The following is a 131,144-nucleotide window of genomic DNA, read 5'->3' as shown; positions in this document are numbered from 1 at the left end:
AGTAAAATATGACAGGTCAATAGCGAATAAAATTAAATTTGTATGAATATAGAAGTAAGTATTGTACTCTGACACCTACACTGGACATACCCCAAATAGCATGTGTAGTTTGCAATACACCAGGGACGCACAATCCATTTAAACACCATACTCGGTCACGATTATTTGAATGTAAATAATGTATCGTGATTGATTTGTACCCTAAAGAAAACACACCAGGCATAGCTTTCACAGTATTTACTTTAGAGACCCTTTCCTTATATATGTGCACAAGATTTCTCTCTCACTCTCTCTCTCCACGCACGCACGCACACACGCACTTGTCATCGATTATGAACGGTCTATTCGTCTACGTTAAAGAATTGTATGAGTGAAGGCTTATACTATGTCTTCGGATACATGTATTTCAAACCTTCCACCATAACCAAGGCCATGTCTCGTCTTCACAGCAGAGTTTGTTTTGGGGACAAATGTTAGAATCCTGCTTGTCCCCAGTAAGGAATTTGTAAAGATCCTGAAAAGGACCCGAGTTTGACGTAAGACTGGATTGTTCATCAGACTCGTTGAACTTTTGCCGTGATTGACAGTGCTCACAACATCAACCACTGACTTGAATTTGTTCGAAATGTGTGCATGTGTGTGTCTGTGTGTTTGATTAGCGCCACATGAAGCAATATTCCAGCTATATGAATGATGGTGCGTCTATAGATAATCAAGCGTGGGCCAGAAAACCCTGCGATTGACATTTGCCATTTTCGACAAGGATCATCGATCTGTTCAGTGAGGATACGATTTCATGCATCGCTAGTGCACCCAGTCTGAGCACCGATCCAGCAACGGTGCCTCTTTCGACAAGCATTGGTTGCTGAAGATCACCACCCGGACCTTCACGGGTAGCTAGAATATTATTGAGTGAGGCGTAAACATCAAAGAAACACAATCCTCATCGAGTATAATGTGGTGGTTGGCCGACGAAGCGCTTCGTTCACCTAAATGGCAGCGCTTGAGTGACCTTGTTACGATGGAAATATACATTATCATAAAGCTACGAAGTAATACCAAGCTGAAATGTAGGTCAACATCATCCCGGACATTCCATCCTGACACGGCCGGCCGCAGAGAAGGAATGTCACGAGAGATGTTAAGTTACCTGGGGTCTCAGCTCAGTGGAAATCTACTGAACATAAAAGAATATGGCTTTAACTGGTGGAAAACTTTATTCTCGGTAATTTCATGTCACCAGTTGTATCCACGAGTGGAAGGTCAAAGCCATATTCGTTTATCATACCAAAGGCCTCTGACTCATATACAAGAGATAGTATATAGGTATAATCATAACTGTTACATACAGGGAACACGTAGTTTAAATAGTTCATTTCTTTTGGCTAATGCATATCTAATATAAAGTGAAAGATTTAAGATAATAGATTCATACTACAAAAGCATTTATAGGTGACATCATCATATAAACTTTGATATACTTCTTTCGAAGGTCACATTCATTTTCGTTTTCTATTTCTATAGTTGACAAATTCGTTTCGATTTTTCAAAGGACAGTTAAAGGCCTAATACATAAAGCCGGTATTTAATTAAATGTTTAATAAAGTTTTTCGCAGTGTGTTCTGATAAGTAACTACTGGTTGCAGTAAGGTCTTAAAATTTTTGTGATATTTGATATCGTAAACTCTCCTTTCAGAACATATTTGTAAGCCGATTTATAAAAGACAAACCTATTTTTCCAAACTATGTGACAAAACCACATAAAACGACGACATATTAATACTGTATGTCCATTACATATTGAACCGGTAGGGAACGTCTTCACTTCAATGATGTTGCAATGTATGGTATGACCGAATGCTTGGTGACTGAGCAAATATTGCTAAAAGCGGCGTAAAACCAAACTCACTCACTCATAGGTAAATAGGTAAGCGCGGCCTACGTGACCAACATACAGTGTGCAAAGCAGTTCTGTGCACCTTCAGTGTGTAGGGCAAGGTAAACATTTAGACATACTGTCAGTGTGGAGACAGGTTACTATGACAAGCGCTGCACTGAAGCTTACACAACTCTCCACTGTTGTCAGGTCACACGATGTAAATTATTGGTTAACGGCTTCGGCTTGTCTGAGCCAACAACTGCAATAATTATTATATATTATTGATATCCATTTTCTGCCTGTTGCATCTTTTACAGACAAGAATTGTTGTTTTTATAAAATGGTTTCATCCGTGAACTTTGTTAATAATGATTGTTACAAGCATTATATGTGATATGACGCCACTACAAATACCTTTACTAAATCCCAAAATGACTTCTTGGACAACTCAATTCCGGCTTAATGTTAAAATATACAAGAAGTAGCATTCACTGTTTCCACAAAACTGACCGAGCAGACCTATAACAAACCTGTTGTTTTCGCTCATTAGTAGTCAAGTGAGTGAGTGAGTAAGTTGGGCTTCACGTCGCCTTTGCACACTATTCCAGTTTCATCTCGGAGTAGCCAGCCAGAAGTGCGTCAGGTCTTCAACGTTTGTCACTGACGAGCTAGGATATGGCGTTGACAAACCGAGAAACAGAACGTACGTTGACAGTTTTCCTGCACACCCAAGGAGGCATGTCGACTCACTAAATCCACACCTGTTGACGCTTTCTGATTTATCACGGTTCTACTTTTAAACTATATACTCTCTAACCATAGTCTTAACATGTACATTGTCATGACGACTCGAACTTAAGCTGAAAGGCAAACGTACATAAATATCAGAAAATGTTTAGATGCAAATCATATCAAATCAAATCAAATTACATCATGACTGTGTGGTCTTCACACATGGTATGGTTTAATGTGGGTATGCACTGTTCAAAGAAAGGACCTCTTACGTTTACTTTGAAACATTTTATAATGTTCAGTTACACAGTATAGTTCGTTAACTTTGAATGGTGCAAGAATGGTGTACCTGGACAATACCCAAAATATACTAGGCGTCATTAATAAAGGGACAAATGATATGTAGCACATGTAAAGAAAAGTTTCTCAGAAATATTAGAACTAAGAGTGCCATCATAATGCTTAATGTGTTGACAAACGTGACATACAGACAAAAACTTCAAACAGCACTAGCAAACATCAGTTGTATTGACCAACCCCCCAAAATGAAAATGGCAAACATGAATCAATCGGTCATTTAATATCTTGTGTACCCTCCCCGCGTGTACAAAATACAGGTGCACCTTTTTCTCATGGTCCTTATCAAGTTCATAAAGAAAGCTTGCGGAATCGCATTCCATTCCTCTACTAGAGCTCTGCGGAGTCCTGGGAGATGCGCTGGTGCTGGGGGACGTGTGTACACACGTGGACCGAGTTCATCCTAGGCATGCTCAGTTGGGTTGAGGTCTGGCGAACATGCTGGCCACTCCTTCCGCTCTACACCCTGCTGCCTAAGGAATTCCGTCACAATCCTGGCCTTATGAGGCCTTGCGTTGTCGTCTTGCAGTAAAGAGGGTCGACCATAAAGGTCATGCATAGCTTGCAGGAATGGTACAGTAACTGCTATAGGAGCCAGAATCTCGCCCCGATAACGCTGTCCGGTAAGATTATTGTAGACCACGTGCAGTGGAGTACGTCCAGCAGGAGTTATCCCTGCCCAAACCATGACCGACCCCGCCAAATAGGTTGTGCGTGGCCACAGTCGCATCTGTGACTCGCTCTCCATTGCGACGATAAATCCTCTGCCGAAATCATGGAAGACAAATTGAATTGAATCTGCTTTCATCTGTGAAGAGCACACGAGGCCATTGACGTTGATTCCAGCGGCCATGATGTCTACTCCATCTCAAACGCGCCTGTTTGTGACGTGGTGGACGAACTGCAGGTCGCCTACAGCGGAGTCCGGTTGCCCTTAAACGTCGACGAACGGTGCTCCTGGATATCCTTACATTGTTAACATTGAAGTGTTCTGTCTGAAGATCTGCTGCGTTAAGGAATCTGTTACGTAACGCAGTGTTAATTATGTGCCTATCATCTCGGACTGTCGTGAGTCTGGGGCGACCTGGTCAGTCTACCAATAGCACTTTGACTCACATTGAAAGCGGACAGCAACCTGCCGCTGAATTTGACCAGATTCCAAAAGGCCTATAACCTGACCCCTTTCAGCAAGTGTCAAAAAACGTCTAATTTTAAGCTGCGATTTCAAACAGGTACCTGAACAGTGAATGACAGTGAAAAAACTCAATGAATGTGTAATGTCCTCCACTTTCCACTTGCATGTGCAAATTATTGACATTAACTGGCAGGTGTATTTCCATTTTGACAATTTCAATAAAAAATGTGCCATTTGTACCAGAATGTATAGGACGTTAAAGCACGTTATATAATGACATTTCAACGGCCTCATGTGTTTTTTTCCATACTGATACGAAAGTTTGTGAAACATTCAGTTGTATATATTTCAAACAAAAACGAAGATTTTACAACTTTTAGGAAATAGTGTAGGCTATAGCTTGGCCCTTCATTAATGACGCAGAGTTCAAGAATATGCTGCATTATCAAATACTTTCCTTTTTCAAATTAATCTATATCACATGCGAAACTGCTGTGATAGTGGATTAGTAGATGAGGTATGAATCAAGACCTGACATAAATTATTGAAAGTATTCATCCTTTTTGTTCTTAAATTTCAACAATAAAGATGTACTCTGGAAAGTCGGTTTAAAATAGTTTTAGGTAAAATCGTTTTTGGATATTTTAGATTTAATGAACTGCTATTTTAAACTTACACATAACCATATTTGATACTTTACAAGGAAGATGGCACATACGATGTCAAATAAGGTCCTCTAGCAACTTTTGTTTGAGTTAGTTTTAACAGAAACCCAAAAGGCAAACTTGACGTGTCAATCATTGGACAATATTGATTAATCTTTACCTACCAACCATGCTGCATATTAAAACTGCCTATTTGTGTCGGAATGAAGTATCTGAACCAAAAGTACAACAGAAATGGGGGCGTCATCTTACTCTCAATATCATTGAGGGATTTCAAACCTGAGCATTCTTATATATGTGTAAATATCACATTGTATATGTGCTTTGAACAACGAATGCTTCATGATTGTTTGATCGACATTCTAGAAGTTGGTGAGTCAAAAAATGAAACATACAACTTTATGGATGACAACTTCTTTTTATTGCGTTAAGCGACGTTTCGATGTAGATTCTTACATCGTCATCAAGCTAACGATGTAAGAGTCTCCATCAAGCTAACGATGTAAGAGTCTTCATCAAAACGTCGCTTAACGCAATAAACAAGAAGTTGCCATCCATAAAGTTGTATGTTTCATTTTTGAATGCTTCATGCTATAAAAACGTTGTATGCAGGATTCCTTTGTGTCTATGAATGAAGGCCTCCCTCTTGCTGCTGAATATACTGTACACTGTACTTTCTAACCACTGATCAGTGAAGACAAATTTGTTGAAATTAGCAAAATGTACACTGCACAGGTCGCAGTCATAAATCGGAATATACAAATATTAGTAAATTGTACGAATCAGTTACACACTTATTTCCAACGTATGATAAGGTAACAATTATTTTCAGATCACTTACAACATCCAAACTAAGACGATTCGCTGTTGCTTTAGGAACTCGTTTCACTTCTGACTGGTATTTCTACATGGTATAGCATATTGCTGTTTTGGTTAATTTACTTAACTTAATAGTAAGACGCTTGCTTTTCGGTTTTTGATTACTCATCCTACAGTGGTGGGTCTAACGGTGTGGTAAACATATCTACAATTTGAAATGTCGCCGCGAAAGACATTTCTAGTCAGCCGATCAGCACAGATGCTTCTCGATATCAGTTGAGGAATCATTAATACCATCATATCTAAATCTGTCTGTCGAAAACGAAACTTAACGGGCAGTTCCGAATAGAAGATCATGAAGAAAGTGTATGTCATCAAATGAACAGCTCAGCAAACAAGGCAGTTAAAGTTCACTTAGAATGACATCAACAAAAAGACATATTGGTAAAATGGTTGTGGTTTTTGGTGTTACTTTCTGTTTGTTTGTAGCAATTGTTTGGGATGTTGCGACGAAATGAATACTAGAGAGTGAGTGAGTATGGTTTTACGCCGCTTTTAGCAATATTCCAGCAATATCACGGCGGGGGACACCAGAAATGAGCTTCACACATTGTACCCATGTGTGTAATGTAAACCGGATCTTCGGCGTGACGAGCCAACGCTTTAACCACAAGGCTACCCCACCGCCCCCAATACGAGAGACAATATGAAAGTGTAGCATTGGAGTGACTGATCTCGTTTGATGGAAATTGTCACGGTCTTCGGGAATATATTTACTGTTAGATTTCAGCAGCCGATGCTATGACCCACATGTCACTGGGAACAAGCATGTGTATGTGCCCTGTGACATACTGATTGCCAAACAATTGGGCAACACTCTCAGATAAATTTGAGTTTATAAACAATGCCAACCAATTGTAGGAGTGAGTGCGTTGGTGAAAATACACAGTCTCCACCATGAAGCGACCACATGCACGTTTTTCCCCATGCGCCTATACTGAGTTTGGTGACACCATACATGGGACATTTTGCTGCTGATTGCCTGAGTTTAAACAGGTCATGGTAACTTAACAGTGTACTTGCTAACATACGAGGACTTGAATGGCGGTTGTAATGGCGTTTACACAAGCTCAACATTGATTCTCGCCTGTGTTGAGTAATTAGGGGTCAGTGACCTTGACTTCATATTTCATCCTAAGCAGATAACTGTAAATAGAATGTTTCAGAAAAAGAAATCTCCGTTGCATCAAACAACTACAATCTCTTCTGAAAGCTTAATTTTTAGTACCAACGGGGTTGGACAAATGCTGATAATACAATGAAAGTAATCACGAGGAAATACCCACTAACAGAGGATCTAGTGGGACATTATTGGGTGCAACTCTACAAGGAGACCCCCAGTACCCTCGATTGACAAGAAAATGTACAGAAAAAGACATATACATCATCATGTGTGAAAAGAAATCTTATTAGTGAAAAACAGCTGATACGTCCAGAATTACTGAACACATCAATGAGTGACCAAAACATACAGAACAATGACGTGGCTGGAGGTGATATATTACTTTATTAAAACATATCTGCGAATATCATCATAATGTACGGTTAAACCACTTACAAAGTGATACAATGTCAACGGTTCAACAACCAGTACAGTGACTTAATGTTCCCATTTAAATAACCATTATAGTTACTTAGTGTCCACAGTTACCACCAGTACAGTGACTTAATGTCAACCGTTAAATAACCATTATAGTTACTTAGTGTCCACAGTTACCACCAGTACAGTGACTTAATGTCAACCGTTAAATGTAAATAACCATTATAGTTACTTAGTGTCCACAGTTACCACCAGTACAGTGACTTAATGTCAACCGTTAAATAACCATTATAGTTACTTAATGTCCACAGTTACCACCAGTACAGTGACTTAATGTCAACCGTTAATAACCATTATAGTTACTTAATGTCCACAGTTACCACCAGTACAGTGACTTAATGTCAACCGTTAAACAACCATTATAGTTACTTAATGTCCACAGTTACCACCAGTACAGTGACTTAATGTTCCCATGTAAATAACCATTATAGTTACTTAGTGTCCACAGTTACCACCAGTACAGTGACTTAATGTCAACCGTTAAATAACCATTATAGTTACTTAATGTCCACAGTTACCACCAGTACAGTGACTTAATGTCAACCGTTAAATAACCATTATAGTTACTTAATGTCCACAGTTACCACCAGTACAGTGACTTAATGTCAACCGTTAAATAACCATTATAGTTACTTAATGTCCACAGTTACCACCAGTACAGTGACTTAATGTCAACCGTTAAATAACCATTATAGTTACACACTTACCACCAGTCCACAGTTTAATGTCAACCGTTACCAGTACAGTTACTTCCACATGTTACCATGTACAGTGACTTAATGTAGTTACTATAATAACCATTATAGTTACACAGTTACCACCATCAGTACAGTGACTTAATGTCAACCGTTAAATAACCATTATAGTTACTTAGTGTCCACAGTTCAACAACCAGTACAGTGACTTAATGTCAACCGTTAAATAACCATTATAGTTACACAGTTACCACCAGTACAGTGACTTAATGTTCCCATTTAAATAACCATTACAGTGACTTAATGCCAATAGTTAAAAAACCAGTCAACTGACGTAATGCCAACCGTTACATAACCATTACAATGACTTAATGTTCACAGTTCAAAACCATTACAGTGACTTAATGTATAGACCGTTCATAAGTTATGGCTAGGGGGGTGATGGTAATTTTAAGGGGGGTGGGGGTCACCCATTTTGTTATGGGAGGTAGGGGATCATAGAGTTTGTACACGTGTACTGACGGGGGTCATCAGTTTTGCACACAGTAAATATAAATAAAATTATCCTTAAAAATATTGGAAGGGGGGTCGTGTCATTGATTTTGTACATGACAGGCAGGGGCCATCACTTACTTTGTACATAACATTTAGTGGGGTGTCATTCACATTGTACATGCTTCTCCATAAAAATCATCATCACCATCACTAGCCATAAATTATGAACGTTCCCTTAACTCGCCTTGAGATTTACACGTCGGGTCGTATTCTCACTGTCAACAACACATCAAATCGCTATCAGCGTTGTCTCTCTGTAAACTACAAACAATACATATCCTGTAATAAGAGGGAAATAGAGAGTCGGGTGATACACAGCTATAGTGGCGAGTGGAAGGAGACCAGAAGTAATGGAGGTGTCAGGTGTTAACCACTTCAGTGAAACCCACGAGCATGGGCAAGGCTGGCTGACTGAATTTAGTTTTACACCGCTTTTAGCAATATTCCAGCAATATCACGGCGGGGGACACCAGAAATGGGCTTCACACATTCTACCCATGTGGGGAATCGAACCCGGGTCTTCGGCGTGACGAGCGAACGCTTTAACCACTAGGCTACCCCACCGCCCCCATGGGCAAGGCACATAACGGGGGATCAGAAACGACGATCTGGCGTTCCTATTGCGACGCCCTAGACTACTGAGCCACCTGTGCCCCCTTGTAATACGTATCAACATTTATTCCAAAAATATAACCAGAAAGATGCCACAAAAATATCTTTTCGCAATTTTCAACCGGTAAAAGGCAGAATAGTGGTGAAATAATGTGAACACCGAAAATCAGGAATGACACTAGGTGCTCCTTAAACAATCGCTGCTCACAACTGTGTCATTTTGGGTCAGCCCTACGATGACCTATATTATGGTGACGAGGCCAGCCTTCTGAACAAATATTTTAATCTGGTCATGCAGGTCCTGCCCGAGTTATATAATAGTATGTATCTTAAATGAGTTACTTAGGTTGTTCAAACTGATGAATACGAGTATCAACTACATACTTTTGTCAAGTCCCATCTATGACCCTTTGAAACTGAACTAAAAATATTATATAATGAATTTCTGAAGAAAAGATCCTAGACCATGATATATAGGTGTTATTATTGCCCCCGTCACTTGGTCAGTGTGCTGGGGAGTATACTACCACAGTTGGCGGGAAGGTTAACGATCATCTCATCCTACCCGTTCAAATGCATACTTCTAATACAGTTACATATTTACTCACTCAGGGAGGTGGGGTAGCCTAGTGGTTAAAGCGTTCGCTTATCACGCTGAAGACCCGGGTTCGATACCCCATATGGGTACAATGTGTGTGAAGCCCATTTGTGGTGTTCTCAGCCGTGATATTGCTGGAATATTGCTAAAAGCGGCGTAAATCTAAACTCACTCACTCTTTTCTCAATATAACAAAGTTTACAAAAGTCTTATCTCCAAAAGAATCTCCAGACTTAGTAAATCTATCAAAATATATTTTACATCTATTAGCTCTTGCCAGAAAAAATGTTACTAAAGTACTGTCGGAAATGCTAGAAAAATGCTTTTTGATTTATATTTAAAATTCAAAGGTATTACAGTTACTTAAATAACAAATATCACTTTAAGAAACATCTACCTAATGTAGACCGAGGGAATTTATTTTGAGACATGCCCTAAAATGTGTTCTTACTGATGAAAATACCAAAAACTTAGAAAAAGAACGGGTTGTGGGATGTTATTTGATAAAAACATTAACTGCCTGTGTTACGTCATCAGCATGCACAGCATGTACGTATATTATACGTATTGGTTATGTAAGGGATCATTTGTGTATGTGTGCTTGTTTTGAAATAAACATACGAATTACTGTACATTGGAAAGAATCCTATCACTTGTGTTATCTTATCGATTGATTGTAGAAATGTGCAACGTTTTAATAAATGTTTCGCATGTCAAGAGTGTATTTCATTGCAAAAATATGGATGTAATTCGGTCAGTTTAATCTAGTTGTGAACATTGGCCAAAGATTTAACGAAGTCACTGGTGTAGCTTCTTTAGAATATATATATTATTATTCTCATAAAGTTTGTACGCTCCCCGTCTAAGTACTCCCTTGTCAAAGTTGTCAAGGATGGTTTTACGTCCCGGTTTTGCTTTTGAGAAGGTCCCTGTCTTGTCTGATTTGTTTACACTATTGTAAACTTGTTGGTAAGACATACCAACAGCTCTACAAGTTCTGTAATAAACCCTTTCTAAACTAATGAAAGGTTTACCTCTGTCTTTTTCAAGCACGAAAGCTTATAAACCTTTGCAACAATTTCCTTCAAATAGTTGGCCATAGTGGACGCTGTGATAAAGATGTGCATGCATGACGGGAAACCTATTTATCAAGACTTAACATTTATATAAATATTTCTTTAATAAAGAAACGATAATTAAGTAAAGTAACACAAACATTCAACATTTATTTGTGAAAGAAAAACGTTAATTCATATTTTTACACCACCTGTATTATTAGCATAAATGTAAAGACTATTTCAGATTTCTGTTGTTGAACTCTGAAAAAATCCTAAATTGTCTCTGCTGTAAACTGCCCTTTAAATGCATGGGAATGTTAAATCGATTGAAATAAAAATTAGGTACACTATAGGCGAGTTGATATATTGACAACACAGTACATTTATCACCTTTATCAAAGTATTAAGGCTAAAAAGAATTTGAATTTGTATTTGTATATATGTTTATGTTGTATGCTCTTGTACCACAAAGATGGTTTATGAGAATAAAGAAATGAATTGAACATATCAAACATACCATCATGCTGTGACGCATAGAAACACCTTGCATTTTTTTAGTTTTATTTCACAAAGTTACAATTATAGTCACCATACGACTATACTAGAATTCACAATAAATTCTAATTGTCTTATTTTCTTCAAGCAGCCGTTTCTATATGCCTGTAGCTGATAAAAAAAGTCAGGTTACTTCAGCCCCTGTTCTGGGATGATGAATATGACGAGCGGGACTGACTGACAGTCACAAAACGTCTCCGGTCACTGACACGCATGAAGCCCGTGGTGGACGGTACGCGTATATAGGAACTTTCCTCTTCCACTCGTGCACACTCTTCAGGCATCTGATCAGGAATGGCGACCGAACCTGTGTGCGTGTGTGTCGAAGACATTAAGAAAATAGCTGAAGAAAAACTGTCAAAGAGTGCCCGTGTATATTACAACAGTGGAGCGAATTATGAAAATACTTATAAAGACAATAGGAAGGCTTTTGGGAGGTAATGTCACATTTATTCTGCAGTTTTGGTTTTGTTTAGGGGTTGCCTAAATGTTACGTTCATGTATATATTGCAATCGACTTTAAAGAAACGCTTTGGAGATACCCATGTCACACACTACTCGAAACATTCTTTAGAACACCTGATGTTTTCACCTAACTGTGGTCAATCTGTCATGTCCAACGTAATTCTGTCGCTCTTGTAATAAGATGTCAGGCATCAGCCAAGTCAGCGAGCCTGGCCACTGTTCCGTTTATATCCTCTTGAGACAAACTATTGTCGCCTCTTAAGGCAAGTTGAAGAACAATTCAAACCGGATATTCATGGGTTAAAGGCCCTCTATATCTGTTGGAAGAGTTTTGACGTGAGCCGTCAGTGGTTTCAAGCATGCAGAGAATGGGCTCAGTGATGAGACTGTTTGGGTCCAACCAGAAGATGGGAGAGGCAGGGTGTACAGGTGCTGCCATGTACGTGCACAGCTAGTTCATGTGAGTGAGTGAGTGTGGTTTTACGACGCTTTTAGCAAATGTGTAATTTTGCTTTGATCCACCATCATACAGATATAACCACTTAATTTCAATGATACTGTTTCCAGATACAAGATTCGACCGAAGTATATGCGGGACGTGTCCAATCGGTCAATGGCGACCACTATTCTGGGCCACAGAGTAGACTGTCCCATCGGCGTGTCCCCGGTTGCAATGTGTCGTCTGGCCCACCCCGATGGAGAGGTGGCTGTTGCCCGCGGTATGTACCTCAGCAGTATTTAAGTTCAATAAACACTATGGAATATATGTAATGTATGTAATTTATGTGTTTTGTTAACGAACATGGGCTTAGCCCCCGCAATTTGCTTTGCAGAGCTGTGTCCACGGGGCACTCCAGAAACCACTTATCGTGGGTTCGAATCCAGGTTGGCCCTCATGTAGGTTTACATTTCTCAGACCTCCATCACTTCGGGATTTCCTCCCACATTTAGCAGACACGCCGTGATGAATGGGACACTGTTCATAGAGGCTTTAACTCGCATGTGTTACTTTAAGATGGCGCTCAGCCCCACTCCGGGCATATTGTCCCGAAATTGAGTGCAAATATAAGACCTGACATGCTGTTTTGTCTTCATTATTTCAATATGCTTTGCTTTTATCAAGTCTTACCCAATACAGAACAGTTTGCTTAATCTCAATGCACAAATGATTCACGAGAATTAGGTTGCACAAGTATGGACTTCATAACTTGATTTGAACAAAAACTGAGAGTCTGAAAACAGACGAAGTTTAACATAAGGTCAAAACACAACTTTGATATCGCCATCGAATGACCATTTTTAGGTGTTTCAGTTTTGCTCCATTGTTCGAAAATGAGTAAATGTATATATCATCTCTTGAAGGGCATTTTAGTGATATTGTTTTAATGTTGACATCACGAAAAATGTTCTCAGAGTCATACACCCATGCTCGTGCGACAAAAGACGGTATTACCTTTAAGGTGGGAAATACTGTTCATATGGGCGTTTAACTTCACTTATACATAAAGTGTCAACTTGTCTACATCACGTCGGCAGCTTGTGCCAAGCTTGGCCGCTGTTTCATATTGTCTACTATGGCTACTGCTGGACTGGAGGAGATTGGAGAGATGGCGCCAGACTGTCTGCGGTGGTTCCAGATCCACATCCTGAGAGACAGAAATCTGCTGGTACAACTCGTACAGAGAGCTGAACGTGCTGGCTTCACGGCTTTGGTGCTAACTGTTGACTGCCCAGTGTATGGACGTCGCCATGCCGAGATGAGGAATGACTTCAATTTACCGTCAACATACAAGTGAGTAGCACGTTAGCTCACATGTGTCATGGACTGTGTATCATTCATAGACATCGCTTTTCATATTGATTTAAACTTGTGGGCATAGCGTTTGGCAATAAGAAAAAAAACACTTATTGGATTCCCTACTTTGGTACAATGTGTTAGCCAATTTCGAGTGACCCTTTACTGTTACTGGATTATATCTGAAAGCGGCGTAAAACGATGCTAACTCACTCGATTATCATTAATGTTCTGTTTCTATAGAAACAGTCTATATAATACCTGCACGAGGCTTGTGTATGAAGACCAGAAAGGCGCTGTTACGGGTACTAAGCTGGTTCCCGGCTCCTTTTGAGCGCGCCAACTTGCGATATGCTAGACGGGGTCCAGCTTACTTCCGGTACCAGATTTCCGGTGACAAGCGTATATTCAAGAAACAGTTCTGGTTCCAAATTGCGCGACCGCTACATATGAGTAGACCGGACCAATTGTACAACCATGCTTGACTGTCACAGATGTTGACAGTCATAACAGTTGGCTAATTTGGGGTTATGGTTAGATCGGAATTTTGTTATTCCTGCAAGGATTATCGGTTCCTTACTGTCAGCCATGAGACCATTCGAAAAGGTATGAAACATTGTTTGTCACCATAAGTACTGAGGTCTCGCAAAGTGCAGTGACCTACTTACGGGTCCTATGGTCCATGTTGTCTTGGTGCGACGACAAACGACGAGAAATTCGGTTATAAAATACCGTTTAATTGATATATTTTTGTTCAGTTCAGCTTCGTGCAATGGAACATTTTCAGGCCAGGTGTGTTGGAGGGATTGAGGTCACGTGCCGGGATGTCTGAAGAGGAGAGAGAAGCAGGGTTGACTAAATTCCTCAACAACCTCTTTACCTCTGCAGCAACGTGGGACGACCTGCGATGGCTTAAGACCATCACTAAACTTCCGGTGGTTGCCAAAGGCATAACTACAGGTAACAGAGGCTAGAAGAGGTTCACCTCTTCCCCGATATATTTGAGTTTTGTTTCTGCTGTTTGCTGCTGATGTGATATTGGTATCTGAAGACGAGTCTTGGCCCCGTTTCACAAAACTATCGTAGCGCTTCGACTGTCGTAAGTCTATGGAAGGTACGACAAACGTAGCGCTACGATAGCTTTGTGAAACGGGGCCCCGGCATGCAAAAACAATTAATCATGTTAGTAACATATCTGAGAGATGGGATTTGTTAATCTTTAAACGACGCCATCCTCTGTACATAAATGCATATGGTAGAGTTCTGAAATACTGGTTAAAACTTACCGAGATGCCTGCAGATCAAACTCCACGAAAAGCTTATGACATGTTGATGTGTTGAGACAATTGTGGTGATAACGATTATGATTCTGTATCTAATGAGCGATCTTTACTGTTTTCACATGGTTTTGAAGGAGGTGTTATTTCTTAAACAATTTACAAATGTTCTTGTAAATGCTCTTGAAACAGTTCAAGATATAAACTGTGTAAAAAGAGTAAACATTTGATAGAACCTGAAAGATATCTATATTTCAACATGGATAAACAGTATCGAAATATTCTCATAAAACTGAGTACAGGCTTGATTAAATATGAAAATAAACAAGGGAAGGTGGTTTGGTACTGATTTGTATCAGCGAGTATGTACGACTTGTAATTTAGGTATAGAAAACGAATGGCATTTTTTGTTAATTTGCTCTTCATATAGTGATATTAGATCGTGTTATCTTGTCAATGTGTACTTACCTGATTTCTGTGTAAATACTTGTACTTCTAAAAAGCGGCAAACATTGTTAAACGTGGAATGTTAATCCATTAAAACAAATTAATCTATCATGTACAAATGTAATTGATTGTAATTCAATACAGTATCTGGACCTTTGGCCTTCACACGAAATGAACACTTGGTTTGGAAGCTCTGTAAAAGTTATATTAATTAGGATACGTAGTATTCAGTGATATGAGTCATTGTGTAATGCTAACGACCATACGCCTCAACTGTCGACTTACCTTGTCATGTCTCTGTGTTGCCAGGTGAGGGGGCCCGAGAAGCCTTGAGGGCTGGCGCTGATGCTATTTTAGTGTCCAATCACGGGGGTCGGGAACTTGACTGTGTTGCCGCCACGGTGAGCATGGATAGGGGAGCATGGATAGGGGATCAGAGTTATACAGAGTAGTCAGTCACTAACAGTAGATTTGGTTTTCCTTATTGCCAGATATGACCACACTATTGTGAGCGCAAGCAGCAATATGGATGCATTTCATGGTCAAGTCGACACTGGAGATTGTTGAGGTAACGTCCTTTCTGACTTTCAAAGTCTTAGGCTGAAAAGCAAATAGTTCAAACACTATAAAACGTTGTAAACGTACATAGCAGAACATATATTTCCGAATTCAACAATCAACTTGAGATAACAAATCTGTCAACCCTGTACAACCCTGCTCAAAGAATGAATTGTGGTTTATCATATATCTTCTTGTACAACCCTGCTTTACGGATGCATCGTGGTATACCATATGTCCCTTGTTAACCCCGCTTTCAGGATGCATTGTGTATAATATATTCCCTTGTAAACTCATGTTTTGTGGATGCATTGCAGTATATAATATATTCCCTCATAAACTCATGCTTTGTGGATGCATTGCAGTATATAATATATTCCCTTGTAAACTCAAGCTTTGTGGATGCATTGTAGTACATAATGTATTCCCTTGTCACCATGCTTTGCGGGTGCATCAACCCAGGGACCCCGAGGGACCAGTGAACAACGCATTTATCTTACCGAACACCTCAATGGTAATTTTGAACTGTTTGAAGCACGGGTATCGGATCATAGTATGGAGTACCAGACGACAAGACAAGAAAAACAAATTTAGAGTTATCTCCCTTCCATCGATTTCCATTCGCAAAACATCGGTAATTTCCGTACACCATACGTGATTCAGTGTTATTCGAGATACAGAATTACTACTACGAAGTACCAAATGAGACCGGCATTCCCAGCGGGGTACGTAGAAAATGTTACTCGCCTGTAAGCGGGGTACATTCAAAATAATAGAAGAGCGCTCAGCCAATCAGAAAACGACATTTATGTGTGAGGCAAGATAATATAAGTTGTTCACTGGTCACGAGGGGTAAAAAAACCCATGGGCCCGAGCGACCAGTGAACAACGTATTTATCTTACCAAACACCCCAATACCTGTTTGAAGCACGGGTATCGGATCATAATAAGGAGTACCTGAGTTAGGCAATTAGCTAATGCTAGATTTTCTGATGACACAGAATCTAGCAGACAAGAAAAACAGATCTAGAGTTATATTCCTTTGTACACTCATGCTTTGCGGATGCCTTGAAGTATATAGCATATTCCCTTGCAAAGTCGTGCTTTGGGGATGCATTATAGTATATTTTATAACCATTGCCTTAACCATGTTTTGTGGATGCATTGTGGAATGTCAATATCTCCCTGTACATCCCTGCTTTGTGGATGCATTGTGGTATATTATCTAAAGCCGTATACTGTAGACTCTTGCTTTAAGAAATCACTGCGTTATTATACTTAATACACCCCCTTGTAAAACCTTGCTTAAAGAATGCATGATGCTTTATCATATAAACCCTGCTTTAGGAATTCATTGTTCCATAACATATTTCCCTTTCAGTTTTTATACGACAGAAAAACATATTATGATGAAATCAGTAAAAATGTATAGTGCGTCTTCCAGGATGCATAGTAATATTCTTTTTAACAGTCGTGCCAAGACATATATAGTCAATGTAATTAAGGTAATTATTACTATACAGGACCCCCCTATTTTTCTGTAAAGTCCCTTGAAATTAATATTTGTCCCCGTTTTCCATGCCTGCACAACGTTGCTGTGAAAATGCATTATTGAATCAGTTATCCTTTTGTACAACCTTGCTATAATAATACATTGTGGTATATTTTGTATCCCTTTCTACAACCCTATTCGAGGAATGCAATGTTGTTTGTCATATATACCCTTGTTCAGCAATCGCCACCGTGGTGTAGTGGTTAGAGCGTCCGCCCGGAGAGCGGAAGGTCGCGGGTTCGATCCCCGGCCGCGTCATACCTAAAGACGTTAAAATATGGTACTTGTTGGTCCCTGTCTGGCGCTCGGCATTAATGGGTCAAACAAGGACTGGTCGGCTCGGAGTCAGTATAATGTGTCTGAGTGGGATATTCATACTTAACTGCGGCATGGTATCTCAGTGAGCTAGCACTATAAAACCAGCTTAAGTCTGGGCTAGTACAAGCAGCCACACATACACACGCATGCACGTCGTCATATGGGCGAAATATTCGTAAGTACGACGTTAAATCCCATTTCACCTAACATTGTTCAGCATAGAGGTATATATGAGAGATCACCGTGCACGACACTGCTTTATGATGTAGATGATGTATATCATATATCCAATAAGACAATACCGCTTTTAGAAGGTACTTCCCCCAACACGTCCCTGCTTAATGGATGCACTGGAATACATCATTTGCCCCGTTGTACAACCCTGCCTTGAAATACATTGCTGTATACAGAATCGACTGCTATTTAGGAGTTGTCATATCAAAGAGTTATCTCCCCCTGTAGATTGACGCTCTGCCGGAGGTAGTGGAGGCTGTGGGGGACAGGTGCGAGGTGTACCTGGACGGGGGAGTCAGGAGTGGGCTGGACGCTCTCAAAGCCATCGCCATGGGGGCACGAGCCGTCTTCGTGGGGAGGCCGATCCTCTGGGGTCTAGCTCATGCGGTAGGTGACGGAGGCAAAAGAGCCATACTAAGGTGTTTGGGTATTCACTGTTTACATACGTATTTTCTTTGACGTGGCTTGACATTATAGTGAGTTAATGGATTTTTACCTCACAAGATCATCTTTTTGTCCCTTAGGGAGAAGAAGGAGCAGAGAAGGTGCTGCAGATCCTGGGCGATGAGCTCAGCACGGACATGGCTCTAGCAGGTCAGTCGATGGTCACATTTGACTGTATCCAGCTGCAGTTCGGTTATACACGGAATGATAACGGTTAATCTTAGACACAAATAACCCCCATGTGCCACTGCGTTCCTCTTCATAAATCATCTGCTTTACTGTGAAGAGCGCGTGAGTTTGATTTGAAGCCGATTTGAAATTAAAGTATTTGAGTTACATGAGGGCGCGACTGATAGAGGAAAGCTCGAGGCGTTGCAAATCTTGAACACTGACCAATGCAATGGTCACGATAAATTAAGAAACATTGTGACGATGCATCAGAGATTCGAACCCTCTGATACATTTTTGTACAGATAATTTAGTATTATTTACCGCGTACATCTGTTGAGTTGAGTTGAGTTGGGCTTTACGTCACATCGGCATTATTCCAGCCATATAGTGACGAGACCAAGTCTGCATTAATAAACATTGTAAGTACAGAGTCAAAATGAGTTTTATTTCAAAAACATATATTCATTACATTGTCATTTAAAGACAGAAAAAGGCATAGCACTAAATTTACAGGCAGGCAATTTGTTAGTCACATTACACAGTTACAATTTTATGATACAGATCAACTTCCCTCAGGTAGTTCACTATCAGATGAGCGCTCACGCGGGAGAACAGATCTTTCAGATTTGTTGCATCATAGTGTGAGTCCCTTGCAGACGATAAGTCCACACAGTCAAGCAGAATATGCTTGATGGTGAAAACCTCATCGCAAGAGACACACATGGGGGTCCATCCCATCCGTTTTCAGCAGATAGTCATGTGTAAATCGACTGTGGCCAATGCGACATCGGCGTAAAATTACCTCATCACGTCATGAATGACAACCCAAGTAGGTATAACCGATTGTTGGCTTCAGTTCATACAGTTTATTTCTTCCTACTTGAGTGTCCCACCTCTTTTGCATGAGGTCCGAGTATAGCTTTTGATAGTGGGTTGGAAATCACTGTACGGGATCAGCAGTGGAGATTAGGGCTTTTCAAGAGCTGCTTTAGCTGCAGCATCGGCTTTTGTGTTACCTGCTATGCCGACGTGACCCGGCAACCAGCAGAGGACGATGTCACATTGGCCAGTAGCAAAGGTCGTTGTAAAGTTCTAAAATGTCCAGAATGATTGGGTGACTTGAAGTAACATTTTGAAGTGCTTGAAGGCAAGATAATGAATCTGTAAAAACGATGAATTTTTTTGAATGATTCTGCTGTTTAATGTAGGTCAAAGCTGAGAAGATAGCTTTGGCCTCGGCAGTGAAAATGGAACTGTCTTGGATCCAATGACTGCAGCACTGGCAACTTGGCCCTCATCCTTGGATCCGTCTGTGAAAATGGATCTATGGGTGTCATACTTGGAACGTAACTGGTTGTATTCCTGCTGGAACACCAAAGGATTCGTTTCGGACTTTTTGAGTTTAGTGAGGGTAAGGTCGACCTGTGGTTTCACCATCTGCCAGGGTGGCGAAAACAGGAGTCGGTAAGGGGCTATGATATTGAGATTAATTTTAGCTGCAGATATGTGTGGTTGAATTCTGATTCCAAGTTGTGGAACCAGGCTTGGCAGTTTGGGAAACAGGTTTTCATAGAGAGGGTTGAAAACACAATTGTATGCTGGATTGGACTGATTTGAACGTAATTTAGTGATATACTGCAGTGAAAGTTTAATGCGGCGTTGTTCAAGGGAAGGTTCGTTAGCCTCTGTATATAGACTGTCTACCGGAGAGGTCCTAACAGCTCCCAGGCAGAGCCTTTTATTTAGGCCTTGGTGGTGGATAGAATCTAATTTTTCTAAATTGCTTTTGCAGGCTTCACCATAAACAATGGAGCCGTAGTCGTAGTTTAGAGCGAACCAAAGATCTGTACAAGTGAAGGAGGGTAGTCTGATCCCCTCCCCACTCTGTATTTGAAACGACTTTTAGTCCAGAGCCTTCAAGCACTTGGTTTTCAGATAGTTTATGTGTGGTAAGAATGTCAGGTGACGGTCGAAGATGTCCCAGGAATCTACTCTTCTACTACCTTGATGGGTGTACCATCTAAAGATAGGTCTGGATCCTTGTGTGGTTTGTATTTACGACAAAAGTGAATACAATTTGTTTTGGATTTTGAAAACTTAAAGCCATTTTCATTGGCCCGTTTTTGGATTTTGTTAAGACAGAGTTGAAGCTGCCTTTCTATTGCGTGCATGTTCTTACCAGGACATGAAATATTGAAATCGTCCACGAAAAGGGACCCATCAACACAACTGTTCAAGACGTTAGTGAGGCTGTTAAGTTTGATGCTAGACAGGATGAGGAATGTGGAAATAATCAGACAGGATGGAACCTACCCGTACTTGAAATTGTCTGTTGTTTAAAAACTGAGATATGAACGTGAGGTAATCTGCACCTCAATCCAAATTCATGTAAATCTTTTAAGATACCATGTTTCCACGTTGTATCGTATGCTTTTTCTAAATCGAAAAAGATAGATACTGTATGCTGTTTGTTGACAATGGAATTTTGTATAAAAGATTCCAGACGCACCAGATGGTCACTTGTACTTCGGTTCTTTCGGAAACCACATTGGAGGTCACTAAGGAGGTTATTGGTCTCCAAGTACCAGATTAATCGATTGTTGACCATGCGCTCCATGGTTTTACAAACACAGCTAGTTAGTGATATAGGACGGTAGTTTGAGGGATCAGTATGATCCCGGCCAGGTTTTGGTATAGGGATGATAATGGCATTGTGGCACGAAGGAGGAAAGTTGCCGGTTGTCCAAATGTCATCAAATATATTGAGTAGTGTTTCCAAACTTGAATCAGGGAGGTGTTTGAGGAGTTGATAATGAATATCATCAGCTCCTGCCGCAGTGTCGTGAGCCTGCCCCAGGGCAGTGCGTAATTCATGGAGAGAAAAACGTTTCATTGTAATCCTCACCATTATTAGAGTTAAAATTGACTGATTTCTTTTCTTGTTGGGTTTGGTATTTCTGGAACTTGGGGTTATAATTTGTGGAAGAGGAGTGGTTTGCCAAAGTTTCGCCAAGTTTATATGCAATTTCAAATTTATTTGTTAAAAGAGAGTCACCATCTTTGAGATGGCGAACACCAGATTTGGATCCTTTGCCCTTAATCTTTTGAATCATGTTCCACACCTTGGACATGGGTGTGCGGGAGTTGATTTTGGACACATATTTCCTCCATGACCGGCGTTTAGTTTGTTTAAATGTACGTCTTGCCCTGGCATTTGTCATTTTAACGGCATTCAGGTTATGCACAGTAGGATGTTGTTGGAAGTACTTTTCCGCCTTCTTCCTATTTTTCCTAGCTTGTTTGCAGTTTGTATCAAACCATGGTTTGCGTATGTGCGGGTTTGGAGAGGACTTAGGAATGGTTTCGTCTCCAATAGTATTTAAGATATCAGAAAATAGTTCCATGGGATCAGGAACATTCCTGAAGTGTCCGGTATAAGTTTTTCAGAGCAGAGAGCAGGTGGTACATCCGCAGGATTGATAGGAGTGAGAATAGTTGCGAAGTGGTCACTTCCACAAAGGTCATCGTGGACCGACCATTCAAACTCGTTTAACTCAAACTCTTTCCCATTTTTCGCGCGCAATTTCTTTTTCTGGTTTTGGCATTTGTTCTAGTGTTTGTAATTCAGAAGTTTTGGCTTTGGAGATGGAGTGGCGGAGATGGGCTAAGTTGAGTTGAGTTGGCTGAGAAGACATGACCCATGTCAGATCGGTCTGACAAGAGGTAGTTGCAGTAGTGATAGAAGGACGGGAGACAGCAGAAGAAGAGTAGGTGATGGTTGAAGGGGATACAGTTAAACTTGCAACCCTCTTCTTAGCTTCATGAAAGGATATATTTTCTTTGATCTTTATGATCTCTGATTCGCGTTGCCACACTGGACAAGATTTTGAGGAAGCCATATGGTTACCACCGCAGTTTGCACACTTCACTTCCATAGTACAGTCATTGCCCTCATGTTTGTCACCACAGCGGTAACAAACAGCAGAAGAACGACAAGACTTGGATCCATGTCCAAACTTTTGGCAGTTGTCATACCGGAGTGGATTGGGGACATACACCTCCACACCAATGCTGCAATAACCAGCTCTAATAGATTCAGGAATCTTCGATCGGGCGAACGTAAAGAGATAGGTGTTTGATGGTTGAACCACACTGTCCTTCTTGATGGTGAATCTCTTCACAGCTGTGACAGACTGCTGGGAAAGTTCCTGGACAATTTGTTCCTCAGTCATGTCAGACAGGCATCGAGCTCTGTCCTGTACAATGCCTCTACACGTGATCAGTGTTTTGTGTGCTTAGACAGCAACCTTTACATTGACAAACTCTTGTAATTTCAGTAGATTCAAGGATTGCTGTCTCCGAGCACATTCTACTAGTAGAGAACCGGACTGGAGCTTTGAGACATTGGTAACCTCTCCGCAGATACCAGCGATACCCTTGGAGACTGCAAATGGGTTCAGTTGCAAAGGTTGCTTGTCACAAGCTTCAATTATCAAAAAGCGTGGACAGTAATCAGGTTGAGGGGGCGTACTCTCGTCAGACGAGGAAATGTCAGAATCCATATGTCTTCGTTTTGAACCAGGGTGTTGGGAAGCCATGTTGTTTAGAATGTGGTTCAGCATCCCCTCTCCCCACCCACCATGGAGTGTCAACAGGGACGATCTTATACTGCAGCGGATCTCCAAGCTGCAAAGACCGGGGATAATGGGGTGTTATACTCCAGCAAATTTGACATGAAAAGCTGTAGCTGTCTACCAGATTAAAGGTCAGGATGGTTCGGTCCATGACAATCAATTGGAGACGTACAGAAATCGGAGGTCATCATCACCAGATTGGCCCATGAGCCACCGCCTTCTGTGCATGGGCCTGCAAAGCTAATTTGTTTTGTCAGAATATCAGTTAACATTTTGAACATGGCCAAAGTGTTTTGTAATACCAAATTTTGTATAAACATTCCATGCACAGGGCAAGGCGTGACCAGCCGATTGGTAGAATCGGGCCTATTCTACCACCCGTCTAGGCAAAGTTAGGGTCAAAGTGGTGTGTTGGATTATTGAACACTATTGCCGGTTCCGTCATCCTCAACCACCAGACTCCCTTCCTCTGCCGACACAGGGTCGCAACCCACGGCAAACGGGTTGCCCAATTTGGTAGCCTCTTACAACCAGCAATGGGGTGCTGTGGACCTATTCGACCCCGGGTCCACACGGGGGCGAAGAACCATTGGCGTTACCCAGCACCCACCACGAGGAGGTTGCTCTTCAAGGGTGCCGCGTACATCTGCAGCACACATAGACTCTTAAGATCACTCTGTCACCTGAATCCTTCGAAATATGATTATCTATTCTAATGTCTGGGTGTGTTGAAATTGAACTTTCAATATCGCAAACAGTGTTAGATTATTTTAGCAATTTCAATCATTTAGTATTGTGTTCCACCGAAATTCTTCATTTCAGGGTCAAGTAGTATAAGGGAGATCTCTCGAGACATGGTGGTTCACAAATCCTACTACAGCTCCAAGCTCTGAGTGAAGACATCAGTGAAGGCATACAATACGATTCTGAGTGATGTTTGTTGCCGGGGTGAAGGACAGGACCATCAACACCTTCACCAACTTCATGTTGGTACACCACTCATTAGGTATATCGGGCTTTACTGATATATCCTGATATAAGTTGATGCTAAGGTTATATCATTAGGCTGCTGATCGAGACATAGTCACAATACTGGTAAACTCAGATGTGTTTGGAGTGTGCATACCTGCATTTTAAAGAATAGGCGTAGCATATGTCCCTGAGTATAGTCTTGCTCCTTCATGAATGAAATCTTGGAAGAGGAAGCAGAGATATTAAAGAGGGGAAACAACAATAGGGTGTGATAACAATGGTGGACATATAACCTATCTCATCAATGTTGTTGTTTCACCTGTACTTATATAGCTATCTGCTTCCTAGACGTAAGAATATACTCCAAAACGTCGTGTTCCTCGTAGTACAGAAGCTGACATCCATAAAGTGTATCCCTTCTAAATGCCCTTTAAAGACTTTGAAGTGGCAAAATCACATTGTTCAGAATGTAGAAATATATGAGGATGACTATGAATGTGCATAGGTGGGGTTTTGTAAGACCAGGTAAAGTACACAATCACATTGTAAGCACCCCACCCCTGCAAATATAATGGATCGTGCCCCTCAATCAAATCCAGTTTGATCACAGAGCAGGTCACATCACAACCCTTCTGTGTTTACCAGTTTTAAGTCTCCATTTTGATTTATTAACTTTGTGAAAGGTCGATTGTTGTTATCATGAAATTGCACAAAAAATATTGTAAAGGTTTTAATTTTTTTATGTTGTTTGGCATGACTGAAATCTGAAATGAAACATATAAAGATTGTACCAGCTTTACGTGTTGTTGTGTTTACGATAATTGAAGTATTAGCCGTGTGTGTTTCCGTATAAAAGAAGCAAATTGTATTCTGTGATCCTTTCGCAAGTATACTACTTGATATAATTTAAACATTGTAGATATGTGTTCTTATGAAACGTTTCTGTTAAAAAATGGTTTACGAATACGACTCAAAATAACTGAAATGGCGGAAAATTAACGGTAGTCAGTGACATGAACCTTCAAGTATTTTTGGTAAGACTCTCACTCCAGTTATCAATTAATATAAATTAACGTTTTTCTTAAACAAATAAATGTTGAATGTTTGTGTTACTTTACTTAATTATCGTTTCTTTATTGAAGAAATATTAATATAAATGTTAAGTGTTGAAAAATAAGTTTCCCGTCATGCATGCACATCTTTATCACAGCGTCCACTATGGCTAACTATTTGCAGACGATTGTTGCAAAGGTTTATAAGTTTTTTGTGCTTGAAAAAGACAGAGGTAAACCTTTCATTAGTATAGAAATGGTTTAATACAGAACTTGTAGAGCTGTTGGTATGTCTTACCAACAAGTTTACAATATTGTAAACAAATCAGATAAGACAGGGACCGTCTCAAAAGCAAAACCGGTACGTAAAACCATCCTTGACAACTTTGACAAGGGTCCATTTTGATTTATTAACTTTGTGAAAGGTCGATTGTTGTTATCATGAAATTGCACAAAAAATATTGTAAAGGTTTTTATTTTTTTATGTTGTTTGGCATGACTGAAATCTGAAATGAAACATATAAAGATTGTACCAGCTTTACGTGTTGTTGTGTTTACGATAATTGAAGTATTAGCCGTGTGTGTTTCCGTATAAAAGAAGCAAATTGTATTCTGTGATCCTTTCGCAAGTATACTACTTGATATAATTTAAACATTGTAGATATGTGTTCTTATGAAACGTTTCTGTTAAAAAATGGTTTACGAATACGACTCAAAATAACTGAAATGGCGGAAAATTAACGGTAGTCAGTGACATGAACCTTCAAGTATTTTTGGTAAGACTCTCACTCCAGTTATCAATTAATATAAATTAACGTTTTTCTTAAACAAATAAATGTTGAATGTTTGTGTTACTTTACTTAATTATCGTTTCTTTATTGAAGAAATATTAATATAAATGTTAAGTGTTGAAAATAAGTTTCCCGTCATGCATGCACATCTTTATCACAGCGTCCACTATGGCTAACTATTTGCAGACGATTGTTGCAAAGGTTTATAAGTTTTTTGTGCTTGAAAAAGACAGAGGTAAACCTTTCATTAGTATAGAAATGGTTTAATACAGAACTTGTAGAGCTGTTGGTATGTCTTACCAACAAGTTTACAATATTGTAAACAAATCAGATAAGACAGGGACCGTCTCAAAAGCAAAACCGGTACGTAAAACCATCCTTGACAACTTTGACAAGGGAGTACTTAGACGGGCGGTCTACAAACTTTATGAGAAGAAGAATATATATATTCTAAAGAAGCTACACCAGTGACTTCGTTAAATCTTTGGCCAATGTTCACAACTAGATTAAACTGACCGAATTACATCTATATTTTTGCAATGAAATATACTCTTGACATGCAAAACATTTATTAAAACGTTGCACATTTCTACAATCAATCGATAAGATAACACAAGTGATAGGATTCTTTCCAATGTACAGTAATTCGTATGTTTATTTCACAACAAACACACTTACACAAATGATCCCTCACATAACCAATACGTATACTATACGTACACATATTCAACATTTTGAAGAAAACATCTATTGAGATGACCCCTCGCCCGAGCGTGTGCTCAGGTGTCAATTTCACCTGTCGATACCGTGCATGCTGATGACGTAACACAGGCAGTTAATGTTTGTATCAAATAACGTCCCACTACCCGTTCTTTTTCTAAGTTTTTGGTATTTTCATCAGTAAAAACGCATTTTATGGCATGTCTCAAAATTTATTCCCTCGGTCTACATTAGGTAGATGTTTCTTAAAGTGATATTTGTTATTTAAGTAACTGTAATACCTCTGAATTTTAAATATAAGTCAAAAAGCATTTTTCTAGCATTTCCGACAGTACTTTAGCCCATACTTGCGCTGGTTTTATAGTGCTAGCCCACTGAGATACCATGCCGCAGTGAAGCATGAATACCCCACTCATTATACTGACTCCGAGCCGACCTCGTTGTTGTACTCATTAATGCCGAGCGCCAGGCAGGAACCAACAAGTACCATATTTTATCGTGTTTTGGCCGCGGCCGGGGATCGAACCCGCGACCTTTCGCTCTCCGACCACTACATGGAGGCGGTCATTCATGATCTAGCTGGAGCCAACGGGAGAACAAGGACTTATAGTTGTAGGGGAGAAAATACAACCGGTTGGCTGTGGAGTGCGGTGGGTGGAGGTACACACACGCCCTTTTGATGGTTAGTATAATATTAAACCTAACGTTTTCATACTGAAAATGACAAACGATTTGTGAACTCATTCTCGGTCTTTAACCAAATTCCACTTGCATTTTCCCTTCCGTTTAATCGCTTTTCAGTTTAAGGAAAATCTAACCCTAATATATAGGAACGCACCCTGACCCATACACCCTGAATGATCTGAAGATCGTACAAGGTGTAGTGAGTGAGTGAGTTTAGTTTTACGCCGCTCTCAGTAATATTCCATCTATATGGCGGTGTAGTGAAAAATAACAACGGAATACATAAAAGTACTTTTTTTCAGGTTTTGTCTTCAATGCATTGTATGCACAAAGAGAATACATGTTCTTACATCTAAGTAAACTTCATCACAAGTGTATTTTACAGAGTATCTCGTTTACAAAATGAAAAGAAGAATCAAACAACTTGAAAAGACAGACAACGGAGAGAATATTCGTGATCTTTCTAATCCATCTGTATACTGGTACATAAGATAAAATCAAAATCAAACACCATTATTTATTTCATTACATGTCATTAAACACAAGCTCGTGGTTAACGCAATGACGGCACTCCATGTAGAGATCGTAAGATCTTTAAGGATGGAGAACGTTATATTTCCTATTCCCGATACATATCAACTTTACTAAAAGATGAATTTCATCTTGTGCGTCCTGTGAATGCAGGTAATTTATTCTAAAACGGGTAACATTTCAGCTCAGATTTTCAGAAATCTTGTATCGTTCAGAAAATACATTCGAAGGGCTCATTCAACCTGTTAACTTTTCATTTATATCATGTATGCCTGCAGATTATTGATGACATGTAGCTGTATCTTAACCAGTATAATATTTTGTCAAAATATCTATTCAGAATAAAACCGACAAAACCCTTCGAAAAATCCTGTTAGATTGTGAGAGGCATAAACAGATGCCTTTATCCAAAGAATTTCGCGTGACTGTCTGCCATTATGACAGATGACGTTAACTTCATAGGCTTGTGAATTGTATTTTCAGTTCGCTTTAACTAATAGTGTAGTTGTTCGATTTTTCCAGGTAATACATTAACCTGAAGTGCTTTGACATATTTTTGTTAAAATAACACTGGAAAATACACCTATATATTGCTCTATTAGGTAACATGAACTCTCGCTGTTTATGAGTTGTCATATCAGAGAGTTATCTCTCCTGGAAAATATCATTGGTGACAGGTGCGAGGTGTTTATATTCGTTCATTAGGGACTAGGAAGAGCAGAATGTGGATTTTTATAAAGGGCTAAACAGATTCCCTGACCAGCTGTGCAGTCGATTTACATTTTTTCATTCTCAGGACATGATTATGCTTAAATATTGGAGAAAGCAGGGAATAATGAATTACACTCATTAGAAAAGGAAGCAATGGTGAAATGTAAAATAACGTCAAAGCTTGGAGTTGTAGTGTGATTGGTGAACCACCATGTCTCGCGAGATCTCGCTTATCCGAGACGCACCTGAAATAAACATATATTATAAATGTTTGCACCAGCTCAGGGGATCGGTATTTTTCGGCTTAAATTGCCATTGACAAGTTTAATAACACCTTTTCATGAAACCAGCATTCTGACATACAAACGGAAAAATAGCTTTGCTTCATATACAGTGGTGTTATTACTGAAAATAACACCATGATATGTGTTCATTTCTCAGGTCAATATTGAATTATGACAATTCATTGATAACACCGTACTCATACTTGGTAACAGGAGACAAAGCAACACGACCCAAACTAGGGCCGATCCAACAACACAATTACAATACAGACGAGGCAGCGGCGGAGTATTGAAGACAACTTTCCACATGTCAGCTGAGCTAACATTAACGACGGGTTCAGATCCTGTCTTAGGCGTCTCATCACTGACAGGTTCTTTAGGGATTTAAGTGAAGCACCATCACTTTTTCCGATTGAATAGAAGGGAAGAAATGAAACGATGTACCGAGATTTCCCTAGTTATTCACTTTGGTAAAAACGTTAGAAAACCGTATATGATGTTGCAGGTATATTGCTGAAAGTGGCGTAAAACAACTCAATCCCATCCCAAACGTTCTCAATAAGTAAAAGGCACTAACCCAAGAGTGCCAACCCTGTCCGAAATTCAGCCTCCAAGATCTTCAGCACATTTTTAGCTCCCTCGCTACCCTGAAATACATACAGATGAACAAAACGTATAAGAAGCTTAATTATCATCAATATTAGCGATAAAAGTCGTGTACTAGTCCTAACAGACATACTGCTCTTCACCTGAGAAATATATAACAAGATAACAATTCTGAGAAGAGCCATTATACGTACATGATATTAAAAAGATGCAATTCGTATTGTGCGGTAACCCGACGAGAAACATACAAAGACATATTGAAAGGGTATGCCTTTCAATAATATAAAACTTCCAGAGTAGATTAACCACTAACAGTACACTATTCGATTTCATATCATTATTCATATTCATTTGACGCATTGATCTTGTTGATAACACTCTTCCTACCAGACGATTTATCTGTACTTGCTCCCATACCTTGTGTGCCAGACCCCAGAGGATCGGCCTCCCCACGAAGACGGCTCTAGCCCCCCATGGCGATGGCTTTGAGAGCGTCAAGCCCACTCCTGACTCCCCCGTCCAGGTACACCTCGCACCTGTCACCAACAGCCTCCACCACCTCTCGCAGGGCGTCAATCTACAGGGAGAGATAACTCTCTGATATGACAACTCATAAACAGCGAGAGTTCATGTTACCTAATAGAGCAATATATAGTCATTATCGAGTGAACAATGCAGATAACATGACCATTTATTGTTGTTTGGGTTGTTTTGGATCTCCTTTTTTCTTTTTCTTTTTTTGGGGGGGGGCGTTATTGTTTTTTGTTTGTTTGTTTTGGGTTGTTTTGTTTGCTTTCTTATTTTGTTTTGTTGTCTTTTTGTTGTTGTTTTTGGGGGGATGGGTTGGGGGGAGCATGCCGCTAGATCAGTATGACGGGGCATATTATGGCGGATCAATCAAGCTTAAACATGCTCTGAACTGTTCAAACCTATGCTCTACTATTTACCTGCTGTTTGACAAAAAATACCACCACCAAATAACGAAGTTCATTGTTATAGTTAAATGAGAGAACTGATATTTAGAAAGAGTCGAGACTTCCCCACTCCCTTATCTTCTTACCGACGCTGGAACCCCATCCAGCTCCCGACCCCCCGTGGTTCGACACCCACACTGCATCGGCACCGGCCTCGACGGCTTCCCGGGCTCCTTCACCTTGCAACATAGATACATCTACTACTGCTTCATGGACAAGGGGTAGGGAGGAAGAGTTTAGTCTTTGCATATCTTCATGCGAATATGGGTAGAGAAATGAATTTGGGGTTTGTTATGATAGAAAATGTTCTTGTAAAACAACATGACTGCGAGCACATTATTAAAATCACACTCATTTCAATGTTCTCGTGATGTCTCCTCAATCATGTACGTTGGCAATTGTTTACCCCGTTATATACTTTTTCTTTTCTCTAATGTCTGACGACGCACGGGTGATGTAAGTAAAATCATTTTAGTGAATATGAAATGGAACAACACAATGTTTACATATACTAAGTTGTAAATCTGATTATGCACATGTGCATATTTCAAATTAATATACTGTAGGCATTTCCTTTTTTCAAATTCAAGGGAGCAGAGCTTTTCACATAGTGGTCGCACTGAAGGCGATATATTGTCTTTCAATGCCTGGGTCAAGGGATAAAGTTTTGAAACAAGAAATGCCTTTAAAAAGTAACGTTGGAGGCACCTGAGTAAATTAAGGAATTTAGTGAGAAGGACGTGAGATGATTTGGTGGGGTGAGGCTGATTTCAAGAGCATCACGATGACCATATCTCCGTCTATTAGAGACTTGGTTCTATTAGAGATCGGTACTCGCATCGCAAATACGGTACTATCATATCCAGTATATGACATTTCATATCAAAGGTCTTTGTCATGTCTTACCATGTCTGGAAATGAAGAACTAGTGACGGACGGAGGAAACATGGTCCTATATTTGCGCCTCCAACCAATAAGAGTCTGATATAGCTGATGTTTTATATCCATGCCATCTTAATACTGTACAGCATACTAAACTAAGCCGTCCAGAGGCGAAGGGAATGAGGCCCGCGTTTCGAATAATGGATTGGAATTTAGAGTAAGCTAAAGTTAATACGGCTCCGAGCTCTTGACAAATAAACTAGAGTAACCTCCATTTTACCAGTCAAAATCCCCTTCACTACGATCGGGAGTTTAGTGATGGTTTTGAGCCGGCGTAGGTCGTCCCACGTTGCATCGGGTGAGAAGAGGTTGTTGACAAATGATACCCAGCCGTCTTTCTCAATCCTGTCTGCCATGCCGCCCATCGAATTAAGTTCCTCGAACACACCTAATCTGAAACAGTGCACTGTGTTTTAGTTAACATGAAATTTAACCATACAAAGAGTCCTACATTTAGTAAGTCTCTAGTAAGCTCATTCCCAGCTCCCTTTACGCGCGCCAACTTGCGATATGCGAGGCGGGGCCCTAGCTTACCTCCGGTACCAGATTTCTGGTCACGTGCGTATATTCAAGAAACAGTTCGGGTTTCAAATTTGCGCGACCGCTAAATATGACTAGACCGGACCAAGTGTACAACCATGCTTGGCTGTCACAGCTGTTGACAGTCGTAATAGTTGGCTAATTTAGGGCTGGTTAGATCGGAAATTTGTTATTCCAACAAGGATTATCGGTTCCTTACTTTCAACTAACAACCATGAGACCATTCGAAAAGGTATGAAAGGTTGTTTGTCACCGGAAGTACTAAGGTCTCGCGAAGTGCCGTGACCTACTTACGGACCTTACTGCGTTGAAATGTTTCAGGTTCTGTCATCAACTCTTCGCAATAATTCAGTTCACGTTATTGGACAATTATATTCACCGTTGAGTCTTTCGATTCATTTCATTTCACTAGTTTATTACGGCAACACATAATTCTGCCTAAGTCGAAATGGTGCAAGTAGTGGTAAGGTGAAAGAACGCAGGCCGAGACTGAATGGCCAATGTTCCCGGTGTGGAGGCCACACATACAAATGCATTTGAACAACTCAACATTCACCCAACTTCCTGTATACCTTCAATAACACATACCAGCTGTTCCTTTGGTATGGTGTTTTATATAACCATTAATGATCTGAATTAAAACATCATACATTAGGGTGCAAACCCCGCCTCCCTTCAATCACACTTGTGAAATTTAATTGCTGAAAAAGATCGAAGAAAAAGAATGCACAAAGGAATTCTTTACGTACACCATTACAAATTCGTGTTCGTTTGCAAGGGACAACACTGCTAAGTCCCAAATAACCCAGTCCTAAATATACTCACGAATCCCACATACCAAAGTGAGGTTGGCAGTATCATGCATGCACGTTTGCAATACTACCTCCAGCATTGTAACAGGACTTGTTATGATATATATAAAAAAATCAAATATGATATCCTATATTCCAGTCTCAGCTAATGCTACAATAAATGAAAGTTCAGCCAATACGTATACATAACCAGGCATTCTGTACGTACCGCATTTTCCGGTAGACAATATTTCATAGATTTTCGAATGCAGCATACTAGTACATTATCTGAATTTGATTTATAAATGTAAAGTGGTGTATTACGAACTTGTAAGTACGAGGTGCTAGGGAGTGGTTTCTCATCTCTGCATGGCGGCGTCCATGCACGTGGCAGTCAACAGTTAGCGCTAGGGCCGTGTAGCTTTCCGCAGAACGGCATATTTCGGTCTCTCAGGATGTGGATCTGGAACCATCGCAGACAGTCTGGAACCTTCTCCCCAATCTCCTCCAGACCCGTGGAGGCAGATGTCGACAGTGTGAAACACATGCCCATGCTGGAACAAGCTACAAGTAGTGGACATTATAAATCATTTTTGTAATGATTGTATGATTGTAAGAATATTATGATGATACACACAATAGATATAACATGCTGATGTCAGTGAAGACAAGATGTAAGGATTCACATTAATTGCGTAACAGTGATGATGGCTTGTATATGAAACAGAAATACCTTTGATCTATGCCCACTTCTCCTTTTAGGTGAATTAATCTACCTATGATCATTGGACTGACACAGATACCTTGAGCTATGCCCACTTGTCCGACTAGATGATCCAATGTACCCACTTCCATGGGGCTGACACAGATAGACACATACCTTGAGCTGTGCCCATTTCTCCGTCTGGGTGAGTCAATGTACAATGGGACTGACTCAAAGAGACACATACCTTGAGCTATGCCCACTTCTCCGTCTGGGTGAATCAATGTACCCACTTCCATGGGACAGACACAGTTATAGACACATACCTTGAGCTATGCCCACTTCTCCGTCTGGGTGTGCCAGGGTACAACCGGCCATGGGACTGACACCAATAGGGCAACTGACCCTGTGTCCAAGGACAGTGGTGGACAAGAAGCAGCGTGATACATCCCGCATGTACTGGGGCCGAAATTTGTACCTAGAAGAAGACATATACTCAGTCCATTAGGCACGGAATGTTTTGTCTCCAAAACTGTAGTTCGGATGCAGAAAACTGGACACAATTTACCAGCAAGATGGCGGATTGACTAGTCAGTCGAGCTGAAGTGCGACACAAAAAGATGAATAACAGATCAGAGAAGATTCATAAGTCCCCAATAAACACCACAGCAGTATGGGAGTGTGTCCGGTATAGCATAGGGTAATCGATCGGAACTTTTCAACCTGTGCAGATCAAAATATCGTGTACAAACGAGAGCCCAGGTTGGTGCTAAGGGAACTGAAAAACAATTAACAATATATTAGCTACATCGTCAAGTGACAAATCTGTCCAGGCCGTCCTCGATATAGTGCGTACCTTGTCTACAAGTTTCACAACTTGCAGACATCGAGTAAAACTATCGGCGACAAATTGACATCGATCGATACAACGCATATGACATGATGAAGGATTCCCTAGTTGTGATAAAACAAGGCCAGGCCCCGGGTGTAGTGCATGACAGCACGAGCTAAAAAAAAAGTGGGGTGGCCCGGCTCAGGTAATACCGTACAGAGATACGAAGGTAACCGATCACATCCTTACGTTCATGTCATGGAATGTTTGTGGACTGTATAATAAACTATGTAAACTTTTGTAAAAAAACATTGTGTGTTCGGTTTTGTTGAGGTATGGAACAACTTTCCAGAAGTGATATTGAAAAGACATTTCCTGACCACAGTGAGTGAGTGAGTGAGTTGGGTTTTTTACGCCGCTTTTAGCAATATTCCAGCAATATCAAGGCGGGGGACACCAGAAATAGGTTTCACACATTGTACCAATTTGGGGAATTGCACCCGGGTCTTCGGCATGACGAGCGATCGCTTTAACCACAAGGCTACCCCCCCACCGCCCCTTTCCTGACCACAGTGTTTTAACAAATTATTTAGAATTTGTAGATTGTATATTTGTTTTAATGGACAGAGGTGTATTGGGTACTTCACATTATATCCTGTTTGGATTTATATACATTCACCCCATAAACTCTTCTCTTAAAAGTGATACCAGGCCAGAAAAGGGCATTGGCTGTGATGAAGCTTCAGCTGGTGATGTGTTAACTGTGATTATAGGAGATGTGAATGCTAGATCAGGTCATCTACAGGATGCTATCATAGATGACAACTCACGGTATATACCATCTCTGGAAGACATGTCATACATTGCTGAAACATTTCAAACTCCAAGACGCAGCAAAGACGAGGTTGTATATCGATATGGCATAGATTTAATTGAGCTATGTACTACTGTTGGACTGCATATATTGAATGGAAGAGTGAAAGCCACCCACAAGGGGGCCAGACACATCAATAGAACAGCGCGCCAGTTAACCCTGTGCGAGGATTCTTAAGTTAGGTCACCGACACCGTCGTTTGTTTTCTGCCTTAGATTAATCGTAATTATCCTTAGAGAGTATTAAATTTGGCATCTTAGAAAAGAAATGCAGTTCGCTCTACCACCATGGCACCATGTATTAGTGTAATAAAGCACACTTTCGCCCTGAACTATTATAGTTAAGGCACGAGGACGCTTGCGTGAAGCAAACTGTGGTGATGATATAAATAACATACTTAATTAGAACATTGCAGAAGTTTTTGTAAGTGCATTAAAACATCTCACAGACGGCAAAGCAGCTGGTTTAGATGGGATCCTCCCAGAGATGTTAAAAGTGTGTCAAAACATACTTCTAAGATATATTACAGAATTATTTAATTCCATATTTCAGTCTGGTATTTATCCAAGGTCTTAGTCGTCAGGATTTATCAAGCCACGACATAAGAAGGGGAACGTCAATGACGTAAACAATTACTGAGGAATAACATTGATGGACATATTCGGAAAACTATTTACTTTATATTCTAAACTGCTGCATGCAACACTTCTGTGGTGTATTTAAACAGCTTCCGGAGTCTCAAGCTGCATTTAGATCCGGATATTCAACTATGGACAATATATTCACACTGCAGGGACTCGCACAGAAATACTTATCACAACGGAATGGAAGATTCTATTGTTTGTTCGTCGACTTCCGAAAGGCATTTGACAGTATAAACCGTCATTGACACTGGTACATGGTAAAGGCATTCATGGTAAATTTTTCAAAATATTACAAGAATTTATGCAAATGTAAAAGCTGCTGTCAAGGTATCTAACTCATCTATTACTGTTGTATTTGACACAAACACTGGTGTACGACAGGGATGCCCACTCAACCTTTTATTGTTCTCACTATTTATAGTGAATTTATATTGGACAAGAATTTCTGGATATTCTCATGCTTCTGTACGCAGATGATTTATGTCTATTTGACGATAGTGTGATTGGCCATCAGAGAAAGATAAATTTGCTGCAAGTTTTCTGTGCTAAATCGGGACTTGAGGTCAATCTAGACAAGACGGATATAATAGTTTTCAGAAGAGGAGGCCTTGTAAAACAAGTAGAAAAATGGAGTATGGAAGTAAAGAAATAAGGACTATAACATATTTTAATTATATATTTCCTTCACGACTATCAAGGTGTAAAGCAGTAAGCACGCTAACCATTAAAGCAAACAAGGCTCTCTTTAATATCAAGACTCTCCAACAACGATTGAGAAATGTCACCTCATTTATTATTCAAGTTGTTCGATACTCAGATCAAACCAGTTCTTCTGTATGGAGCCGAAATTTGGGGATTGAAAATAGGTTTACGATTGAACAATTCCATGTTAAGTTCTGATATGTCCTGGGAGCCGGAAGACATGTATCAAAAGCAGCAGCTCTAGGAGATTGTGGACGTTACGACATTGCTGTTGATTATCACGCAAGGGGGATCAAGTTCTGGTTAAAGTTGATATCAATGCCTCGTCACAGATATCCGAAACAAGTATATCTCTATTTAAAGACCCTAGACTATCAGAACAGAAGAACTTGGGTGACAGATATTCGGGAATTACTTTTCATGTACGGATTTGGATCAGTCTGGCTTTACCAAGAGGTTTTGCTATATTAATTATTTATAAACGTTTTTAAACAGAGACTTGAAGACTGTAACCAGCAAGAATGGTACACACGGATCACAGAGTCGAAGAAACTTTACTCATATCAACATTTCAAATCTTTACTGAACATAGAATTTTACTTGTCGACTTTACCTAAACGAGAACACCGACGTCTATTTTTCCTTCTTAGATCATCAGAACTACCATTGAAGTTAATACCGGACGCTGGGAAGGATTACTGTACGAAGAAAGAATATGCCAAGTCTGTGATTACCATAGGTTCGAAGACGAATACCATTTCTGTCCTATTTGCCCAGCTTATGATACTTTAAGAACTGTACATCTACCAAAACACTGTCTTGCAAATGTTAACATTTCTGTTCACTAAAAATTTTCACCTGTACAAATAATACTATTCTTTATAACTTTTCACAATTTGTAAAACTTCCACTTCTTAAAACAAAGACAACCCTTAATGTTTAATCTCGCCAAAAAAATGTCTATAGTTGTGTTTATGGGCCGATGGCCTTTATACTTGAATAAACAATTGAACTGAATTGAAGATATTGGCAACAAAATAAGTAAAATTATGGACCTTGGGTTTCATTTAAAGCCTTGGTGACAACAAAATGGGATGAAAAAATATAGATAGATTACTTAAATATTTTTGCCAGAAAATACTGGCAAAATATAATTTAGCCATATGCTTTAAACACATAATAATTATCGTTCGCCGAACATGCAGGATGTCCTGAAATAAATATGAAAAGGCAGATATCTAAATTACTTCGAACCTCATTTCATCCCTCTAACAAGTGCATGTAGTACAAGAAATATAGTATTTAAATATAGCATTGACACTATGTGTGTAACAAATATTCCAATCTACAACATGCACAGCAAGATAGCAATGTACTGTTTGAGAGTCATATTATTGTTCTTTACTAACTTGTTTCTATTGTGTTATATAACAATTGATGGTTTCTACCATGTTGTCCATGTACAGTAAAAAGTTTAGTTAAAGAATAGGCATTTAAACATACAAAATTCGCTTCTAGTCAATTGTGAAATACCCTAAGGTCCACACTCTCTCCTCCCGTTTGAGGTTTAGTCAAATTCCAGAGTCTGTGACTGCTTATTGTAAAACAAAACATAGGTGTCATCTGACAGAAGTAGTAAGATTTCAGAAGAAGGCAAGTCCATTATGACTATATAATGCACATTTTTTGGTGAATTTTTCACAACATTTGTCCAAAATTATAGAAACTGTATTTTTACCGTCAATTAAACGTTTGTGAATGTCCAAGGTTTTGAATGTATATGAAGGTTTACAAATATATTAAGTGAAGAATATACAAATATACGAATTACAAAGATTATATTTTACATAATGTAGCCAAGATACTAGGGAATAGAAAAATACTGTTCAGAGGATGCAATTATATCATTTAGAAAACTTACCAATAACTTACAATAACTTATCGCATATTAAACGTGGATAATTCATGAGGTGAATATGATCTAAAAAGTTCACCATAAACTGTGATCTGTATTTTAAACCAACAGCTAGGTTTCTTTTGTATGTTTCCCGTGACGCCATATCGGATACCTGAATACAGAAAATCAGCCGATATGTAAGGGGATAAGAAGAGTTACCCTTTGGCTAGAAAAGGGTGTAAATATTAATATATTACCAGTTGGCCACGATTCTGGTAAATATTCCAGTTACAAGTCCAGTATAAATGTACATTCAGCAGCAAAATAAACGTCTGTACGAATTCAAAATTAGACAGGCACTGTAATCAAATCATTACAGAAAAGGACATAATAAGCGGATCCAAAAATGTTTTTGTGTATAGTATCTTGACACATCAATGAATAACTCAGCACAATTTCAAGACATTACGTGAACATTTGCTGTCCACTCTTGACTTCAGTATCTAGTGTGACAGCCACGAGCGGCAATAACTGCAGCACAGCGTCTATGCATGGAGTGCACCAATCGATTGACTCTGAGAAAAGACTGGCGCAATAAATCGGCTGTGTTCGGCCATGGTATGACATTATTCAGTCTCCTCTGAATTTCATCCCAAAGATGTTTAATTGGGTTTAAATCAGGACTAAGGGCTGGCCACTGCATAATGTTGACACCGTTCTGCTGTAGGAAGTCCCGTGTAGCTCTGGCAGTATGGGCCCGGGCGTTATCAAGCTGGAAAATGTTGTTTCGGTGACGGGCGAAATGTGGTATGATGTGGGGTCTGAGAGTTTGGTCGATGTAGCGCACCGCTGTGATGCCGCCTTCTCTCTCTGGACCAAGGTTCTGGAACACCACAGGACCCACTTTCTGGTTCAGGCCTATTCCACCCCATACCATTGCACCTCCCCATGAGTATCTTTCCATAACACATTGGTCTGAGTAACGCTGGCCACATCGTCGCCATATTCTTGTTCTGCCATCTGCAGTTGATACGCAGTACCGACTCTCATCTGTGAACAGAACAGTTCTCCATTGCCTGTATCGCCAGTTTGGGTGTTGTAGGGCAAACTGTAGACGTTCACGCCGATGACGAGGGGTGAGGATAGGTCCACGGTAAGGTCTACGGCAATGGAGGTTCCCGCTGTTAAGACGTCGGCGTACTGTATCAGTACTGATTGGTCTTCCGTGTGTTCCCACTGTCTTGCGTGCTGTTTCGGATGCCTGCATGAAGGGATTCTTTACATGCTGTCGAACAACATGGCGGTCTTGTCATTTTGTGGTAACCCTTGGTCTGCCAGTACCGGGGTGATCATTTGTGGTGTTGGTGGCCCGGAAACGTTGCTGCAGCCTGTAGATGGTCCGAACGTTGACCTAGAAGTGATTGGCAACGGCGTGTGCAGTGTGGCCAGCTTCAAGGCTTCCTAGCGCCTGGTTCCTCTGTGCTGTCGTGAGTCGCGGCATCCTGCCGACGTTGTAATGTTAATGTTTCAACCAGGTTTGGGGGTGGATTTTATAGGGCTGGTCCTTGTGAACAGCACGTACAGCATGAGTTGCATGAAAAACATGGAGAACACCGTACCATCTCCGAGATCAAGTTGCGTTTTTGAGACCATTTCCTTGGTTCCATTCTGAGTTTGGGAAGGAATGTCTTTGCTCAGGTAAAGTTGGAGATGTTGTCAAAAATATACAATCACCACATTGAATGAACTTACAGTTATACGTTTCTGCGCAGGAGATTTCCAAACTGACGTTTCTTTTGCTGCCTAGTATACAATGCAATAAATATAACATACACTCTTCAAAAAAAGAAACGCACTGGCGTTTTCAGCAGTTCATTTCGATATATTTTGACAGCAATCGTCATTTAGACAATTCGTACGTTTGAATCCCGTTAATCATGTCGTGGTTGTTGTGTATTGCATAAAAATTTCTCATAAAAATTAAAAACGATACATGAAAAGTGCATGCAGAAAAGGTTTTCCATGTAATGCACGTGCAATGTGCTGGAAACATGAGTAGAGACATCGACTATATAAGGCCAAACCAAATTCATCATTTCATTACATTTCCGACGTAAACGAAGATACAAAAAATGCCAAGATTGAATGTTACTGACCGAAATATCGCCATTGGACGTTTGGAAGCAGGGGAGTCCCAGTCTGCTGTTGCAAAGATTTCCCCAAGCAAATATCGGACGACTTGTGCAAGGCGGTGTTGAGCAGTGACGACTGCAAGTAGTGGGTCACCAGGTACTGACCTAAACGTCCCCCTATGTCCACACATGTGCAGTGAGTGAACTGAATTGATGCTGTCAATGACAACAATACATATGTTCATCCGTGTGTCAAATTTCCTTCATCTTCGTTCAAAGTAAATCGACTTATGTACACTTTTAAAAATACGTTGAATACATTTCCTTATTTTTGGCCTGTACGTTTCTTGCTTGGAAGAGTTTATATTCGTCAGTATATATGGGGTACTAATTAATTTCGGTGTCTGTAACCGAATCGTCCTGTTATACATTGTTCATGCATATATAGGACAGCATCTGGCTCCACGTTACATTCAGTTTCTTTCATGTGATATCAATATTTATGAACTGCTTCGAGTGATGCAGGACTGTCGTTGTCGTCTTGTTTATTTCTTAAAAAATTATCGTAGTTTATGTCTGACGTGCTCAGTCTTATGGGATGTATTCATTTATAATCTACTTATAACTATTTTCTTTTTTTAAAAGTGCCTACATTTACTCAGGGAATAGCGACGTTTAGAGTTGCTACGGTATTCAAAACAGGCTTTCAAGGCTGACATGTGACTACAAATGTTAAAGTTCATAATGGGAGATTGAATGAAGGGTTAATGCGTAGGAAGGTGTATACTGTATTGCGCTAACATCTTTACAAGTTTTACCATGAAATCTATCTGGAGGAATACATGCCTGATGTTTAGACATGATAATACAGTAGTATATGACAAAGGTCATGCACAACACGCCTACCTCTTGAAGGACTCGGTATTATCTCTGTACGTGTCTTCATTGTTAGCTCCGTGGTTGAAGTATGCTCTGGTGTAACTCGAAAACTTCGTTTCCGCTGCTTTCTGATAATCTTTGACACAGACTAGCTCGCTCGCCATTTGCTTTTAGAACAGACGAACTACAAATATAGCATGTATTGGAAAGGCACCGGTGTACCTCGAACTGCTCAGTCTGTCCCGAACTGCACAGACTTGCATGTGACACAATAGCATGTTTATCGTTGTAAGACCTACATATGAATAATCACGGCCATGCTTCAGCAGAGACAACAAGGCATGCATATGTTACATTCATTCGCTGTTTATTCAGTTTACTGTACTCCCTCGATTAAACGTGAGGATACAGGTTATCTGAAAACAGACCGCCTCCGTGGTGTAGTGGTTAGAGCGTCCGCCCAGAGAGCGGAAGGTCGCGGGTTCGATCCCCGGACGCGTCATGCCAAAAGATGTTAAGATGTACTTGTTGATCCCTGCCTGGCGCTCGGCAGGGTACAACAGGGACTGGTCGGCTCGGAGTCAGTATAATGTGTCTGAGTGGGGTATTCATCCTTAACTGCAGCATGGTATCTCAGTGAGCTAGCACTATAAAACCAGCTTAAGTCTGGGCTAGTACAAGCAGCCGCACATACACACACATGCACGTCGTCATATGAGCGAAATATTGTTAAGTGCGACGTAATCCCCATTCACCTCACCTATCTGAAAGCAATAGACGCGGGGTCTTAAATAAACGCAGGGTATATTCTATAGTTTTATGCACGATATTATTGACATCCTTTAACAATTCTGAACATTTCGATTTGAAACATGTAAGAAATGTTTACTTGTATCATGGTGCCGCGAAAGGTGATGTAAATACAAAGATAACAACAATCCCACTCGCGTGATAACCTCTCTACATTGCCTACACCGTGTTCCATTGTTACTTATAAAACAATATACAGACGAACATCTGGTGTTAGCATCTGCAGGCCTTGTCGACAGCTGTTCCCACACGTATATATCAGTATCAATGTTGTGTACATCTCTGGGTTAGTTTTCTCTAATGATATACAAGAAAACAAATAATGTGGTTATCACGTCCACTAGTCCCGAGAGAGATCCAGTTTTGATTCTCCACACGGGTTCGAAGCTCATTTCTGGTGTCCCCAGCAGTTATACTGTTGGACAATTGCCAAAAGTGGCCAAAGATGACACTATCTGCATGCTTTAAGGCAAATACTTTCGGACGTTCAAAACATAAAATCCCCATTCAACATTTCAGTCAAGTTTACTACCAATGAAAAATAAAGCCGACCCATTCAGCGTTTCTTTATTTCGAACACAGTTACAATGTATATTCTTCACAGTCAATCATGAACATTTATCAAACCCGTAATACTACTTATATCATCGCGATTTACTTGAATATACAACCGGAAGAGATCTTCATGTGAGAAAGGCGAACAGCGCCTACAGCCATTCATGTAGTCCACCTACAAACTCAATGTAGATGCAAAAACTATAACACATGGAATACATAATTTTGTGACTCAAAGGTTTGTTACGCCTATTGTCGTCTACAAGTCATCGTGTCCAGACCTGACAATCCACTGATTTTTGTGAGCCACGGTCTATGCCGTGAAAGGACTAACTGCAACACGGAATCATCATCCGTGGAACACTCAAGCTGCAGCCGTTTTGATATCACTTTGCTCAACATATTTACACAAATAAACAAAACCCGTCACTAAAATCAGTAAGATCTGTAAGAGTTTAACACGCTTCTGTGGAAGAGGAATCGTCAGAAACAAGCCAGTGGTGTGGGTGATGATGTTCTTCCCGCACATCCCTGTCACAAACTAAAGGGTGTAGTATGCCATATGTCATCACTCAGAGCTTGGAGCTGTAGTAGGATTTGTGAACCACCATGTCTCGAGAGATCTCGCTTACCTTAGAGGCCCCTGAAATATTGAGCGAGTGAGGGAGACTGGATTTACGCTGCCTTAAACAATATTTCAGATACATGTTTATCAGTGTTTTGCTGTTTAACGCTGCTCGCAGCAATATTCCAGCTATATGGCGGACTTTAGATATATCAGGCTTGTGTCAGTTTGATGTTGAGAGAAGGCCGAAGTGATAAATTAATAACATAACACACGATCTCCTTCAAAAGGAAGTAAATAAAAATAGAGTGCCTAGAATACTTAGGAAAAAACTTTTATGAGGTTCAGATAGTTATAAAAAATACACATAATGATATATACCACACTTTTATTTCTTTGAATTGTTTTTGTTTGCTGTTTAACAAAGCATGAAGCAATAGTTCAGCTATGTAATGGGGCTCTGTACAGTATTGTGTCTGGTCCAAAATCTTGCACTGTACATGCAGTGCAATCGCTGTGCGCCATTGGGATACGATGGCATTCATCAACCAAGTCAGCTAACGTGATCCGCTGAAGGCAAGTTCAGTCATACAAAAGTGAACTTACGAATGTTTCAGTGATTAATTGTGATGTTTAATTATGTGAATAACAGTACTGGAGCTTGACATAACAGTCAAAGAGACCATCGACTGACCTGCTAGAGCCATGCCCGTGTTGAGCTCATCGCCCAGGATCTGCAGCACCTTCTCTGCTCCTTCTTCTCCCTAAGGGACAACAACACCGTCTTGTAAACTCACGTACAACAGAAAGTACACACCCGGTGTATTGGGGATTATTTCTCAGATATCCTTCACAGAGTTGTTCATAAGATATCATGAAAATCATGATTGTGTTCACTCACATGTGTATCTTATGCGCCAACAGTATTAAATGCAGTCGACTAAGATTGTTAGCTGTATATCGTTTAAAGGCACGCATCAAAATGCTAAAATTATCAGCAGAGAAGCGAGAACGATCGAAGAATTTCGCAGACTGGGGCGTTAGAACGGACATATTGTCAGAAGGATCAGCTGTACAAGGCAGGCCATCATAAGACGCGTCAACCAGACTGGACAGACATCTGACAGTCCTAGAACTGGAAGACCGAGAGTGACCATCGCCCACATATTCTCTATCAGAGCAACTGGATGCTAACATTGACGTCATCAGCATCAACAGCGTTGGGTCACTGCATCAGCAGGAACACAGTGATGAGAGGACTGGATGTTGTCAGCACTGGGGCATATCGATAAGGGGCATGTCATGAACAGGTCAACATCGGTTTAATCCTCCACCAGGTGTGTACTGTCTTTAGTACGTCAGCTTAATTCATTGTTTCCTTTAGTTCTGACCAGTAAACATTTCAAACAAAAACTAACGTTTTGTACAAAAATGTAAAAAACCATACAGCGTGGATACAAACTCGAGATCAGTATTACATGTGTCTGACTTTCGTATTGACGCCATGACTGTTAAGTCATTCTCAATCAAACACTCTGTTGTGGCCTACCGCATGAGCTAGACCCCAGAGGATCGGCCTCCCCACGAAGACGGCCCGTGCCCCCATGGCGATGGCTTTGAGAGCGTCCAGCCCACTCCTGACTCCCCCGTCCAGGTACACCTCGCACCTGTCACCAACAGCCTCCACTACCTCTCGCAAGGCGTCCATCTACAGTGGAATAACGATAAATACAGCCCTACATTCACAGAAGCGCCATTTGTCAATCTGTGTGCTGTATCTGTGGGGGTAGATCTGACTGTCTGGATAAAGTCACTAAACCTTACTCAATTGTTTCTGACAACATAAGTAAACGTTTTCTTGAAAGAGTCCCCTGTCTCTTTCGTTGGTTTAGTTGGTTGTTTAATACATGAAATATTCCAGCTATATGGCTGTTGTCTATTAATACGCGAGTCTGGACCACACAAACCAGTGATCGATCTCATTGGCAACAATCAACGCCGTCAGGGCACGAGGGCATCCTTTCAACCATGTCATGGAGCCTGACCACCTGATCCATTTTGTCGCCTGGTCCAACTACAACACCTGATTAATTGTGAACACGGAAGTGACATAGCTCAGCATCTCAGCACTTCATCTGTCACTTGCTGTCCCTAAACGGAATAGGAGTCTTATCACACATTAATGAAAACCAAATCTGCTATTGTTTACTGACTAGGCAGGGGTCCGACATAATAAAACTCCAACCCTCTTCTCACCGTGGCGGGGACACAGTCCAGCTCCCGACCCCCGTGGTTAGACACCCACACAGCATCGGCACCGGCCTCAATAGCTTCCCGGGCGCCCTCACCTGGACACATGCATGGTTATGTTCAGACAATATCGTGGGCAAGGTAATTCAGTAACAGTTGATATTTACTCCTCCGAATCGCGAGGAGCATTCCTCAATAACATAGCGATACGGTACCAAAGTGTATACTGCATCGTCCGCAACATCTTTATTAAAACTCTTCATAATCATTCCTTCGTAATTCTATACCCGCCTAGATGTATGTTTCCAATACCTGTTACAATACCCTTGGCCACCACCGGGAGTCTGGTGATTGTCTTCAGCCATCGCAGGTCCTCCCATGTTGCGGAGGAGGAGAAGAGGTTGTTGACGAACTTGCTCCAACCTCCCTCCCTCTCCTCATCAGTCATTCCGTCACGCGACTTCAATCCCTCTAACACACCCAGCCTGAAAAGAGATGTGAATTCCTTCAGGCCAAGAAAACAAAATCATGAGGAGTGTCTTTACTTCCCACCTAACAGAATTATGCACGTTTTGTGTTGTACATGTAAATGGCTCTCTGTACTTAACTGTTGAAACACGTAAACATTTCGATCCCCTAAGATCCAGGTTGGAATTGGTCTTCAGCTACCAAAGTATATCGTACCTAACCACTAACAGGTTCCGGTGGGTAGGCACAATGGCTTGGGTGATGCATGTTATCGTAAGCCTCGTGGATCGATACTCATGATCTCAATCACTGGATGTTCTGCTCCAGATGCAAACCACCATGATATAGCTGAAATATGTTTGGGTGCGACGTCAGACAACAAACACGTATTACATATTGAACATACTTGTAAGGAGCTGGCAACGTGAAGTGGTTCCTCATCTCGGCATGGCGGCGTCCATGCACGTGGCAGTCAACAGTTAGCGCTAGGGCCGTGTAGCCAGAACGTTCTGCTTTCCGCACAAGCTGAGTCAGCATATTTCGGTCTGTGAGGATGTGGATCTGGAACCATCGCAGACAGTCTGGAACCTTCTCCCCAATCTCCTCCAGGCTGGTAGTGGCAGATGTGGAGAGTGTGAAACATCGGCCTAGCCGGGCACAAGCTGCAGACATGATGTTCATGAGTATGAGAAAGTACAGTTTATCGAAGCTTTCAAAAATATCAGTAACAGATATCATAGGTCCATGTGGGAGGTCAGCCCAAAGTGATGCAAGTCTTAGGGACATAAAAATACTATTTACCCGATCACTTAAGATCAGACCGAAATTAACAGAGGGTAATTACTATACACAAACAAATAATTGTAGCTAAGACATCGTCAATATTATAAATCTAGGTAGCAAAGTAAATTACGTTGCTTTACACTCTAAATTATATTTTACGTGCAACAGCTATGACCCGTGAAGATCCAGGTTAGAATTGATCTTCAGTAACCCAAGCTTTTCGTAAGAGGCGACTAACGGAATCGGGTGGTCAGGCTCGCTGGCTTGGTGACACATGTCATCGGTTTCCAATTGCGCAGATCGGTGCACATGCTGTTGATCACTGGATTGTCTGGTACCGACTCGATTATTTTCAGACCGCCACCATATAGCTGGATTACTGCTGAGTGCGGCGTAAAACTAAACTCACTCACTCACTCTTCAGTTATGATGCTTTGTTCAGTACGCTTCATACATTTACTGGTACTGTTCACAACTGGGAGACAGGCTGACTTGCTTGATGAACGTCGTATCCCTCAAGCTTAGATCGATGTCACAATGTCAATTCACGCACGGTAAAACAGGCCATCGTCATACATGTTGAATGATGTACAAACCTATATATAATATGGTTGACATTTTCCCTGTGGGTGGTCCACTCATGAAAATACCAACTTTACCAGGTCACTCGGCAAGATCAGACAAATATCCTCTATTTGATGAAATAACAACACGATGTAGTGTATTTTACTTCTGTAACGGGTGTATCTACACATACCCGCAAGCTTTCTATTGACTCCTATCAGCCTTGTTTCTCCTTACTGCAAAACATGCCGTAACACGCATCTCTTGCGCTAACACAACCAGACAACAGCATCACCTACAGCATAACCTACTTCATGTCCTGCTGGGTACATACCGCGGGCAACAGCCACCTCTCCATCCGGGTGGGCCAGACGACACATTGCAACCGAGGACACGCCGATGGGACAGTCTACTCTGTGGCCCAGAATGGTGGTCGCCATTGACCGATTGGACACGTCTCGCATATACTTTGGTCGAATCTTGTACCTGTAAACAGTATCATTAAAATTAAGTGGTTATATCTGTATGATGGCTTGATATACCTGTAAACAGTGTCATTGAAATTACGTGGTTTTATCTGTATGGTGGCTTGATATACCTGTAAACAGTGTCATTGAAATTACGTGGTTATATCTGTATGGTGGCTTGATATATCTGTAAACAGTATCATTGAAATTAAGTGGTTATATCTGTATGGTGGCTGGATGAACCTGTAAACAGTATCATTGAAATTACATTGTAATATCTGTATGAGAGCTTGATATACCTGTAAACAGTATCGTTAAAATTAAGTGGTTATATCTGTATGGTGGCTGGATGAACCTGTAAACAGTATCATTGAAATTACATTGTTATATCTGTATGATGGCTGGATGAACCTGTAAACAGTATCGTTAAAATTAAGTGGTTATATCTATATGATGGCTTGATATACCTGTAAACAGTAACGTTAAAATTAAGTGGTTATATCTATATGATGGTCTGATATATCTGTAAACAGTATCATTGAAATTAAGTGGTTATATCTGTATGATGGCTGGATGAACCTGTAAACAGTATTATTGAAATTACATTGTTATATCTGTATGAGAGCTTGATATACATGTACCTGTAAACAGTATCGTTAAAATTAAGTGGTCATATCTATATGATGGTCTGATATATATGTAAACAGTATCAATGAAATTAAGTGGTTATATTTCTATGATGGCTTGATATACAATGTTCCTGTAAACAGTAACGTTAAAATTAAGTGATTATATCTATATGATGGTCTGATATATCTGTAAACAGTATCAATGAAATTAAGTGGTTATATTTCTATGATGGCTTGATATACCTGTAAACAGTAACGTTAAAATTAAGTGGTTATATTTCTATGATGGCTTGATATACAATGTTCCTGTAAACAGTAACGTTAAAATTAAGTGGTTATATCTTTATGATGGTCTGATATATCTGTAAACAGTATCAATGAAATTAAGTTGTTATATTTCTATGATGGCTTGATATACCTGTAAACAGTAACGTTAAAATTAAGTGGTTATATCTATATGATGGCTTGATATACAATGTTCCTGTAAACAGTAACGTTAAAATTAAGTGGTTATATCTATATGATGGTCTGATATATCTGTAAACAGTATCAATGAAATTAAGTGGTTATATCTGTATGATGGCTTGGTGTACCTGTAAACAGTATCATTGAAATTAAGTGGTTATATCTGCATGATGGCTTGATATACCTGTAAACAGTATCATTGAAACTAAGTGATTAAGTTGTCATATCGACTAATTCAAGACAGCCATGTCCAAATATTTCCAAAGACCAAAAGCTATGTAGCCAAGACATGTGAGACGCAGTTGCAATTATTTGTATGACGCTGATCTCCATACTTAATCTTCATCGCCACCACACTGTACACTGACTTGTCGGCCAACCCGTACCACTTCGTCACTTTCACTCATTACTGTGTATGACATTTATAACCTTAATCGGTCATCCCCTTGGCCGTGTCTGTCATCACATCAACTAGTCAAAGGCCAAGGTATTGTTTCTTTACCTGCCCATTGTTGTCTATAACTATATATATGGTCACATGTATACTGTCAGGCAGTCCGGTATTCCAGCTGCTTTTACAGGGACGAACGCGAGCAGGATAATGCCGCTTGGAGGAAATGCCCTGAGGTTGAGCTGGAACTCCGCTCGCCTCATTTATATCAGAGCCAGCAACCCAGCCCATTGCTGTCTTGTGTACTTGTTTATCATGTATTGTATAGCCAACTAAATAAATTTAGACTCAACGTATTCCCTCGTCAACGTATAATTCTGAGCTATTTCCCTTCGACGCATGTACCCGATGACGATATCTGTATGGTGACCTGTAAATCATGTCACTGAAGTTAAGGTTAATTGTATGACTAAACTATGTATTTTGGGAACGTTTTCTTAAAAATTGTGCATCGAATATTTGGACTATTCGAGCATGTACTGATATCAAGTGACAGTTAATTATGAACAAAAAAAACAAAATAAAAACATTAAGAATCTAAGAGTTAATAATAATGTGTTTTCCATACGTGAAAATAACACCCCCGTTTCCCTTACAATAGCGTTGTGGCATGGTAATTATAGTGAGTCAGTTCTAGTATCTGATGCTGCTTCTTGTTACTTGTTACTGGTTTGAAAAAGTAACTAGCATCTGAAACGTTGCCCTGAAGGAATTTAGACGTCGGAATCCATCCGTCTTCTCATTGACACTTTGAACAGCGTATAAGACACTGCCACTGAAAGATAGATGATACACCCAGAGGCCTATAAAAGTGGATTCAAGAAACAAACATAGAAACATACAAATGACGAATTAACTAACCCCGGCTGAGCTGCTTCAGTTTGCCGCGTAAGTGTGTCTTCATTTAGCATTCAAAGGATAGCGTTCAATAACGCCTGGATATGGATCATATTACCACGGGGAGTAAATTTGCCAGGACACCGCCACCCTTCGCATGTATACACGTCAATAATTTACTGTCAGTGCTATCATGCAATGAATTCTAATATTTAGACATGCAAATCTATGTTTGTATCGACGTAACCAATGAAATGAATTGTCATCTTTAATCAATATACGACCGGTTTAGTTATGTAATAAATAGACTGTATCACCTCCCGAATGCAGCCGTGTTATCTCTGTAGGAGTCTTCATAATTCGCTCCACTGTTGTAATATTCACGGACATACGTTGACAGCTTTGCCTCGGCGATTTTCTTAAAGTCTTCGATACACACTGGTTTGGTTGCCATTTCTGAAGAGATGTCTGTGTTGGGTGAGAAAACTAGTCCGCGTGTGCTGGGTGCTGCTTACCGGTGAACAACAACAAACGTAACCCTGGAGGTACAACAGTAGGGGTGGGTATTGCAGAGAATTTTTATATTGCGATGCGAAAGCATGTATTGCGATATGTATTGCAATATATTGCAGAAGTATTTTTAAACAAAAAACTACTTATAATCGAGTTAATTCTTGATTTATAGAGCAAAAACACAACAAAATCACTAGGCTTGATTAAGCTTTAATAACAACTTTTAATCATGATAAAATAAAAATATGAATAATATTTGGCACAAATGAAACAAGGACATATCCGAAGATTTCCGAGTGTTACGAAGTTTTCCGAATGCAAGTGAAAATACCGGTTTTTTGATCAGCGTATCGCAATATAAGTATCGTTTTCATGTCTGAACCGGTAAATACCGGTAAACGGTTATATTGCGCACACAACAGGTGTGAAAACTTGCGGTAAACACAGATAGCTTTCTGTACTGAAAACAATAACTTTTTCTGTAGTTAATGTCACAATATCTGGTGGCAACTTTAAATTTATTACTTATGTTCTATTTATGAAAATAACAACACACGATGTACCTGAACGCCTATACAATAATAATTATATGAACAAAGGGGAAGCATTTATATAAGTATAACCAGGGATAATCTACAACGTTGTATAGTCTCCCTGGTATAACGCAGCCTATTTCTGATCTTTTTTCCTTTTGTATATATTATTCTTTATTGTATATTACATGTGTTTCGAGAAATTTTAATCCTGTTTAAATCAAGTATTTTCACTAGGTCTGCTTGCTAGATATGACAATGTACGTATTTCTAAACAAAGATCTGATTCAAAGATGATGCTCTCTGCACCTAGCCTAAACGCAGTCACATGAATTTGTAGAGTATTATGAAAGATGAAATACGCGGCTCTTGCATTTTTGTTCATTGACAGTGTTTGATAACAAAAATGAATCAAAACCTTCAAAGACTAACGGGTTTGTGTTGGGATATTTCTTTTCCATGACAATACTTCTTCAAATATCATTGATGTGATATAATTACAACTGTCTTAAGCTTAAGTGCACAATCTTAATTTAATGCATTGCACTGAGCGAAAAGGAAATACTTCAGTTTCTGTGTGTCAAATGTTTTGCTCCCAATTTTTTAAATCTGATATTCTGCAAAACCACTTCTTCACGAGGTACAAGAAATCAAGGAGTATGTCATGTGTGAGAGACCCATGCACGAAAAGACATATTTTTCATTGATCATGAAGAAATTGAAGAAGAAGAAAAAACAACAAACCTGTATTACCCTCAATGGGAATTTTCTGTACAGCATCACAGAGCACACGTATGGATACAGAATAAATAAAATAAATAAAAGAACGTTTCTCACAGGTAAATGTACTGTAAAATAGATAGTTGAACACAGATTAAAAATATGCAGGTAAAACACTTATGATTAATATAACAACAACAATTTACATATACGTGTAAACATGAGATTTGTATGTTAAAATATCATTTCTTATTTACAAAACCGATGCTTGCTTCGTTCAAAGAAGATTAAAATTGCTGGTTTTAATTTGAGTGTGGTCGGCAAGTATATAAGTTTAGAGTTACTTCCCTTTAACAATAGCTTGGATGTTCTAAATCGAGAAGATGTTTATCTCTTCATGTTATTTAATCCCTAACGCTGCATGAAATGCATTGTCGCGAGAAACTGTAGATTCTGCCGTCATTCATATTGAGATGGTTGCGTTTTGCATTTGTGCATATGAATAATCTCAATTTTCATACATAACAAGGTAAGTCTTCCGATTCCAGTGTATTCCACAGTCCAAAGACTGTACCTGTGTACCGCTAGCACCAGGAACAGTGACACATGCATGCATGGCTATGTCTGTCTGTCGGACTAAACAAAGGGTTCGTTTAAGGCATTTGTAGCCTCTGTAACTAAACATGATCTTTTCACACATTTGACACTTTTGACATGTTTTTCTTCTCTCTCCTCTGTCTGGACACTCCTGAATCCGCTGTACCAGAGCCCATCTGGTTGGACCAAAGAACTAGGCCTAGTAAGGATGTTGATGTTCCAACGAATTGTTAACCTGTCCTAGGCTTTGGTCCTAGTACTCTGGCATCTCTTTTGAAATGCACATTTATAGACATTAATTTATGAGCCATATGTGCACACAAAAAATGGCCACACTGACCCTAGTCAAAATGGCCACAAGAAAAGGTCTAAATGGCCACAAGCCCTAGTCAAAATGGCCATACCAAAAAGTCACAATGGCTATACATTATTTTTTAGGGATTAGGTGCCTGACTCTGAGGGTGTGGTTTGGAATCCCGGATGAGACTCAACCCATAAAGTACTAGAATTTGTACTTTACTAAAAAGGTGTAATCCCAAATATACTCATGGAAACAAATAAGGGAACACATGAATGTACAAGTGTTCCTTTATTCCCTTCCAGGTTTCTTCACAAGGTATGGGTTGCACTGTGGGTGAAAATCTGGAAATAAATAAAGGAACACTTGTACTTTCATGTGTTCCCTGATTCATTTCCATGAGTATATAACATATGTTACATTTGACCACCTTGTAAATCATAAAGGGCATTGTGTAATCATGATAACTTGTAGAGCGGTGTCAGAAAGAGTTCCTGGATAAATAGGCTAGTATTTCCAACATGTATGGTGGTAATTTGTCTGTATATGCTAACAATATCAGGAAGTATTTGTAAAGAACGAATTGATGTCAATATACAGAAAGGATGTAACTAACACAAAATACAGCCCCAAATTCCAAAGAAGATATCATTTGTTACAACTGTTAACAAATAATGATAATCGAATGTTATTCAAAGCTTGTGTATATAGCATCAAACATGATTTGTACTTCCTCAGTATTTTGTGAAATATAACCATGATAACAATGCATGTAAATTTGTATTGAAAATAGATACGTTTCAAAATTATGTTTGCAAGAATAAATGCTAAATATATTTCATGATTTCCCAAATTACATTACAGACAATTGTTCAAATTTGTCAACTTTTCAGAAAGCATACACTGGTTCAAATTTATTAACATTCTCAGTAACATTTATCGATTGATGGTTAGGCAAGCCTTTTCACGATTCATTTATTTGGGTTTAATAGATTCCCAGAGTGCAACACTTTCCTAATATGGCCTATGTTCTGCACAAATTGCAGACCAGCAGTGCATATTACAGGGTTTGTCATATAACTGACATGGATGTATTTTCTTTTTTGGGGGTGAAGGAGTATTTACTCATTGAATAACTTACTTAAACATGGACCGCAGTGATAATAACCAAACTGCTGTCTTTAGAAATATTTTATTCACGGTCTAGGTGGGAGAATGTGACATATTCCTTGATGAAATAATGACAATGTTTTTATAGCAGGACATTTTCAACATTGATAATTCTTGTTGTTCTTTAGATATGTATCTTGTCCGACTTGACAAACTGTGCTCACTTCACTAAGGTAAATTTAAATTAGTGTTTACATCGTAAGGAGGCATTTCTGCAAGACCAGTGTTGAAAAGAAAGGTATGCTTATCGTGTTTAGTGTTTCTTTTCAGGTGCGGTGGGGTAGCTTAGTGATTAAAGCATTGTACTGTACGATCCATACATGGCCAACAAAACCTTGCATTATGGTCTAGAATTGTGTGATGTACGAAATTAGAATTGATTTTATGTTTAGAAAGAGGTATCTGAGTTTTGGACAGACCTATTGGCTTTGCCCTCTCATTGCCCATACACGCTTTACATGTAAGGTGTGATGCCTGTTTTTTTGTCTCTTTCTTTGTTTTCTTTTCTTCATGTCCAATAAATATTTTCTATGTTCAGCGACACTGTTCCTGGAAGAAGCTCTTGAAGCTGTGAAGCTTTATGGATAGAAAAGCTGTCACTACCAGAAAGTTGAAAAAAATATATGAAAGTGGAATTTTTCCCTAACACCCAACACCACTCTATATTTGTTATGTCAGTACTGTATCAATCCATGTTTATGAATATCGATACTAAATGAACAAATTAGTGATGCAGAAATGTTTACAATATAAGATTATTATCATAATGAGTATACCATTATTACAATGGCAGAAAAATATCAATGTTACTTTTAGCATTAATGAATCTGGCTCAAAGCTATGTTAGCTCTACGATGATCATAACTCCTGTACTATAACATAGACAAAAGATAGCCGTTGGGCTACATGACTACATAGTTAAGTTTTCTTTATACACACACAGAATAATTAGTATTATCATTAGTCCATACACTGGTATATTGTAATGCTTTTGAGTCTATGTATAATAATCAAAAGAAGTTATAAAGACCTGATTTTTGTGTATTACTGTTGTTATTTTTTCATGGCATGTGTGAAAGTCTGATATTTCTCATTGTCTATAATCATAGCTCACAATAAGAACTCACTATTTATTCTTGTGGATTAATTCAGATTACCAACATGGCTTTACAAATATGGCCATTGCTCATTTAAACTTGATATTTATGTACTTTCATCTGTTTCTTACAGAGTTGACTCATATGCTCTGGTGATTGTTTTGTTTCGTTGTTTGTGTTTTTCTAATTTGAACATTGATTTGGCCTTTGCACTTATAAAATACCCTTAACCATTTTCTCAGGACTGAAAACTTGCAAAATATGTTTCTCTTACTGAAGACATCAAGAGATTTTTTAGATTTTGTAATTTGATTATGTCCATGGTGACTGTTTTATTTATGAAACCCCTGAAGATCCGGGTTAGAATTGGTCTTCAGCAACCCATGCTTGTTGTAAGCTGCTTAATAATGGGATCGGGTGGTCAGCCTAGCTGACTTTGTTGATACATGACATCAGTATTCCAATTGTGTAGATCAATGTTCATGCTGTTGATCACTGGATTGTGTGGTCCAGACTCAATTACATATAGCTGGAATATTGCTGAGTCGCGGCGCTAAGCAACAACCAAACCAAAACCAATCTATTTATGTGAAAAGTATAATCTTACTCTCAAGAACAAATCAGTGACAGTAGAACCTCAGGGTAAATGATGATGGTTATCAGAAGATTTAGTTTTTGTTTCAGCTCGTCTTAATCACTAAAAAGGATTTGGTGCCAAAGATTATAATGCCAAAATAGAATTTCCTTTTCTCGGAATCTTTTGTAAATTTTTATTCCACAGCACCCTATAGCATATCACAAGATCAGGGCTCCACATAAGGGCCATATCGGCGTATGTACGGATAAAAAATATGCACGATACGGTAGGAAATATTTTGAAAAACGTAGCAGATACGCACCACAGCAATGATGTACGGTCTTAGAATCATTTACACTCGTATTTATCGGAAAAAGTATTGTTTATTGACCTGTTTACACAAGAGCAGCAATGTTGTGGTGCATATATGAAACGAAACACAAGATTACTGATACTCCATTTAATTCCATTCAGTACTCTAAATGTACTCTTAAGGTTTTCCAGTACTCTTATATTGAAAAAATAAGGAGTAAGTACTCCTGATTGCATGTAAACAAGTCATACCATATCAGATGTTATAAGCATCCCTGGCAAAGGGGTCCAAGTCATTGTTACTGGCATCATGAAGTAGTGTCATTGATTGCCAGCTGCAACTCTCTCTTAACAGTGTTTTACAACTGTTCTTTGTGTTCCTTTTGGTGTCATGTTTAGGATTGGTGCTACAGTTACCTTGGTGGCTACCTGACCACTCTGTTCACTTTTCTGATATTTCTTTCAGATGAAGACTTGCTTGAGATATGTTTCATGATGGATGAGGGTCACATGATAGGAGCAAGGCTGGACAGTTGCTGTGGTTACAATGAGGTGCCGAGGTAAGCATCATCATCTTGTCTAATAGAGATGTACACTGTTACAGAAATCTCAGGAAATATTCTGGATTAAACAGTTGCCAGATTAATGCTAGCATTGTTACTTTATCTTGTTTATATTGTAATATGCAGGTTATCTGAGACCAGACATACCATGCTTACAAGACATCACTTTGTTCACTTTATGCACAAAGATAGTTTAGAGAAAATAAAATAAAATTTCTTTGGATCTTCTGGGTTTTGTGTTTTGTTTATATCAGTATTACTGTTTTGCCAAGAGAATTATTTTCTTTTCAGTTCCTAGAAAATGGCGATGGATTTTCACAGCATTGCTGATTCTTGTGTTGCTGTATGTTGTTAACCATGGTGAGGAAATTTAGTTCTGGTGAAAGTGACAGAAATATGTAATTGGGAGTGAAGGTTTATGTGCTGGTAAAACGACTGTGGCCTCGAGTGTATTGTTTGTGATATCAGACAGTCACATTCTTTGGGCATCCACTGGACCACACAGTGTAAATTATTGTCATTGATATTAAATTTGTCTGCATATACCCCTTCAGAATTTAGTATCTGGCATCTGTCAAAGCATGCATTGTATGAAAGAAATGTTCATTTTTTCCAATGCTGACTGAAAGTAATTTCTTATCTCCACTATATTTCAGGAGAATGAAGAGATAAGCAGTTGGTATGAGTCAAGAAAAGTATAAAATAATATTTCTACTCTTAAAAATGCATACTTTGTTCCTTACTTCTCTCTAGGTCAACAAGGTGAGAAAATTGTGTACAAAGAATATGTGGAAAACCTCCATCCTGCATGTAAGTAAGACACAGTAAATGGTTACAAACGTCCTCATCTTTATTTTTATCAAGTAGGCTAGTGATGAGAAGTAGAAACAAGATTGTTGGTAGATGTATGCCACTTTTGTATGTGAAGCATACAAGATCAGGGAGGAGAACACTGGGAAACTTTGTAACTGTAGCAACCGATCTGTAGAATCAGTTGACATTTTAGACTAAAAGTATCTTAAAATATCTTATTTCTCCTTATCCTGACTCATGCTTATTGCTTGTCTTCTTCTTCTTGCGAACATAGTGGAACACGTGTATCTCCCAATTGAAGTTCCCTTCAATAAAAAATCACTAATTAGTACTCACCACGAGTTACCTCCCTTCCACAAGCTCGGGAACGAGGGCGCCACCTCAACCCATGTGCCTCACTCTCTCCTTCTTCGCCCAGTGAGCTGGACGTGAGAGCGCCTGTGTCTCCCGACACACTATATCCTTTATTTATATTTAGTTTAGTACCTCTTATATTCAGTTATAGAGGTGTAACTAGTATCCTTATTCAACTTGCATTGATTATTAGTCGTGTTTCTGCTGTTTTATTCACGGTTCGCCGTGTTTGTTCAGCAGTTTACGTTAATGAGAATCTGCACAGGTTGTAAACTACGTTATTCCGCTACCGATCCACATTTAAAATGCCCTAGTTGCATTACTCCATGTTCTATTGTTTCTCGTTGTAAATTATGTATTAATTTACCAATTTCTGCCTTTGATAAATATTTATGTTCCATTTTGAGACGGAAGGCAGATAAATCTCACAAACAATCTTCAGTCATGGCTAATAGATCGGAAGCTAATATACCCTGTCAACTGTTGACTGACGACCCAGAGCCCGCCTTGGCTTCGCGTAGGGCCCCAGAGCCCACATACGCGCCTCCGCGAAGGGCAACCCAGCCCGTAGCGATCACTTCGCAAAGGAAGTCCCAGGCCGCCTCCGCGAAGGAGCTAGAGCCTCTCCAGTTGCGAGGGACATCGCGGAGAAGGAGCGCTTCGCCGAGCCCACACCCTGTAGAACACAGAGGTCGTTCGCGAAGCAAGCGCTCATATGGCGATTCGGACACTGACTCGATACATTCGCGAAGGTCGCGAAGGCTAAGTGGCTCCAAATCTACCTCGCCCAGAAGATCTAGAAGAGCTTCGCGAAGTCCCCAGCGTTCGCCGAGGATGTCTCCTCCAAGGTCTCCTTACACTAGCCACTCGTCAGTCCGTTCACCACAGTCCTCTCATAGATCTTCCTACAGATCTAGGACTCCGACATGTGACCCTACGTCAGAGGAAGAAGGTATCATTTTCTCAGATGCTGAGATTAGATACTGGATGGTGAATGAGTTACAACTTGCTTCCCCATCGAAGAACAAGAATTCAACTCAGACATACCAGATGAAGGATGATGATGTAGACAATATCACCTTACCTCCTATTGACCCGATTGCAACGGTACCAGCTAATCTGGATACAGCCTGTTCCAAATCTTCGAAAGTCCAATCTACACATTTCCAGGTCTTCAATGCCAAGAAATTTGCTGGACACAATATGGACCCCTTTTTCAAGGCCCAGGATATTGATGACAACTTTAAATTAATCAGCGATGCCAAGTCCAGAAGTTACAGAGTAGACGATCGCAAATTGGCCCAATTAGATACCATCTCCAGGAGAATGTTCTTTGGATTGAATAGATCTAGAACTACTAATGAAACTCTCATCACCAAGTTCAAGAATTCTACAGAGGAGGAAGATAGAATGATCTACTCAGCTCTACTCATGCAGAAAAGAGACCACCAATTTCTTACAGAGCACCTGTCAGCACTTACTGAAACTACTACCATGGCTCGTCGGCAAGGCTTACTAGCCTCCTGCTCTTGGGATAAGCAATTTACAGAATCTCTATACACAGCTCCATGGTCATCGCCCTTACTGTTTGGTGGCAACATAGACAAGGTCTCCAAAGAAGTATCTAAAGACTCGAGAGAGGTACTTATGATCAGATCCATGGATACCTTAGCGAACGTCATTAAACAGTCAACACAGAGATACTTGGGCAGTTTTCGGGGCTACAGAAAGCACGGGACAAGAAATTAGCTGCAGCTAAAGATCCCAAGGATTCTTTTCGTCGCCCATATAGCAAATTTAGGGGAGGATCAGCTAGAGGCAGCTCATCCAGAGGTGCCCGTGGATTTAGATGATGAAATTCAGGTTCGGAACGACTGGAGTCTGCCACCCCCAGCCGTTCCAGTACAACCTTCTCAAGTGGGTGGACGCCTTCAGCTGCACTGGGAAAACTGGGGAATACTACAAGATCCATATGTATCCAACATCCTACAGCACGGATATCTAATACAACTCAAGGCCAAGCCTCCGTTAACAGTCAACCCTCCACAGTTCAACGTTCAACCGGGCACAACTACCTATCTTAAGAGAAACAGTAGTTACTCTGCTAAACAAACAGGCCTTAGAAGTTCTGGATCAACGAAACATCGTACCAGGTTTCTACTCCCCAGTTTTCCTAGTGCCGAACAAAAATTCCAAGGAGAAGTTTCGTCTCATATACAACATGAGCATCTTCAACAGAAAATATCTATGCAAACCACCAACGTTTCGCATGATACACTTACCGCAACTTCGGCATTTAATTCGTCCCAAAGATTACATGGCCAGCATAGATTTGCAAGACGCATATCTACACATTCCGATTCATCCCAACTCAAGGAAATATCTAAGATTTATCCTAGACGGGAAACATTACCAATGGAAAGTTCTTCCCTTCGGAATCACATCGGCCCCTTGGGTATTCACAAGAGTGACCAAGCCTATTGTCTCATACCTACATCGTCAAGGTCTTCGCAGCGCTTTTTACCTAGACGACGGTATACAAGTGGATCCAGATCCACAGCGTCTCAGACTACAGCTGAACTTTATAATCAAGCTACTAACTCAATTAGGATGGTTAGTAAATCTACTCAAGTCGGACCTAGAACCAACGCAGGATCTGCAATTTCTAGGTATACGATTTCTAACAGCTCAGAATCATATTGTAGTCCCAGAGGACAGATGGATCAAGATACAACAACTTATTCCTCAAGCCCTACTCTCTCCGTTACCACTACGACAGTGGCAGAGCCTATTGGGACTACTCACATCAGCTCAAGACTTGACAGTCAGAGGCAGGCTTCAATTACGTCCGTTACAAGTCCTCATCAATGATCATCTCGAGGACCCTCTACCATTCAGTCTACCAGATTATGTCAAACCACATCTACTCTTGTGGACCAAGAGATTGAATGTTTAGCATGAAGCGCCTCCTTAGTAGAGCCGAATCGAAAACACACATCTCTACATAGACGCCAAGTCTACTACAAGGTTGGGGAGCCCACCTTGCCGCAGGACAGCCAGGCCTATGGAGCAATCAAGAGAGCAAATGTCACATAAATCTGCTAGAGATGCAAGCAGTCATAAACGCCATAAGTCACTGGAGCAACCTACCACAGAACGCTCAGTTGATGATTCACACAGACAATTCAACAGTGGTGTTTTATGTGAACAAACAAGGTTCAACAAGGTCACAGAACCTACTGACTTGATGTTTCACACTGTTCGATCTAATCGACAATCTAAACATACACGTCAGAGCTTGCCACATTCCAGGAGCAAAGAATGTATTAGCAGACGCTCTCTCTCGGCCACACCAACCGTCGCCGACAGAATGGATGCTCCACACAGAGATATTCAATCAAATAATCATGGAAATAGGATCTCCTCTGATAGACCTATTCGCCACGATTCAACAAGCAACTGACAACATTCGTGAGTATCGCCAGTTCCAGACCCACTAGCATGGGCAACAGACGCACTAAGCATATCGTGGGAGAGACTCAACGCGTACGCTTTCCCGTCTCCAGCGTTAATCCCACAAGTCTTACAGAAAATCAGTCAAACGCAGAGCCTCCATCTGATTTTGGTCGCGCCCTACTGGCCAGCAAGAACTTGGTTTCCAGATCTCATTCAAGAAATCGGAAAACCAATTCTTCAGCTCCCACAACGCGCCAATCTATTGATACATCCACACACCAAACAAGTGCACGAAACACCAGAAGCATTCCAACTTCACGTATGGATTGTATCAAGGCATGTCTGAATAAGAGAGGTTATTCTGCCAGAGCGGCTAAAGCGTCACGCTTTGCACTACGTAACTCAACTCGTAACTTATACGATGACAAATGGCACAGTTTTGTCAATTACGCTGCTAAGAAAGGATTTACAGCCAGATATGCTACACATCCTCAAGTGGCAGATTTCTTATGTTATCTACGTCAAACTAAGAATCTAAAAGGCTCAACCTTGTCCACTTATCTTGCTACTATAAGTTCTGTCATAACTATGAGAACGGGTGTCAAGTTAACAAAACACCAGAGTTACTAAGCTTTGTTACGAAGCGTTCGATTGGAGGATCAGAAACGAAGTTTCACGCCTCCAGCCTGGGATCTAAATATAGTGCTCCAACACCTCACTAGTGAGGCTTATGAACCATTGCTATCTACATCGTTTGAATCACTGACCCACAAAACCTTGTTCCTGTTAGCACTAGCTACGGCCGCCAGGATGTCAGCGATTCACGCACTGGATTACGAGAGAACACGCTTTGATGATATTCATAACATCGCTCATCTGGAACTCCGCTGGGATTTTATAGCGAAAAACCAACTGCCAGGTCAACCAGACAGATTATTCCACGCCCCAGCTCTCTCATCCATACTTGGACCGCATGATACGATGGATCTATCACTATGCCCAGTAAGAGCACTGAAAATATATCTCCAACGATCCAAACAGAGCAGAGGGAAATTCAAGAGATTATTTATCCCTATATCTACAGCTACGCAGACGGGAAGTCTCACGTGCTACTATCTCTAACTGGATCAGAACTGTCATACTACGTGCCTACAAGGCTGCAGGACTCGACCCTCCAAGAGCTTCTAATCCTCATGAAATTAGAGCTAGCCTCAACTCGCTCTACATGGGAATTGCTCGTTGAATACCATAATGGAGGGATGTTTCTGGAGATCCGATATATGGTGTTTGCCAACCACTATCTGAGAGATATCACCACCGAGGACGCCTCAGGTATCCACCATTTCGTCCCATGGTCCTCGCCAACAGTTGAGAGTTCCACGGAGAAGATAAGTCTATCTTACAGATTTTATACTTATCTGATAACAGTACTAATAGCTACATGCTATCTATATATTTTGCTTAAGTTTAATTTATTATCTTAAGCTCAGTACTATGGTTTTTATATCATACTATATATAAGCTTACAACTCCTAGGAGTTTGCTATTATATGTATGTTCAGCTTAAGTTTCATCAATCCTTAAGCTCAGTCATATGGTCATATTCATAAATGTATTAGCTAACAAACTCTAAGGAGTTGGTTACTATTATACAGCTTAAGTTATAATTATATCTTAAGCACAGTACTATACTATTATAGCTTAAATATATGCATATCTTAAGCTTAATACTTTGGTTCATTTATAAAAGTATCCACTATAAACTCACAGAAATCTATACTATCACATTAATAGCTTCAGCTTACATTAATGTTGTATATACTTTTATCATATTCAGTAAATTGTAATAACCTTTATAGGGCAGCTGATAAGTTAAGCAGCAGGAATTCATCAGTTCAGTGCCTTTATGAAGTTCCCATAGGGTTATTACAATCATCACAGTTCAAAACACTAATTAGTAAAATCCAAAGTATATATATTCCCACCTCCTTTTCCGTCGGATTCTACAAGCAATAAGCATGAGTCAGGATAAGGAAAAATATGAAATTTTTAGAGTAAAATTAATATTTTATACTTATCCTGACTCATGAGGGTAAGCCCTCCCGTCCTCCCCACTTAACACTTTGGATTTCTTCGGAAAAATAAAGTGTCGGGCTCGAAACAACAGGAGAGAGTGAGGCACATGGGTTGAGGTGGTGCCCTCGTTCCCGCGCTTGTGGAAGGGAGGTAACTCGTGGTGAGTACTAATTGGGAGATACACGTGTTCCACTATGTTCGCAAGAAGAAGAAGACAAGCAATAAGCATGAGTCAGGATAAGTATAAAATATTAATTTTACTCTAAAAATTTCATGATTCATAAACAGTTGACAGAAACAAATTATCACTAAGTCTAAAAATGAGTCATGTATAACAAATGCATTTGTTTGAAATAATGAGAATGAAAAGTGATAAGTAAATATATTGTTTAACTAGTAAGCGTAACACTTAGTAACCATGGTTACAGATTAATTATAATAGCTTTTGATTGTGTTTTTCAGCTGTTCTGTCCTTGAGATACCCGGCAGTAGACAAATGGGACCTAGAACATATACTAGGCACATACTCAGGTGAGTAGATGACATTCTGTCCCATCAACTGGGAACAAAGGCAGTAGTGGTCCAAAGTCTCACCCTAAAAATATCATAATAATTTAATATGGAACCAAATGACTAAATATTTTCTGAATCATAATATTATTAAAATATCCATCTGAAAGCATAGCTTTAATATGAGTTTCACTTTAAGCAATTTTGTTTTCAGAACATCGAAGCATCAAGGGCAAATTTTCCTTCCCTTCCTTCAACCCACAAGTGTGTCACAGATACACGACCCGAGGTACTTTCATAACACATAGCAACAAATTGTTTCAGATGGAAAAATTAAATTTGCATTTTTTTCCTGTGGTCTTTGTTCTTTTGCATATTCTGATGGTAAGATAAACCAAATCAGTGAAATGAATAAAAAATATGCTCTGATAATCATTCAAATAGCAACTCCAAGAGTTACCCCACTTACCTAACTCAAGTCTTGTTTTAATTTAAAAAAACTTGTGAACTGTGAAAGTGTCAATGTTTTACTTCATTTTAGCATATAACAACTAAACTTGAATAAGACTCAGAGTCAGATAATTCTCAAGAATTTTATTTTACTTTCACTTTTGTTCATTTGGACATGCAGATACCTAAAATGTTCTTAAAATGACACTGACATGTTTCAGGACAGGAGCCATGTGTGGACAATCTGTGTCACCACACCTTCTCCAGCCTCCCTGATGCCAACCTACAGAAGGCAGAGTCCTACCCCACAGAGGGTGTGCAGAAGCTAAAGCAGGACATGGTCAAGTATATTCAAGCCACACCCTTACAGAAGGTCAGCCTGGAAACTGTTGTTATAGTAACAGGATCATCGTCAGAGTTTTTCCATGCATCACAGGGTCTCTTCCACATGCTGCACACCACACTGCTGGGGAAATTCTCCAACATTCATTTGGTCTTCTATGACCTTGGTCTTCAGCCGTGTCAGAGAAAACTGGTAAGCTGTTCTGTGTGTCTTCTTTGTTTTGATCTTGTAGGTATTGGTTGGTTGGTTGATTTGTTGTTTAACTCTGCACTCAGCAATATTCCAGCTATATGGTGGCGGTCTATAAGAATTGAGTCTGGACCTCACAATCCAGTGATCAACATCTTGGGCATCAATCTATGCAATTGGGATATGATGACATGTGTCAATCAAGTCAGCGAGCCCATTTCTTCTTGATCTTCTTGAAGATCCAATACTGTCCTCTCTTCCTACAACTTGAAAGACTTGTAAGTCACCAGGGTCAAGCTCTGAAACAGTACATCCCTTTGGTTTACACCTGCCCAGTTGACCTTAGATTACTAATCAATATTGCACAAAGAAGAGAATGACTGGATCGTGGAAGGCACAGGGCTCACCCAGCACATGATGTAGACTTGTGGAAGGGTTCATTATGAATGGGTGGCATTCCAACAGGGCCCCACCGGACCCCCTACAGCTAAGAGCAGGTAACTCCCGTCTACCTCGTACCTCACTTTTCATGCTGTTGTTCTGTTGAATAGACGTGCGTGGTGTTCGTTTCGAGTTTGCTTTCCTACCGATACGATGAGTGTAAAGAGTCTCAATCTGTATGTATGGTTCCTTTCTTTACGTGCGGGCGTTAGATGGACTTCATATGTTGATATTCTCATTCATCTTTTGTTGTAACTTTGCCGTGGGTTCTCTGTTTTCCTGCCTTGTGGCAGGCAAAATGGCGGACCGCGCGATCGTGGTTTCCTTGCTACATGTTCTTGGTAGCTTGTAGTAGGGAGTTCCTATATTATGTTTGAATATTATATGGCAGGCTTGCCTAAATTCTCTCTCTTTTCAGCGAATTTGTGGTAAGTCGTTGTTGAGTAATTTTGATAGTGTTCGTTTCGTATCACTCAACTTTACTCACTAGTATGTACATGCAGGTGTGGCTAGCCTGTTTTCTACTTTGCATTGTATGTTTAGTATTTAAATGGCTGTAGCTTGTAGCATTTAAATATCGCCCGTGCGTTTTATTTATTGCTATTTACTTGTGTTTATGTGTTTGCTGCTTCACAGTTCCTGCTAGTAACACTGGCGTGGTTCTGTTTGTTGCAGTTTAAACCCTGTGCGTTGTGCCATGCACACTACCGCCACAGGATGGTCTTAAAGCGTGCCTCCAGTGTTTAGCCGAGGACGCTCACGACGATCAAGGATGTTCATAATAAACGCCCTTGCGTCACTATTCCTGTTACATTATGTTGTGTTATGTTACACATATACATATTTCATACGTTTACACACAACGTGGCTCATAGTGGCTGAGGTTGTGTTTTTTGTCTGGATTTCTGCGCCTCACGCGCATTCTTTCAGGCACGCAGATTTTATGTTTTTCACTCATCTGCTTCAGGCGGGGGATCATATTTGATGAAAGGTTTCTAAGGAAATCCCTTTATCGTTCCCCCGCAAACAATGTTGCTGCCTTAAATATTGACTTAATTGCTTCACTATTTCAGCAACATATGCAGCAGCAGATGACTAATGTGAAGTCGATGATTGATAATGCGATGTCCGGGCTCCGTCAGGAGCTCCGCTCACAACGTGTTTATCTCGATGGTCCAGGTGTCGTCTGTGAAATCCCTGATTGACACGGCGCTGTCTGGAGCTCAGCACGCAAGGAGCTCAGCACGCATGTCATCGGGGGTGGATCGGACGCATCTGGGTGGGTTGGCTGCGCCCTCGCCTCCTCCCAGACAGCTTGATCCTGGCTTCGGCTCAGGTGATGGTGTGCCCCTGACTGGCGGTCGCCTCGGCGCCTAGTGGTCAGTCGGGGTTGCCCGGGAAACCTGTGGGTTCCTCTCAGGCACCCCGGCGCCCTGGTCTGGGTTCCACCCGGCAGGGCGACCCGACACTTCTGGCTCCTCTTGACCTTGTAAGCCCTTCGTGTTCGGCCTCTGTGGTACCCTCGGCGGTCCTCTTGATTATGAGAGTACGACAGCCGGAGATTGTGCCGAGGTTGACATGGAGGAGGATGAGGGAAGGCGGCCTGCTTCGGCAGTTCCTACCTGAGCCGTTGAGTGTGACTGAGCTACCAATCACCCCGACGCACCGAGGTCTACCCGTGTACACCAGGGGAACCCTGCATTATCAGGCTACTCCTACGTGTCTCGGGATCGGGGTTCGGTCTAGAACCGCCGAGCCTCGGCTCCGCGGATGCTCTGAACACAGTGAGTAGCACCGACCCGGGCTTCGGCACTGGTAGGGCGCAGATTCCCGGCGCCGGTAGTTCATGTTTCGGCCTTATGTCTATCGACGTCTTGACCAAGAAGCTATCGAGTGTGCCGGGTATGTCAGTCACCTCGACGCTCTGAGGTCTGTCTGAGTGCTTGGGAAACCTTGATTTGTCAGGCTTCTCACATGTGCCTCAGAACCGGGTTCAGGCTCGTACAGTGGACAAGTCGATTTGAGCTTCGGCTCATTTTGCTACTTTGAACTTACCACCGAGTAGGTTCGTCCCTGAGGCAAGTACAAGATAGAATCGCGGCTGTGTTGCCTCAGGTGTTGTCCACGTCAAATACCGGAACCGTTGGAGTTCGCCTCCCAGGGGGAGGCCTGCTTCAGCAAGGCATCCGGGACAAGGCCTCACTCTCTACCGTCAGTCTCTCATCTGGCTAAGGACTGCATTGTAGCTGTGCCAGCCAAATGATGAGTGCGGTTATGGGCCTATGGCGCCCGGGACTGTTTCGAGGAATACGGAAGTCTGTCGAGCTTCTCGTTAATTCCTCAGGGGCCCAGGCACCGGCAAATGTTATGTTGCCGACTGCAGGGGTTTACTGTATTCTGCCACAAACCCTGGTCGGAGCGACACACACCAGTGTCGGCTTCCCGGGAGACAGCGAAAATACTCTGTGCCGAGATCCAGTCTTTGCTGGGCAAGGCAACCAGCGAGGTGGTTTCCAATGGTCAGGAAAATGTGGGGTTGACTCCATTTATTTCCTCGTTGCCATTAAGAACGGAATTTTCAGACCCATTCTCATCTGAGAGCTGAACAGGTTAATAGAGCTATGCCTCAATGGCGACCCAGCCCACCTTAAATTGCCTATTATTCTCAATTGGCTGTCTGGCCCTGACTTTTCAAGTATATCATCTCTCTCACTTCACTTGTTGACGTGGAAGATGGCTTTACTTGTGGTGAGCTCTGGTAGAAGGGTTGGGTACATCCATGTGATACCCACTGACCTGACACTGACAGCATTTTATACTGATCATGTCCGTATTCGCCTCCGGGATACCTACCACTCTCAGTTCGATATTGCTTTCCACGTGACTGCTCATATCGAACTTCCAGCCCTTACCCAGCCTTCCACACTGGGGACCAATCTTTCGATTGCTCACCCGTGACTGTAACGAACGAACAAACAAAAAGGATCCGTACGGGTACCCATGTGTTCTGTTTGGTGGTGTGAAGACTGGGAGTCTGCTAGCAAGCGGACTTTATCTCGTTGGCTTGTTTCCGTAATTGTTCGGTTCCAATGCTAAGGGGTTGAAGGCAGACTGGGTAGGGCAGATGCCGCTTTGTTGGCAATACACAGTGGCACTGCTCAATGAAGAGATCGGTTCTGTCGCTCTTTGGAGCCGGCAGAACGCCTTCATTCGCCATTACTGACTTGACACGAATTCTAAGGATCGTGCTCGGTTCGGTCTTTCCGTTCTCTCCAGTGGAGAGTGTCCTGCCACCCTGACCAAGTTAGTAACTGGTCATTGGTATCGGTTCTGTGTTCAATGTCGATATGATTCATATCACTACATCATATTAGCCTTACCACCCTTTCGGGTTGGGTCGGGTTTGGGTGTACATACGTCCCTTACGTCCTCTTCACTTAAAGGCAAGAGGGCGGGGTCGGTTTTGAACGCTTTAACCAGTCATATGCTATTAACCCGTCTTGCGACGGAATTGGGTACAAACCCGCAACAGGTCACTGTTTGGTATGCCTCTCTTCGAGCTGCATGTCACATGACCAGGTTAGTGTAATAGTGAGCAAACACATGTTCGGCTGCGTTTTCACTATTCGGGAGATTTTTGTATGCTTAGTGTTTCCCCTCTTCCCGAGACTTCAGTATTTGGGAGTCTGTGTTAATCAGCTTTGTGGGATGGTGGTCTACACTTACCCTCCTCACGCCGAGAGGGATTGGTGGGGGTGTTTTATCCTGTTTTTCACTCGTACAATGCATGGCGTTTGTAATAATAAAATGCAGATTTCTTCATTCGCCTTTTCCACGTCAGCAGATATGCTCAAGGCGTAACAATGACAGATTAAAAGAGTCTCCCACATTTATACAGCAATATGTACATGTCCAAAATAGAGTTCCTAATAATACATTGAAAACAGGTATGTTTTGAGTCCTGACTTGAATGTGGCAATACTATCAGAAACTTTCAGATTGTATGGGAGTGAATTCCACAAGGTTGGGGCTGCATATGAAAAAGTACGGTTTCCAAAAGTTTTAAGCTTGAAGTTTGGCACGAACAGAAACTCCTGATTGGATGATCGAAGGCAGCTTGTTTGAGTAAGGAGTAAGCAGGTCAGAGAGATATGGGGAGCAAGTCCGTGGACGGGCCATGTAGGTCAAGCAGAGGATTTTGTAGTCGCTTCTTGCCTTGATGGGGAGCCAGTGCAACTGTTTAAGGTGTGATGTGGCCATGTTTGGGAATGCGACTGATAATCGCGGCCGTGTTCTGCACCTTCTGTAACTTATCCAATAGCCTCTGACTGATCCCAAACAACAAGCTGTTGCAGTAGTCGAGCCTTGAAATCACAAGCTCGGACTAAGGCATGGGTGGCTTCAGCCATAAGATATTGACGGATGTTGCTGATGGAGCTTAAGATGGAAATAGCAAGTCTTACAGATGTTGTTCACCTGTGTTTCCATTGACAGTGATGTATCAAAGTATATGCCTAGATCTTTGACAGATGAGCTTATAGGAACAACTGCATCGGCGATAGTTAGGTTCTTAATGGGACATCTTGAAATTTGGTGACTTGTTCCTACCAGAAGTGCCTCAGTCTTCGTGTCATTGAGTTTAAGCATATGAGTTGTCATCCAGGACTTGATTTCCCCTGTGCAGTTTGTGAGTTCTTGAAGTGACTGATTTAGATTTTGCAGTGGTATTTTCTTGAGGAGTTGGGTGTCATCTGTGTAAGAGTGATGCGACATGTTGTGGACTGATGTGATGTTGGCAACATGACCAGTATACAGCAGGAACAGCAACGGTCCCAAAACAGATCCCTGTGGTACTCCAGATACGGAAATACTCGTTGATTTCCTCAGAAAGTTTTTAGCGAGGCTAATAATTTCTCTGGGTTTTATCGAGGTCCCGACAAGCCCTCTTCCAAACAGGAGGGGTGCATTCGAGCATTAGTTTGCCGTACTTATTAGATCGACTTCTGGGTTATTGGCTTTTTAGCGTTTAAATTTTTACGCTTTCCCTACCCTTATACCTCTCGCCACACTTCTCTGGCTGGGGCTATATTAGGGTTGGGAGTTGTTTCGGCATGTCCCCATACATTCCTTTCCATTGTAGTGGTTGGGGGTGGGGTTTTATGTCATAATTGATTTGATCCAATTGACATATAAGCTTGGGCTCTCTATTTCACTCCCCGTCTGATTGACATCAGCGGTCAGGTGGCTCGGCAAGTGTTTTTTGTATTTCCGTATCGGTTGTAGATTTCACTCCACCACGGGTTTAGTTGTTGCCAGACAGAATGCCACCCATCTCAAATATATCCCGTTTGTCATATGCTTATATGTACCCCAAGGAGGTCTTCTTCTGAAAAAGAATTATACAAACCTGTAGAGGTTATGAATTCTTTGAAGAAAGTCCTCCTTGGGGTACGGCCACCCGCCTCCCCTCATTCTGTCTGACACGTTCAGCATGAAAAGTGAGGTACGAGGTAGACGGCGAGCGTTACCTGCTCCTGGCTGTAGGGGGTCTGGTGGGGCCCTGTAGGGGTGGTCTCACAAGACAAAATGAGTTTTTGTGTTTTGTAAATATTTTATTAAAAAATATAGTTACAACTGTCGTAGGATTTAAAATGGACATTTAAATGCTTATATGTACCCCAAGGAGGACTTTCTTCAAAGAATTCATAACCTCTACAGGTTTGTTTAAATTTATTACAATTTCATGCTCTTTTTCATGACCCTCCCAAAATATATGTATATTTTTCCTTATCCTGACTCATGCTCTTTTGCTTGTCTTCTTCTTCTTGCGAACACAGTGGAACACTTGTATCTCCCAATTGAAGTTCCCTTCAATGTAAAATCACTAATTAGTACTCACCAAGAGTTGTCTCCTTCCCAACCTTTGCGCGGGAACGAGGGCACCACCTCTTGCCACATGCCTCACTCTCTCCTTCTTCGCCCAGTGAGCAGGATGTGAGAACGCCTGTGTCTCCCTACACATTATATCCTTTGTTTATTCTTAGTTATTTACCTCTCATAGACTTCTATAGAGGTATAGCTAGTATCCTTCAACATAATGCATTGATATTTATTCGTGTTTCTACTGTTTTATTCACGGGACTCCGTGTTTGTTCAGTAGATTGCGTTGATGAAAATCTGCACTATTTGTAAATTACATTTTTCTGCTGCTGACCCGCATTTAATATGCCCTAGTTGTACTACGCCATGCTCTACTGTTTCACGTTGCAATTATTGTACTAATTTATCCAATTCTGCCTTTGATAAATATTTATTTTGCGTCTTGAGACACGCAGCAGATAGGTCACGTAAACGGATTTTAGCCATGGCTAATACACCAGAGTCCTTACCCTGTCAACTACTGTCGGACAGACCCCCTCCCGTCTGATGTTCCGCTAGAGTTACCCTCGGAGGAGAGGCGTGGGACGCAGTCCGCTATCTCCAAGAAGCGACCTGCATCCCCGGACATCCCGTCGTCGCAGCCAAAGACTAGGAGGGCTTCCACTCCGCACCCCCAGGGCTACATCCACGTCTAAGGGGAAATCAACGAAGTCCAGCAGTACTTTCTCAGCCGAGATTGTTCCCGTTGCAGAGTTGGGCCTGTATGATGATGATCAACCGATCATCATACCAGACTTACGACGGAAGAAGCGGCCAGTGTTGGCAACTATAACATCAGCGCAGATCAGCACACAGTCTGAGGCACCTACACTGATGTCAGAGAATCTTCCTGAGGGTCCCGTCGCTACCATCGTAGGAAAGGCAGCAACTACTTCAGCGCAGACCGTCCCAGACAACCTGATGAACCACATTATGAAGTTGATGGAAGATCGCTACGGTCTACAGAGGCCTGTGGAGCCAAGGGCGACCCAACCCACCTCCATACCTCCGTGTAGGCCGACCCAACCCGTTTGCATGCCTCACGAAGGTTAAGTGACTCCAAGTCATCCTCATCTAGAAGATCATTAAGGAATTCACCGAGAGCTTCGCGAAGCTACCAGCGTTCGCCAAGGAAGTCTCTGCGAAGGTCACCTTATAGACGCCACTCATCAGTCCGTTCACCACGTTATTCTGCTCGCCGATCTCAATATCAATCGCCTCATCGATCACCTCGTCGATCCACGTACAGATCATCAAGGACTCCACCTCAGTCACTATCGGAGGAGCATCAACACATTATCTGTGACCCGATGTCTGAAGATGAAGATGGTATCGTATTTTCAGACACAGAAATAAGATATTGGATGGTGAATAGTCTGGAACTATCCTCCCCGTCTAAGAACAAGAACTCAGCCCATACATATCTTATGAAGGAAGATGATGCTGACACAATCACCTTACCTCCAATTGACCCGATAGCAGCGGTGCCAGCTAATCTGGATACAGCCTTTAGTAAAGCCACGAAATCACAGACACCACATGTGCCGCATTTCAACGCTAACAAGTTTGCAGGTCACAACATGGACCCTTTTTACAAGGCACAAGATATCGATGATAACTATAAGATGATCAGCGATGCCAAGTCCAAGACTTACAGAATAGATGACCGCAAGCTAGTCCAGATGGAAACCATGGCAACGAGGATGTTTTTGGTCTGAACAGGTCAAGAACAGTCAACTAAACTCTCCTCACGGTTCAGAGACTCTACATCTGAGGACGACAGGATGATTTACTCGGCCATCCTCATGCAGAAGAAGGACGAGCAGTTCCTAACGGATCACTTGACAGCACTATCCGCAGCTATAACTATGGCTCGTCGTCAAGGTCTCCTCGCCTCCTGTGATTGGGGTGATAACTTCACCACATCACTCCACACAGCCCCGTGGTCATCACCGTCAATCTTCGATGGAAACATAGACAAAGTCTCTAAAGAAGTCTCTAAAGACTCGAGAGGTACTCATGATAAAGTCTACAGATACGCAGCAAGCATCATCAGACAAACTTCGCAGAGGTACTCAGGCAAATCGAAGTTCTACAGAAAGCACGGGACAGGAAGATGGCAAGTGTAAGAGGAGCAAAAGAGTCTTTTCGCCGCCCTTACGGCAATTACAGGGGAGGATCTGGAAGAGGCAGGTCATCCAGAGGCTCCCGCAACTATAAACGATGAAGGACAGGCTCAGAACGACTGGAGTCTTCCACCCCCAGCCGTTCCAGTACAACCATCACAAGTGGGTGGACGCCTTCAACTGCATTGGGAAAACTGGGGATTCCTAGAGGATCCATATGTCTCCAACATCCTACAGCACGGATATCGAATCCAACTACAGGCCACGCCCCCCCGCTGACAGTCATCCCTCCGAGGTTCGACTTCCAGGCTCTACAGCTACCAAAGTTAAGAGAAGCGGTATCAACGCTCCTAACCAAGCAGGCCATAGAAGTACTGGACCTAGTAAACATCGAACCAGGCTTCTACTCCCCAGTTTTCATAGTGCCCAAGAAAAATTCCAAGGAAAAGTTTTCGCCTCATCTACAATATGAGCACGCTCAACAGAGACTATCTACGCTAAACCGCCAGCGCCGCGCATGATACACCTACCACAACTACGGCACATAATTCGTCCCAGAGACTACATGGCCAGCATAGATCTGCAAGACGATATCTACACATCCTAATACATCCCGACTCCAGGAAATACCTTCGGTTTACACTAGACGGGCTGCATTACCAATGGAAAGTACTACCTTTCCGAATCTCATCGGCCCCCTGGTTATTCACAAGAGTGACGAAACCTATCGCAGTGCATTCTATCTCGACGACGGGATACAAGTGGATCCAGATCCACAGCGTCTCAGACTACAGTTAAACTTCATCATCAAGCTACTAACACAGCTAGGATGGTTAGTAAATCTACTCAAGTCGGACATAGAACCTACGCAAGATCTGCAATTTCTAGGCATTCGATTTCTCACAGCGCAGAATCGTATCGTCGTACTGGAGGACCGATGGATCAAGATCCAACAGACAATCCCTCAAGCCTTACTCTCTCTGCTACCACTACGACAATGGCAGAGCCTGTTGGGTCTACTCACGTCAGCTCAAGACATGACAGTCAGAGGCAGACTACAGCTACGTCCGTTACAGGTCCTCATCAACTCTCATCTCGACGACCCTCAACCATTCAGTCTACCGAATCACGTCAAACCTCACCTACTATGGTGGACCAAGAGATCGAATGTTTCATGATGGAATCTGTTTAATAGAGCCGAATTGAAAACACATCTCTATGTAGACGCTGTCGCTCCAAGGTTGGGGAGCACACCTCCGCCAACAGGACGGCATCAGGGTTATGGAGCCAACAAGAGAGCAAACTACACATAAACTTACTAGAAATGCAAGCAGTAGTAAACGCCATACATCATTGGAGCAACTTACTAAAGAATGCCCAATTGATGATTCACACAGACAATTCAACAGTGGCGTTTTATGTGAACAAACAAGGCTCAACCACGTCCCCGAACCTATTGACTCTATGTTTTCAATTGTTCGATCTAATCGACAATCTCAACATACATGTCAGAGCATGTCACATTCCAGGAGCAAAGAATGTAATAGCAGACGCTCTCTCTCGGCCACACCTACCATCGCCGACAGAATGGATGCTCCATACAGAGATATTCGCACAAATTATCAAGAAAATAGGAGCTCCACTAATAGACTTATTTGCCACTCGCTTCAACAATCAGCTGACAACATTCGTATCACCAGTCCCAGACCCACTAGCATGGGCAATGGATGCACTAAGCATATCGTGGGAAGGACGCCACGCTGCCTCCCGCCACCAGCCGCTAATCCCACAGGTGTTACAGAAAATCAAGCAAACTCGGAGCCTCCAAATGATTTTGGTCGCCGCCCTACTGGCCAGCTGCAGAACGTGGTTTCCAACTCTTATTCAAGAAATCGGACAACAAATACTACAACTTCCAAAGCGCCGAATCTACTAATACATCCTCACACCAAACAAGCGCACGGAAAGCCAGAAGCATTCCAACTTCATCGCATGGATGGACTTCAAGAGAGGTTATGCAGAATGCAGTATGGACTGTATCAAGGCAGTCAATATTGTCTAAACAAGAGAGGTTATTCAGCCAGAGCTTGACCTCTCTGCTGCCTTCACACAACCCACCACCAACTCCTTCTGGAAAGCAGTCATGGGGCTCATTGGTTACAATCATTAGCAGAAGCAGACTGTCCTGTTAAACAATATCAACTCCACTTGCAACTTGTACGATGACAAGTGGCACAGTTTTGAAAAATTATGCTGCAAAGAAAGGATTTACAGCTAGATATGCTACACATCCACAAGTGGCTGACTACTTATGTTACCTACGACAGACTAAACGTCTAAAAGGCTCAACATTATCAACATATCTCACAGCTTTAAGCTCCGCCATAACTATGAGAACGGGTGTCAAGTTGACGAAGACCCCAGAGTTACTGGCCTTACTAAACGTGCATTCCAAGACTCATCTGGATTGGAAGATCAGAAACAGAGATTTCGTAAGCTCCAGCATGGGATCTAAATATAGTGTTCCAACACCTCACAAGTGAGGCATATGAACCACTGGAATCAACATCATTCGAATTTCTGACACAGAAAACATTGTTCCTGTTATCCCTAGCAACGGCAGCCAGGATGTCAGAGATTCACGCACTAGATTATGAGAGAACACGCTTTGATGACAATCATAACATAGTGCATATGGGACTACACTGGGATTTCATCGCCAAGAACCAGTTGCCAGGTCAACCAGACAGATTATTCCACGTCCCAGCTCTCTCATCAATTCTCGGACCTCATGATACACTGGATCTATCATTATGCCCAGTGAGAGCACTGAAAATATATCTACGGCGATCCAAACTGAGGCGACAAAAACTCAAACGATTATTCATCCCTCTATCGACAGCTACACAGACTGAAGTCTCACGCATACAAGTATCTCGATATGGATCAGAACTGTCATACTACGCGCCTACAAGGCTGCAGGACTCAACCCTCCAAGAGCATCTAATCCACATGAAATTAGAGCGCTAGCTTCAACACTTGCTCTACACGGCAATTGCTCTTTGAATACCATCATGGAGGGCTGCTTCTGGAGATCTGATATGGTGTTTGCCAACCACTATCTGAGAGATATCACCACCGAGGACGTCTCAGGTATTCACCATTTCGGTCCCATGGTCCTCGCACAGCAGTTGACAGTCCCTCGGAGAAGATAAGTCAATCTTATGAGATTTTTACTGCTTATTTCACAACAGTACTATATAGCTAATAACTCCACGAAGTTTATGCTATTATATATTTTAGCTTAAGTCCAATCATAATCTTAAGCTCAGTACTATGTCTGTTATATCATAACAGTATCATTAGCTAACAACTCTGTGAAGTTTATGCTATTATATTATCAAGCTTAAGTCTATCTTAGTCTTAAGCCTAGTATTCCTGTTGTAAATACTTTAGTTAACTTCTCCATTAGGAGTAGTTTGTTTATGTTTCTCATAATATCTATATATTGTAGTAACCCATATATGGCAGCTGATAAGCTTAACAGCAGGAATTATCAATTCAGTGCCTTTATGAAGTTCCCATAAGGGTTATTACAGTTATTACAGTTATCAGATCACTAATTATCTAAATCCAAAGTATTCTGTATTCCCACCTCCGTATCCATAGGATTCTACAAGCATTAAGCATGAGTCAGGATAAGGAAAAAATATGTAATTTTCTGAATAAAATTGATATTTTATACTTATCCTGACTCATGCTCTTTTGCTTGTCTTCTTCTTCTTGCGAACACAGTGGAACACTTGTATCTCCCAGTTGAAGCTCCCTTCAATGTAAAATCACTAATTAGTACTCACCAAGAGTTGTCTCCTTCCCAACCATTTGCGCGGAAACGAGGGCGCCACCTCTTGCCACATGCCTCACTCTCTCCTTATATAGCGAGCCCAACACTTGAATTTTCAGGGAAATCCAAAGTGTTATGTGGGGAGGATGGGAGAGCTTACCTCATGAGTCAGGATAAGTATAAAATATCAATTTTATTCAGAAAATTACATTATTATTTTTGACCAACCCCGATAGATTGTCATATTTTTGGTGATCTTCCCCTTTTTAACTCACACACTATAACAAATGGCAGGCTGATTCTGTAAAATATTACTTGAACTGTAATTCAAAACACTAGAAATAACTAGATGAGCTACAGAGAAGCATCATTGTATACTTGGGTTGACATTCAAGTGATGATGATGATGATATTCTGAAAGAATGGATGTCTTATCCACAGGTTGAAAAGTACTGTCGGTGTGAAGTGAAGGATTTCCCATTCCAGTTGTTCCCAGCACACATTGGGGCAAACATGAAATCCTATGCATGGAAACCTCTTCTCATACAGGTAAACCATTCCCTTGTAAATCTCTGTTCCAAGTATCACATACACATAGCTTTGAGTTCAGATACAACTGTACAATGGTTAATGTTAAATGGTCAAAATTAGCTTTATGTAAAGCAAACTTAAAATGAAAGGATGTGGTAATGTATCTGTCAGCTAATTTGTAACTGTACATTGCTGTATTTATAAGTTCAAGATGTGGTTACACAAGCCAAGTACGTTGTATACTAGACTCTCTACAACAATGGACATACACTATGTAGGGTATGCCATCTTGCATTGCATTTGATGATTTACACTGACCAAAAACATGATGTACATCATTTAATCATCACAACTGTAGAAGTCAGAAATTACTGTGGAATGGAACCAGACCAGTTTAGATTTTTTCAAATGAAAAACTTGAAATAATATTCTTTGTGAACACTGAACTTAATGCTGAGTATGTCTGTCCCCAGCTTGAGCTTCTGCAGCATCGCTATGTGACATGGATGGACTCGTCAATACGCTTGCTGCAGCAGGACTTTCACCGCACCTTCCAGCTCGGCATTAACAACGGCATCATGGTGGCGTATGGTGAATACTCCATGGCCCAGCAGACTGATGGAAGCATGTTCCGCTGGTTCAAGGAGGAGCCCTGCCTGTTCTCCAGCTACTACGAGGTGCAGCCAGGCTACATCATCGCCTACAGGAACAGCTTTACCATGGACAAGGTGATCCAGCCGTGGGTGGCCTGTGCTCTAAACAAAACCTGTATCCTTCCTGACTCAGCAGTGTATGACTGTGACAACTCAGTGTGGAAATACGGGAAATGTCATCGCCATGATCAGTCAGCCATCAGCATCATTCTCACACGGCTATTCCAGAAGTCAAGGGAGTTGCTTCATCTCACCAGGTTCACCTTGAAGAAGAGGGAGAACGTCCACTATTTCCCAGAAGAACCGTCATGGTTCTGCTGGTTGTGGTAGCTGGGGATGTCTATGTTCATGCACAACATACCATTTTACTCAGTATGTTGTTTGACATTTCTAGATACATGGTCAGAGTATTATGCAGATAGAAAAATACAACAATATTTTGGGAGGTTTTTGTTAATATGCTCAAGAGGTTGTTTCAAAGGATTGTCTCAGTGAGTTATAGTGTGGAATATTTTTATCATAATAAGGGTACAACATCATATTTTGGGGTTGGTAAAGCGGCACTATTACCCCCTATTTGTTTGGTGTTGGTGTTGGCCTAGCTGTAGAATTATGCAGAGATTTCTTTTATTGCCTTTTTCTTCATTGTTCTTCTCTGCATTTCAAGCTCACTATCCCTATATACAAGGAGAAAAAAGAAGATATTAGTCAACAAACAGACATAGTATATGTATGCTTCAACAACATCGATATTTTATCAATTGACATATCACTCTTTATTGCCATATATTACCAGAACATTCATATATCATTTTCAAGTGAATATTTTGTTTTGTGATCCATGTTGATGTGAATACCTGACCCGTCAGAACCTCCCTGGCCTAATCTGTGTGTAAGTATGCCTAGCAGTGTTGTTCTAAGTCTGAATGCTGAGTATTTGAGAATTGTTCTGAGAAAGTGATATATTAGGGAAGTTACGATGATTGTAATGTTTCAAATATTGAATTATGAATACCATGAATACCTGTGCACATATTCCATTCCTTGAACTTATTATATATGTTGTACCATGAATATATGCTCAAGAATGTCACTTCAGGGTAGTCTGTACAGAGCAGTCTTAAGACATGACAATCATATATTTGTGTTAAAATATGGGAGTAAAGTTACAATGACAGTAGGAACGTGATGGAATTGTTATTCCAAAGTAATTCAAAATATTATGTAGTCCAGCACTTCTTAAAGCCAGAAAAATAAATTACAACTTAATCACTAAAGTTCTGTGATAAAAGATACAAGATAAGAGCTTTTAGAAATTCATGTATCTCTGAAACAAGTGCTGATCTGAAACATACTCAAGCATAGTTTACAAAGATCTCTGAAACAAGTGATGATCTGATACATACTCAAGCATTGTGTACAAATATATCTGAAACAAGTGCTGATCTAAAACATACTCGTGCAAAGTGTACAAATATATCTGTAAGTGATGATCTGAAACATACTCGTGCAAAGTGTACAAATATATCTGTAAGTGATGATCTGAAACATACTCGTGCAAAGTGTACAAATATATCTGAAACAAATGCTGATCTAAAACATAAAACTACTCTCGTGCTAAGTGTACAAATATATCTGAAACAAGTGCTGATCTGCAAAGTGTAAAACATACTCGTGCAAAGTGTACAAATATATCTGCAAGTGATGATCTGAAACATACTCGTGCAAAGTGTACAAATATATCTGCAAGTGATGATCTGAAACATACTCAAGCATAGTGTACAAATGTTTCTGAAACAAGTGATGATCTGAAACATATCAATGTATATATCCCATGTGATGCCAGCTTGGTGCTGCTAGTAGTAAATCACAACTTACTGGGAACCCCTTCTTTTACTCCAGTTCTATTTTTACAAATGAGCAAAGAGATTTCTGAAGTGTTCTATATTTGTAGGTATCTTCCTGGACAAGCTGTCACCCCTAATGTGTGACAGAGTTTGTCCTTGTAGCCATGTGCCAACAAGGGTGTTCCAAAATCAGCTGTGGTGAAATATAAGATTATATATACATCAAACACCTCATTTAATTTGCACACAAACAACGAATGTTTTGTGGTTTTGTTTTTTCACATTGTATGATGAATGTTTATGATGTTGCATGAGGTTTTGTTCAGGTTCAACCTCTTGTTTCTAAGGCCAGCTTCCCATTCTCATTGAGCTGCCATGATGTGGCTGAGTTTAGATACTGTAAATCATGAAATTAATGCGAGCATTTTATTACTAGTGGTTAAGGCGTTCACTCGTCACGCCGAAGACCCGGGTTCGATTCCCCACATGGGTACAATGTGTTAAGCCCATTTCTGGTGTGCCCCACCGTGATATTGCTGGAATATTGCTAAAAGTGGCTTAAAACCAAACTCACTCACGCACTCACATGTAATTATCACTGGTTACAATCACTGGTCATTGTTTAAAGTCACTCAAGCACAACAGCCAGACCGGACATTCTCCAGCCACGTGTTTTGTGTACCTTGGTAGATGACTAGTGTCTTTCAAGTTGGATTACATTTATACATGTTGTCATAAGACAAGTAGTAGCAAGCAATCACGTGATCAAACATGGCAGCGTAATCAAAACACCGTCTGCTCATTTCCATTCATTGCTTAACAAGCTCAATTCAGGTTGTTTGATAAATAACAAGTGTAAAAAGAAAAAGATTCAGGGTGTCACATTTTATCATCAACACAGGTTCCTGAGCTCGCATTAATTTCGTGACGCATTTTAGACGAGACCCTCGCACTCACATTAAATTCGTGACGCATTAATTTCATGATGTACTGGATGATACTTCACACCATCTACTGTAACTACCCTGTCACAAATAAGTGGAGGTGGGTTGGCCGGTCATTTAAGATAAGACATGCATCAAGGTTTTCCATCCCACACTAAACTCACATGTCAGGGTATATAACTGGAACACACACTGTCTGTATAGCTGTTAGAATCCTGCTGTACTCCAGTGGAACATCAGTCTTGCAGCTACTGCAGGGTTGCATCACTTAATTTTACCAGGATCCGCTGCAAGGCAAGTTTCACCCTGATGATTATCCTGAGTTTACCCATGACCATAGGTTTCACTATGAAATGAAATTCAAATTGTCCTGAACAAGATTCATGTACTTGTTGACAGTGTATTCTCACTGTGCTCCTGTCTGCGGTAATTCAGTGCACGTTTATTGAACTTTAATAGCTGCTGTGTATATGTCCATACTGAAAATGTGGGTCTTCTAGTTGTGAATGTGTCTAGTCATTGTGTTTGTTTTGTCAAATATTTGATAGCATATTTTTGTCATTATTTCTGTGATATTTTTCAATATTTCTTTGCTATCACAGTTGAATTATGTGAGTGTTGATTATAGTTGCTCATAAACATCCCGCCATAATAACCAAGGTGCTTCTTCCACGCACATACTCCACCAGATTATGTTACAGCACATGTTATGTTACTCACACAGACTTGTTGGACTGTGACATAAGTAGAACTATACAACTCAAAACAAGTTAAGGACTACCAATTCTTTGTTCTTACTATTGTTCAGCTGTCATACCATGATGGAGGGGATTCTAATTGTCTTTTGAGTAGTATATGACATGTTACAGGCTAATAAGTTAACCTGAGGTAATGTTTTTCAGTTTAAACATTTGTACAGCCATGACATGTTTACTGTAGCTGACATAACATCATTGTAAAGGTGCAGGATCTAGTTGCTGACCATAATCAGAAACTGAGGTAAATAAGCTGTCAATTAGCAAATAGTTTGCTTGTGTGTGAAAAGAAACTGGGCTACCATCTGAAAGGAGAAACAATGCCTACACGCATTTCGGAGCAATAAGTGGTTCCTGCGGATTTTATCATGATTTCCAAATTACAAAGGGAACAGTAATAAAAGAAAACCATCAAAAACATATGAAAGGGGTTGACAACTTTACCTGTACTATGACTGAAATCACTGAGTGACTGTAGCTTGGAACTACCAGCTTATTGTTTTTCAGCTTAAATGTTTGAAATGTCACATTTGCATGATTTGCATGATAACTACTTGTGTTTATTTCTTGATGTTTTATCATTTCATTTTAATTTGCTTTTCAGCATAGCTTATTTGTGTCATCTTTATATTTTTATTGTGTGAAAATGATTATTTATTTGAATTTATAATTTCTGAAAACGACCTCAAGCACCAATTGTGAAAAACCAAAAAATTACATTTCCACTCATTCAATTCATTCTCCCCAAAGATTAATTGTGGTACATTTGTCATTGCTACTGAAATGGTGATCAAGTTTTAATACTGTAGTGTCACGTGTGTAGGCAACAGGGCCGGTGTCCTCCCATTTCTGAGAACTCCCAGTTGTGAGACACATTAATTAATGGTTGAGTGCACCTAGGTGGTGTTTCCACATCCCTACAATGCAAGTGGGAACAACCCTGTTGTTGAAGAGTACCCACAGGAGACATGGTTCATTGATGAGTTAATTAACACAGTTATTGTTACATTATTTAAACACATAAATCTGAGTAGGTATATTTATTTTTCTTTCAAATGATCACGTTACCTACACAAAGTGTTTATCTTTTAATAACATTTACTTGAGTAGGTTAATTAATTTATCTTATAAAGTTTCATTAAGTTACCTCCAGAGGAGCCAATCTGGTCAATTTGTCAAAAGTTGGGGTTAGGCTTTACAGAATGACATGAAAATGTAGAACATTTCTATTATTTATAATAAACCTGTTTACATATTTATGTGTTAGGGGGCAAAGGTGGTGAAGAAATATTACATTTATTATATAAATTCAAAATAAAGTGGGGAGGATGGCATAATAGGATAGAGTCCTGATGCCAATTCCTCCAGCCCACTCGTGTGAGTGACCCGGTCTCTAACAGTAGAAAGTTTTGTTCTGATATCCATCTTGTGAACTAAGAAGTGACAGTAACAATTTGCACAATTTGTGTCACAGAATAGTTAGTATCAATGGAGCACTTGTACTTGATCATGATCTAGAATTACGACCTCTTTGATACATAACAAACAGTAACGAAGAAAAACAAACTAATTTGACATCAGTTGTTTCACTCATGATTTGTACTGTTTAGTCAAGGCAGGCTGAACGTCAGTAACAGCTAGTTTTGTCTCCTTAGTCCATGAATAGTATAAACTATTGTAATAAGTATTGGAGGTTTCTATACCAATATATGTATTTATGGATACTGATCTGATAGAGCACAGACATGTATCATCAAGTAGAAGAATTCCTCTCAATGTCCTGACATCCAAACCTGTATTGGTAGATCTGTTAAGATGATGAAAATGTCTTTCAGTGAAGCTTGATTCCATTTTCAGGGTATATGAGCGTGACAAGTTGAGGACGTATTTCCTTGTTTTCATGTCCTTTGTCTGGTGTTATGTGTCAGCAAGACTGTTAATGTTGAGGATCCAAGGTTTCATTTTGCACCATGGTCCTGGCACTTTTCAACATAAGGAAGTGGTATTTGTTCCAACCAAACAAGATATTATCAAGAGTGTATGGACTACTTATGTCATTTTACTGTTGTGTACTTTTTAGAAATTTTCTAACACTATTCTTTTTTTAACACTTTACAACATTCTGAAGATTTTTAGGAAGGTTTGCTGTTTAAGGTAACACTATTTTCATGACTGTGTACATTGACATTTGTCCACCTTTTGGTTTTACAAATAAAAAGGTTCAAGTTGAGTTTTTGTTGATTTGTCTGTAACATGACACCTGTGCGACCTGCCATATGCTTGATTTTATCATATAATGAGTACAGAGTGGGTTTCTCTGCAGGGTAAAGCCAACTGATTTTTAAAAAAGGCATCCATTGGGGTCATAAATGGATAAAGAAGTAATATGAAAGGTCAAGTGTATGTACTCGCCAAGGCTGGCTAATTACAATGTTTATTCCCAATACAGGCTAATCACCCGGTCAACACACCTGAGTGATAACCTCTCTGTATCCATTGTACACTTGTAACAAACATTAGTACCCATTCACAGGATTACTAATGCATTTACATACATTACTCAATGTTTCCTAAGGAGCATTCTTTTTATAACTCCAGCATATAATGTGGGGGGATACAGTCAATGCCTCATCTGCCTGTCTCTCCATCCGTCCATCCATAATCGTTTCGTTTCTGGAGCATAACTAAAAGACGTTCAATATTTTTCAACAATAATAGGTAGATATATCTAACAAAACCTAAAGTGGTGCCTTTTGCTATTTACAGACTTTTGGGATCTTTAAATTTCTTGATTTCCATGGAAACAATTTGGACTTGGTCTCAAAAAGGGATGGGTTTTGTTTCCGGAGCATAACTGAAAAAAACGCTCAATATCTATCAGTAAAACTTGGCAGATATATCAAACAGCTCAGTAACTACTTTTGTATACAGACGGACAGATTAGACAGAAATTCTCTCCTCAAGTTGGACTTTAAGTAACTGTCAGATGATTTGTTCTTTCAAATTTATCGTGGCCAGGGGGATTTGTCATCTTCTCCAAGCTGATAATGAGATTATATATTTTGTTTCTTAGCAAATGTTGAGTGGTATGTGCTTCATGATGTCTGCATACACAGGACAGTGAATGTTAAAGGTGAACCAGTGGGGGATGCACATAATACCAAAGTCAGGAAGTCACTTGGACTGGGGCACAGTTTACATGTAGAAATTAAGGGGAGGGTGACACAATTTGACCCCAGTGAAACTTATTCATCCAGCTGCACATTTAAGCAACTCATATCTTTGGCCAGCTGCATGTTTCAGATACTGATCCATCTGGCCAGCTGTATGTTTCAGATACTGATCCATCTGGCTGGTTGTATGTTTCAGATACTGATCCATCTGGCCAGCTGCATGTTTCAGATACTGATCCATCTGGCCAGCTGTATGTTTCAAATACTGATCCATCTGGAAGGTTGTATGTTTCAGATACTGATCCATCTGGCCAGCTGTATGTTTCAGATACTGATCCATCTGGCCAGCTGTATGTTTGTATGTTTCAAATACTGATCCATCTGGAAGGTTGCATGTTTCAGATACTGATCCATCTGGAAGGTTGCATGTTTCAGATACTGATCCATCTGGCTGGTTGTATGTTTCAGATACTGATCCATCTGGCCAGCTGTATGTTTCAGATACTGATCCATCTGGCCAGCTGTATGTTTCAGATACTGATCCATCTGGCCAGCTGTATGTTTCAGATACTGATCCATCTGGCCAGCTGTATGTTTCAGATACTGATCCATCTGGCCAACCGTATGTTTCAGATACTGATCCATCTGGCCAGCTGTATGTTTCAGATACTGATCCATCTGGCCAGCTGTATGTTTCAGATACTGATCCATCTGGCCAGCTGTATGTTTCAAATACTGATCCATCTGGCTGGTTGTATGTTTCAGATACTGATCCATCTGGCCAGCTGTATGTTTCAGATACTGATCCATCTGGCCAGCTGTATGTTTCAAATACTGATCCATCTGGCTGGTTGTATGTTTCAGATACTGATCCATCTGGCCAGCTGTATGTTTCAGATACTGATCCATCTGGCCAGCTGTATGTTTCAGATACTGATCCAGCTGGTTGTATGTTTCAGATACTGATCCATCTCTTCCAGCTGTATGTTTCAGATACTGATCCATCTGGCCTGCATATATATATTGTACCCTGGATCACCAACTACGTGCACCTTGAAAGTAAAGTATGTTCATGCATCTTAATGCATTGAATACAAGTAAGAACAAAACAAACACACTGACAAATAGTGTTTTTACTCATCAATACAAAAATACAATGTCAGTCATCAAATCTGGATATTTGCACACAAGCTGACCTGGATAAGTTCCAAATAGCGATTATAGCATGACAGCTGTCATGAGTTGTCATGGTGGTATGACACGACAGTCTGGAGTGTCTGTGTTATGGAAGTTACTAAAGCTGTAGCGCTATAGTCAATGTGTGAAACACATTCTCAGGAATATAAAATAAAGCTGTATATCATGTTGATGGTGTATCACAGTCACACAAAGTATCACATTGTACACACAGTGTACCACAGTCTGCTGATACGGTTACTGCATGTAGTCCTGCTCCTTCTCAGCATATGTCTCTAATGCATTCTGTAATGCCTCAACAACTGTCACTGTAGCAACAAGTTTTAGTGCTGTGTCTTCAAAGTCATTGTTTTTCAGATGGCTGCAGATGTCTATCCAGTTGTCAGTGGAGGTCTCGGAGTCGAGAAACACGGCATTGAAGAGTGAATCCGTCTCATCACCAACTGCCGAGAAGCAAGGGTACACAGTGTACAACATCAGAAAGAATGCTTTAGATTTTACCCTGCTAACAAACTGATAACAATGTCATGGTCTTGGGGACTCAAACAATTCGTATATTGAAAGGAAGAAGCCTGCATTTTTCCAGTTTGAAACACTTTTGCCACTAGGCTACATCACTGGCCCAATTATAACAAGAATAATCTGAAAAGTGAGGTTCTCAGAAACACTTGGTCTGGATTAAGGGGGTTCACTGTATTTTTTAATCATTACTGTACGTGTATAACAGTTAGGTCACATGCAACCAAAAAATCAAACATAATTAAAACACAATTATCACTTATTCATGACATATAATATACATTGCTGGTTATGAAAAAACATAAAAACAAAATTATAAGCGTACAATCGCAAATCAAAAGTGCAATATTTTGTACTTGGGTTTACTTCCCAAGAAACGAAGCAGCCGGGATAACGAACCCAGTCAGAGCGGGTGGGTGTGCACTCAAGTGTAACGGCTGGTTCATTTGCAGATGCCTTCACGGCTCATTGTGTGTGTATATATAGAGATGTTGGGTTTTGATGCTCATTTTTTGTGTATAACATTTTGCAATCAACAGACATCATAGCATGTCATGTGTACAAGTATCACACCTGCCTGTCTGTGTAATTACATAATGTGACAGAGACCGAACTATATCACAGTTAGAAATTCTGTCGACGCTAAATAATGACATTGCTTTTAAGTATCGAACTGAGAAAGTGACTCGGTAAGAAGAACGTGTGGTGAAATAGACAAATGAAATTATATAAACAGTTAAATCGGTAATCTACTGTAATAACATATAAAAAGCTCGCGCCTGTGAAATATCAACAAAACATTAGAAAATAGCTCACACCAAAGCCTTCACCGAATATTCACCGGACAACCCGTTTCCAAGCTCCGCGAACCTATTTCACTGCGAATGTGCTATAAGCGCAACCCAGCTGTTGAAACCACTTCAATTCCCCCAAGCGCTTGGGGAAAGTTAGTGAATCGTTTGAACTACGATTTCGCGCGGGTTTTTTCATCGCCTTATTTTTCAACTTTATAAGTTGAATTTGCATTTTTGATGATTTGTTTCGGTAAGTCCATACCGAAAGGTATCAGAATCTGCAAAGTTGTGTTTTACGTTGCATGTGACCTTTAATTATCAGGATGGAAAATTGAGTAAGCATGAAGTCAACACTTGGAGAAGTAAAAACGCTACTCTGTTTATCTGTAAGCTTCAAACACATGTAAAGACAAACATAACCTCTTGTTGAACTTACCCTGCAATGTTCCCTGTTTGAGGTCCTGAAGACACCGGGCCATCAGATCTGTCTGACCCTTGTTGACCAGTGTCCGAAGCACAACACCAAGAGGCAGCAGAGGTCCAGACTCTTGGGCAAAGGGCACCTGCTCCACCAGGGCATGGACAAGCTGGAGGGAAGGACAGGCTGCCAACATAGCTATCAGGTTTTCTGTGGACAAGACACCCTTGTTGCGTGAGAACTGGATCCCAGCATGCACTCTGCCCTGTTTCAGGAGACACAGGACACTGTCTCGGTGTGCCTGAAGACGCATGAAGACACTCTGGGCCAAAGCCTGGCAGCCACATTTACAGGGGATTGTACATGAGCAGTGGTTGGCAATGTGGTGACCAACATCCAAAGACAGGGTGAGTCTGAAAATTACAAAGTTTGTGGATATTGTTTGTTTAAGATAAAAATGTATTTTCAAATAAACATTTACCGTATATCGCGAGTGACACCACATATAAGACAAAACCCTGTACAAGCCTTCAAAGTCAACGCTATATACCTCATCAGACAAAGAGAGTCTATTTCCTGTAATTTAATCGCCAATTATCCACGAAAAAGACAATAGGGATTTAAGTCTGGTTCCTAAGTTGAAAATTTCCATTTTATCATGGTGCATCAGTTTACTTAGCCAAAGCAAAAAAGTGACACTTGTCACAGATGTTTCTTTCCAATAAGCATTACGCCATAAGTATAACTGCAACACAGCCAGGACAATTATCAGATCAATCAGGTCAGGTCCACAACCAAAAGATCCTGACATCTAAGGAACACAATTCTGCACAGAGGACAGTGTCATCTTCAATCACTGGTACACTGGTACACTGGTAATCACTTTTACTTAACTGTCTAAAGTCCTACTAACAAAATGTCCAACATGAAAGGCATGCTCCTTTACCTGTCCTGAGCCAGCCAGTGGTAGAGCAGGTCCAGCTTATTCTCACTTAGGGCACACAGTACACAGTCTAAGGACAGTGCCTCGTTTGGCCGTGACCCAGCCTCCTTCACTGATGACATCAGGGCATCACAGAAACTCAGCAAAGGAGTCCTCCCAGGAAACTTGCCCTTTACCTCTGAATAAATAGATACACCATCAGAGGTGGATCCAAGATTTTGAAAAGAAGGTGTGCATCAAAAACGATGACTTCCTTTTGATAAGTAGTATGCCTTGCCACATTGAAGTATATATTAGGAAGAGTGGGGTCTGACAAAATATTTCACAGTTTTTCTGTTTTGTAACTTTACATAAGCAGTGTTTGATACAAACATATTTCTTAGTCCATTACTTTATAACAATGTGCTCTTTCTAAGCCATTTCTGGACAAATTATACTCCTCAGAGAGTTGAGAATGCACACTGATCTATTTACATGGGAAATGCTTCATAAACGAACAAGTCACTATAGAGTGTAAGGAACATTATATGATCAACTTGTCCACACATATATATAGAAGCAATACTTGATTCAAACGAAGATCTGTGTAACAAGTACACACCACCAGGCTAACCTAAACTTATTTCTCTGTAAGATAGCATTAAAGTCTATGTCTCTGTCACCTCATATCAGTTGTAAAACTTCTTTCATTACGGTACAAGAGAAACTGAAAGCTGAAGCTGAATGATCTCTGAAGACATGTAGTTACCCCTGAACTTGACCAGAGTGGCCCTTGTCCTCAGAATACCCTTTGGACTGTTGGCAGCATGGACAGCTGCCTCCTCAAACTTGCCATCCTCAAATAACTCATTAAACTTCTCAATATACTCCAGCATAATCTCAGCCTCTTTCTCCTTGTTGGGATCATCTTCCTCAAACGTTGTGGTTGTAACTGTTACATTGGATGGAGTCACTTCCCGATTCAGACCATCCCCTCCTTCTGTGGATACAGGTTCTGGGACAAGAATATCAAAGTATATCGAACCTATGCAATTGGAATTCATTTTCAAAATTGGGAAAACCTATATATATGCAGATGTGAAGGTCTTCAAATTCATATTTATTTTAAATTTTCTTATAAAGATTTTATAGCGGATTTTGTGAATGGTCACAAGAAATTTAAGAAAACTAGTAGTTTAGAATATCCACAAGGAATTACGGATTATCTTTCCTGAGTGAATGTATGGTGTTAATCCAGAGTCTTGTGAGAAACTGACAGCCTTCATTCACAAGGGACAGATAATCTGTAATTCCAAATTTGAGGTTTGTTATTTTATGTATTACATTTTCAGAGTTAAAATGAAGATAAAACATGAAATGTCAACCCCAAGGATAAACTTCACTGAAGGCACTAAGTTTTACAGATGATGTAATCAATTAATTTACACCATGAACAATGACATCATGTATTTTTCTCAACAATGAAGCACCTTGAATCACTAAAATGTACATGCGAAAATATCAGAAATATATTATGAGTACAAACAATCATTCTACCTTTAAGAGTAATATTTCATTATTAACCTTAGCATCCTATTTCACTATTGATATAAGCATACCAAATAATGTCCTTCAGTAAGTAGACACTCCATTAGCATTTGTATTTTATACCTTTTGCTCTAGAACTTTGAAACTGTGCAAATGCCAACATGACTGCATCTCCAACTGTCTGGTGTGGAGGTTTGACTCGATTGTATGCCTCAGCAGCTTCCAGTGCAATCTTCAACCTCATCCTCTTCTCTCGGTACACCTGACTCTGCCACAGCAGGTGATCTCTATGTGCAACCTTGTTGTCCAGACCCCCCTTCAACTCCTGTTTGTGGGTCTTGCTGACATACCGTGTCTTGTAACAGATGTTGAGTTCCTTCATCTGTCGCTCAAGCTTCTCAAGCTTACGGTACAGCACCTTCAGATCAGTTGACTCATCCAAGGTTAGGCCTGGGGAGGTTAATATCAGTGAGTTTCTAAGTATGGTCTCATAAAGCATTATTTTAGGTGGATTATGCACAGAAATGGCTTCACAAACTGATGAACCGAGATTAGCCATGATGAGCCGGTTACTACTTTACCTAACTTCCCGAGAGGTAATGTTAGTTTCACTGAGATTGCTGATGGAGTTTTTCTTTTCAATGCTGTAAATAGGGAATGTTTTCTGCCATGAAATAGTAAATTGCTGACAATAGTCTCAACTGGGTCTAGAAAGTTTTGCAACACTCTGTTGTTGAGATTACCAAAGCTGCTTTTGCACCATCCTCGATAATCTCCAGGGTATACGTTACGATAACTCCCCACTATACCCTGGACGCATCTGGCTTCCGATGGCTCCCTTGGCCCGATGATTTTATTACCTCCAAAGATGGCTGGCTCGCAGCATTCTCACAGTAGCCAATCAGCTAAGAATACATACAGACAAATGTACAGGTCTGAAACTTTAAAAACTATATGCCAGTGTCAACAAAGATCTCTGCATCAATTGTGCAAGTTTAATCGGGTTAGATAATTTAAGAGGTTTGTTCGCTCAACCTCCAGTTTGTCATAGATAGTAGCCAGGTAATAAGCATCATGGACAGGGGACTAATAGTCTGTCATACAGTCCCTGAAACAAATGTATCCAATACAGCCCATGGAAGAAAGTCGCTGGTCTCCTTTATTTACTATATTTTATGAATATATTTTAAGAACCCTTTATTTACTATTTTTTTGAAGAACCGTTTTTTTTCTGTAAAATATGTCAGAGACCAGATGTTAGTCTAAGTAACTACTTTTGAACAGACATGTGATGGTGTAGTTGACAAGATAGGTCTGAGTAGCGTGTTTATCTAACAGTACTGACTGGCTGATGGTTGATATATGTCTGAATATAAAGAAATGTGCCTCCTTTTGCTGTTTTTCTTATTTTTGTGGGTGCTGACAAAAGATTACTCTGTCATGAAACTATTGCAATTTTCATAATACTTTCCTGTTTGCTAAACTTTCACACTGGCAAGACTGTCCAAATTTACAGTACATATGGTACAGTATAATGAACAATATTGTAAAACATACCTGGAATCTGTCGTCTGTCTTTCTTGAGATGTGGTTTTGGAATCTCCTTCTTCTCTTCTTTCTTCTCTCTCTCCATACATGCAGCTTTTAGCTGAGCCAGTTCAGCTTCCAAACGGGCATTGTCCTTTTGTACAATGGAAATTCTGAAACAATTACATGTATAAAAACTTAATCATCCTCCTAAACTGTACTTTCCACATGTACAATGTTCATATAGTACTACATCCACTAACCAGTCATCTGTAATGGAAAACAGACTAGGCACATATGATGCACATTGTGAATACCTTTCTTCCAGCTCATCAGCTCGTTTCTTATAATTGCTGAATTGTGGAGGGCTCTGAGGCCATTGCCTTGAGTTTCTCCTGAAGAAACACTGCTTCTCTCTGACCCTTCCGTATGGCACCAATTGTGTCTTCATACTCCTTCTTTATATCAGTCAGTAGAGGCTTGTAAGCTACCACATGCTCAATAACCTACAAAGCAATGAAACAGTTGCTTGGTAATAGTCAGACATACGTTCAACATTTAACATGTTTAATTCATGTAACTAACATTATGGAATGTAAAGTTTCAAAAGAAGACTGTGAATGAGTGAGTTTGGGTTTTAGCAATATTCCAGCAATATCACGGTGGGGGACACCAGAAATGGGCTTCACACATTGTACCCATGTGGTAAATTGAACCCGGGTCTTCAGCATGACAAGCAAATGCTTTAACCACTAGGCTACTCCACCGCCCCAAAAAGACTGTGACCTTTCATTTGTTGTTCAACATTTCCAACAGGGTAGGATATGATAGATGATAATGTTATATTCAGCAGTGAGAAATAATGTCAATTCAATAAAGTACAACACCTACATATTTGAATCTTTGATTTTCTTGAATGCATACACCACAGTCAGTACTTAACACTGCTGTAAGTTGCTGACAGCAGAATGATATAATTACCAAAATTTCTGATGAACTTTGGTCCCCAGGTCCAATTTTTCTGAAACTCAGCATATCATTTCCCCAGGTAAAGGGCCAGTTGACCCTCATGATGACATCCTTACAAGGCTCTGCATATTTCTCTTACCTTATTAAAGACTCCTTTGTACACAATGTAACGTTGTTCTTCATTGTCAGCTTGTATTTTGCCCATCTCTCGGTCAATGTATGAGCTGAGTTCATGGAGGAAGTCCCGGTCTGCCTCACTTGTGATGATTGGAGGCAATTTGGAAAATGCTGACACAGAACTCACTGGTGTTGGTGATCGACTTGATGACATTCTATATTGATAATAGTGAGTGAGTTGAAAAGTACAAGAGCTCCAAAATATCTGTTAGGGTAGATCTGTGTTACTTAATGATGAATGCAGTTGTTAGACAATTACCCTTTGTACAAAATTATCTTGCTGATTCAGAGGTGAGCATGTAGAGATAGGGAATTCACACCAAATTCGCTTCCAAGAACTTTGTCAGAGACTACATGAATGGCTAATTTCAATGGGAGACATTTACCTGCCTTTCATGGAAATAGGTTACTGCCAACTCATACACATTACGACCGAAAACTCACTGATCAATTTAAAAGAACATATGATTTGCTGTGGCATATAAAGACAGCGACTGGCATGGGAAATAAATTGCTTAGATATCAAAAGGGGCTGAAAACCTGTCAAGATTTGTATGTTCCCGATTCTAACTAAAATAGTACAAACAGACATTACATCCCTGGGAGACTTACATAAAAGAATTATTGTGGATTCACTGGTTCTCGCTTAGGACAAAATATCCTATCACTTCGAATTGTATTCACAATCTTGACAAACTGTAAACGTTTTCCGAAAGCTGTCAGTGGTGATTTGTTTGACATTGTCGGAATAATATGGTCGTATATATGACTTATAATATGATGGTGCGGGAATATCACTTGAATGAGTCGACGTATACCTTGCAGATTTATTTATGCTGGTCTAACAGTAACTGTCAGCGTGCCTCATTCAGAAAATCCTCACTTGGTCGCCATTTGTAAACAAGGAGTTGTGAGGAAGTGACGTCATATCCGGGCACTTTCAAGATGGAAGAAATCGGCATCGTTGTTCCTGAAAAGGTGCGTTCAAATATATACAATTTCTCTCGTTTATACCCAACATATCAACACGAAACTATGAGATATCAATTGCGACTGTCTAGGACGTTAAATATATCCCGGATAAAAACGGCAGATAAATTCAGTGTTAGTGTCAACGCATGGTGTTTCTGTCATGATTTACTCAAAAATTGCTGTATCACTCATTCAGAGACGGAAACTGTTTTATGCCTGTCTGGGTATATTTTTAGTGTTTGGTTCCAGTCTGCTTGAGTTTGTTTTGTGATTGGTGTACATTATGCTTTCTTGTGTCACACTCAGGCTATTTGTAACGCAAATATTGCTGAACAGATTGGTTCTCTGTTAAGACAATGTTATTGCACCTGCATCAAATCAATGCGTGGTGATCTGGTTAGGCTGCATATAACTTTACAGGTTCAAATCGATACTTCTTCATATTTCACAACCGATAGTTCCACACAGGTTCATGCAGCACACGTTTGACTAATTCATGTAACCTACAATGTCACTATTATTTCAGTATTGATATAAATATATTTAATGATGAGAGTTGAGAGTGTTAGGTTTTCAGTACACAATTTTTGGTTCACCATCATGGCAATGCTGACAACAATTTTATTTACGGACAATGTGCCATGGCATGGAGATCATATGTTAAGGGATCCTGAATAATTTGCAACCATGTTACCCAGACTGGCCTACATAAACATCATGGCCATGATAATACAGTCAGACCTCATTTATCTGAACACTTTGGTTTTTTTTATTGAATTGTTCGAACAAACAAATCATTCGGATATCTGAATCAGGACCTAGGCGGTCAGCTACAAGTAAAAACAAAACCACTAAAAATAACATTGAAACATAACTAACAGCTCCAGGTTTGTGAGGTCGCCAACATTTTCAAATCCATTGCATCCATTGGCTGAATTTGTGCGGTTGTGTTGGGTGGCAGGAAATGGACGTCACGCTGGTCAGTTTCAGATTTTTACAGTTGTGACTAGCCGCATTGTCAACAAGCAAAATGACCCGCCTTACACGTTACCTCATCTGTCGATCAAAAGACTGCAGCCAATCACGAAACAGCTCTGCTGCCATCCACGCCTTTGTGTTGTTTCTATATCTTGCATACACCTCCGTCTTTATTTATGCTTACTCAATCAATGACCATGATGACTCGAATCAGTGTCAACTCAATGTCAAAGTTTAATTGTTTCTTCTCTAATTACCCTACACGCCCTGTGATAAATATTCAATAAACAATGAAATGGTCAAACAGATCAAACAATGAATTAACTACCAGCCAGCACAATGTTTTGACACGTGATAGACAAGATAGCACTGTTGAGGAGCAGTAAACAGCAGACGTCTTGTCGTCAACAGCCTTGGTGTTCGGATATACGAGGCAAATTTGTACATATTTTGCTGTTTCGTTACCGAAATTGACCGTTCGGATACGGAAACCGAACATTCGGATATACGAGGTAAATTGTAACTAGAAAATTTCGTGAAGAATGTTCGGAAACCGAGGTATTCGTATATCTGAAGTTCGGATATACAATGTCTGACTGTACTTGAATGCCTTTGTTGTTAATGTTAAACACATCTTAGAGGATAAAGGCATATATTCTACCATTGCAATACCCCATAAGCTCTTTTCATGATTTAGAGTTATATGTGAACATGATGATAGGAAATGTCTTAACATTTAAATATGATAAATGACTAGAACCTAAACATTCCAAAGCAGGGATTTATTTAGGATTCTAAATGAAGTGCCAAAAACTTGATATATTTATAACAGCTGTTTAACATTGTTCTAAAGAAAAAGGATTTTTTTAATTAGATTGTTACTTGCTTACTTTTGAAACAGAATTTAATCTGAATATTGCTTATTGCTTCATATGTTCATAGTTTATGAAATCTTGTATCATGTATATTGAAAAATACCAATCGCATCTGAAATAAGAAGCTCCATTCATACTTTCTTTACTCACACTAATTTCAACATATATAAACCTGACTGGCAGATATGATTTAAGTGAACATCTGTGAATAATTTCATCTGAAAATGTCCAGTCAACAACAACATCAGTGACGCAACAACAACATCAAACAAAGGATGGGTCACTTGCAGTCAATATCGTGTGTGTCCACCGTGCGCTGCAAGACATGCTCGCAGTCTTTGGGGCATTGAAAGACACACATTTTTCAGGAACAGCTGTTGGATGGTCTGCAGCCTCTGATGGCCTGTGGTCTGATCATGACACCACCCCCTCCAAAACGATCATGTTCAAGGACACAGTTTGGCGCAAGTCTTTCTCCTTTACGTCGATAAAACTGTTGACGTCCATCTGCAAAGGATAAGTTAAACCTGGATTCATCTGAAAAAATGACATCTGGCCATGTCCTGTTGCCAAGATTGGCCCCATTTGCTGCCCATCGCTGTCTGGCAAGTCTGTGGCGATGCAATAAGGTTGGACCACGATACGGGTGACGACACCGGATGTTGAAGGCAGCAAGCGCCCTTGCACCTTTTGGGTGCTGAAATGACGTTGACTTGTCCCAATTGTCCTCCTTGCCTAATCATCAGCTGTTTGGAACCGATTTAGCAAGTGTGAAACTTCGGATATTGCGGTTTTGTCGAGCTGTTATCACAGGTGGTGCACCAGGTCGTAACGATCAGCAACACTTCCGGTAGCCGAAAATGTTGTCTGAGTCGACTTACAGTGGATGGATGCACATTAAAGTGCCTGGCAATCATCACATCTGAAGCACCTTGGCTGACCATACCGATAACCTGATTCCTTTCGTCTTGTGTCAAGTGTGGCAATTTCTCAAAGTGATTGAGTTCCACAATTCCTTGTGCTTTTACAGGGCCTGGGTGCAGGTAATTCATGTGCACAACGTGTTTCATGAATGTGGTTGTGTTTACGAGAAATGTCAAAGGTTCAGTTTTAAGTATCAAAGTTCATGTGAGAGGAATGCTCCGGGACTCGAACTCGAAATGGGCCAGAATAACAGCCTTTTATCCCTACATCCTCTGTATCTCAGGAAAAAATCTTCAATAGAACTTTTGTAAGTTTCAGGACAACAAATACCAATTGCCTTTTTAATGGCTTACAGTATACATTTAACATTAATTCACAGGAGGATTCACAACTCACAGATTCTCGTCCAGGGACATCATCTGGAATCTCTCATGTGGATCCTCTATCACTTGACTTAGAGGACCTCTATGTTAAGTACAAAGTAAGTATTCCGATTTGTTGTAACACATGTTGAACTTTAAATATAGAGCTCAGTCAGTGTCACACATATCATGCTCATGGTCTAACATAAAAGCTTCCTACTCAAACAATCAAAATAGCTTTACCTTGTATATCACTGTTGATTTAAATTGTCTTTAATATCAGTTGAACCTACTTGACATTCAATAGGAAAATGTTTACAGGACTTTCAGCAATGTTCAGTGGCTGGTCTTTAGCCATCGAGTCTTTGTTGAAAAAACACCATACTAAGAACACAAACATGATGAAGAATGAGATAGTATATCCTGTGGGTTTTTTCACATCAAGTAAAAACAAGTTTAACCATGTTAACCGTGAACATATTCAAGTGCATCAGTATTTTCCCACCTTTTGGGGGTATTTCTGACAGAATTACCAGTACATGTAGAGTTAGTCTTGTGTTTGTTTTGTAGAAACTAGAGCGCCAACTTGAGTTCCTTGAGGTTCAGGAGGAATACATCAAGGATGAACAGAAGAACCTCAAGAAGGAGTACCTCCATGCCCAAGAAGAGGTTAAGCGGATACAGAGTGTTCCTCTTGTCATAGGGCAGTTCTTGGAGGCTGTTGACCAGAACACAGGCATTGTTGGGTCCACCACAGGTGCTGTGTGATGTCGCTTGGACAAACAATTATTCACAATTTATTTGAAAAAATTACCTATTTGAAGTTTAGAATATCGTATTGTTGCTGTAATGCATTAACTAGGCTGTCAAAGGGTTATATGCTCCTGCTACTTGGAAGTCAATCTGCTGATGTCAGATTCCAATAATAGCTCACTCTTAAGACTAGAGACTATTGATAGGACAAGAATAGGACATATCATTAGTATGTTCTTTTAAACATGAAGGAAAAGGGAGAATTTGTACTTGGACAGAATGGTATGGTCTCAAATTTAGGGCTGCAACGATTTACCCTGATCTCGATTCGATTTGATTTTCGATATTGGACCCTCGATTCTATCATTTTCGATTCGATCCTTCATACAAGTAAAAACATCAGATTTCATTTAACTCTCAGAGTCGTGAAATCCATTGTCAACTTGGCGATGTCTACCAACACCACTTCTCATTGGATAAAATTATTTCAATAAATTTTGGAAAAAAATGACAAATTTTGTATGGTACTGTAGAGTAAGGGAAGTAACTCTGGTTCATTCATTGTACAAAACCAGAAATGGATTTTTCATGTGTACCAAAGTTAAGTAATCATGCTATGTTATTATGTTTTTTATGGTATGTAGACAATGGTAGGCATGCTCCTTTTTAGGTGACAGAATGGAAAACTACTGATTATGGCCAATGATTGATTGTCTCTTGATATTTCCTAAAACCTATTATTCATTAATGACCAGGTTCCAACTATTATGTTCGGATACTGTCCACGATTGACCGTGAGCTACTGAAGCCGTCAGCCAGTGTGGCCCTGCACAAACACAGCAATGCCCTGGTGGATGTTCTGCCCCCAGAGGCTGACTCCAGCATCACAATGTTACAAGCTGGTGAGTAGTGAATTTATCTTGTCACAATCATCCCTTCAACATTTATATCAGAGGTACAGATAAGCTGCGTATCTGCGTAAATTACGCAATTGTTTTTGGGAAAACTCAATTCCTATTAAGTCTATTGCGTACAAGCGTACAAGAACGCTTGAATTTTTGTAAATACTCAATAAATGTGATCTTACATGCGTACACACAAAAATGTCAAATCTTAGCTTGGGTACCGGTGGATAGATAAAATAACTGATGTATATTGAGAGGTTCTATTTCAGGACATGAACGTGACAACTTGCAGTCTTTCTTATCATTTTTCATATTACAGATGAAACATAAATAACAAGCACTAACATTTAAACTTTATTATATTTTTAAAATTAATGGAAAATGGCAAAATACCCAATTGAGTTTGAGTGAGGTGAGTACAATTTATTTGGTTACTCAAAGGAAAATTAGGATACCCAATTGAGATGAACACAAGCGAGTACATAACTCAATGACCCAAAAAGTTATCTGTAGCTCTGTTATATTCAGTTGTATGTTGCTACTTCACAATAGCGATGAAATCTTAGATGGGTAACATTCTCTTTGGTCAAGTAAGCATATCTAGCAATAGTCAAAAATGATACTAAGATTGACAGAAAATGAGTATTTTGTCCTTATCCTGACTCATGCTTAATGCTTGTCTCTTTCTTCTTGCGAATGATAGTGGAACACTTGAAATCCCTTGAAGTTCCCTTCCAAAAAGCGGATGTAAAATCATTACTCACCCACGAGTAGTCTCCCTTGCCTCCTTTGGTACCCTTTTGTATCACATGACCAGCCATGTTTGTCACCCTCCTTCTTCAGCCTTTGTGGGGTTTGTTTGTGAGAGCACCTGGGTCCCTATACGGCACATATCCTTTTCTAATTTGGACCTTTACATCAAAATTATTGCTGTATACGGCTTTTAGGATTGTATTCTACTATATGGTTTGAAATTTGATCTAAATTATACGATGTTGGACATGTTTTTTCATCGTGTTTACATTTGATGAAAACTTGTATTCGTTGTAGATACCGGCTGTCTGCGGCTGACCCACATTTATTATGTCCTGATTCCACTACTTCATGTTCTTCCAGCTCTCGCTGTAAACATTGACTGAATTTAACCACTTTTGAATTTAGTGACTACCTTTTTGCCATTCATAGACGTGCAAAGGACTGGGTAAGAAGGTATTCACAAGTCATGTCTAAATCGAGTGATTGCACTGATAACCGTGTGTTAACTACTGCTGCCGATGTTCAAAACTCTAGTGAATTGCCGAGCATTTTACAGGGGCAGGTCGCTGTTCCAGTGATGAACTCTGGAGCCAATAAGAGATCGTTGTCAAGGGAGCTGACCTCTTCGCAGGCAAAGAAGACTAGGACGTCTTCAACGCAGAACAAGAAGGCTACAACCCCTAAGACTTCATCAAAGTCGCTACACAGCTCTACGCAGAAGACGAGATCCTTCTCTGCTGAGATTGAACCTCCGGAAGAAGCAGACGTGTATGATGATCCCCCCCATCCTCATACCTGAAGTCACAGTCGTCAGCAAGAAGACGAAGCCTGCTTCTACAGCTTCATCGGCAACTTTATGAGCGCAGACATTGACAGAAGACCTTCTATCAACGCAGACATCGGGTACTAGAGATAGCAGCAGCGTCAACTCTTCACAAGTGAAGCGCGCCTTAGAAGACCCCTCGTCGTTGTCAGAGGCATCATCAACCCTGCAGCAGTCTCATCAGACATCGCAGAACTTCAACCCGGGGCTCTTTATGCAACAGTTTACAGACCAGATGATGTTGATGATGGAACGTCACTTCACACAGGAGAAAGCTGCTACAAAGACGACTACGATGACTACTAGCCTGCGTGAAGATTCAGCAGTCTCTCCAACGCACTTGGAAGAAGAGGGAAGCCTGCGTGAAGGCTCACGCACCTGACGATCTTCCCCATCTGAAGTTAGGAGCCTGGACAACGCTACCAATGTCAGCTCAGCCCTAGACGTCTCGGAAGGAGCCGCTAAGAATTCTCCACGCAGAAGCAGATCAAAGCGTTCTCCCGAACCCTACAGACGTCGTAGATACGGATCGTCATCACCATTGGACTAAGACGCACATCGGGAACCTGCACGCACATCTCATAGAGGGGGAACTTTGTCTAAGAATCAACCTTCACGAAGGCCTAGAGAGAGATCTCAAGACTCCAGGAAGGATACACAATAACATCGGGATCATTGAACTGCGCGCAGTTCGTCATACAGATCTTCAAACAGAGACTCACATCGTTATGGATCGTCAGATCGGGAGATGTCTAAATCAGAGGAAGAAGGTGAAGTCATATTCTCCGATACGGAAGTAACCTAATGGATTGCTAATGGCCTGGACCTAGCATCACCTTCCAAGGACACAGACGAAGCATTTTCATACAAGATGTCCTACAATGATTTCGACACACTCACCTTTCCGCCTATCGACCCAGTCTCCCAAGTACCGGACAGTCTCAGCTCAGCTCAGCCTTTGATAAGGCTACCAAGTTCCAGAATCAGCATATCCCGACGCCAGGAGATTGCCCCTACATCACATGGAACCCTTCCTGAAGGCACCAGAGATTGATGAGGACTATAAAATCATCAACGACTCCTGCTATAGAAGTTACAAGATAGAGGACAAGAAGCTAGCGCAACTGGATACGACTACTAGACGTACCTTCTTCGGACTAGCCAGGTCAAGGGCTATCAATGAAGCACTCATCTCGAAGTTCAAGAACTCCACCGCCGAAGATGACCGGATGATATATTCTGCACTACTGACTCAGAAAAAGGACCACCAGTTTATGTTGGAGCATCTAGCATCCACATCAGCGGGCCTGACTACCCTGAGGAGGCAAGGATTATTGTCATCGTGCACCTGGAGTGAGTGGTTCAGCAAGTCCTTATACAGATCCCCATGGTCAGCATCATCCATCTTCGGAGGAGGAATTGGAGAAGTTGCCAAAGAGGTTATACACGAATCAAGGGAGGTCATGATGATAAAGTCCATAGATATCTTGGCAAATGTGATTCGCCAGACGTCCCAGCTACTCCAACAAATCCAAGTTTGCAGGAGTCCAGAGAGCCAGAGAATAGAAGTATTCCAACTCGAGAGGAGGAAGAGGTTCTTTTCGTCCCCCAACCGGAGCCCCCAGAAGTGACCCCGGAAGAGGCCGAGCACCCAGGGATGCCAGGGGAACCAAGCACTGAAGGACAGGTTTGGAACGACTGGTGTCTTCCACCCCCAGCCGTTCCTGTACAACCTCCGACAGTGGGTGGACGTCTTCAAGGTACTGGGAAAATTGGAGAATACTACAGGATGACTACGTATCCCAGATACTACGTAGAGGGTACAAGATACAGTTGGAAGCCACCCCGCCGCTTACAAGCAACCCGCTGGCCTTCAACTATGCAGCCGACCAGACAGAGAAACTGGACAACGCAATCAAGACTCTACGCGACAAAGATGCAGTAGAAGAGATAAATCAAGATCTCATCATGCCCGATTTTTACTCCTGTATTTACTGAAGAAGAATTCCAAGGAGAAGTTTCGGCTCATCTACAACATGAGGAAGTTCAACCAGGAGTATCTCCGCAGACCAGCAAAATTCAAGATGATACATCTTCTTCAGCTCCGACATCTCGTTCATCCATCAGACTACCTCGCCAGCATAGATCTACAAGATGCGTATCTACACATCCCAATACATCCAGACTCAAGGAAATACCTAAGAATCCTTTTCAACGGACATCACTTCCAGCGGAAGGTTCTACCGTTTGGAATATTGTCGGCCCCCTGGTTGTTTACTCGAGTGACCAAGCCCATCGTCACATATCTACATCGTCGAGGTCTACGCAGTGCTTTTTACCTGGACGACAGAATTCAAGGTCATTAAGATCCCAGTCAACTCAGACTGCAACTAGACTTCACCATCAGGCTTCTCACTCAGTTAGGATGGCTGGTAAATCTCCTCAAGTCGGAACTGGAGACGAAACAGGATCTTCAATTTCTAGGAAATCGACTCTTCACGCCGGCGAATCGCATAGTCGTCCCAGAGGATCGTTGGGTAAAGATACAACATATGATATCTCAAGCAATGCTCCCTCCGTTGACACTACGTGCTTGGCAAAGCATGCTCAGTCTACTCACTTCAGCTCAAGACATGACTCGCAGAGGGAGATTACAACTGCACCCACTACAAATATTTGTGAACGCCCATCTCGACAGTCTGGATCCCGCTGATACTACCGGACAGCCTGAAACCATACCTCCTATGGTGGACTCAGAAGTCGAATGTTTGCGGAGGAACCTTTTTGTCAGAGCCTGTTTGCAACACTCATCTCTACATGGATGCATCACTACAAGGATAGGGTGCCCACCTCGACAACGTGGCGGCAGGGAAGTCGTCGAGTCAGGATCAGAGTCTGCACATCAACCTGTTGGAGATGAAAGCAGTGATCAACGCTTTACAACACTGGTCCAGCGTACTAAAGAACGCAAGGCTCACAGTCCACACGGACAACTCCACAGTAGCGTTCTACATCAACAAACAAGGATCAACAAGATCAACAAGTCTGCTTCAACTCAGCTTTCTCCTGTTCAGCATCGTCGACGACCTGAACATCTACATGAAGGCATGCCTCATTCCAGGAGCAAAGAATGTCATAGCAGATGCCCTATCTCGTCCACTACAACCATCCCCCGCCGGAATGGATGTTACACCCAGAAGTGTTGCGGTTCGTCATACAGACAATAGGATCTCCACTGATAGACCTGTTTGCAACAAAGTTCAACAAGCAACTACCAACATTCATCTCACCGATTCCAGGTCCTCAGGCATGGGCAACAGACGCTTTAAGCATCCCATGGGAAGGACTAAACGCTTATGCGTTTCCACCTCCAGCACTATTACCACAAGTAATACAGAAAATCAAGCAGACAACGCTGTAACTGATTTTGGTCGCGCCCTATTGGCCAGCGAGGGTATGGTTCCCCCTCCTCATACAAGAACTCGGAAGTCCAACCCTGAAACTACCAGAGTGGTCGAACCTGCTCGTCCATCCACACACCAAGCAAGCTCACAGGAATCCGGCATTGTTCCAGCTACACGCGTGGAGCGTATCAAAGCTTGCCTGAAGACTAGAGGGTACTCCGCCAGAGCAGCCAAAGCAGTAACACTAGCTCTACACAGATCAACTCACAACTTGTACGACGACAAGTGGCAGAGATTTGAACAGTATGCAACGAGGAAAGGCTTTACAGCGGTAAAAGCAACCCATCCTCAGGTGGCAGAAAACCTGTGTCATTTTCGACAGACGAGACACTTAAAAGGTTCAACACTCTCAACGTACCTGGCTGCTCTCAGCACAGTTATCACCATGAAGACGGGTGTGAAGCTGACCAAAGTACCAGAGATACTGGCACTTCTACGCTCGTTCAAGTTGGAAGACCACCAAAAGAAATTCAAGGCTCCTGCCTGGGATCTCAACGTAGTTCTACAACATCTCACCAGTGACGCCTACGAGCCTCTAGAACGGACATCCTTTGAACTACTGACACAGAAAACACTGTTCCTGATCGCCCTAGCAACAGCAGCACGGATGTCAGAAATACATGCTCTGGACTTTGAATGAGCACGATTTGAATCAAGACATCGTGACATCGTACATCTAGGACTGAGATGGGACTTTATTGCCAAGAACCAAATGCCCGGCCAGCCTGACAGACAGTTCCACATCCCAGCACTCTCTACAGTCCTTGGGCCACAGGATACACAGGATTTATCCTTATGCCCTGTCAGAGCACTAAAAGTCTATGTACAAAGGACAAAAACAAGGAGACGATAGTTCAAGCGCGCCTATTCATCCCCTTATCCACTAAGACGCCGACGGAAGTCTCACGGACAACGATATAGATACGGATGAGAGCCATTATACTAAGGGCCTACAAAGCAGCAGGACTTGAGCCTCCACGAGCCTCCAATCCCCACGAAGTCAGAGCCCTGGCGTCTACATTTGCTCTGCATGCAAACTGCTCGATTACAACAATAATGGAGGGCTGCTTTTGGAAATCGGACACAGTGTTTGCCAACCACTCCCTCAGAGACATTGCCACCGAAGACGTCTCAGGCATTCACCAGTTTGGGCCACTTGTTGTAGCACAACAACTAACGGTTCCACAAAGGCGCTGAGAAAAATCTTACCCTGTTATCACGTGACTTGTGAAAAACAACGCTCTGGAGAGCAAATGGTTGAAGACCATGCACAAGTCTAGGACAGGCTAGCATGAGTGATAGACCCTGTACTTGTATAGGACATACTCGTACATAAAGAAGGGTCGCATCAAGAGATGGAGTTGCAATAGATAATTAATGGAACATTAGTATATCTAAAATCCACACGAAAATGTCAGGAGAAGCTTCGGAAGAAATCCGTGGTTCCCCCCCAGACTCATCAGAGGGAAGTTGGAAGAACAGAATCATCAACAGTGCCGTCATAAGTTCCCATGGGGGGTAATACAGGACGTAAATCAACAGCCAGTGAATGAAGTGGCCTGCCCCACCACTGATTCCGACGGATTCTGCAAGCATTTAGCATGAGTCAGGATAAGAAAAAATATGTAATTTTCTGACTAAAATTGATGAGGTCAGCCCTACCAACCTCCCCTCTGGATTTCCCTGTAAATCTTGGTGTCGGGCATACATACGGAGAGAGCGTGACAAACATGGCTGGTCATGTGATACAAAAGGGGCGCCAAAGGAGGCAAGGGAGACTGGGTGAGTGATGATTTTACGTCCGCTTTTTAGAAGGGAACTTCAAGGGACTTCAAGTGTGCCACTATCATTCGCAAGAAGAAGGAGACAAGCATTTAGCATGAGTCAGGATAAGTATAAGATATAAATTTTAGTCAGAAAATTACATTTTTATGTTTCACTTGAATACTGTAAACGTATTATATTTCGCAAGAGGTTTATTTTTCGCAAAACATTTTAAGAAAAATTTATACATCGAATAAACCTGTCATTCATTCAGCCCTGTCATAACCAGGGAGACTCTATAAGAGTTGTAGAGTATCCCTGCCATAACACATCAAGTTTGAAGACAGAAATCTACGGGAATCTTAAAATGACGACTGATAGTAGCATAAAGAATCACACTTAACTGTCGCTGTAATGGATTTCCCAAAACATAATTAAATAATGAGCCAAATCCCATTGCCGAATTAGCGAAAACAGCAATGTGTGTTGTGGCCGCCATGGAAATTGGTCACATGACAGATGGTTTGATACAAAACAGATTACCATGAAACGACTCGGAAAGAAATAATACAGCAGTATTTTATTTATTCATTAAGATTTTATTTACCAGTACATCACGAAGCGAATAGTCACTTAACACTCAATCATCTCATTCACAACAACCCGGCTTGCTTGAAATCACAAAGAGCTTCATATACAGTAGAAGTTATTTCGTCAGATCGTCAGAATTCGGAACATAAGACTGATGTGTTTTTCATCTCTTCCGTGAGTAAACGGATTACTGTGTACTAGTATATCGCACAGATAGGGATTTCCTGTGAGTACGCAATACACGCCGCCTGACAGGTTAAGCCACTCTGTTTGTTTTCACTGCTATTAGTGGCGGCCAAAGAGACAGCTGGCAGTTCCGGCAATTACTGATTGCGCGAATAATTGACCGCGCGATGTAGTCTAAACTGTCAATTCTGAGAAAATTGCACCACGCGAAAATAAGTACGTTTACAGTAAGCAGCAAACATTTTAATTCCTCGTTTTTTCAAAGTATACAGAAAAACAGAAGTCATGTCAAGGTCATATCCATTTGTCCATAATTCATTTTGCAATGTACCTATAGATGAGAAGCCTGATGTGAAGTATGGTGATATCGGAGGCATGGATGTCCAGAAGCAGGAGGTGAGAGAAGCTGTGGAGCTACCACTCACCCACTTCGAGCTCTACAAGCAGATCGGTATAGACCCACCTAGAGGGGTGCTCATGTTCGGCCCCCCAGGCTGTGGAAAAACTATGTTAGCCAAGGCAGTGGCACATCACACAACAGGTTGGTTGACAGTTATCTCATTACTGCATCTTACATCAAATAGGAGTCTTTCTGGAGAAAAGTAACTTCTTCGTTTTACTTCTACATATTCAGCATTGTTATGTACCTTCTTTTGTGTGAATTATCAGCTTAAATTTTGTTTTGTATTTGATGTGTTATCCAAACAACCCTTGCTTCCAGTGCTGAAGTCATAACAGTCTGAAATCCTTTTTAACTTCTACCAGAAATATCCTCTGAAAAAGAGTTCATATCCACTTGACCCATGCAGTCCAACATGGGTTTGAACAGGTTATAAGTAAGAAGAGTTTGAACATTTGTGACAGAAGTTAGCTTTCAACCTTTTAGCGTTTTTACCGTAAAACCTACAGAAGAGTTTATCTTGACTTGATGCTGATTGGTTAATCCAGGATCTAATATTATGATCACCTCAGAACGAAATGGAAAATTTGACAGCTGTTTCTCCAAAGCAGTTTGAAATGGAAATTGACCAATACAGTGTATTTCAATGACAACAGAGAGCTTGACATTTGGTTCTTCTCTTCGTCCAACTGTGTATTAAAAGCATGATAAGGTCATGGGTTAACATCTTAAAGGGAGATAATCATGCTGATTTTGAATTTTGAAATATTATGCTGTGTACTCTGTATATATGGAAGACTAATAATAATAATTACTTATGTTTCAGCTGCATTTATACGAGTGGTGGGATCAGAGTTTGTACAGAAGTATCTTGGAGAGGGACCAAGGATGGTGCGAGATGTGTTTAGGCTAGCCAAAGAAAATGCCCCAGCTATCATATTTATAGATGAAATTGATGCCATAGCCACTAAACGATTTGATGCTCAAACAGGAGGTGGGTGCATTCAACATGAGTAGGAATATGCTACAATCATTTCTTGGTTTGGTATTATTGCCTAGGCTTCACATGCTGTGGTTACTACATGTGTGTATCATTTGTCTTTCAGCTGACAGAGAGGTCCAGAGAATCTTGCTAGAGTTGTTGAATCAGATGGATGGTTTTGACCAGACTGTTAATGTCAAGGTACGTTTGTTGTAATTTTCACATGCAGGAGCCATTTTTGAGGGCAATGTGAACATCTATTGAAAAATACTGAATAAGGGACCGTTCATGATTTATGGCTGGGGGTGATGATATTTTTGTTCTGGGGAGGTAGGGGGTCATCAATTTTGTACACGTTTCTAGGGGAGAGTGTCAGCAATTTTGTACATAAAAATATTTTAAAATTATGCTTTAAAAAATATGGAAAACAGGAGGGGGTGACTTTGTACATGACATGCAGGTGGGGGTCACTTACTTTGTACATAAATTTTAGGGGGTGCATGCTTCTCCATAAAATCATCATCTTCTCTTTGTCTGCATTATTGGCATATATATGTAGATACCTCCTCTCTTCTCAATTAGGAATTTGTTGTAAACCTATTTTTATGCAAATGTGTTGCAGGTTATCATGGCAACAAATAGAGCAGATACTCTTGACCCTGCTCTCCTTCGTCCTGGCCGTCTGGACAGGAAGATCGAGTTCCCACTGCCCGACAGGAGACAGAAACGTCTTGTGTTCTCCACAATCACAAGCAAAATGAACCTGAGTGAGGAGGTCGACCTAGAGGACTATGTTGCTCGCCCTGACAAGATCAGTGGAGCAGATATCAACGCAATATGCCAGGAGGTATGTGACAACTACCAAGGCAATATATTATTGACTGCAGCTATTTAAATGTTCCCAGCCGCCATATAGCTGGAATATTGCTGAGTGCGGCATAAAACTAAACTCATTGTTCCCTAGTTGTAATAGCATTAATAAAAGCAACAGTTTTCCATGAAAGGGATCGCAGTGTGTAACCTGTGTGTCTTAGTAATGAACATTACTCATGTTATCAACCACAGGTCATCATGATATATAGCATCCATTTATTCACTTAATTTCATATCGCAGAGTCAACACTGTTTATTTGTTGTTTTGTTCTTATTGTCTAAAATTTCTATGTGCCCTGAAAGTAAAGAAATTTATCCTCTCTTAAGCTGACTGTAGAAAGAGCATTGTGAACATTCATCGTCAAGCTTAGCATCCTTACTGTTGAATTTAATCTAATTTCACTTCGAAGACATAACAGTTTGTTATATTTTTGTCTGAGCTGTTCAACATTAACCATGTTAAATTCACAGATGTTTTGAAATGTAATGATGTATTTGAATTATGTGCATCCTAAGATGAAAATCAGTCCTGTGTACCTAATGGAGGTTAAGTCTATGCAAAGGTATGTGAACTACTGTGGCATCAGCACAAAGATTATTTTGTCACATCAAGCTAGCCACAGTGACAGTGGTGTATGTTTGGTATTAGTGATTTTGGTTCTTCCACTCCAGGCTGGTATGCAGGCAGTGCGAGAGAACCGTTACGTTGTTTTGGCCAAGGACTTCGAGAAGGGCTACAAAAATAACATCAAGAAGGACGAGACAGAGCATGAGTTCTACAAATAAATGACATTGTATTTATCTCACTTTCCAAGATCATTGTAATAAAAATTGTTTGCTTCATGAAACCTATGTATCATGTCATTCTTATACTTATCGACAACTTATACTTATCGACAACAATTGTGGTATTTGAGGATGGCGAATATGTAAAACAGTGATGATGAACCACAGTAACTGTGTCATACAGTTACGATATATTGTGGATTCATTTCTTTACATGGAAGACCAGAAACTGAAGGCCAGTTACCCCATGGGTCAGTCATTAGTCCATGCTAAGACAAAGCGCGCCTTTGAGCAGCTGAGCTGGATATCGGCGCTATACAAATGTTAGTATGTATGTGTATGTATGTATATGTGATGGCTTGCATATTTGTGGAGGACCGCTCCTGGTTTGACATAACCTGGTCTCACATACATTAAGTTCATGTAAAATAACTCATGCAGCATTTCCAGTTGATTGCCTCTTACACCACACTTTAACACAAATATTATTCTGACAGTACTGTATTGCAGTGATTTGGGTTTCAATTCTGCACTTTCATGGGTTCAAATCACTTTCAATATTTTGACCCCAACCTGTGCAGCAACCAAAGCTTAGTTTCAGATCTGATGTCCCTTACTCATTAGCTTAAAATCAACAATAAAACATTTAAAACCTACATTCAAACTTGGGGCATCTTGGTTCACAGCATATATACATAATCAAATCCATAAACTTCTCTGGGGGTCAGTTTAGCTGGTAAGCTTGTTTTCCTGAAGTATTAGGATGAAGTAAGGATGTGTCTGCTGCGGGAAGTTACCAGTAATATTTGAGATGGCTTTTAAACAAGTTGAGTACAAGTGATGTTTAGGCATTATTTTTAACAGTTAAATGATTGGAAGGTTGTTTTTAGCAATGTGTCCAGGATATTGATCAAAATACAGAAAGCTGATATACTTGATACTTGAAGATGCATTGAAATTATACCAAGTAAATTCAGTTGCGAAAAAAAAAACACACAAGTCAATTTTACCAAGTATAAATACACGTATTAAATATGAATTGTGATTCCAATGAATACTTTACTGGTCATCATCAAAGCAGGATTACTGTGGAGTACAGTGTTAAACAAATTGACAAAACAATTCTGCTTAAAAAATTTAAAGATAACTCAATAAGGAATCAGGTTTAATCATTATCACAGCTCTATGTTTACATAAAATATGTACATTCATAGAGCACAATCAACCGGCCTACAAAATACATAATATACCCTTCTTTAGAATACTAGACAAATATCTGTAAGATACCATTATCTTACAAGTTGTTACGTTCTTACAAGTTCAAAGCATATCTAACCAGCAAAAGCAAGTTAGATACATTTGGAAATGAGTTGCAAGATTAATGGTATAGACAGGCATGAGTGCAGTGGTCTGTTTCTGACACAGCTGTAAATTGTGCCTTTTTAACATTGAATCGACATATTGTCCATTCACATGATCACAGTTGTGCATAAATCCATAATGCAACAAACAATCCTTTGTGACATCATCCAACCAACTACTTACTACCCATATATAGTGTGACCTTCCACAAATGTTTCCTTTCATACCTGTGGATTATCAAGGTGAAGATGGATGAAAACTAAATATGACCTAAGAACATTTATGAACTCTCTAAAAACTTCAAGTTTTGGCAAGTTCAACCAAAGCATGACAAACCTATCAATATATCACAATCATGCAATTTGTCATAATCTGACCTAAAGGTCATCACTATGGAGCAGCCAATCATGGACCTGGAACACATTTACATTTATATACAGTAAGTGACCCTTTAACACTCTCTACTCATTTGCTGGTCCAGTGAACAAAGTGTGAGACAGCATCGGAGCCCCTACATGGATCAATTTTCAGTTTCAGTTTTTTGGTAAGACAATGGGTCTTTATTCTACCTTGTCATTTTAACCTTTTTAGTGCGTATCACCTGCTTAAGTAGTAAGCTGACAAAGTCAGTCTTCAAACAAAACTACTGGAATATGATCTTTCTATTTACTCACCACAGCAGTAAATTGTGCTAACCTCCTATACATACTGTGATGTCCTTGGTCAGTGAGCAACAAACACATACTCAAGGGAAATCACCTTGTTGGGATCCCCCACACCCAATATGTTCTCATGCCATGGTATATTGGTAATACTATTCTGAGTATAATAAAAAAGACAAAAACTCCCCGTCCCCAACCTTTCAAAGATTAGTAAAAGGGCTAAAATTATCAGAAATTAGATATAAATATATAAAAATTCAGCACCAAACAGTTCAAGTGACAAATATAGGATATTGTGAAAACTTCCCTTCATAGATAAGTACAAATGTATAAACTATGGCTTAACTGTGATATTTTCAAACATGTATTGTGAGTATTCTTGATAGTGTGTTCTGTAAAAATATTTTTCAGCAAAATGTTTGTAGTTGTTGACCATATCTGTGACTTGGGTTTATCTTCATTTCATTCTTGATCTGTAGTTACCCCCCTTGTGGTATGTTGTCAATTCAAAGGTCAAGGTTATCCATCTGTATTGGCTTTGAACACTGAAAGAAACAATGTCGTTGGGGGTCATTTTTTCATACACGTACTGACAGACCAAAGATTACATAAAGGTAGTGTTGACAATATTTAACAATACAAAGCTAAATGTATCATCACATATTTATGTTCAAATGGTCATGACTTCTTTCTGCAATTGAACAGCAAGCTATCTTGCTTCTCCTAACAAGTAAAAGTACAAAACCAAGTTCATTTAAACCCCCATCACCAAAGGCTTTCCTCCCACATATTTTTGTAAGGTCACTGTGGCTGTGTACTTGTCCAATGGCATCTCAATCAGCACATGAAACCACATGTCATTTGGAAACACTTGTAGCTATTTGTGTTTGCAAGTTAGCTCCTTGTCAGCTTCTATTTATGTCAGAGAAAACTTCAAAAGAAAGTATTCATGAAATCATACAGGCTATTTGTTCTTTTTTAACAACATCAAAATGATACTCTGTGATAACTGAACTACTGTTTAAAGAGGCATTAAACCACTCACTTACCAACACAAATATATACATTGTACTGAAATGTATTTGCAATCCAATGTTTGAAAGACCACACTTAACTATTTCTTGAGTTAAATGTAAATGAGAGCAACCATCAAATAATCTTAAGGAAAAGGCTAGTATACTTGTTATGAAGCATTAAAAATAATAATATTGATTCTTATGGTGTGCTAAACTCCACACCAAAGTGTGCTCAACACCCCATTTTCCAATCTGAAAAGAGATGGGGCATTAAGAGGGCCTATCTGATTATCCTCATTTTAATGTCTTCTAAATGTACAGTTAATAAATTCTGGAATAAATTTTCTCTCATCTGGCACACCTGTCTGAATGGCACCTCACTGTCCCTGACCTCTGTGATGAAGCTGGCTGTGTTGATGATGTTCATGCAGCTTTTGGACACCGATCTGGAGAATGAGAAACATGTGTATTCTATTTGATTTTGCAAAGACTGTCTACGAACACAGTGATATCTGTGCTCTTGCATACAGGTTTATGTACAATTCATCAGTGAGATATAAGGTCTGTAACATGTATACAGTGTGAAGTTGGCATCACTGGAAACATCTAAGAAAAGCAGGCAATTCAGATTTGCCAACATTCAACACGCTCCTAAATAGGTTAGGCCTGGGTTAGATACTTGTCTTGTTTAGAAAGATCAATCCTAAATTTCTTTCAAGTAAATAAAAACAGGTTAACTGTTGGTAGAAAGGTCCTTATTTCAAATCTATTGTTTCAATTAAAAAATACTAAACAAAGCACAAAGCCAATTGTTGATGCCCCTGCAAAACTGTTATTACACACTCACCTATTATTGACAATATCAAGTATTTCCAGTGCTGCCTTGCTGAGTGCCAGTCGTTCTGCCAAAGAGCACCTGTATTCTCCTCCCATTCCACCTCTTGTTGTGGTGAAACACTCATTGACAGGAGCAGCATCCTTGAAAGATTTCTTCCTTGGAGGGGTCAGTGAACTCCACAGTTTGTCATTGATGCTGACTTTGTAGTCCAGGAGATGGAGATAGTGGGGTCGGGCACTGAGGTGTGACCCTTCAATCAGGTACATCATCCTCGTGGGCTTTTCTCTCCGCTGTCGACACAGACTTAGATGAAGTTCCTCAAGGAGCTGAGCTGACTTAACATAACCATCAGACACTATGATGACCACAAGTTGGGACTGGTCCAACAAATGAAGTCTATCTTTGTTATACTCACTCATGAAGCAGCAGTTTGTGCCTGGTGATGCCTGCTTTATTAATTCGGACAGAATTATAGCAAGACGGAAAGAATCATGAGAGAAGCTGAATACAACACGCTGACCCCCCCTGCTCAAAACCTGCTGACTGTAAATTGATTGTTGGTTTAAGTCTTTATATACTATGTCTTTGCCCTCTAATTTGTACAGTTCATCAAATTCCTGTTTCCGACAGTATTCTTGAGCTTCCCTCGGTGTAACGGAGAGAGTTGGCTGAAATGAAGACAAGTAATATCTTTAATGTTGGTGATCATGGAGATACTCCTAACAAGTTTAAACATGCAAACTATCTTTCACCTATACTACATCCTCAATGTTTCTGGAAAGACATGGACAAAAATAATTACTGTATTGGCTATCATACGTTATTGTCCATTAGAAATCATTTGAAGTTGTACATGAATAATGTCAGTATATATGTGTGAAATCGATGTAATAGTTTATTAAGATGCTAAGACGTTTTTTAACCAAATTCAGTGCTATAGATACTTAATTCTCTGTATGAAAGTGCCCTAATCCAATAAGTGCTCACAACATCTAAATCAATCTCTTGTCATCTTTATCAGTCCCCAATAAACAAGAGAATCTATAGTTTGCGCATTATGTACACATAGTGGAAAAAGGTGTGCAACTACCTAGAAACTGCATGTAATAACTCTGACAAGTTTCACCTCACTTTGTCACATTTTTTTGACTGGCCAGTTGCTCCTTTCACGAAGCAACCTTTATTAAGGTTAATCTTACCTCTCATTCTTTAACATTTCACTAAGGTTACCTTAGTGACTTATGATCACCTTAGTGCTGTGAGAAAGGAGGCCCTGGGATCTCATTACAATGAATATGGCATTACTGATCTATCATTGAACTAATTAAACAAGAAGACAAAACAATATATTTCTCACCATTAGTGGTCTGGAAAATCATATGGATGATAATAGAAGACAAAAATAAAACAATATTATTAACTTCTAGATATTACAACATGTTTGTTAATAATTAGTAATAATTTGATTAATACTTTTCCAATGTTTGGTCCTCTCTTCCCATGTTTGACAAACTTGATGACATCTTCAGAGATCCTGTTCAGCATGCTGAGTGCATCTTTCCTATTGGCTGCACACCCATCAAGTATTGTGATATGACTGAAGGCATGGGGCACAGTCTCCATGGGTTCTACACACACAGGGATCATGGAGATATCTTCCTTGAAGGATGAACAGACAAGCATATAAATAACAAAAAAGGGATGCTTGATTGTAATATGATACACACATAAACAGCTTCTATTATCAGTTGTATATCAGAGACAAAAGTTTAAGCGGGTTGAAAAATGTGGTACATGAAGAAATGAAAAACAAAACGTAACTCAACATATCACTATCCCTCTGCCTTGTGGCTCATTAAGGGTGTCAGGGTTTTAACTAGGTATCTCTTAGGTATGCCTGCAAAGTTTAATTCATGTACTTTCCGTAGTTTCTGATAAATGCTGTCCCATTGCTGACACTTTGCACACAGTACAATATCACTGATCAAGGGTCATAACTGTGTATGAAAAAACTCAAAATACATGTATCAACTTCGGACAAGGGATATTACATTGGGAAAAAAATGATTGGGTGCAGTTTTGAACTTGGCCGACATAAGTATCTCTTTGATGAAATGGCTAACTTTCAATCATGTAAGTTTATGTAAACTTTTGAGAAGATTTGTCCCCATTTTATGCAGTATGTACTTAGTTCAAAAGCATGGAACAATGTCCCAAACTCTGTACAAACAAATTTAAGAAAGTAATTTTCAATCACATTTCAGATGGTGACCAGTTAGAGTAGAGTGCAAATGTTATTTCTCTAAATTAAATCGACAATATTTGTCCTCATTGAAAAGCAGGTGGATAGGCTGCATCCCCACAGGCTTTACCAGTTAATCATATGAATACTGATATCAGTGATGTCTTACCCCAGCCAGTACTCTAGCCAGGCCAATGTTGTATTCCTCCCGACACACATCAGATCTGACGTAGTCCGGGGACAGCAACATCACCACACAGTGTGATCTGTCCATGGCGTCATACAAACTCTGTTGCCAGGAACTGCCTGCAATATAAAGTTATCTTTCTCTGTTTGTTCTTTATGCTGTACTCTGCAATGTTTCACCTACATGATGCACATGTGTACATAATGAAGTCGGGACCAGAAAATCCAGTGATTCACATCATCAGCATCAATCTGCATACCTGGCACGACAACCCAGTCACCTCTTACGACAAGCATGAGTTGTTGAAGACCATACTAATTCCATCTTCATGGGGTTCACAGCCATATGATGCCGCCACCATATAGCTGGAATATTGCTGAGTGCAGCGTAAAACTCAACTCATTCACTCACCATATGATGCCCACCTATAAATAATACAATTAGGAACTGACAAACTAAACAAGACCAAACAATCCAAGACCTTTGGGATTCTGTTATAATCACCAATCAAGTCCCCAAGCCTGACAAACCAATCCATATATTTTCTCTTACTACCAGCATAGGCTGCTGGGTGCCTTTCATACCAGTGAAATCATAGTTTGCGATGTAAATTACGCTGAAATGTTGCATTTGAATTTGGAAATGTTGATGAAGGGTTGTCTTTCAAACAAAACATATTTAAATTTGTGTGAGACAGAGTACTCAAGGAAGGTCTTACCAGTCTCAAGTTCACTTGTGTCAAGGAAGACCGTAAGTGTGGGGTCTAGTTCTTGTAGACACTGCAGCAGATTGTTAGCAGTGGCAGGGTAACTATGGGAGTATGATATGAACACATCATACATGTTTCTAGTAGACTGTGCTCGTACAGAGCAGTCTTCCAACCCAGCCACACAAGCCTCAGGCAAAGAATTCAATATTTTCACACAAGCTTTCTTGATCAGTGTCTGAGTTACCTCCCCTTCTGCATGCTCCCTGCAGTAGTAAATAAATTCTCAGAGTGAGTCAATGCGGTTTTACACTGTTTCTAGCAATATTCCAGCAATATCATTGCTGGGAACACCAGAAATCACAGAAATTATTAAATTACTTTAACATGTTTAACGCTAACTGATGGATTATCACAGTCTGTAAATGAATGTAAATCAATTTTTTATGTGATTACTTAAAGTCATTAAGTGTGTCAAGGAAAAATTAAGGATTAATCAAATTCTTATTGGTGACATCAGGCATCATAAACCAATTTTCAACGGACCTGCACTCAACGTACTGCACCAGCTGCATGTAGGTAGGCAAACAAGCAACAGTCTCCACATACATTGGATAGATCTGGTGGTGTGCAGACAGACGATCCACACACAGAGCGATGTTGAACTGTTCCAGACATTCCTGACTCTCCACATACGCAGGGGTCAAGATGGTGACGATTCTGGAACAGAAACAATGGAATATAACAAGAACACAAAGTCATCAATATCCCCCGCAATGGCAAAATACTCTATATGAATATGTCTACTAGTTATGATCATGTCAAATGTTTTGGAGCGTATAATGGAAGTAGAAGGAGAGTATTGAAAGGTTTTTAAGATCTGCTCTAGAAAGGAGCACTACCACCAAATTCAGCTGACGCCTAACTTGTTGCCATGGAACTGCAACAAGATGACATCCTCATAGTCACAGCCTAAGTCACGTTTCCAAGGAAACAGCAAAAAATAAAATTCATATCTGGGTCTAAACCCCCAAAGGCACATCTATGGCTCATGCTTGATATGTGTACCAAGTTTAATGAAGCTAGCATGTATAGTTTAGGAGATCTGCTCCAGACAAGATGACATTCTCATCTGGACAAGATGACATCCTCATAGCCACAGCCACAGTCACGTTTCCATGGAAATGGCAAAAAATAAAATTCATATCTGGGTCGAACCACCAAAAGGTACATTTAGGGATCATGGTTGACGAGTGTACCAAGTTTGGTTAAGCTATCATGAATAGTTTTGGAGATATCCTTCGGACAAAGTGTGACGGACGCACACACAGACAGACAGACAGACGGATGGAACTTCGTTTCTATATCCCCCGCAACTTCACAACACTATCAACACTGGGCCCTGAGCCCTTGTTCTACAACTGTAGGGATTTATCCAGGATTCTGTGTTAAGTACCCTCAGCACGGAGTTTGGGAAAAATATCTACCGTATATATTCTTTAAATCAGTTAATGAAATAATAAATAATAATAATAATAATAATAAATCAGACAATTAAATACAAGTCACCTGTACAAACCCATTACTTAAGTTATTACTCTGTATAATGAAGTTGAAAATTTGTAAATCAGTTTTGGAAATATTTACCTACGTGTTGCAGGCTTTGAGGAAAACCTCAAACTCCAAATACATTCCTGAACTAGGTACACTTATAGCACCAGGCCATCTTGGTACATTTTACAAATGGTGACAGCAATTACACCTACCACACTAGGTCAACTGGGCCCCTATTTCACAATTGTACAAAGGAAGTACACTTACCCCATTAGGTCACATCAGTTTCCAAAATGAACAAATGTTACCCCAAACACCTACATACAAAGGAATTCAGTGAGAACCAACAAAGTTTTAGTCTAAATAAAATATAAAAAAAAGAAAAAAGTTTTAGTCTATGTTGTTCTCGAAGAACACAGATTACATTTGACTCAAAAAACATCCAAATATAGTACACTCCACACAACTTTTTTATGTCACATTGTATATACTCAATCATGACTAAATATTTACAAAAGAAAATGTCTTAAACATCAGAATCTGTACAGAAATAGTGCAATACAATTACAACATTGTTTTGCAATAAATTACAGACATGTATCAGTATATTGGGCTACATTGATACACAGGCCTACCAAAGAAAACTTTCCCGCTGTGCAGAAAAACGCAGAAAAGCCCACATTAATCGTGGAAATAGCAACATAAACATAATACCTCGCTACTGAAACAGTAAAAACGACAACTTTAAATCGCTAACACTGCATCATAAAACGAGGAGCCCGCAACTTCGATTTTGTGCATGCGCACATGGAAGAGGAAGTCTCGACATCATGTTGACATTTTCCAACTTGGACAAAAGTTACATTCCTTTTTAAGTATTCCTGTTGTGTTATTTGGCATTTATCATCATGATACTTGTGTGCACACTTGTTTAGTTTACTTTCCATTCGTATGAAACGATTGACAGCAATTATTTCGACATATTTAATACTTTTTCTACGAGAGGCGATTCATGGTTGCTCGGAAATTGGAAAGAAGCCCGGATCGTTATGTGCATGCACAGTAGAGGTCAAGGTTCGCTGATATAAAAATTTTGCAGTTTCATAGTTTTTTTGTTGCCGTTTTCACTGTTTCAGTAGCGAGGTAATGTGTTTATGTTGCTATTTCCACGATTAATCTGGGCTTATCTGCATTTTTCTGCACAATGGGAAAGTTTTCTTTGGTAGGCCTGATACAGGGAGAACTGCAAGTGGCTGTGAGATTGTGAAGAATCCTCACCTGACCGACTGCATCATCACATGGAAGACATTCTCCTGCCACACCTCATTGGCTGAGAACTGGAGCTGTTGCTTGTACACCTTCAGGCCAGGGTGGATCTCTGTCAACTGAGTAGCAACTGTGTCAGCCCAATGGTTGTCATGGCTACTGTGGGATATGAACACATCAATGCTTTGATCCTCTTCTGGCTGCAAATATGGAACTGATTGTGAGATAATGAATGAAACTAATGCAGAGACATGAGTTTACCTGAAGGTGAAATATTGCAATTGACCCAATTTTGAAATACAGGATGAGAAATTGGGAGCTTCTGATGGTGAAATATTGCAATTGACCCAATTTTGAAATACAGGATGAGAAATTGGGAGCTTCTGATGGTGAAATATTGCAATTGACCCAATTTTGAAATACAGGATGAGAAATTGGGAGCTTCTGATGGTGAAATATTGCAATTGACCCAATTTTGAAATACAGGATGAGAAATTGGGAGCTTCTGATGGTGAAATGTTGCATAAGAATTACTGGGGAATTATTGGAAAAAACTGAAGGCAAGATACTGGATCAATCTGATGGTGGTAAATTGTGTAAGACTGATGTGATATACATAATGAAACTGATGGTGAGAAAATATAACTAAAGTTAAAAAGAACGTCCTGAAGTCCTGATTGAGAGAGAAGGTTGGATATAACTCTGCTTACTCCACATTCCATCAAATTCGAGGCAGGGACATACATGGTCCTAATTCTGACTCACCAGACTTCTACGAAAGAGTGAAGGAAGAAGTTTGCAAATTTGCAAATTTGCAAATGGTGAATATATTCTAGCAGCAGACTGGCACATTGTTCTACAGTATCAGAATATTAACAATCCGCAAGCCAGAGAAAAGGTCTTAGAATGAATTGGTGATCTCAACTTGGTGGATGTGTGGAGAGATTTTAACCCTGAAAGGAAAAGGTTTACCTGGCGTAGAATATCACCCCTAAAACAAGCTAGATTAGACTATTTTTTAATCTCCGAGTCTCTATATAATCTTGTTACTAAGGCTGACATCACTGCAGGTTACAGAACTGATCATCGATTGTTGATATCACTATTTCATTTAAAGATTGTATAAGACACAATACATATCGGAAATTTAATAAATCTCTCTTAAAACATAAGGTACATGTAGATTTGAAAAAAATAAACTATATCAAAGGTTAAATCCCAATATGTAAAGAAGAACGATGATTCTACTGAAATTGAAAAAATCTCAAACACTGAGCTCGAATTTGTCATAAATGATCAGCTATTTTCTTAAGTATTACTTCTAGAAATATGACGGAAAACTGTTTCATACTCAAGCTTTAAGAAGAAAAAAACTTCTTGAGAGATAAAATAACTTGATTCATCAGATCGAAGGTCTTGAAAACTCTACAAATATTAACTTTGAAGACTTAGATGATAAAAGAAAAGAACTAGAGGAAATCAGAAAACAAAAAATGGCTGGTGTTGCAATTAGATCTAGAATTAGATGGATTATGAATGGTGAAAAAGTTAACAGGTTGGTTTTTTTGTTTAGAAAATTCCCGGAGAAAGTTTGGGCTTAGAGTTTCGAGCAAGAAATATGCTGCTGCTCATTGACTTTGAGAAGGTGTTTGACTCTGTTGCCTGGTCGTTTATAGACAAGTGTCTTACTTTGGGGGGACTTGGAGAAAACATTAGAGAATTTATTTCTGTCTATACAAATTTAAAATGTTGCATGTCTATTAATGGTTAAATGTCATACCATGGTTTACTGTTCAGCACGGTTGCCGACAAGGAGACCCCTTATCACCTTAAATTCACAGGGGTGGAAATAACCCATTGCCCGACATCCGAGTCCAGTGTTTTTTTCTGTCGGGCAAGCAAATTTGTATATCACACTGTATCGGTGTCCAGTTGACTTTCCAATATTAATTATGTTGTTTATTTAAAAAATCAACAAGAAAACAGCTGGTACAGTGGAAAAATTATCAGGGCAAGTGTCACATGTACCAGCGCAAAAACACAACTTTGCAGATTCTGATACCTTTCGGTATGGACTTACGAAACAAAGCGTCAAAATGCAAATTCAACTTATAAAGTTGAAAAATAGCGATGAAAAAAAGCGTAGCGAAATCGGAGTTCAAGCGTTTCACTAATTTTCCCCAGACTTTTCTGGGGAATACGAGGTTTCAACAGCTGGCTGCGCTCATAGCGCGTGCGCAGTGAAATAGGTTAAGCACTTGGAGGCGGGCTGTCTGGTGAATACTCTGTGAAGGCTTTGGTGTGAGCTAGTTTCATAATGTTTTGTTGATATCTCACGAAGCGAGCTTTTTGTATGTTATGACAGTAAATAAACTGTTTATATAATTTCATTTGTCTATTTCACCACTGCGTTCTTCTTACGAGTCACTTTCTCAGTTCGATACTTAAAAGCATTATTTAGAGTTAACACGATTTCTAACTGTGATATAGATATGTGGCTGTCACAGACAAAACTCAATGTCTTGTTTTATTGACACCAGTGTGTCTGCCTGCCTGTCTGCTAATGACAATATTCAATACACAACTGCGATCACTGACCACATGCAATTTGAACTTAACACCAATCAGGCTATACACCATAAACAAAAGCGCATTGATTTATGGCCCGAGTTCGGTCTCTGTCACATTATGTAATTACACAGACAGGCAGGTGTGATACTTGAACACATGACATGTTATGATGTCTGTTGATTGCAAAATGTTATACACAAAAAATGAGCATGTATTTACAAAACCCAACTTTCTATATATACACACACAATGACCCGTGAAGGCGGCATCTGCTAATGAACCAGCCGTTACACTTGAGTGCACACCCACCCGCTCTGACTGGGTTCGGTATCCCGGCTGCTTCGTTTCGAGGGAGGTAAACCCAAGTACAAAATATTGCACTTTTGATTAGCGATTATACCCTTATAATTTTGTTTATTTGTTTTTTCATAATCAGCAATGCATATTATATGTCATGAAGAAGTGATAATTGTGTTTTAATTATCTTTGATTTTTTGGTTGCATGTGACCTTTAAAGTTATTTCCACCCCTGATGCATCTTGTGTGCAGAGGTGCTAGCTAATATGATACGCTTCAACAAAGACATAAGAGGTATCCAAGTAGATAATCTTGAGTATTTATTGAGTCAGTATGCTGACGATACTGAATTGTCTATAGAATTTTGGGGATAAAATTTGGTACCAACTTGGAGGATATGACTCAACTGAATTTTAAAGACACATTATTATTTGAACAAAAACATTATCAATAGATGGATGAAAAGGATTGTTACCCTAATTGAAAGAGTTGCAATTATTAAGTCACTACTCGTGTCTAAATTCAATAATTTGTTACTATCACTGCCTCACCCTCTTCTGACTTTCTTGCATCACTTAATAATATGCTGTTTAAATTTTTATGGTGTGGCAAAAGAGATAAGTAAAGCGACTCAAGGTGTGTCAGCCAGTGAAACAAAGAGGACTGGGAATGGTTAATATATGCTTACATGTCAAATCTCTTAAAACTATTTGGCTAAGGAAGTTTGTGACAACAGATAAGTCTGCATATCCTCACATGTGTAATTTACATGAATTTGGTGCCACCTATTTTGAGAACTAACTTGCCCACGATCAACAATGCATTTTGGAAAAATTGTTTTCAGTCACTTATCGACTTTGATTAGAAAATCAAGCCTGAACTGTTTAGTAGCTTTCTGACTGAGCCTATTTTTCATAATCCCAACATTAAAGTTTATAAGGCGTCACTTTTTGAAACATTGGTACCAAAAGGGTATAACACAGATCATAGATTTAGTTGATGAAAATAAAGAGTTTTTGACTTATGAAGAATTCAGAGAAATATATCATATTCGTTCATCATTCCTGGAATTTATGCTGTAATAAACAGCATTAATCAGTATCTTGCAACTCTTATGTTAACCAAAAGTACATCAGACTGTGTTGAAGAACATCATTGTACTATACAAAAGCTTTGCAATGTGCATTCAGGTTCTAAACATGTTTTATTAACACTTGTAGCATCAGAAATGAATACAAAAGGTCAGGAAAAGTGGGAACTAAAATTTGGACAGCTTGCCTGTTTATGATATTTGTGCTAAGGTGTTTAGTGTAACTCAGGAAGTGTTTTCGGTATAGACTTGTGCACAATATACTTACAACAAATTCCTTTATATTAAAACTAAAATATGTTCAGCCTGATCTTTGTTCTTTTTGTCAGAGACAAAAGGAAACTATCATCCATTAATTTTGGGAATGTGATGTTACTAAAAACTTTTGGGATAAATGTTTGAAATGGATAGACCAGTGTGGTCATGTATGCAATATGAAGCTAAGTGCAGGACGTATACTATTTGGAGTTCAAGAAAACATAATAACAGACAAGAATCAATTTCAAAATTCAAAACTTATTTTTATTAGATTTGTAAAGGAAATGAACATTAGATACAAAATAGAAAAGGACATAGCTTTTGGAAACAGTGATCAACATATGTTCTACCAGGTTTGGATGTAGTGTAGTACTTTGTGCATCACTGGAGCAGCAATAAGCAAGATCATTGATTCTATATTTAACATGTGATCCGAGGCCAGCAGATTTATATCGAGTTGTGTGTGAATGTAGGTGTGTAAGCACGGGTGGAAATAACCCATTGCCCGACGTCCGAGTCCAGTGTTTTTTTCTGTCGGGCAAGCAAATCAGTATATCACACTGTACCGGTGTCCAGTTGACTTTCCAATGTTAATTATGTTGTTTATTATAAAAAAATGGGCAAGAAAACGGTCAGTATAGTGGAAAAATTATCAGGGCAAGTGACTTTACATGTGCCACTGTACCGAAGTACATTGTCAATTTTAAAGTTATTTCCACCCCTGGTAAGTATATGAATGAGTGTTTGTCCTAATGGAAAAAAACTTCTTCCTCTGTACATCCTTTAAACACCCATGAAACATACTATTACAGGTACTTCATGCTGTGAAACTCACATTACCCTGGGTGTGAGCTATTCCATATATAACAGGGAAGGAGGAAATAAAATATGTAAAGCTAAAAAACAATTTGAGACAGGAGCCACCAAAAATGGGCCTCACACATTGTGGGCCTCCTGCCCTGAACTCACCTGTGTTAGGTTAGAGGACCCCCAGACCTGCTTAAGATCCTTGAACAGTTTCACAGCTTCACTGTCCTTCTTGCTGAGATTGTATGGATTAGAAGCATAGAGAACAATCTTCAGACAGCGAAGAGGCAATCCGGCCTTGATCCAGTGACAAGCTCCATCTACCATTGCACGCAGTACAGACACTCGTGACTGGCCCTAAAATACATTGAGTCAATTGTCATCAGTGAAAGCTAGCCTTGGCACTTTTTGAATTACCGGTACTGCCTACAAAACTAGAAGTATACCACTGTCTCATGGTAACCTTGTGAGACTTACTACTTTCAAGTGAGTGAGTGAATTTGGTTTAACGCCGCTTTTAGCATTATTCCAGCAATATAACGGCAAGATATTCAAGTGAAACCAGTATGGATGATCAGTACCCTTGAGCAATCTTTCTTGGCAAGGGCGCTATACGAATGACTTGTTTTATTTCTAATGTATTTATTTACAGTTGAAATGTATAAACAACCTTTTAATAGCATCTAATGTTGATTTTTGACAGGGTTAATGTCATAAATGTTTTCAAATGAAAATTACATCATGTGAATCGAAACTAAAACCTTCCATATCATGTTTTGTATTGTACTTAATTGTTTTCTCACTGAGCCACCAGTTCAGGTGATAAAGGAGGGTCAATCCTACATGTCATGACTTCAGTCTGCACTATCAACCAAAATCTTGGGAGTAATGTTCTCACATAATATTAACTCTGACCTGGCTCCCTTCAGTCTGCACTATCAACCAAAATCTTGGGGAGTAATATCAACCAAAATATTGGGAGTAATCTCACATAATATTAACTCTGACCTGGCTCCCTTCAGTCTGCACTATCAACCAAAATCTTGGGAGTAATGTTCTCACATAATATTAACTCTGACCTGGCTCCCTTCAGTCTGCACTATCAACCAAAATCTTGGGAGTAATGTTCTCACATAATATTAACTCTGACCTGGCTCCCTTCAGTCTGCACTATCAACCAAAATATTGGGAGTAATGTTCTCACATAATATTAACTCTGACCTGGCTCCCTGTGGCTAGGAGGGAGGTGATGACGGTTGTGTCTTCATTGTTAAAGATGGGCGTCATGGCACGGAACATGGTGCTGATCTGCTGGGCCGTCGTTCCATTGCCAGAGCCATGCACTCTGGAAATAGTGTCAAAAATGAGATGGATTTCATCATTTTGAACTCATCAGAGTTTTCAACCAAAGCATTGGTTTACTTTGTTTTACTTTGAAGGATTTAAATACAAAAATATTAATAAAAATCTACAAACATTATAAAATTACCAAAACCACTTAGTAACTATCACATGCATAGCGTATTGTCACTGAAAACATTGAATCACGAAAACTCTCCTATGACAAAATTAATATTACTATATATATTTTAAATAAAAATCGCCAATTTACTGGAGAATGTGTTTTCTGCTGGGCTTATCTACCCAAACATTGCCTTACCTAATGACACAAACACATTCATGTTGTCATTTATCTTTGCTTTGATCTACTCAATATTATTTGTCAGTAAACACCCCAACTCAACCTTCAATCCTCTGTGAATTGCCTAAATTTGTTTGAAATAAGCAATAAATGTGTACCTCTCAAAACACACCAGTCGCCTGTAGGGGACATTGTGGGGCAGTGGTTTGGACACCCAACAATGGAAGTTAGTCCTGAGGTCAAGTTCCTTGTCCTTTGACAGTTCTTGAACACTGATCTTTAGATTCCGACTCAACGCACCCATAAGTGTCTGATGTGTTGATACCGAGAATTCACCAGATAAATAGCTCCCTGTGAGGTATGTCAAACAAAGTAAAAGTCCAAATTCCACACATGTGTTCAGCCATTTTCAAGTATAATATTGTTGGAATGAAACATGAAACACTACACATTCATTCTCTCACCCATCTCAATCTGAAACAGGTTACATGGAGTGTTGTCATTGGCAAGTGGCTGGATCAAACTTTCCATCCTTTAACCCAGGAGTGACTGGGTATTTAGTATGAAAGAAAAGGGACAGCAAACATTCCAGGGAAGCCTGGGTTGTATCCTCCCCTAGGAGTTGATACCAAATTTTAAATTATTGGTCTTCGACGTAAAGGGACGGCTCCCATGGTGTGAATCTGCTACATGTTTAAACATCTAAATTTTGGATTACCTTGAGCAGCAGAGACCATCACGATGTCCACTGCCTCATTTTGTTGCAGCTGTGTGATGTCCCCTATCAGCAGCTGTATCTCGCTTGTACCCAGGGCTGTCTTCAGCTGGATGCTGTCTTCCTTGTGGAGAACCATCTTTCACCTCAACAGGATCAATGTGAGAATCATTCACTGTAAAGGATCAAACACTTACAGCATCCGTCACTGAAGGCTCAAACACTGAGGGCATCATCTATGTGCCAGGATCGAAAATTGAATTCCACATTCACCTCAATTAGACCAAACACTAGAATCAACCATTAAGAGCATCCTTAACGTAATCATCGCAATCATCATCACTGTCACAGCTTACTATCAAGTGTTCCCCACTAATGGTATTATACAAAGATAGTTATGGCCTCGACAGTAGTGCGGCCCACAGTAGCCAATACTGTCACCGCTACAGCCTGCGATACACGTAATATAGCTTACCTCGCGTCGTCCGCTTGTGGCCAGTGTCCTACAGATGGCTGTTCAAGTGCGATACATGTAATATAGCTTACCTCGCGTCGTCCGCTTGTGGCCAGTGTCCTACAGATGGCTGTTCAAGTGCGATACATGTAATATAGCCTACCTCGCGTCGTAGGCCAAAGTGCAGGTTTCCGGACTAGTCGAATGAGAGATATGTCCCAATACGGGCAGAATCAGCCACTTATCGATGAGGCTGACTTGGGGTCCAGACTATTTAGAAACCGAGTAATTTTTAAATATAGAACCATGATTAACATTGGACGCCGGTTTCGCAATCACCACACACAAGCTACAGTATAAACATTGCTAAACATGGCGGTAGATACAACTGACGGGTAGTCAGTTACATACATACTGATCTACTGATAAACTGTCGACCCATTCTTCTCATGACATACGCCTGACACTTATCCACATGAGTTCAATCGTGCATTTACCAAAATGTTATCGATTGTCTGGTTTTAGAGCATCGGTTCCACCGAGGATGCGCGCGCACACGTAGGTCGTCGAAGCATCGTCAAATATTTGTGATATACCAAATCGCACAATTTTAAGAAACAAAATATGGGTGGCACTATGCAAGCACTTGTAACCTGTAGGGTTTGTAAGCATACGATATCTGCTGATGAACCAGCTTAGTGTTCAGATAGCGTTGACTAATTATAAACAGATCCTGTAAGTGCAACTGATTCACAGCTAGGAAGGAGAATCCGGTAAGCTAGCAGGAAGGAAACAGGCTGTTTTCAAGCTAGAACGAGGTTTTTAGCCTTGACCGTACACGGAACTTTATACATACACGAACCTCGCTCAATTGTGTTGTGGTCGAAATATTTTGTCTCGATTTAGACCGCCTCACTGCAAATATGCGTTGAGACAAAAATATATATAGTTGTGTACATCGTTTGGATGTAAATAGCGTATGTCCTTGACTGTTCTGTTATGCTGCTGGATTGGGTCATCATATATATACAAGTCACCGATGGCAGAATAGACAAGTTTGACAAGTAGGCCTACTCTTGTTTGGATTGTGAGTCTCTTGATCCAAAGTATTAAACTGGCGAGCCAATGTGGAGTACCATATAGGCAAGATTTTATTAAATCGGATTCGTTTGTCAATATTCACAGCAAACATGTATCGGGTATCTGTAATCTGATCTGTAACGTAGTATTCATGTTAACATGCGTTTAACTTCTTTCAGTCTTCTAAAATTCTAGAGAAAGGGATTTCTTTTCTTTATCAGTATACTTGAGAGGCAATTTTGAAAGAGTTATTTGTTCATTATTTAACGCTAATCAACCAATGATTTATCATTTAAGCAACGACCCACGCCGTGTGGCCTCGTACACGGTGACAAGGTCTCTACCATGGCAGGTACGGGTTTGTGGGGTAGCCTAGTGGTTGAAGCGTTTCCTCGTCACACCAAAGACCCTGGTTCGATTCCCCACATAGGTAGCCCATGTCTCTTGTCCCCCGATGGAATACTGCTAGAAGCGGCGTAAAACTAAACCACTCACCCCCCCATGATAGGTACACTCAACACATGTGGGATGTTCCACACATAACATGTCAACCAAGGATTGGCCCGACAGAGGCAGCATTACCGGCTGGTTCTGGTCCTACCGTAGGTGTCGACTCATCTCATGCCTGACACGTTCTATGGTGGAGAGGGGAGAAACATCTGGCCTTGCGTGGCCGTATACAGCAATGTTATGCTGCCTCGAAAGGGATTTTGCACATATCAACATGTTTGGTCAATTACCCAAAACGCAATGTATAATGTGTTTAAGATTTATGTGATTATCTTTCGGCTTCTCAAAGAAAGCATGAGTATTGTATTATGTGTAATGAAGCAGGGACAGAAAGTATTGAGTCTCAAAGTAATCATTTACTCATAAAGGCTACCATTTGTCATGTACTTGCACGCGCTCACACGCACAGTCGCACAAAAATATTAATAATGCTTTTCGTTCTTTCTCCTGTAGTGAATAACAGGATAAACAGCATGAGATATATGCGTACATATTGCAGTTGTATAGTCATTACAGTACACGTGCCTGCGTGAGTGCATGTAACTGTGGCAGCTTGGATGTGTCTGAAGTTCCGCCAGCCGCTTTTCGAGTGCTAAGCAAATAACATGCATACCGTGCAGTGCAACATGGATCAGACACTTTAAGCTGATCGAGCCTGCCGTTCCGTTATCATCCCTTTCATGCCAAAACAAAGAAATCTGGTAGGGTACGATGGTACGACGCCCCTAATCATCTATAGACCAAGGAGGTGGTTGTGTAATTGTGAAATGAGAGGAGCTTGAAGGACGTTTTGGCTGGAATGTAACAGTTCCTATGATGTATGAATTTAACTTTGCCGCTGGCATCGCTATGCGATACTTTATGCATTTAAATTTTAATACAAGGACACGAGTAGAATTGGTCTTCAGCAAAGAAATGAAGAAAGAATAAAATAACATTTACGGCAAGTTTCTGTTGACAGATTATTAGGAGATATGATGGGTTGTATGTATAGCTGCTTTTTCACTGATAGGCTTGCAGGCTTTGCATTTCTGTGTTCAGTGTTGCTTTCCTATGATCGTTGGTTTGAATCCCAATTTTCCCCATCTTTATGATTCTTCGATTGCCAATTCTTCATTCAAGCTCATGGTAAATTCCCTCCCTTACTAACCAGACATCCTGATATATAACTCGTGTAATCTTTAAAACGACCCTAAATCACAAACTCTCTCGTCCCATTTCACAGATCCCCAATTTTGACATCAGAGATATGCTGAATATCTATAACGCGCCTTTCCAGGCTTCATATCCCGCTCAAAGCGCACAATCAGATTATTATTACCCCGGATAACCCAGGCTGTGAGGCTGTAGAAGGTTAATAGTCGTATACCGCCGGGTACCCATTTTCTGCTGGGTGACCAGAGGCAATTTTGAACAAACCTAAGATGAGACCACATGTATCAGGAGCAGAACTGAAGTCCTACAAACTTTCAGGAGTCAAGCTGCCAAACAAGGTCACCCATCCAAGAACTCTCCGCGCCCAACGTTGTTTAACTTCAACTGATTGGTGACCTGAGCTCATAGTTTCTGTTTCGCAACATACAAACATATAAATTGGAAATGAATCTTTTGAAGTAAGTGCCGTCATGGATTAAGGTCTTGTTCACCGTTAGATTTATCCACGAAACAATCTTTACGGAGCGACAGTCCGATAATACTCGATATTTTATGACAGTTGAAACGTTAATTAAGATTTTCAGCGGGCGGGTGAACATAAACATGTTTATGTTCATGTGTGTTGTACTGGCTTTTTTAGTTACAAATACTGATTGCAATTTACGCAGAACCTGAAACTTTCAAAGCAGATCGACGTCCCGTATACAGTTCGACAGACAGACAGACAAACAAGTTTATTCAGTAAAAGGCCACAGGTCCATCATACAGTCATTTGCATATGGTATAGATAGTTTTGTGCTTTATCATTGGAAGATACATAGGAGAAGTAACTAGACTAATTTATGACCCGATGGAACATACCGAAAAATATCAAATCCCTGGACTACTCCTACTGATTGACTTTGAGAAAGCTTTTGACTCCGTTGACTTGAAATATATTCTCAATGTTCTCAATTTCTATCACTTTGGACCAGATTTGATTCAATGGGTAAACCTTTTCTATCATGATATTGAATCCAGTGTATTGGTTAATGGCTTTGCATCACCCTTCTTTAAAATAACCCGGGGCTGTCGTCAAGGGGATCCTCTATCGCCTTATATATTTTTGGTTTGTGTAGAAATTTTGGCCTTAATGATAAAAAA

General features: G+C 40.3%; 6 protein-coding genes, 1 long non-coding RNA gene and 1 pseudogene across 7 annotated transcripts; 3 read left to right on the top strand and 5 right to left on the bottom strand.

The window, feature by feature from the left end:
- Positions 1-11,456: 11,456 nt before the first annotated feature.
- On the top strand, positions 11,457-24,982 carry LOC124283657 (hydroxyacid oxidase 1-like). Its single transcript, XM_046719649.1, has 8 exons — positions 11,457-11,757; positions 12,353-12,504; positions 13,322-13,577; positions 14,368-14,540; positions 15,614-15,705; positions 18,195-18,353; positions 18,491-18,560; positions 24,038-24,982. The coding sequence occupies exons 1-8, from the start codon at positions 11,615-11,617 to the stop codon at positions 24,106-24,108; spliced, it is 1,116 nt and encodes a 371-aa protein (XP_046575605.1). The 5' UTR covers positions 11,457-11,614; the 3' UTR covers positions 24,109-24,982.
- On the bottom strand, positions 14,327-16,407 carry LOC124283658. Its single transcript, XR_006900377.1, has 3 exons — positions 16,363-16,407; positions 15,590-15,904; positions 14,327-14,408 (listed from the first exon to the last, which is right to left on the bottom strand). It is a non-coding gene; the product is annotated as an uncharacterized LOC124283658 (long non-coding RNA).
- A 3,642-nt stretch (positions 24,983-28,624) lies between the features above and the next one.
- Positions 28,625-41,774, bottom strand: LOC124283656 (annotated as a pseudogene).
- Positions 41,775-42,836: 1,062 nt separating this feature from the next.
- Positions 42,837-50,848, bottom strand: LOC124283655 (hydroxyacid oxidase 1-like). The gene is made up of 8 exons (XM_046719648.1): positions 50,638-50,848; positions 47,806-47,957; positions 46,531-46,786; positions 45,969-46,141; positions 45,663-45,754; positions 44,956-45,114; positions 44,101-44,170; positions 42,837-43,484 (listed from the first exon to the last, which is right to left on the bottom strand). Exons 1-8 carry the CDS (start codon positions 50,772-50,774, stop codon positions 43,414-43,416), a joined length of 1,110 nt encoding a protein of 369 aa, XP_046575604.1. The 5' UTR covers positions 50,775-50,848; the 3' UTR covers positions 42,837-43,413.
- Positions 50,849-52,442: 1,594 nt separating this feature from the next.
- On the top strand, positions 52,443-79,997 carry LOC124283654. The gene is made up of 9 exons (XM_046719647.1): positions 52,443-52,615; positions 56,604-56,697; positions 56,992-57,060; positions 57,454-57,510; positions 63,862-63,930; positions 64,124-64,198; positions 64,581-64,894; positions 77,663-77,770; positions 78,226-79,997. Exons 2-9 carry the CDS (start codon positions 56,685-56,687, stop codon positions 78,733-78,735), a joined length of 1,215 nt encoding a protein of 404 aa, XP_046575603.1. The 5' UTR covers positions 52,443-52,615; positions 56,604-56,684; the 3' UTR covers positions 78,736-79,997.
- Positions 79,998-86,242: 6,245 nt separating this feature from the next.
- On the bottom strand, positions 86,243-94,113 carry LOC124283652 (clathrin heavy chain linker domain-containing protein 1-like). The gene is given in 10 exon segments (XM_046719645.1): positions 86,243-86,764; positions 88,071-88,465; positions 88,999-89,173; positions 89,744-89,989; positions 90,646-90,972; positions 92,080-92,222; positions 92,367-92,401; positions 92,403-92,555; positions 93,158-93,350; positions 94,014-94,113. Coding segments are annotated over 9 exon segments (1,872 nt in total). The 5' UTR covers position 93,350; positions 94,014-94,113; the 3' UTR covers positions 86,243-86,558.
- LOC124283653 (26S proteasome regulatory subunit 6B) lies at positions 94,039-109,651 on the top strand. Its single transcript, XM_046719646.1, has 9 exons — positions 94,039-94,173; positions 97,324-97,425; positions 97,877-98,063; positions 98,815-98,961; positions 106,886-107,089; positions 107,775-107,942; positions 108,055-108,131; positions 108,553-108,777; positions 109,476-109,651. The coding sequence occupies exons 1-9, from the start codon at positions 94,141-94,143 to the stop codon at positions 109,587-109,589; spliced, it is 1,257 nt and encodes a 418-aa protein (XP_046575602.1). The 5' UTR covers positions 94,039-94,140; the 3' UTR covers positions 109,590-109,651.
- Positions 109,652-110,737: 1,086 nt separating this feature from the next.
- On the bottom strand, positions 110,738-128,179 carry LOC124283733. Its single transcript, XM_046719757.1, has 13 exons — positions 127,349-128,179; positions 126,806-126,948; positions 126,246-126,438; positions 125,667-125,790; positions 124,608-124,802; positions 119,435-119,622; positions 117,149-117,322; positions 116,615-116,868; positions 115,879-116,015; positions 114,941-115,126; positions 113,477-114,135; positions 112,991-113,075; positions 110,738-112,158 (listed from the first exon to the last, which is right to left on the bottom strand). The coding sequence occupies exons 2-13, from the start codon at positions 126,939-126,941 to the stop codon at positions 112,120-112,122; spliced, it is 2,370 nt and encodes a 789-aa protein (XP_046575713.1). The 5' UTR covers positions 126,942-126,948; positions 127,349-128,179; the 3' UTR covers positions 110,738-112,119.
- Positions 128,180-131,144: the final 2,965 nt, after the last annotated feature.

This window comes from Haliotis rubra, unplaced genomic scaffold (assembly GCF_003918875.1).
Source record: "Haliotis rubra isolate DU_JTF1 unplaced genomic scaffold, ASM391887v1 Scf32, whole genome shotgun sequence".
Lineage (NCBI taxonomy): Eukaryota > Metazoa > Mollusca > Gastropoda > Lepetellida > Haliotidae > Haliotis > Haliotis rubra.
This window is presented reverse-complemented; position numbering and strand designations above follow the sequence as displayed.

Bases quoted from the DNA above. Each gene is read 5' to 3' on its own strand.
- LOC124283657 (XM_046719649.1), top strand. From the start codon at position 11,615: ATGGCGACCGAACCTGTGTGCGTGTGTGTCGAAGACATTAAGAAAATA. The intron at 12,505-13,321 runs GTATGTACCTCA...TCACGTCGGCAG, and splicing joins AGAGGTGGCTGTTGCCCGCG to CTTGTGCCAAGCTTGGCCGC. The intron at 15,706-18,194 runs GTGAGCATGGAT...CTCCCCCTGTAG, and splicing joins TTGACTGTGTTGCCGCCACG to ATTGACGCTCTGCCGGAGGT.
- LOC124283733 (XM_046719757.1), bottom strand. From the start codon at position 126,941: ATGGTTCTCCACAAGGAAGACAGCATCCAGCTGAAGACAGCCCTGGGT. The intron at 119,623-124,607 runs GTGAGTTCAGGG...CCATATTTGCAG, and splicing joins GGTCCTCTAACCTAACACAG to CCAGAAGAGGATCAAAGCAT. The intron at 112,159-112,990 runs GTGTGCCAGATG...TGTTTCTTTCAG, and splicing joins GTGAGGTGCCATTCAGACAG to TGTTCAAAGCCAATACAGAT.
- LOC124283653 (XM_046719646.1), top strand. From the start codon at position 94,141: ATGGAAGAAATCGGCATCGTTGTTCCTGAAAAG. The intron at 107,090-107,774 runs GTTGGTTGACAG...CTTATGTTTCAG, and splicing joins AGTGGCACATCACACAACAG to CTGCATTTATACGAGTGGTG. The intron at 108,132-108,552 runs GTACGTTTGTTG...AATGTGTTGCAG, and splicing joins ACCAGACTGTTAATGTCAAG to GTTATCATGGCAACAAATAG.
- LOC124283654 (XM_046719647.1), top strand. The intron at 57,061-57,453 runs GTGAGGAAATTT...ACTTCTCTCTAG, and splicing joins GCTGTATGTTGTTAACCATG to GTCAACAAGGTGAGAAAATT. The intron at 63,931-64,123 runs GTGAGTAGATGA...TTTTGTTTTCAG, and splicing joins TATACTAGGCACATACTCAG to AACATCGAAGCATCAAGGGC.
- LOC124283655 (XM_046719648.1), bottom strand. From the start codon at position 50,774: ATGGCAACCAAACCAGTGTGTATCGAAGACTTTAAGAAAATCGCCGAG. The intron at 46,787-47,805 runs GTATGTACCCAG...TCATGTCTGCAG, and splicing joins AGAGGTGGCTGTTGCCCGCG to CTTGTGCCCGGCTAGGCCGA. The intron at 46,142-46,530 runs GTATGTTCAATA...ATCTCTTTTCAG, and splicing joins ACGTTGCCAGCTCCTTACAA to GCTGGGTGTGTTAGAGGGAT.